We start from the raw sequence: 109,512 nt of genomic DNA on the forward strand, positions 1-109,512 counted from the left end.
CATTTCATGAGCCTGGAAGACTGTGTATTAGATCACAGACGTGCTAGTGACAACTTCACGAGGAGGAATACTTCTTGTTCTCACTGATGATATCCTTGCAGCAAAGGCCAACAACGTCTTTGCATGTGAAAGGAATCCTGTGGCCACTGTGAGGTTTTCTTTTATTACTGTCACTCATCCCTTCTGGGTGCAATTTTAGAGAAAAAAAAAAAATGTTCATCAAGAAACGGATGTTCAGGTTGAGCAAACCAATCATGGGGTTTCTGAAATGAAGTAAACAATCTGAGCTGAGAAAGGTTGAAATTACAGCATTTCATTAAAGATTTTTGTAGGTTTTCTTGTTGTTGAGACAACTTTTCTGTATAAACAGCTTATGTGTTGCTGTTCTAAAAAGCAAAATAGGAAAATAATAGTAAGCCTCCCAAAATGAAGCAAAACATGAGTTCGACCCAAAAGAAAATTATTGAATGTTTTCCAGTTCAGCCAACAGACTGAAAAAATCAATTGTCTGCCTATGATCTCTGTGTTATCCAACTGTTCTTCCCAATGCAAAATAAAAGGATTACAGAGAAATAGGGAAACAAGGAAAATACCCATCATTTGTCTTAAAGCTAAATACAAATTAAAAATGCAGGCAATGCATGTAGTCCCCCAAGGGACAGATTTACTTCTAATTAATAATATGTTAGTGCCCTAGCCCTCTGCATTAAAAAAAAGCCAACCCTCTGGATTAATCCTGCTGTAACATTGTAGCTAGAATCTCTAAGAATTAACCCAGCCCAATCCCAGATTTACTTGTATTGTAATTACTGGAAATGTGGAGAGTTTATTTTCTTCCATATACTGAACTGAAAAGCAAAATGTTAGAAAAAAAAAAATCCGGTAAATATGGTTGGGTTTTTAAGTGGATATACAGCCATTCACTTTCTTCTTTGGATGTTTGCAATATCCCAGACATAATAACAACTTTTTCTTTTATTTCTAATTGTGCTAGTTAAGTTTTTCTACTTCAAAAATAAATGAAAAAAAAATCCTGGCTGTGCAGTCCCAGCAGACCTGACAGATAATAGTATCACACGAGGGATGGGTCCTCCCCACTACCTTTAATTAAAAGCCCAAATAAGACTGTAAGCAGATGAGGGGAACGATGGGGAATACTGGGTCAGAATGTGTTTTTCAAACAGTTGAGAATGATTTTTGGAGAATGAGGACACTTTTACTGAGAGGTAAGCATTTAAAAAACTTTCATTGCATTGGCGATGCCTGAGTTTTTTCCTCACCCTTTTTTCCTCACTATCTCAGACCTTTCTATTGACTTCAGCAGAAATACTTCCGATGAGTGTGAGTGGATGGAAAAGTCAGAATCAGGCCCTTAATTAAAGATTCAGCCTCCCTAAATAGGATACCTAGATAGATGTGATCATATTACTTGTGCTTTTTTTTTAAATAAGAAATACTTCTCCAATTCACCAGCAAGGCTATTGCTAGATTCAGTTGCTGCCGATTAAAAAAAAAAAGTCCTTTCATTACAATTACTGATAGATACATTTTTAGTTTGATTTCAGGAGTGCTCCATCTCACTTTCCTTCCTTCCCCTCATTTCACTGTATATAAAGCAACCAGCCCCTGGGCACAACATCACTCGGAGCGGGTGGGTGCCAGCACCGTGGTAGCATGTGGAAGGCTTTGGGCTCAGGTGAAAGGACTCAGAGGCCAAATATGAAAGAGGGAAAATAAACCTGAGCACGTGTGAAACACAGAGGCTTCGAGGGAATTACTGAAAAGCTTTGGGACTAAATCTGGGCCTTGGAACATGGTGGGAGAGGAGAGAAATAATTATGCTTTTTATTATGACAAGTTTCCAAAACCAATGACAGAATTCACTGTCAAGATTTTTTTTGGAGCCCCAAAACTGCAAGTACTCCTATATAAGCTGCTCTTAAGCAGATAGACACTATGTATTTTGTATTTGAAATAGGGTATGTCTCAGCAGCTTCCAAAAGGATTGAATACAAGATGCTATACAAAACTAGGCCATGCCTTGCAAATCTGTAGGAACCACTGGTTTCCATCTGTTTCCAACCAAAGGGTAGGTTTTGTCTGCCCGTGCTTTAACCAGCTGCAGGGTAAACAGCTGCATCTCAGCTAGTTAGCTTAAATCCCCTTTCTCTAATGTGGCAAAAGACAGGTATTCTTAGGGTGCAGTTTATTTGACCTGTTTTACATGTCAGCTTAAGGGTGGATGACACAAATCTTATCCTAAAAGCTCTGAGCCCAAGTTAAATGTTCAGAGAAAACATGTAAGTTTGCTCAAATCAGCCCCTCCCCAAATGTTTCAGCATTTGTGGACTTTAAGTTATTTCCTCCCTTTCCCAAAAATATCAGCCAACATTTTTCAGCTTTCAGTTTCTCCATTTGGGGAAAACATTGTTACACAGAAATAAAATATTTTCCATCATCTCTAGTGCAAGCATGTGCATTGCTCAATGTATGTGTGCGTGGCGATGCCCATTTCTTGCACGGGGGAGCTACTAAGATGGTTGGGAGTTTGCAGGACTGGGACTCTGGTCAAAGTTACACCATGGGAAAGCCTTGGTGCGGCCTGGATTTTGGTTGTATCAGTCCCTCAGAGCTGTGAGAGTTTCTAAAGAAATCTGACCCCGTTTGTTCTTTCTAAAAATGATGCCTTGATACACATCAGTGAACTCGTTAGTTGGAGGCAGTCATAGCGACGCTGGTAGCTTGTAGAGACGCACACGATTCATTTCCCACACAGCACTTTCACTGATTTCTTTTTAATATTGGTCTCTGATGCCCTGCTCTCACTGAAAAGCATTGTGTGGTACACGCGATACAAATAACACCAGAGGTTTTTTTTCCATAGGGCTATTTTTGACAAGAGCTGTTGCTCTGACAGCAGATCGCTCGATCAATTCTAACTGAATGTCAGCTAAAGGACAGCTTTTCAGTTTTCTCTTTTTCCCTTTTCTTCATCACTAAGAAAAATGAAGCGGTGGGTGTTGATGTATGACAGTTTTACTAAAATATCTAAAGAGTACAGTTCAGTTTAAGAATAGATTAGCACCAAGAGGAATAATCACCGGGGCTTCCATGCCTGCTCCTCTTCTTGCTCGGACAAAACAGGTTTCCAGAGAAGCGCCATTTGCGCAAGGAGCATGTAAGAGACGTAGGATTAGGCCCTTTGAGTTGGCTCGTAGGGTAGCCGGGATGCAGAGCAAGCATCCCCCAGCCCCTTGGGACCTGGAGGGCTCTCCTCAGTGGTGTTTCCACACACAATAGCTGAATTCAGCATCTACCAAGGATAACTGCCAAACTCCCGCCAAGCTCCACGGTGCTGGATCGGGGCCAGGGGCGAGCAAACTGGAAACCAGCAGCATAGGTTTGCCTGGTGTCACTGGCTGGTTGGGGAAAGCCCATTTCTCTTGACTCCCGGCCAGGGTATATCGTCCCCTGCTTCCAGCAAAACCCGATGGGAAAACCGTGCGCCAATCTAAAAGATGTCATACGTTTCAAATGGGACAGTGAAGATCATCCACTCCTTCTCGTGGAGTTTTTCCATGGAGCTTCACAAAAATAGGCTGACAGGTGGTTCCAGAGCTTTGCCGGAACTCATGGATTACCAGGCCAGAAGGAAGCATCCTGTGACTGCCAGATCTGCAGTATTGGAAGATACAGGCTGGAGAAAATGCCCTGATTTTTTTCAAAAACATGTGCCTATGGCCAGTCTCTCTTTGTGTTATGTATGTTTAGATATGTATGTATGTGTGCACACATGTCACTTGCTTTGTGACACACGTGTGCACACATACATACATATCTAAACACACAGAAGTCCCAAAGCATTTTTTTCAGAGAGATTCTTCCCCTTTTCACACTTTGGTTTTACTTAAACATCCCTAAGAGTTTGCTCTCTCTCAAAATAACTCTCTGTACTAGTTTTTTGAAGTGCAATTGTATCTGAAATAGTAAAGGAGATAAATGGACAACAAACTGCATCCTTCACTAACACTTATCTCAGATCAATTGATAATCCCTTGTCAGGCTGATTACTGTCAAAACCAGGACAAGCAAAGGCATTTTTCATTCCCACCACTGCAGCTGTTGTCTTCTTCTGTTAGCCCAATTAAGCAAAGCGAAAAGGAGTAGCACCATATCAGAGCCAGTTTGCCTTAGGATATAAATTGTCGTCTTGTGTTTGTCCATAGCCAACACTGCAAGAATAACAAAGCCATGCCATAAAACTCAACCGCTGTGCCGAAGACACAAAAGAACCATTTTTTCCCCCTCCAACTCAACATGGCATCCAGCCACGATGCCCCATGACAGGCGCCGGCCCTCCCTCAGCCCAGCGGATAGCGGGGCTGTGCACAGCCACCCTGTGTCGCCTGCGGCCAGCCCCGTGCCCGTGCTGCCGGGGGTCGGGGCTCAGCCTCGCTCAGCCTGAGCCCAGCAGAATCGAACTCCTTCCCCCCACTGCTCCGGAGACGAGGGGTTTTGCCGGGTGCCGTCATGAAAGCTGTTTTCCCTCCCCCACCTCTCCTCCGCACTTGGCAGGAGAGAGCCCTACACCTTTCAGCTTGGAAAACAAGAAGGAATCAGTAATTTTCTCTGGCGCTGTCAGCCAAAGCCCTCCTGGAAATGAGCTGACGTGATTATTGTAGAAGGGTGGCTGACTTCTGGCAACAAATGCCAAAGAAGCGCATCACCCTTGTGGCTTGTTGTCTACATGGCAGGACACCCTGTTGTGTGCTGGATTGTCACATGTAATTTATGCAAATGCAGTCATTAGCTTTAGCAGATGTTTTTTTATTGTCCTGCTTCAAAACTGAAAAGGGATCAGCAGGGATTTTTGTTTTCTCACCTCGATTTTGAGGAACAGAATAAATTGCAACAACCTGCTGTCAATGTGAACGCACCCTTCCTGGTACATAAGGCTGTGCACCTACTTCCACATTTTATTTACTGCTTTTCATTTTCTTGATCTAAATTTTAACAAAAATCCTCACAACAGTGTGAGGAAAGTAGCTTTGTGTTTATTGTCTGTCTGTCACACAGGGAGACAGATACCTTACCGAGGTATCAAAGAGGAGAATCAATGTTAGCAGTAAAAGTTCTTCATTCCTGGTCTTTGCTACCAGGCAGTGCCCCTCATTACAAAACGCCCTTTTTGCTCTCCTTAGGCTCGTTCATCTCAGTTAGGTGCCTATGCTAGATACCAGAGCAGCGGGCAAGGTAGTTTGGCTGCAGCCACGTGGTTTGGGGGGCGAGAGGGTTTAATAGCCCGAATGCGGGCCATTTCGTGCCTGTGGTCCCATCACCAGGCGGGACCCCGTGCAGACAGCAGCTAAAACCTCAATGTCCCATCCTTGAGCCGCGGTCGGGCCATGAGAGCTCCGGGGGGGGCACACAACCACCGTCTGACCGCGAGAGTTTGCGGTGGGGATTGAGACTGGAGCAGGGACCAAGGCAAGACCCACATCAAAGAGGCAAGAAAGAGGGTGAAGCCGAACTAAGCGGATTTGCTGGGGGCTGTGCCAGGGAGCCCCTGGAGCAGCCATATGGCCGCAGGCAGTGCCGGGCACCACCAGCCTCCGCTGCCCCAGTGACCGCAGAAGCGGCTTCTTCTCAGCAGCACGGCAGTGGTCCCGCTGGGGGGGCACCGGGCTCCCCGCCTGCCTTCCCCACGCTCCGCAGCTGCTGGCCGGGGGCTGCCGAGCCTCGGCGAGGTGTGGGGAGAGGGCAGGGAGGGCTTGGGAGCCGCAGGTGAGGGGAGAAGGGAGCGGTGGGCTCCGCACCCCACAGCCCTCCCCGGCAGCCCCCCGAGCGCGAGCCCGGCACCCGTGGGCACAGAACAGGGCATTAGGCTGCACTACGGTAATTAAGTGTGGCTCGTGCGTGTGTCTCCTGGATGTTTAAATGTGAACCAGTTTAACTGAGTTTTAATTAAAGCTGCTGTGAATTGGCTTAAATCTGTGCTCCTTCGGTTCCCTAGGAAGATTTTAACTGCAGAGGTAGGATGGTATCTCACGGAGGCAGGAGGGTTTGAGCTGGTTAATTTCTAGAGGCGTGTGAAAAACCTAAACACGCTGACCCAAATGCAGCTCTTGGAAAGGGCTCAACTCAGTGTCCTTGGAAATCAGTGAGCCCAGTTGCTCCGGGAATGGAGTCCCATGGAGACTGGAGACATTCAGCCTTACAACTCTCTGTCCCGAGTGCAAGGTACTCTTTCTCTCTCTGTTTTCTCCAATGTAAATAAATAGTTTTGTGCATCCTAAAGAAAACCAACCCTACCAAAATACTCCATTGCACAAATAAAAAGGAAAGGGTAAGAAAAAGACCGAATCACACCAATTAGCTCCCTTACTGAGCAATTGGAAAGCACTTAGATGGTGATAGGAAGGCATATAAAATAAGATAGAGCGGAACACAGTAGCGCAGAGCACTAATATAAATTTGGTGTGACTCCAGCATCTGACTTGCCTTTTGCACTGCAAATACGGTGAAGCATTTTAAGGGAACAATGCTTTCTATTAATCATTTATAGTATTGATAGGGTATTTCTTGTAAGAGTCTTTTTTTTTTTTTTTTTTTGTACACTGAACGTTATGGATGTTCAATTATAATAAAGCATTGCAAACTATTTGCTTCTAGCTAGGGAGAAAGATTTCCAGAGAAGTTTCTCTTGACATCAGAAGTGAAAAGTCATTTACACTAAGGAAATACATGAAGCTGCTACCAGTTAAGAGACTATAGTATTCTCAAGAGGTTTCTGAAAATTCTAAGTATCTTAGCATCAAATGGTAAAATATTATCTTGTAATAAGGTGTTTGTGCATAGTTTGTCATGTTTCTTTTCTACTTAATAAGAATTAAAGAGAAGAAGAATGACACAGGATACTTTTAAAATGGCAGGAAGCAATAATCAAACACTTCCATCCGCCTTCATTTCACACTGGTAACATGTTTTTCACTCTCCTTGTTTGAAAGTGGGAAGACTAGAGCATGCCACTATGAATCTCTGTTCAATGTGTTTCTCTTTACTGAGGGTTTCCTGCTATAAGCCATAGCTGGACAATCATACTACTGGGCTAAATTACAAAGGCAGGGCTTTAAAATGTAGTTATTTTTATACCACATCTGTAACACCAGGATCAAGCAGAACCCTGGGGACCTGGTTGTGTAAGACAGTGCTCTCAGAGATGTAGAAGGCTGCACTTGCCAGTAATTTACATCAACACATTTTCAAGTGAGAAGTACAGATCTAGGCAATGTATAAACCGTAACTTGAATGCCTACATTTGCATTTAAGCATCCTAATAAACAGCTAAATGAAAGCACCAAAAATCAAAGTCATAATACAAAAATACCAGCTGACTTAACTCGGAGCTCAGCCAGGCCCTGCAGAGCCTGAGCCAAAGACTGAGCAGAGCAGTGAGACTATACATTTTGGAGTGGGGGTGCTGGAAGGGGTGGCTGGATGCACTGTGGCCAGCCCTGGGTCAAATCAGGAGACAGTTCCCAAAATCCTGGTTCCCTGCTGCTCCTGTTCCCTGTGGCTGGAGACCCATGAGGAACACCAAGGAGACGCCTCTTGCACAGAGTCGGGGAAATTTCCCGCAGTTTCCCACGGAGCCAAGAGAGGATTTCCCTTTCCTGTAGGTCTCATGAGGACTGCAGGAGAAGCGAACACCTCTGATCCCAGCCCCTCAGCCCTCTCCAAGGGGAGACGAGCACCTCCAGGGGAAGCAGCCAAGGGAAAAGGAGAGCCGTGGACAGCGTGGAGGGAGATGCCAAACGCATCCTCCCTAGGCAGGCACGACATATTGTGCCCAAGTTACGCACGATGCCTCCGGGAGCCTCCTGGGCCGTGTTTGATACCCCTCACACTTACCAGTTTGGGGTCTTTGCCCCAGGCTGATACTTTCTGCCAGTAGCAATGGGGTTATCTCACATGTAAAAAAGATTGGATATTACTGAATTATAGAAAATACTGATCTCATATGTATTGCGTCTTTTTTTCCCTTAATGTGTGCGAAGACGTCACTATTAGAGACATAACAGGCTCCATATAGTAAACAGTGATTGTTGAAAAGGTGTTTTTCCTGTCTCTGTGCTCATTTAGGCAGTTTTCTGTAAAAACTCAACTGGGAATTTCCTACAGAGTCTAAAACCACCAGACCAGTTTAATCCCTGCTTGCTTTATCTGCATTTCTAAGTCTCAGAATTATTTAATTAGTAACCAGTATTACAGCACATGTGGATTGCTGTCCTATTAAGAGAACAATTTTTTTAGCAGGATTGAAAAAAAATAAATCGCAAAACTCCTTTACTCTGGCCCAGTCCCAAGCCATTCAGCTGGACACATTGGGGCTCCTGTGTTTGTGAAACAGTCTTATTTCTGAGCACAATTCTTGAGTTTTTGCACCAGGGAACTGCAGACTTTTGGAACTGTGTCACTCCTCTAGAACACAAAGTGTATCATGAACCACTGCTATCAAAATAGACATGGCTGATTTTTTTTTTTTTCTTTTTCCATAAGTGTACGAATAACTTTATTGAACCCTGGGACAGAAACAGTAATCACTTCTGACATCTTGCAAAGCACAAGGAGCTGGTGTATGCTGGGGTTGGTCCCTGTGAGCACATACAGCCCCACACTCCCAGAGGCTCTGCAGGACCCACCTTGCCATCAACATTTTCACTTTTGCAAATCTTAGCCACTAATTTTATTTGCAGCAAATGACACAAGACTTAGTTTTGCTCTGGGGAGAAACAACTCTTACAGACAGCTCTTATATTTAGCATGTTATCTTTTCAATTGTTTTCCACATTCTCCTTAAAAGCTGAACAAAGCCATAGATTTTTAGCATGAAAGATAACCGCAGTAGCCATCTTCCCCATTTCAGTATCAGAACAGGCACTAGTCACCTTGTAGTGGCTACACATATATTAAGAGCACTGGTTTATACCAGTCTTACTGGCATCGCTGCAAAGGAACATTCGTGCCTGATTCTGCAAAACTTTGCTATTGAAATAAAAAAAAATGCACAGGCTCTGCTTGATTAGGAAGGTACCTGATCATTGGAGTCATGGGAAGTGGGACCAGAGTGGTGTTGGCTTTCTGGTCCACTGGGTATAAACTGGGAAAGAAGCTGGAGGTAGCCAAGAAGGTCCTGGGGAGACAGAGCTCAGTCAGTGTCACTTGTGAGAGCTCCATGGGCTCCGGTGGCTCTGCACCAAACTGAGATGAGAGAGCAGGTGGGCTAAGAAACGCAGATTTTTTTTTTAAAAAAGCGGCAAAGGATGGGGACAGAAAAATGATAAGGCTGTGCCATACAGAAGATACAGTATGCAGGAGTAACACCTTGTCTTCTGTCTCTAACATATAACATAGACTTCAGTTCAGCTGGGAGATACCCCTGGCTGCTGTAGCTGACATGGAGGCTGATACACACGCAAGCGATGCCCCAGGAGGCCAGATCATAGGTGTGGGCAGACCCTGCCCAAGCCCCAGTACCTGCGGTTTTGTGATGGGGTCAGCATATCAGTTGTACTGAAAAGCAATCTACCGCAAAGCAAAGCTGGAAACACGGCTGGAGCGCAGGCAACGCAGACCGGCAGAGCAGCCAGCAGTCCAAAATAATGTTTTGAAGGCAGGAGCAGCCACGGGTGCTGCAACAGTCACTCCCAAACCTGGCTGCTCCGGAGGTGTCTCACCACCACTGACACAGGTGGGACCTGGTGGGACCGACAAGGAGCGAACCCTCGCAGATGTTCACGCAGGCACCTCCTGGCTAGAAATACTGCCCATCCTCTGCTGCTTTCCCGACGTTAAACAGATGGGCTGGAAGGCCAAGCGAAAGGCCAAAATGGCCACATTGCAGTGCTGCATCCCAGACGGTCCTCCAATACCCGGGGCGACTCAAAGGAGAGGAGCAGAGACATCTGTAGCCAAAGCCAGCAGCTTCTCCGGCACGCACACGGATGGAAACGTCATCCCTTGCTTGAGGATATGATTGATTCAATGGCCATGTGTGATTTAAGTAACTGCAGAATTCAAAGAGCCAAACTGATGTGTCTGTGAGAGACAATTTCATTAAAATTTTTAAAAAAACACAGAATTGCCGTTTTTTTGAAGTGACGAAGACTTGAAGAGTCAACAAGGAATTCACAAGAGCTCAGTGAAAAACAAAACCTCAAACCCAAGAGCTGCCAGCTGACAAGAGCAGCCTGGAATTATTTGTCTCAATTAGTTAAATTTGTGATTTCACTTCCCCTGGGGTGTTTTTTTGTATGTTTACAAAGTAACTTCCTTAAATCCTTAAATCTTGACAGAGCAGCTAAATGTCAAGACTCTCAATTCATATTACTTTTTCTTTCACCAGTTTTGTGGGAGAACATCATTTCAGTAATCAGGTTTCTGTTTCTCTGGCTATTCAACAGATTAGTAATAAGGTGGATTAATGTTTTTATGGTAATTTAGGTTCTTTAAATTGATGATGCTGCGCAAGTGGAAAAATGATTAGTATGAGACCTCCTGGTGCCTACAAAACTCACTGCCGTTGTGGCTGTAGAAGGTCATTACTTTTTATTTACTATAGAATTTGTAGGTTAATGTGAGACCATTTTTTCTTGCTGTTATTGGTTTCATCTATGTGAGAGCTGTAAGAAGCTATGGCTGTTTCTTGCTTTCCAAGTACAGAAATACAGTCTGTTCCAGCACAACAATTTTTGTATTTCTGTTAGTTGGTCTAAGGCTGTGCCTATTTGCCCTTGATTATGTGTTTAATTAGGTCTACAATATTCCATAATTAATCTCTTAAACAAGATCTGAAATGGAGATTAGTTCTTGTTAGGATTCTCAGCTTACTCGTCTCTTCTTACTACATGAAAGAGCCAATGTGTTTATCTCAGATACTCTGTTAACTCTTCGTGCTGTTACCCTAGTCCAAATACTCCTTCCAACACTTCCAATGAATACGTACTAAAAAAGTTTGGCAATCAGAAAAAGAAAACCCAAACAAAAAGGCAGCTAACAGCATTCTGAGATGGGCTGGATTTTTCTTCTAGCCAGGCTCACACCTATAAAATTTCTTCCACTAGCAGGTCTCCTGCATGCCCTTCACTCCCATTGAAGCAAAAGAAAAAACAGCCTGCATGATCGCTCTGCTGCAAATTTTCCCTCTTTCCACCCCAGCTCCCAGCCTGAATGTGCTTTGTGTGGGCTGCTGCTTTGATGTTGCACGAGGCAGCTTTGAAACAATAACTTGAAGACAGCATTAAAGCCAGCCAAGGGTAAAACATCCAGCTGCTACTGTGCAATTTTGCAGATATGTGCCATGGCTTTGCAGGGAAGCTGGAGATGGCCACGCGAGCCCCCAGATTCGAGACCACAGGCTGCCTCTCACAAGGAGCAATGTGAAAGCTGGGCAGGAGCAAAGCTCCGTCCTCCCATTTTGAACCGGTCGCTACTTTGAGTGCAAAGAGGACGGATACGGCCCTGCCAGAGCTCTCGTCATATGTTGGGTTTGAACAATGGAGGATTGAGAGGGGGGAAAAAAAGTTGTTTGTGTGTGTGTGTGTGCATCTGTCAATAAGGGAGCTTAAGCTGGGGATGAGAGGTACTCAGGGAGATTAAGTGTAGCAGATTTATAGGTGAAATCTGGTTAGTGTTGATGCAAAAGGTTGGGGGGGAGATTTTCAAAAGCACATGTGGGAGGTGACTGCTTGCATACTGTTGATTTTCTATTTTGGTGCCTAGCTCTCATCACTGTATGACAGTCTTGTGAAGCACTGGAGCTCCTGGAGATAGGGGAAGATGCCCATGAAGCAAGCAGGTCGATGAGTCAACGCTGACACCCTCATCCACCGCAGAAAGGGAGGGGGACGGAACCATGGGAAAGACACCCCCATTCTTCCCATATTGCAAAGTGAATGCAATGCATTGATCCCCACTCCCCACACGTTTTCCGAATAAGTGGTAGCTCAGGTGGACATCAAAGAGGAGACATATCATTCGAGAGCTGTTGGCATGCTTCCAGCTTCGCAAGCAGGAGCCACCACTGCATCAAGGAGCACTAACAGAGAGGATTGCGGCCCCTGAGTCCACTTTCCCTGTCATTAACCCATCCTCATCTGCAGGCAATCCCTTCTTCTGCTCCGTTTTGTCCAGACTTGGGTGATGGCACCCAAGCACCCGCAGCAGAGATGGCGCTTGCTGCGGCCCTCACACACGTGGAGCGGGGAGAGGGGGATGTAAAAGCGGGAAGGGCTTTAGCAAAGCTCCGAACCAGGACAGGAGCACTACGGCTCTTTGCTCGCTGTCAGGAAGCAGCAGCAGCTGCTCCGCCACATGCACTTTGTTTTTTTTCTGAAGGCAGAAAAATAAAGTAGGTCACTACTTTATTTGCCAGAAGCAGAGATTAAGGATATTAGGAAAGGGCACAATATAGTGTAAGCTGCTGATGAAAACACTGGAGATCCAACCTGCATGGGTTTATACATGACAGGAATGAGAAACTCAGTTGCTGACGTGAAAAACAGAGATCATGTTTAGATACTACATGAAGAAGAGAGGTCAGATATTCTAGTAATAGAGGAAAATATGCATTAATTAGAGGCTATTAAAGCAATGAGGCAAGGTTTCTGGCTCTTGAAAAAACAGTAGACGAAGTAGAAAAAGATTAGCTGTCACATAGGTTGAAGAGTGCTGATCAAGTCCTTGTTTATTTTCCTTAAGAGGTCTCAGTTTCTAAAGCACTGCACACCTACAAAGCCTCTTCAAGTTGGTGAGAGCTGTGGGTAACCAACATTTAAGATGACTAACCTAGCGCAGGGAGCAGCAGGACATCATCTATAGGACCACTGCTATAAATCCCTAGCCATTAGGTACACATCAAGCATTGTCGCATAGCAAAGGACTCGGGTGTTTTGCCGTTAAATCTTCACATGCTGAGATGATAATTGTTCACGCTCCCTGTTCAGGCATGTCCCATCCAGGAAGAAACAGGAAACATTTTATCTAAGACAAGTCCAATTACAAACAATTGGCAAACTCTAGGAAAATGAGAGAACAGAAAAACCTTTTTTATACCTTAATAAGAAAAAAAAAAATAGACATCCACTGAGGAACTACAGGAGGTAATACGCACAAATTATACAATGCAAGAAGAATATCTGTACAAAATTCTCACAAGTATGAATTATATATTTCAGTGAAGTGTATAATTCGAAACTTTGAAGTTCTCTCTCCCTTAGACTCCTCTCTTGCAACTACGTCCACGTGGACTTGTCCTACACAAGCAAGGAGGCAGGAGCACTTGTTAAAAGCAGTGAAGGTGTTCAGAACACACCCCACCAGCATTTCACTGCTGGGACCCCTCCTAAGCAAGTGTGTCAAAGAGGAACCAAAGCTTTTGCAAGTGGTCAGAAGGCTGCAAGACCACCACACTCGTTTCCATTTGTGAAAAAGTAGGGATTTTAAGATTAGACATTTTTTAAATGTGTAATGCCTTGGAAAAAAACAACACCTCAAAGGAAGCGAGGACAGAGACTGGGAAGATTTATCTGCAGGTTGTTATTTCGGAGGTTTTTTTCATTTCTAAATCCCCTTTCTTTCCCTATTTGAGGAAGGGCTCCTGGGAAACAGCTAGCACCGCAGTCTCAGCCTGCATCCCTGTGCATGTTTCTGCCTGACCCCCCCCGCTACAGATACAGCCTTATTTGCCGTGTAAACCCAAACCAGGGCTTTCACATTGTCCAGAGCTCCCCTACACAGCAGTGAGGATGCAGGTCCCGTTCCCCAAAGCCGAGAGCCCCCCCTCTGCCCTTCCCACAAACACGCAGGGAGTCCCAGGACACGGCGGCAGGGCCGAGGTTGGCTGGTGCCCCTCCGCTCACAGAGGGGCTGCGGGAGGAGCAGAGGCAGAATCACCCACACGTGGCTTTACGGAGGGAGCCGTAAAGGCGGGCACCAGCCCAAGACACCTTCTGGACACGGGCTTCGTGCTGCCCCTGTGTGTCACAGCAAAAGAGCCTGGAGCTGGTTTAGCCCCTGGGGGACCAATAGTCTCACGCTTATCCTATAGAAGGGACACGATTCATCCTTCGTAGTCGGTCGAGAGAAATCTGAAGCGAGGTAGAGGTCTTCAAATAGGTTACCTGGATGACTACCTAGAAACATCTCTTTCTTCCCATTGCCTACAAGGGAATCCAGAGGGCTTTCAAATGCTGGCACCTAACACCAGGACATAAGCACTTCGATACATACTCCACACTCTTGCTCCGGTTGCCCTGTGCCACAGGAGGGAGAGGACTAAAGCCACGCTAGCAGGTGGGTTAGGCAAGGAGGGGAAGGTGCTGGCAGACTTGCAACCCACCGGGAGGAGCTGGCAGCGACCATTAGCAGGATAATCAGAGCTCGGAGTTTTAGTACCTGCTTCACCATAGGCAGAGAAACCTGGAGCTTTGATGTTATTTAGCTGATTCTGAACAGCTTTGTGGAAAGTTTTTTATTATTCTCATCTTCGTTAACTACTGCTTAATTTTGTACTTGCCAGTTTCTCCAACGTCTCTAGATACAACAGTTTCAATTCTCCTGTTTACAAAGGAAAGCTAACGCATTAAAACTATGTATTGACCTTCCATTCACTTCAGCATTATGTTTTGTGTGAAGTTATTATTCCTCAGTTTTGCCTCACAAGCTTATGTTTTGTGTGAAGTTATTATTCCTCAGTTTTGCCTCACAAGCTTATGGAAGAGAAAGATTTAATATCTTGATTTTCACTGGTACTTATCTTTAGCGTTTTTTCTTACCCAATAGATCTGCTGGATCTGGTAATGAGGGGGAATGCTACTGTCTAGCTTCTGCAGAACTTACTTTTTCTGCTTTACAAGCTTTTTAAGACACAACAAATACCAGCCATCTTAGAGTAAAAACAGCACTTCAGCATAAAATATGCAGGTTGTGCCAACATTGGGGACCTTCATCTGCCAGCTGTATACTGTTGTTCTAAGCATCTAGATATAATATTGGCGTTCTGCAATTTGATAGAAATTTTAAGCAGTTGGGGAGGAATCGTTATTCATTGTGATTCTAGTACCTCTTCATGGATTAATTGTAGATATTTTTCAGATAATACTATTAGAAAATAGAATTATCTATAGATCAAGCTTCAGGGCCCTCAGTGAAATCAGTCCACACAAATACCATAGAAAATAAGACTAAATCTTTGACCTGAATAGATTGCAATCCAAGCAAACCAAAGGCAGAACTGACGAAAAGAGGATATTATCTCAGTTTTCCACAGGCAAACAGGAGTAACATGGAGATTAAAAGACTTATCTGAGGTCAGAGAAAGCCTGCAGCAGACCCCGCCACTCAACTCACATCTCCCAAAGTTCCACATTTAACTATGAAGCCATCTTGCTACTCTCATACAATCAGAAGAGATAATTTTAAAAAGTTAGAGAATTAACCCTCAGTTTATTACAGTCTGGAAATTACTACAATATCTCTAAGAGAAACCAAATATCTTTCACTGAATCATGTATCTGCTAGTAATTTAACAGTTTCTCCAGAGAGCTGGGGTGCAATAAAATTTTTTCGCTTGCTCCGCCTAGAGAATCTGGCATATAGGAATATTTACAAACTACCTAAAACGCTTTGGTGAAAGCAAGTCGTGTAAATTCACGTCTGTGAGAGACCGAAAGAGTTAGTGTCTCAAATATTGTGGTGGGGCAAGTTCCGAGTAACAATGAACCACAGGTGAAAAGAAGCCGATCAGCACCCATCAGCAACAGGACAGGGAGGACGTGCGGGAGGGTGCGCAGCTCCATGTTCAGATAAACTGAGCAGGACAGCTCACCATGCGTGGCCAAAGATCAGACAACGGTCACGTCTGCAGGGAGGGAGAAGTTACTCCCCAAACGACCCCCAAGGCCACCGACCCATTTCCCGAAGGTCCTGAAAGCACAAACCGAGCATGATGCCTAATTAACCTAATATTAGTTTGAGTGTCTGCCTGAAGGAGGGGCAAGGAGATGATAAAAGGACACAAACTGAAGCCCCACGTGTGTGTGCCCTCTGGAACCCCTCCCTGGTCTGTCCAGCCCGGGTTGTGACAACGTCATCTGTTTTGTTAGACTTGCCACATAAAAAGGAAATACTGCTTTCTGTACCAATGGCTACATTATTCCACAACTTACCTTGAAGTGAATCTCCAAGATTCACAGAGACCAAAACTAACAGGTAACAAATTACTACCTTCGGTGTATAGCACAACTGCTGGCCATCGCACAGATGGCAATTTATATCTGTGTTTCAAACTCTGTGTTTTGAGAGAGAGGGGAGAGAATGATTTCCCACATGCCCAAGGGAATAAACAACTCAGCTCTACGCAGCACGTGGGGCTTCACTGCTGAGGAACACCTCAATGGAGTCAGCACTACAGACCCTGCTTTTCCGCTTCCCAGTTCAATGGATTCAACTATTGGCATCACTTCTTGCCCTCGGACCTTGGTATACCTGTGGTATCGTGGCACATCTGGAACATGCCTTGGAAATGATGAGGATCCACCACCAGTATCACTGAGCCCTTTGGGAAACGCAGCTGTACGGGGGAGCAATATTCCTTGGGGATATCACAAGTTAAGCACACAAAGTACATGTCCTTTTAGCATTGCAAAGCTCTGCAGAAACCGGCTTTTCAGTTCTAGCCTGGCTTTCCCAGCAACATACTTACAGCACAGACCACTTCAGAAACACTCTGCTTGTCAGAGCCAACCCATCTATTTAGAATAGTCTCCTCTGGCCCCTTAGGCTCAAATCTCCCTACCTGGGGTAGGGACTGTGGTTCAAAGCCTTCTCCGTATCCAAGCTGGTCTCACTGCATCCCCTGAGCCCCAAAGGGTCTCAGAGCACCTGGCCAGGATGATGAAGACCAGGGTTTTACAGTGATCTTAGCCCAAGTACCTCAGAGTTTTGCTCCCTCTTCCACCCCATTCCTTCTCTTGGCTTCCTGCATCCTGGTTAGTTATTTGCTTCCCTTGGGAGGATGGAAAGTCCCACGATGCTCCATGGCAAGCTTTGGTCATCACGGAGAGGCCCAAGGAGAGACCGAAGATGAGAGGGGGCTGGCTGCTCTCCCGTGCTTTCTGCTGTGCCGCAGCCCTGCCCAGCCCAGCACGCAGCTCCAGCACCCGGAGAGCCCTGCCAGAGAGGTAGGATTTGGCACCCAGTTTAGAGCTGCTCCGGATTCCAGACTTTGAACCTGTAAAAGCAGCAGGGACATGACTCGCAGTGCCCGAGTGGGTCACCCGAGGCTCCCTGCACAGGCAAATGACAGAAACAGACATTTTCACCATGGGGTTCGTACGACCTATTTCAGATGCGCACCTTTGCTCGAGGAAAACCGGGCGCCAGAAGCAGCTGTTCATCTGTGCGAGGAGCTAAGGGTGACCAGCTCAGAGGTGATGCCTGTGCAGAAGTGGGCGCGTGAAGCTGGAGATGAATCCCACTGGGTGCCACTGGGACCTGGGTACATGCCAGCAGCTTGTGATTCCTCCTTCAGGTTTGCTGGAAAGAGTGCTCAAGGGTTTTAGTAATTTACATGGATACTGGCTCAGGTGGGCAGAGTAATTTCATCTCCCTTTCCATTGCTTTTTTACGATTTACAGCTTTGACATGTATTCCTGCATTGCCTCTGTTTTATTAAGTTAGTGCTAAGATCTTGAGGCAACCTTAAAAGACTTTGCACAACTAACCTAACATTACTTGCTTGCTCAAGCTCTCATGTGAAATTCCCTTCCACACACCTCTTCTAGCCAGTACAAATCTATTATTCTGGAAATGACTGACAATTTCAGGATTGATGAACTGTTCAGTAACCTCATCATTATTCTGCAGGTTTTCAGTCCTATTTGTAGTCTTACAGGACTTGATAAACAAAAAAGTGAGCATCTTCCCTAAGAAGTTCTATAGATGGCTTTCCCCTGCCATATTTGTGGCTTTCAGTTTTAAATAAAATCTGTTTTTCAGAAATCAACTTATCCAACTAAAGTCTGATAAAACATAACCACGTACATATTAAAGTCAACAAAAATAGCAGAAAGAAGGTAAGAGGCCAGTTGCTATTATCTTTGTACTACAGAAAGGAAACAAGTAATTTGATTTATTGGTACTTTAAGCATTACAGCTGAAAATGATAATGTCACAGCAGCATAACTGCATTATGTAAGTAGCCTGAGGCTCTTTCCCTAGTTCTACCTCAGACTAGGTGGCACATAAAAGCTCATCCGACCAGGACAACAGTGAGTGTGTGCCTCCAATTACACTCTCGTTTGATTGGCAGTAAAAACAAGGAACTAAACACAGATTTGAGAGCTGCCTCTCAAACTCAGATTAACAGTAGCTAATATTTCCGTTTTCAAGTCACCATAAAGACCAGTTCCGAGTATTTTATGTTCTAGTAACAAGGTACACTTAGCTTTGATAGAGTTTTTCTGTAGAAGCTCTCTTCTCCCCCACCCACCCCCATTGTGCTTAGCTTTATGTCCAGAGAGGCAGGGTTTGGCTCAGAAAGAAGAGTAAGCAGCTGGATGAGTATGTCATTAATGCACTTCTTTGCCAAGCCCTTCACCCTCAATGAAGGTTTAAAAGTGAAATGAGCCTTCATTTAGTTTGTTAATATGAACAAGAGTATAAAGCCTTGACAGCTCCCTCTCCTAAACTTCAGTATATTTGAAGACTTACACTCCCGAATGGGCAATTAAAGCATTGTGGAGTACATGTCACTATCAGATTATATTACGTGATAGATATTAATAAAAAAGATTTCACAACAAAGTAAAAAATAATTGGAAAAAGGAAGAGATTGTGAATACAGCACTTCCTTCACCCAAAACGAGTCACTGCCTCTGCAGTGCATCCGCATAGGAACATCTTCAAGACAATGGATCATTTTGAAGCAATCCTTGCATGCAGGAAACCATCCCGTTCCTAATAAAGTGGCAAATGTTGAGGTCACAGCATTCATTATATTGTCTTCAGACAAGCATTACTTACCCACTCCAGGGAGTGTGAATCCACTGTAAAGAAAAATATGAAAAAATTACACCAAATGCCCAGTATTGTTTTCAGAATCAAGTCAAAAGATGTCTTTATTGGGTTTTTTCTTTCTTAAAACTATATGGATTAAAAAGATGTTTTACACAAAGTGCTACCAGTTTTAAATTGCTACATTTAATTCAAAAACTCTTCAACAGACACAGGAACATCTTGGATTTTTTTTCTCCAGTAAAACGTGCTGTAGTTTGGAGGCAAATACAGAACATTTTTTATCCAAAGTGAAAAACTCAGTTTAGCCCAACCTCTAACAGAGAGCTGGCAGGAGAGCTTTTCTGTAATTTGGAAACTGGGTTGAACATGAAAAGTTATGGAAAACATGATTTAATAATGAGCCCAAAAGTCTCTCTGGAGCTGGTAGAGACTCACTCAGTGCTGTAGCTGTAGTTCTGTTTAACGGCCCAAACGCTGCTAGAAAACCAAGTACCCTTGACCTTGTAAGACCTGACATGCTTTAGGTCTTTCTAGGCTGTGATTACCAATTTCTAAAAACCTCCCCAGAGCAAGATCACATCCTCAATATACATGCTGCCTGTTTAACTAACACTAAAGGCACCCCCATTATCTGTTACACTAGCAAGCCTACAAAGCAACAGACTGAGCATGAGCAGCACAATTTCAGAATGCCTTTTACCTGCAGTAAGTCAGAGCAGCTCTCCCTAATCCTCACAACGACAGAGCACCACGCTCTTCACATCCTTAAGTGCTGCTCAGAAGTGCTGCTCTTCCAGCCCTTGCCTAATGGTCCTTCTCAGAACAGGGTCAGGTCATGAGCTCTTCTGCAGACCTGCCGTACCACCAGTTTCCAAAATACTGCACTGTTCTGCAGCTCAGACCAAGCACGGCATACTGTTGCTAGAAATCCCAAATGGCGGTTTTCTATCTTGCTGACTTGGGTAGCTGTTACCAAGACGAGCAGCTCAGTAGTAAACCACTGTCCCTTGGCCGACCTCTGCAGCTACATATGAGCAGCTCTTCTCAGCCTCAGTTGCCTTGGAGTCTGACTGAATATAGGCAGGTAGGAGAGAAAAAGCAAGAAAATAGCAGAAATGACCAGAAACTCCATAGCCACAAGAGCACTAACCACAACAAAGCATATAGGACTCAATGCAAATCTGCAAATGAGAGAGCAGTCTCTGCCAAGTTGTGCTCTTTATTTAAACTTTTGGCAAGACTTTAGGATAGCAAAGCAGAAATTTACAGATGGATTCTTATCTTGAAATAGAACAAGCCAAACTGAGACCCAGGAATTTGAATTTTTAGGGCTATAGTTATAGGGTTATATAAATAGCTCAGTTCCTCCATATATTACAATACCTCAAACACAAATAACTTAAAGTAGTTCTTACTGCTAACCCTAATCCTCTTCCCACTGCTGAACTCCAGCTGACCAGCCTTTCTCCTGCAACACTCTAAGGAGAAATTAATTCTTTTACAACCTCGTGACCCACTCCTGCTATGCAATCTCCTCCATGTGATCTCTGCTTGGGAAGCAGCTCTCCTTTCCTTTTCTTGGTTCATATCAGCAATTTGCCAGATAACAGTTCTCTCTCTTTTCCCAGGCTGTCCTTTGGCACTGCGAAGGGACCCGTGTGCTATGGGATATAAATATCAGCAAAGGAATTAGCGTGCAGTTCAGCCTCGATTTTTTTTTAAACTACCAAACCCTCAGTGCTCTCCTCTGCACCGCATTTCATAAAATTTGTAGTGATGGTTACATCCAGTTGTGCTCCACGTTCCCCCTTTACATTTTCCTGCCCCAAAACGCATTCACCATCCAAAGTCAACTCATCATAAATAGTTAAAAAGAACTGCTAGATTAATATTGACAAAGCTTTGTCTTGATAAAGGACCAGGCACTAAGAGGGTTTACGCTTCTCTTTTGAGACACTACTAAGCACACACCTCTATCATTCTAACTGCATTCACACTGGGATTTAAATCACTTATGAAGCAGAGTTACCAAATAAAACCCTCCTTAAATGTACCTTTAACGTATGCATAAACATTCATCCTTGTTCTTCCCCTAATCATTCCTTGTCAATATGCTTCATAAGAGCTGTCAGTAGTCTCCTTTGACATTTCCTGCACCCACAACAAGCATTTAAAAGCCGTTCAAGTAAGTGATACAATAGCAGATGGAACATTTGTCCTGCTCATGTGCTGTCCTTATCACATTCAAGAGAAAAAAAGTAATCAGTTAACCTCCCCAGTATAGTGTTGACTAATGGGACACTTGCACAGCACCAGATAACCTCGAACATTAGAAAGACAGTGCATGTGCAAAGTCCAGCAAGTGAGCAGAAAAGCAAGCATCTGGTTTATTAAGAATTATTTCTTCCACCAGCACACTACTAAAAACAAGTTTACAAAAAGCTTAAAGTGGGATTAGAAAATAAAGGAACCAATCACTGAGAGCATTTCCTCCCACTGAAGCATTCTCACATGAATCTCAAACAGAGCACTAAGCTGCAGCAGCCTCATGCTTTCATAGAGGGACTCAGCCAGAGCAGCTACTATCTCAGCCGAGGAACAGTTCTGAACAGCATCCACACTCCTGAATATTCAGGGGACAGCCCTGTCCTCTGCCAAGCCACGTTCTTGCAATAACACAGCCACCTTTAGTGTTTTACCCAGGGCAGCTTCGGTGGGTGGAAAATAAACACAAAGCAGACAGCAGCATTTTTAGGATCACTCAATCTTGCATCAAATTCTGGAACTAGCTCAGCCAGCATCAAAGCCCTCAAGCCACTGCCGTATCAGCCCTTCCTCCCCACAGCCCAACATGGCCATCACAAAGGTCAAAAACAAGAACAAGATATCCATCCCCATTTTTGCCTTTATGAAGTTTTCGTGTCCCACTTGCTTCTCTTCAGCCATTCTGCACAGCAGCCAGCTAATTCTCACACATGCCGTCTATTCTCAGTTTAAACATGCACGCTCCAAGTAACACCTAAACTTAAGGAGGTTGTAGCTAGACGAGCGAGGCAACGAATGCTCCCTGGGCTAGGCCAGGAAAATAAACTAACCAGCCTCTAGGCTATAGTAAGAGCTGAAGTTAAACTTTGCTTTTCCCTCCACTTATGTATGCACATACAAAACTCCACACTTGCACTGCGTCCAGTAGCACCCACACACTAGAAGCGCCCGTGGCTGAACATGTTCGTGCACTTCACGGAGAAGCTGCTGCCGCTGGATGCAGAACCCCAGTGACAGATGCCATGATTGCTGTGGCACACGGTTAAACCATACTGCTCTGACTGAGCAGTTTTGACGTTTTCCCCTAACGGTACTAACCAGATTCTCCCATGGTGTAGTTCCAGCATACAGCCTGCCTACCCGAAAGGAAGCCAGGGGAATAAAAGCCTCCAACATACTGAAGAGAACCCTTTAAGCTGCAGCTACCTACACAGCAGGAGGGGCCCACTCTGTGATAAAGATCACAACGTTGCGGAATCCAATACTCCAGTACTTCATTTTCCATCTGTACTATGAAGAGAAACCATATTCCCCGTGCAGATCAAGATGGAGCTGATGTGGGTAGAGTAAGTAAATATGAGCAAAAGGCTTCTGGAAGAAGCTTGAGCATTGTGTAGCAAGTAGTCCTTAGGGAGAGCTTTATTACCATGACAATAAACCAATTTACTAAATGAAGACAACAGCTGTATAGTCCTAAGAAGCCTCAGAACTAAGAATTAAAGAAAACAGTTCTTCATAATTAATGGAAGAGTCACTGAAAAGGGGAGCTGGTGTTTTCAGAAAGTTATTCTAATTTCCTCATCGGCTTTGTTGGAGCTGTTGAAAACACTCATCTGGATTACCAAGTATGGAGTAACAGTAATGCTAAGTAAAAACAGAACTCTCTTCTCCCAACACTTAACTCTTAAACTAAACACAGAATAGTGTTTGTAATTAGTGGACCAGCAGTCTAGAGTCAATAACATGAAGCCAAGCCAGTCTCCCCTATCTGAAAGTTACAGGATCTAATAAATAGGCCAAGTCATTTCTGTACTCTACAGTCTGGATCCAATATGATTCATCCATAAAATTAAAATTTTATTCTATATGTTTAATGTTCATACACTGCTCTTCTAAATGGACTACTTAATGCCAGTTAGATTGGCAATATTAAGGTCATTTTATTTTAAGCTTTATGGATTTTCAAAACACATACAAATAATACACTTATTACAAAATTTCATTTGCTAAAGTCTCTTCAGGAATATACATCAAGCATGATCCCAGCACACAGATAAATGACTTTTACAGAGAGCGTTACAGAGCAATAAATGCTAGTGAAACAGCCAGTCTTTCCACGTACATTACAATGAAAACAGTTTTCTTTCCCTTTGCCACATCCAACATTTCAGTAATTTTTTTTTTTTTTTTTTTTTTTTTAAATAACCAGGTCTGAAGTTAAAATGTGTAAGTAAACTGACTGTGGAAGTCAGCTGGCACTTGGGAGCCCTGAAAAGAAGAATAAGCAATATTTTTCAAGTTCACTAGCTCAGGGGTAAAAATCCCTGAGAGACAGAGAAACAACAAACCCGTTTTCTTTGATGGAAAGCTGTTTGTCAAGGGACATTGCCAACAGACAGCTATAAAGATAAACTGTAAGGCTGAAGAGCAACAAGAAGACAGAGCAAGGAAACCAATCTGTAACGCTAGGTAATGAGGAATGCCCTTGTGGGGCAGCAGGGGACTTCACCAAGACTGCCTACTTGGAAGAAACACGCTCAGCAGAAACATGTGCAGAGATACAAAGCATGAGATACATACGTGCTAACCTTGTCATCAAGGTGGGAAAGACTTTTATAGTATGTGTCAAAAACTAAACTCCCACTTAATTAGAAACAGTATACAACTGACCTCTAGAGTTAAACTATAAACAAGAAGAAACAAAATATTGCACCCCAATTTCAAAGTCACCACCAGGACATTTCTTGCTTGAAGCCAGTAGATTAAGAAACACAGATGCATATATTTTTTCTGTTGCTTGATGCCAGTGCAGAATTGCTCAGCTGCAAGTGTTTACTAGACCAGGTCACTGAATTCTCTGGGACCTGGAAACTGATCTCAGAAGCAGCATGCCCCTGGCCTTCCACCTCAAGTCCCTGAGCTGCTTGCTGGACATCAAAACAGCTTTACTGCTTCTACTTTTAATGAGTCCTACCCCAGCAGGGTCCCGTGGCTGGCTACATGCTGCGACAAGGATCCCAACTACATCCTCTTCCTTAAGCCTACCCTCCATACAGAAGTTGCACCACTGAATTACGACACCATGCTGGTTTTCCCTGCTATTTAACATGTAGGCAGGTCAAGCTAGCTAGATCAAACGTAAACTCACTCATCCTGTTCGCTAATCTGAACCCTCAGAATAGTAGAAGAAAATTGCAGTACTTCCAGGTTTTTGAAACATCAAAAGCACTAAGAAGCCTGTTACATCGTAAAGGCAGATATCAAGCACCACAATAAGCAACACTTGGAGAAAAGTGTGGCATAAATGGTGAAAGCAAGTCAAAGCAGACTTCGGTCTGATCTAAAGCTCTAATCCTAAAAGTGAATATAGGTTTCACAACCAGTATACTTCAGTCTACGATCAGCTACAGGTTTAGAACAATTAGCAAGTAAACAAGAGTTTTAAGAGCAACCTTTAGGTTCTGACCTAAAGATCTATAAACTACCACTGTGGAGGGATGATCTCATTTGAAATCAGATTATCTTTAAACTAACCTGAAAGCAATCATCATGCTTATGCAAGACCCTCATGCTAGCCACACTTGTTCAAAAGCAGGGCAGGACTCTTAAAGAACAGATATTGAGAGCACGTGCCCTGTGCTATTTTAACATCAAATTTCTTTATGTTATTTATGTCACTTCCTTAAGAGGATAGTAGTTAAGCCAAGCCACCCCAGCCCCACTTCAGCCCAGCTGTGCGTCCAGTTCTGTGCTTAGTTTACCAGAATGGGAGCAGCAAGTTCAGAGAGCTGCTGCTGTGTTACTCTATCAAAAGGCCTTAGACACAGCTACTGAGGAAGAACACATCATCTTTCCCAGTAAGGCATTCTCCACTGTGGTAGTCCTGAGGAAGAGACACACATCAAACTGTCACAGCTTGACTTGCAATAGCTTTCCCTCTAAAAGAACATTGTATTAGGGCATTTGTTCCACATAGGGACAGGCGGTTATATGGAAGGACTGCTGTTCCAATTGTCTAAAAGGACTCTCCAGACTTCAGGCTTTTGCCCTAGATTTAGGTCACTAGTAATTGGACATGTGTGGAAAATGCACAGGCTCAGTTCAGTGTGGCTTAATTAATTTCTTCATCTGTGGATCTGGCAGTCATCCTACAAAACAGAACTGTTGGGTATTTAGACTTGCATTGAAGAATACATCAGGACAATAGCAAGCCTCCTAAAAATAAGCCCAACTCTTTTGGTACTAGTGAAATAAATATTTTCAATCGCCTGGAGTACAAAGTGAAATCAGTTTTAGTTGCTCAGGTGAGACCAGCAGCTTGGTTCATTAAAAAGGAATTATTTCTTTTATAGCATTCAGATTGGAAAAAAGATCAAGCACAGCACAAACACAGAAACCCAACGACTTTACAGAGACCTTCTCAAGATGAAGCACAGAATTGACAGGTGCTGAAGTCTTGCAACCAGTAGAGCAGAATCAACTATAGCAGCTTTGTCTGGGGCATTATATTCCTAAGCAACTGGTGAGGGCACCAACCACACATTAATGCCGCAGCTTGAAAGAGTTCTGCGTGTTATTTTGAGTTGTACCAGGCACCTTTCAGTATCGTAACTGCTCTTGAAGCAGAATGTTCATGATGAAAAGCGCATCCACTGAAATAAGAATTCACACTCTTTCTGCTCCCAGAAGGCTTCCGCCACAGTTTGTTAGTCAGCTTGCTTGGTGTTTTTTAAACCCTCCTTGAAGGACACAGAACAGCCCCACTCTGCTGAGTCCTGGCCATCGTGCCAAGCTTTCTGTTGGAGCTCACTTTGCCACCATCTATTTACTTCAGCACAGGTCCCAGGTGCTTTAGGTAGTTTTGGCTTAAGCCTGAACAGCAAATGAGAAGAGACAGCTGCCTCTCTGCAGGAACTCTTCTCACTGGTAACCCTGCGGGCTGAGTTGGCAGAGCTATTCAGACTTTATAAGAAGGCTGCTCTACAAAACAGCCTGATAAAACTATCCACGTATTAACGGGAGTAAAATATTTACTTCAAATCAGGAAGGATTGTATTTTTTGATGAAGGAACAGGTTCTGTGCTTGAGCAGATAGTTTTATAGCATTTTAAAGCTGACCTAACATGCCTACCTTGGTTTAAAATAAAAAGGCAACCCGATTCATTTCGCCAAGAAGTTAACTCTGCCAAGAAAAAGGGCCTGAAGACTGAAATAAACTCACTTTAACAGGACTGAAAGGGAACAGATCTTCTCTTCAAAAGCCTTGTATGCAGGGGCACTCAGGGGCTTGCTACAGTAAAAACAGCATACAACAATATCTGCAAGAAAGCTTAATACAATCTTCTGAACCTATAAACTCTAAACAATATGAAAAGTGTCCATGGAACACCAGAGCAGCTAAATATTAAAACAAGCAAGTACAAATTGGTAACACTTACCTACATTATCAGTGATAAATTTGTCACTACTGTGCTACAACACAAGCTTAATACACAGGATGTTTTTCCAAACAAAAACCACAGAACCAAGTTGATACAGAAGGTGAGGGAGAAGGGGAGACAATAAATAACAAGGCACAAAAACCTCTCTTGCTGCAAACCTGTAAGGCACCACTGTGCAAACATGAAACCATCAAAACCTGTAGTGGAGAAATTCTAAACATGTTTAAATGACTGGATAATGTATTTTAAAGATGACACTATGCTCATATCTTTGGGAATAAAAAGACTTACAAACCTTTATTTACACTTATAGGCTTTTAAAAAACAAATTAGTGAAACGGGTGAACTAACACTCAAATACAGGAGTCACAGTTAACTTCTCCCAGACAGCTTCACAAGTGCAACTTGATCATGACCTGTACTGGCCTTGTTAATAGAGCCCTGGATCTAATATGGTGCAGAGGAAAGTGCTGCCAATTATGTCAAATTGTGAATGGCACACCAGTAATTTTAACAAAACAGACTTCAAAACAGACTTTGAGGATTAAGATAAGAACTTGTAACCAAAAATGATTTAAATCCAGAGATAAAAGGTCAGTAGCATTAATCTAACATCATACCTATAGATCTTAATACCCAAAGTTATAATTTATACCTCTATTTAAGACCTGGACACCAGCACTTTTCTTCCCTATTCTGGTCTGCTCAGAAAAATCTATCAGGCAACAAACTTCAGCAAAAACCTTCTCCCTTACTAGAAGGTTACAGATACATAATTAAGTTTACAAACTGTACGTTTCCCCCCTTTTTTTTTTCTTACATCCCATCATCTCTACTGCATCCTGCTAGAAGAAGTTTTTGTCCTCTCTCCAATTCCATAAAAGTCTCCAGACTGTACTGAAATTACTTACAATATGCACAGGTTGGACAAGTCTTTACAAGATGAGAAGGGGGTTTCACTAAAAACTAAAATTTTCTTTTAAGGAAAGATTTAGGAGGCACTCAGTTTCTCATGAGCTTTGGACACATGGATGACTTTTTTTTTGTACTTGGGAACAATGTCAGTAGACTATACTTCCAAAACTTCTGCTTCTATTCCTGCAACTTGAAGAACTGCACAGCACACAGTAAACAATCGGAATAAACCTGACAATTCAGTTACTGGCTAAGGTTTGTTTTCTTACACGTTTTACTCTTTTTACTCTACAGTTAAAATACCTTGCCACAAATTAAAACATTTAAGGTCAGACACAACCTGTAGCTTCAATGATGCTCAATCTACTGAGCTGCCAGAGAAGAAAATCAGGCCAATCTATATCATTTTAAACAACAGAGGAACTGGAAGAAAAAAGTCTTCAGTGATAAGTTAACATTCAGGTAGCAATTTGCCAAAAGGCTGTGCCAGCTTAGGCATGCTTCATTCCTTTTATTCAGTCCTGTTTTAAGGAAGTAACAGTTTGAGCAAATACAATGTAAACAGAGCCAGGTAAACTGCAATAGTAAAGGACAACAATCTCATTGATCTGACAGGTTTAAGGCCAACTATTTATGATTTGAAACATATCGTACTTTTCCATGGCACTTAATACACTCACACATAGTACTGGGTGGCATTAAACATGGGTATACATATTCATATCATATGCCATATATACATGTAGCTTCAGTTCCTAAAATAGAAAGTTCAAGTTTTCTTGCCCAAATAAAATCAATCTGTGAAAGATCACCTGTGTTTTCCTATACTGAATAAAGTAATATTACTGTTTTAATCAATTTAGTGCAAACTGACTTAAGTCCAAAGACATACCATTCCTTGATTTTTAGTCACCACTTACCAAATGCCCCTATTTCTTTTAAAACACAACTACACTATTTTTTTCTTAAAAGAACAGCAAACACTTGACAACTAGCATGCTGTTCTAGTCTACGTTAACAAAACTTGCCGATATACAAGTCATGTTTTGGTCATGCAGCACAGACCCATCCTCAAAATAGTCCATCTCTTCATTCAATCAGTCTAGAAGAGGAGCACAGTGCTGGATTTTAATTAGCAGGTCATCCTGGCCACTCCGTACTCCAAGCTGACTACAGCAGGCTCAGCTTTCGAGAACTCTGCCACAAATTCACTGTAGCGATTGTCTGCTGCGTTGCTGCCCTCTATAGTTCTTACAGCATCATTCACAGGGATCAGTGGCTGCTCCTTCTTGAAGGATGGAGGGGTCTTCAGTGCCATGGGTGCAGGATGAGCAGACTGCTGATGTTCCTTCACAGGGACTGCACTTGACTGCCCACTTCTCTGCTTTATTTTCTGAAACATAAAGAACAGTTACTAACAGAGAGCATGACTGCTTTGCTGGTAATATTCTCCTTTGAAAGGAAGTGAATCCACTTCTTTTGCTGGCCAGCTCAGCATCTGCAGAACCCTGTATTACTTACCCCAGGTTAGATATGTAACAGTATTATTAAATATTAGGCCATTGGAGAAGACATTTTCCCCCAGTTTACAGCAGATGCTACAAGCACTGTATGCTTAGAATTTGCAGCTGAGCAGAAGGCAGACAGGTTGCCTGTCAATGTCCATAGAGGAAAGGTTCTTCTAGGCTTGCCCCTTGTTTGGTTACTATCGAGATGGGAATACTTCCTACAGTACAGGCAGAGGAAGACAGTCCTTGGTACTATCAGCAAGCAGGGAGCTTGCAGCATACCATGAGTCCCTTAAAGGGAAAGAGCAGTTTCATACCTAAGCCCTTATGTCCTTCCCAAAAACCTTCTAAAAAACTTTTCCTTTAGATTTGAAAAATGCCAATACAGTTTGTTCAAATGCAGGATTGCACTAAAAGATGTCAGCTAGAAAGCAGGACTGGAGGAAGGGACCTATTAGCCTGCAAGCATTCAGTAACAAAAGAGGAAAGATTTGGATTAAGGGTTGGGGTTTTTGGTTTTTTATAAATTTAAACAATCTCACCCAGTAACTGGGAGCTTGATCTAGTTAACTGAACTGAATTTTTTGTTGATGTGTTTGTGCTTTATTAGAACTAAGACTGAGCGCAGAAGACTTTGGTGTCTCTTGACACCAACTTTTTGAAGACATAAACAGCAGTAGGAAGGTCTACAGCAAGATTTCAAACGACTACATCTCTTCATCACTCAAGTGAGAAATGTGGGCTCAGGTGAAGTTAACACATTGGAACAAGGTTCTAGAAAATTCAAAAATGAAACTTCACTTTACATCTTGCTTATTATTCCTCATCTTGCTTCATCTTGAGTTTTCTCATTTTGCTGCTTCAATTGTAGAAAAAGTTTAATATACAGTTAAGATTTGAAACAGTTTAAGCGACCTGCATTAATTACAGTAGGATCAGTTTACGAAAATCTTTCCTCCTAGAAAAGCTGTACTTCCCTCCTCCCCCCCAACATCACATACAGTAGTTGTGTTACCATTTCTAGCCACACAAAGAAGTAAAACTGATAGTTAGAAAACTTGTGCATTTCTTCAAAGGTATTAGTCTGAAGTTTCAGCACCTTAACTGACTGTAATGAAGCATCAATTAAAAGCCACTGATCAAGTCATACTAGAATCAAGTGAGATACACTGTTCAGTCTTTCCTGGCTGTTTACTCTAGCCCTAGTAGAAGTCATTTGCAGAAATCTGATCTCTGGATTTAGCCCTGTCTTCAAATAAGCATGAGGGTATATACCCCATCATTATGGTGACTTACAACAGCACACACCTGCATATGAAGTTAAAAGAAGGACGATACTTACTGCTTCCATTTTAGTAGCTCTAGTGGAAATAAAACATTTTCAGACTCCTTGGACTAGCAACACAGCTGTAGCTACGATGGGTACCTTGTTATCCAAGATAAGTTTCACATAAATCTAATCTACAGTAAGCTATCTTCAGTAATGCTGTGATAGTAGGAGCACTTTTACATAATACAGTCCATCAGTAAAGCAAAATAAATTGTGCCTAAGAGCAAAACATTGGCTGTATAGTCTGGCATTCAGCATAGAAGCACACAGTAAAAGTCAAAGTCAACATTGCATAGAATACGTGCTAGGCCATACAGCAGTGACATTCATGGGAAGGCTGGCAGCATTATTGCAGACTATAAATGTGAATTTGAAGAACAAGTCACAAGTACACACACTTATTTTGTAATACTTACAGCTTCCAGTTCTTTAATGTCTTCTTCCAGTTGTTTGTTTTGTTCACTCATGTTCATTATAAGATTGAACACACATTGCCTGGGATGCATACTTCGATCAAACTGATGGTACATATTTCTCCAAAACCTGCAGGAAGCAGACAGTTTTAACTATGCAGGATAAAGACAAAATTGAAGAAGAGATACTGTATATAATTTAAACTTACTTAAAATTGAATGATACTGTGTTAGGCTCCAAAAGAGTTAGTTCTGGAGAAAAGTCTGCATTATACAGAGGATTCTGATATTTCTTTTGTTCATCCAGGAGGAACGGCCACAAGGAATATGTCTTCTCTTTTAATCTTAAAGCAAGAAGAGATCAGGGTCAACACTGACTGCAAGCAAAAAACAGAATCTGCTCAACTCAACATAATAAATCGACCTGAACATTTTTTAAAAAGTTACCAGAAATACTTATAAATCTTGAATTAAAAGCTCTTCATAAAACTAACTTCTTCCTGCCATATGCTAATGTTGGACAGGACTATCAGTTTTAGAAGTACTACTGCTTATGCTGGGCAAGTTTTGCCTAGTTGCAGTAAATGCTTTCAAAATACAGTTGGAGACAAAGATGAATGGAGGAAAACTTTACAGATGTTTTCCAGCTGAAAGCATTAGCAAACATCCTATTAATACTTCTAACTGACAGTAATTAGCCTTGAGCAGGCAAAAATTTTAAGGTTACCTAAAAATAGACTGGGTGAGGGAATGGAGTGATACTTCCAAACTTAAGCTTACCTATTCTTAGGGAGATGGAAAACCAAAAACAAAACAAAAAAATCCCCAAACCACACAAAACAGAGGGATAAAGAAGCCTTAACTTTCCCTACAAAAAATGAGCATGGGATTTTCTCCCACAATCAGAAAGACTGTCTTCAGTGTGCAAAAGCACAAGCAGCACTGCTGTCCCCTGATGCAGTGCAATATCATTTTCAGTACTACCAATCCTGTCTCTGTTTCTATTCAGAGCCTAAAATGAAGAATATTCACAGGAGTCCTTAGTCTGCCAGAATAAACAGAAGACACATTACAATGTCTGCTTACTTCAGCTCTTCTCGCTCTTTTTGGCAGTTTCCAAGAAAGTTACCAAACTGGCATGAATGGACATGTTCATGGATCTGAAGGAGGAAAGCTTCATTGTACTCAAAGGCTTGTGGAAACTGCTCAGTCAGATTCCACACGCTTTCTAAAAACTGGGTGAACACTGGCGAGATCTCCTTTGGATCACCATCCAACTGACAACACCTAAAAAAGATTCCATAAACAGATTGAAACTGGTTTAAGTTCAAAAATCAAAAAAGTCTTAGTTGCACTTGTTTTTAAAAGGACAGCACATTAATTTGACACTAGCTTTGGTTTGAAGATTAAGCACCTAACCATGAGAACTCAGGCAATTTTTTTTTTTTTAATAGAAATCAGTCTATATTTGACCTATTTTTCTGACTTTAAGTAATCACATATCTGTATTCAGTACAGAAGAGCAACATAAGACAGTTAAGTTCCTTTGTGTCTATTACTTCCATAGTCAACATTTGGAATATACCAGCTGAAATCAAATTAATAAGCAGTAACTAGCAGCAAGGCTATTGTCATCGCTGCTGACAGGCAGATCAAGGGAAAACAGAACTCTTAACATACAGGACTTCTAAAGGTAGGTGTGACTTCATCATTAAAAGTAAACATAAATGCAAACTCATCTTTAAAGATCTCAAAACTAATTGGTTTATATTGCCTAAAGAGCCGGGACGTGGCTTTAGATTGGTTTTGCACTGTCTATGCATCCATGCAGATCTAGCTGCAGTTATTGACATCTGAGAGTGAGGCACGAGGAGCACTAAAAATTTATGTCTATAATATAAATCAATTATCCAGTAGGTATGTATTCAAATAGCTATACACAAAGCGCATTGTTTACTGAAAATAGCTGACTCATTGCAAAACTTCTAACAACACTGCAGTAGTTTAACAGCTACAAGTTGGCTATTCTTTTTAAGAATACTTCATTCAGTTCACTGTATCCATTTTACTGTATTGGAAGAATGAATTACCTGTCAGAGAACTTGTGGCCAAAAGAGATCCAGTCTTTCTCTATCAAGACCTAGAGGGTAAAAACAAACAAAGTCTCATGTAAAATGTTATCCAACCTTACCTCTGTACTATTAACCCCACCGATTATTGATATATTGTATTTTAAATGCAGGCCAAACTACAGTAGGAGCAACTATTTATCACTTTGTACTTCCTTTATTTTCTTGGAAGTCTTTCACAAGAGATTCTCAAAGCACATTTCTAAAACTAGTAAAAAAAAGTTTAGCTCGTTGACAATCAGATAACTGCTGTTAAGCCAGGCTCACTTTAAGCATACTGATATTGTATGACTGCAGAAACAGATTGTCAACCAACTTGCAAAAACACTGCAAAGTACAGGAAAAATTAATATTGCATTCCTGCTATCATAGTTTATGTAAAACCACACAAGATAATCTTTGTAAGACTTTATAGCAGTAAGCTTGTTAATATCAACACTAGTTTGTTTTATCACTTCAGTCACAGTATTGAGCACGAAAAGGAACACAGGACTGCCTGCCCACTGCAGAAGTTTTCCCAGAAATCTAACTTTAGACAGTGAGGACTAAAAACCAAAAAGGTGAAATTACTTCCCTAAAGATGACATGCGACCTCTCATTGTTCATAAGAAATGAATCCTCTTCTAATTCCTCCTCAACTTCACTTTAGTTGCTTGTAATATTTGTGGCAGTTCATTCTAACCAATACATGGGACTAAGTTTAGGTACTATCTTTCAGGAGTTCCTATAGCACCTCGTATTGCCACTGCAGAACACGGTTCATCTTCCTACTCCAGAATTTGGAATAATCATACCGAAATTCCTCCCCCTCTCTAGAAAGATGAGGACATTTAGATTGCTTCAATATCTTCAGGTCTCTGTCACTGGGGGAGTTGTCATTTTTAGATTTTAATAAGGTTGATTTTGGGACAAGTGATAAAAGCACAGAGCTCCTATAATTTTGTTCATCTGCTAGCTCACAGAAGCACTCTGGAAGCATAGGTAAGGGGCTGTTTTGGATGCAAAAGGAAATAATTGCAACATTTCTACAGGGTACCTAAAGCAATCCAGTGGTTGTATTTCAGTTTTTTAGATTTTAAATAAATGGTTCTTCACAGTAGCAAAGTATTTTTAAAAGAAAGATTGATCAGTATACTGCAAATCTTAATACTTGTAAATACAAAAAACAAGCCTCAGTATGTTTACCTGCTCACTTTCACACTCAAACATTTCACATCCTTTATTTACCAAGGAACAACTCAAGAATGCAAAAGCTAGCTTACCATGAATCCTTTGATTGTTCTGTAATAGGAATCTAGTAAGAGAGCTCCAAGTGAACAAACTTGGGAAGTCCTATCCCAGCCATCTGAGCAGTGCACTAATACGCTCGCGCTCTCAACTGCTATTGCCTGTGAAACAGAGGTGTTTCTTAGCGAATGTTTAATTCTAGACAGAAGTCAAAATTTAGTAGATAAATAAAAAAAGCTACATTTACCCCAAACTCACAGCATAGCCCACTTCATTTCACAAAGCCAGAAAAATGTTTCTGAGGAAAGGATTTGATCCTATTAAAAAGCTAGGAGTTTCTCTCCATGGAAGTAGAGAAAATTCCTTATGAAGAAAAGAAATTCCACTACCACTTTGGCACAAGGTAACAAGAACATCTACGGTGCTTCCCAGGTCTCTTTCCATCCCTTATGAAACTAAGCTTGTAAAAACCCCTTGCAATGCCTACTATGAAGAAGTAGACTACACATTACAGACCAAACAGGTTAAAAAATAAACCAACACAAACACACCACCAAAAATACCCACATGTTCATCATTATACTACACAAAAGTTAAGGACTAGGAAATGCTTATTAGCTTCAGCTAAGAATTCAAATCCTGTTACTCCAACTGTTTTTGAGGGTCATCTTCAGGAGAATCATCCACTTTTAACTCAAGTTAACTCCTTGTTATTTCACCTAGTAAAAACAAAGATGCGGGGTTTTTTCTTCACCCAGCTCCCCTCAGGTCAAGCCCTTGGCTTCAGAGGTGCCTGGCAAAGGCAGCTGCTCCTCCGAATTCTTCATAAACAGTCCCATTTCCTTGCCAGATGAAGTCAGCATAGCCACAGTTTAGCTTTGCTGCAATTAGTGCCCCAGGAGTTGTGTTCTCCAGGGTACCCTAAATAATAGTTTGCTCCATCCACCTCCAAACTGGCTACACTTTTCATAAATCCCTAAAAGAACCAGGGAGCATAAGAATCCCTTAGTCTCCCAGTAAGGTGACCAAAGAGCATCCAAAAAATCCCAAAACATTAGCTGGCATATTTAACATCTCCAGTCATCAGAAACATGTAATATTTAAAACAGCATATCAGATGTATCAGTGTACACTAAGCACCTCCTTCCAAAACCATCAATTGCAGAATTTTACACATTACATAATATTAAGTGTAATTCTGCCTGGTAGCAAACGAACTTGCCATCAAACAAAACAGCAGCATACAAGTTACCTTGACTAAGAAGACAGCAGCATCCAACACAGCTTTGATATGACGCAACCATCCAGAATTCTCCAAGCCAGACAAAAAGTCATTGACAGACAAACCCTTCGTGCCACTGACTGAAAGAAACCAAGAGTTAGAAAGCTTTAAGCAGTTGCAGCTACCTATACCCTGCAATGGAGAAAGAAGAAGAATTGTATATTGTTTCTAATGCTTTACGCTCTAAGCTGATTAGAACCCTTTCAGGAAATCACCACTGAAGTGGTTGCGAGAGGGGTACTACCAAGTGTCCTGCATCCGAAATTCAACTCTGTAGAACTACAGTAATCATGAGTGACAAGAGTAAGATCTTTGTGTCTTTTTGACAAAATAACATTCAAAGTAAATACACTGGTTATCTATCCCCAAGAGGGAGCCTTACTGAGGAGGGCAATGCAAATGCCAAAAGCTTACCAGAAATACTTCAAAATTACAACTACCAGTAGGAAGTAGCTGCATCCAGACACAGTTCAGAGTAGTCAGACTGCCAGAGTTTCATCACCTTCACTATGCTGCTTAGAAGAATAAAGTGAGTGCAGTACAAGGACATGGTGATGAACTGAAAGCCATCGACATTTTGTCTACCTCCAGAATAGACATACTCCAGTTCTGACTCTGATCTCTACCATTCTTCCCTAGTATACTTTGATCCTGTAACAGTAACACTGATTGAGAGGGCAGGGAAGAACTCAAGTTAAAGGAAAGCTGCCTTGCAGCGTAACAGCAAGAGGTGTAGAGGTAGACTGAAAGTTTCTCACACAGACGCTTACCAATTCACAAGTGAGACAGATAACCTGGTTCTTGTATGATTTAGAGTAGCAACTCACACGGCTACTTTAATGTCCAAACAGGACAAACTTCTTGCAATTAAAAAAAAAAAGGAAAGAAAGTATTCACTGGCTGATAGAGCTTCAGCTATGTGGGATTCTGAGAGAGGATACCCAAGGAGGTTGCCATCTACAGAAATACTACCCCCTGCCACAGTGGAAGCCTACTTTCTACCCAGCTAGTGGGCCCCAAATGAAAATAAAAAGGCTCTGTAGCTGAAAACTATCAGTGGGGATCTTCCTACAGCAGTTGCAAAAGAATCTTTTTCTCTGACTATGGGAGGAAGTGACTCAGTGGGGAAAGTAGACAACAAAATTCACCAAGCCATTCTGTGACAGTTTCATGTTCAATCAAGTCCCCTGATGTAGCAAAGGCTATGAACTCTTAAACCACTGTCTCACAGAGCTTTCCTATATCTGCACTACATGTTTCTCAGCTTTTAGCCATACAAGTGTTGGTATATTCCCCATGGCTCAGGAAGATTCATAGTGGCCGTTGCTGCTGAATGCTGTAACAAAGACAGGCTTCCCAATAAGTGTCACAGCACCTTTTCTAAAGCCTGTAGATCTTTGTCCTTTAGAAAAAGAGCTAGAACACCATAGCACAATGAAGTAACAAAACATCAAGAAACCCCTGGATACAAGACCTAATTTTAAAGGTTAGTCTCTAAATATCAGGAAAAGCAGCAAAAGCTATGCTAGCTTTCCCTGGTCTTTGAAAGAGATAGCACTGTTAGGCAAGAGTTCTGCTTCTGAAAGGTCTACCACATGGAGGAAATCAGCCGAGAACTACTTAATCCCTTCAGCTAGCTCACACTCTCTCTATACCAGTGGTTCCATACACCTCTTCAATCACAACAGTACACAAACAGGTCCACCACTGTATGGTAAAGGAAAGAAACTAAAAATATTCCAATTTCTGTAAAGTCAAACATCTGCAGGGAAGGGGTTGGACAGACAAGGCAATGTCTAAAAGGCACTATTCATGGCTGCTTACCCCTACATTCTGTGGCTTATCATTTAAAGCACAAACTTTCAGCTAGAAAATTAACAGGCTTCCAGCCCTCAGTTTGTTTTCACCCAGATACTGCTGTCAAAATCTGCTTTTGATCAGAATTTTCAGCTTGGTAGAAATATTTCACTATTGGTATTTCCCTGTTCTAGCTAGATTTCTACATTTTTATTAACCAAGGCAGAGATAAGAACACATACATTGAACCCAGAGAGTTAATTTCCATTTCTGTGAACAAGGACAGACATTTTTATAGTATTTAGTGATGAAATAAAGAAATTGCATTGACACTGCTTTAACACTTAATTTTTTAGCATATGATTTCTAGCCCCTTATGGTTCCTTAAAGGGTCAAAAATGATTTATGGTAACACTAAGATGTTTAGCTACTTCACAATAGCTATCATTCAAGATAGTTTTGGCTATATGGATCCCATCATAAACACATGCCCTGCATGCATGTGAGCCCCAAAACCTCAACGTTCCAGTGCTTGATTGTCCTTATACACACTACTAGCAATGCATCAGGCAGCAGTTCAAGAGGAGACTAGAACCTGCAGACTGAATCACAGTGGGCTGGGGGCAGAGTTTGTTTTTAACGACTAAACAAACAAGCCCACCCAAACAACCCCATCTCCCATACACACACCCCACATAACCCACAAAAAAACCCCTCTTAGTTAAGACACTTCCATCATCAAAATATATGCAGCAGACCACAGCAGCCATTATTGAGCCTTTTCTTCAAATACTTTCTGCAGAAATGCTGTTTCCTGACATATGCAAAACCTTTTTGCTTATCAGAGTTCAATCTTTTCTGACATGTAGTACTATATTTTTGAATACATAAAAAGTGGACTTTATACTTAATGCCACAACCACAAATTTAGTCTATGTGAAGATTCTTCCATTAGTGTTGGATAGGTGGGCAGTCTGCCCATCAGGGGAGCAGAGTCATGTCCACACTGAAGAAAACTATTTTGGAAGAGTTTTGTTTCACTGCATACAAGATAGTTAAAAACCAGCTGAATCCGAGATGAAGAACAGACAGTAAATGCCCCTAGCATGCTCCATGGTGTAGTCCCACCACAAAAGGATGTTGGGAAGGATTATGTCTTGCATTCTGCTTGCAAATGGAATCATTAGATTCTGAAGGACATCAGAAAGGCAGACCAACAGTCTCCTAGCGGTACATGTGCCAAAGAATGAATAACAGTTGTTTGTTATAAATAAAACTGAGGACAGTCCCAGTTACAATCGCTCTTGAAAGAACAGGGACATTGGTATCACATCCCTGATTTGAGAACATTCATTTAAGCACATCCAGGGGAAGCTGGTACACAGAAGTTAAATGGTTTTTTCCTTGTTTCAAGCTATGAGCCATTTTCATAGCATTTCCTTCCTGATCACCTCACGCAGGGCATTTCTACAGGGGTCTGAAGAGTAAATTATTGCGTACCTCCCTAAATTTTAAGGGTCCTTCCTACCCCTAAAGACGCTTCTACTTCTAGACTGGCATTCAGCAAAACTCTAGTAAATTTTACAGACTCAGAGGTAGAACAACTGTGTTCATTTACCCCAAAACCTGATCTAGAGAACAGGTACAGACATTACTCATGATTTCGTTTCAATCTAATTTAAATAAACCAATCCTCCACACAAGGAAAAACTAAAACATATTCCATCCTTAATGAAAGCTACAGAAAGATACTTGGTAAGCACTGTTGGTAGGATGCTAAGTGAAATGGAAGGAACATGAAGTCTGAAGTTTAACTGAAGTCTGAAGATACACACACTTCTGCATCAGACATTATTACACAGGAGCAGGCCTCTTTAAAAAAAAAAAAAATCAAGATTTATTAACTAGTTTTCTGGAACTGAAGAAGATATCAGCAAAAGAAAGAGGGATTATCCTAAACTTAAAAACTGAAGTTCAGGCTCACGCTGCTCATCTTTCCCTTCAACAAAGTACATGCAGGAATAACCACAAAAATACATATTATCAAAGCTCAGTAGTATTCCATACAGAGTGCCTGAAGAATACGTTAGTAGCAGATACAGGCTCAGTTAGAATGAAGCAAGACTACACCACTAGTCTGTAAGATTTCTTCACCAATGTAGCTAGAATGTCTTCATCAAAATAGGCTTCCATACAAGTGTAAACCTTCCCCATGACCGGAAATATTTGTGTAATTCTACAAGGCAAGCACCTATATATGTATCATTTGTCAGTGGCAGAAGTCAGGCTTCCAAACCTGTACTCTAATCTCAGTATTAACACTCCACAAAGTGTCTTAGATTTGCTTTCACCTGTCTACTTAATAAAATATTAACAGAATTATTTAATAGACTTCTGCCTCTCCATTTTCACCACCAGGCAGCAGGCAGTGGTATGGCAAAGTGCTTCACTTTTTGCCCTGCGCCCCTCTCTACAAGCACTCTGAGATGTACCTACAAGCACAGAAGTGGCTCACCAGCCCAAAGAGTTCAAGTTTTGCACACACCATATGCTCATTGTGAATTCTGTGGAACTAAGTGCTCCTTGAAGAATCGGTATTCTATATATGAAAATGTATGCGCAGACACACACTATTTTGTGCATTTATATTACACGTGTGTATACATGCATGTACACTTGTAAAACACAGAAGTCTTTCCCACAAGCCATTGACATACTAATCAAGATCACCCAAGACATACGTGCTACTCAATTTTTTTCAAAGTAACTCCATTCATTGGGTTTACAGTTCAAAGGTAAAGGTTTAAGGTAATTCGTGACCATAGAGCACAGCAAACTGGTACTAAACAGAACTGGGATAAAATATAGAAATATCAATACAGTTTAAGCTATCATTAAAGACTTCAGAAAAATATTTTCATATACACTATTATAGTACAATTAGAACATACCTTCCAGAAGTTTTTGTAAGCTGGATCTCATTACATGAATATTTTCAATGCCAACAAACTGGAACCTGATGTTAGAGTAGTTGTCTTCATTCTCATAGCCCTTCCCAGCAGCTCTGTTTGCCATTGCATTAAGCTTAAAAAAACAAAATAAAAATACTGAAAACCAGTACTTGAAATAAAAATCTCAAATCAAGGAGAAAAAAAAAAAAAAAAAGTCATGCAATTTCAATGGAATACTCTGGGGAAAAAAACCAACACTCAAGAGCACATACTACAAACAGATTCTAATAAATTAACAGTTAGTGGCAAATCAGCTTGAAGGCATTCAAGTGTAAGAAAGGCATGGGACATAAAAAGTAACATATTTAGAGCTGACATATCTGAATAATGCATTTAATTTAATAACTTCCTGTTCTCTCCTCCATATTCCCACCAACACACCTTTACTTATTTCCAAACATTTCTGAGCAAAGACACTACAAAGCAATTAACCTAAAAAGGAAAGACTAAGACCCAGACTTAACCATACATGCACTTTCAAGGCAGCCTAAAAGTGTCAGGTTTGGGGCTAAGAAGCTAATAAATTGCTGCAGCTATAAAAATCACAAGTACAAAAAACCCACAGTTGGCTCAGTTGTAGTCTGTCAGACTGACCTACTACTGAACCCTGCTCAAAATAAGTGCAGATCCTACAGTGTAGGTTTTTCACTTTACATCCTTGTTTTCCAGCTCCTATGTTCAGAGATTTGAGTGAAATCAATACCAATTTAAAAGCAGATGGTGTAAAGAGTGAAAGTTACCCCACACATTCCAACACAGGTCAAAACCCCAACATAATTCAATTTAATTAGACAGTGATGAAGTATGACCTCAGAATGCTACAACATGATTTCCCCTATTTCTTCCTGGTTAAGACAGACAGCAATAGCAGTTTTCACAGAATATTTACACAGGACACAGTATTCCCTCCCATTTCAAAAAAAAAAAAAACAAACCCAGAACAAAACAAAACAGCTCACCACGTCATTAATTTAATTTCAAACAGCTACAATGACTTGGATCCCACTCAACTATTCACTTCACTACACTTTAAAATGCACCTCCCCAAAAGTTCACTAGCATATTCAGTGAATTCTAGCCGAGTCCTGAGAGGGCTTCAACTTCTTTAAGAAAGCAAGTAATTGAACACCTGAATACAGAGGCCTAACCTTACCTTTCAAGAACATTTTTGCCCACGATAGAGTCAACTGAATTTTTCAGAATTACACTGTATCCCTGTACTCTCACGGTCAGGAAAAGAAGCTAGTCTGCAGAACCTGAAGTACATACCTTCGGCCTGGTGTCCATGACATACATGTAGCGATTTGAAGGATTTGCTTTACTGATGGCTTGCAACATGTGTTCATCTTCCAGGCACCTAGCACTGAAACCTGAGAGAGGTTGACTGCACCTGCAAATTGCAGCCTACCATAGAAAACAAAGAATAAGTTAGCATCAGTTTAATACCTGTAGTTGAAATGCTTTGCATAATTCTAAGACACTGAAACAAATTGTTTCATTCAGCAGATAACAGCACAAAATTGAAGAAAGTTTAGGCGTTCCAACTTTTTAAGCATATCCCTTGCAGACCTTCAAACACAGTACCTACAACTTAAATCTAAAGGTTTATCAAAACATTTTGTCAGACTCATCTATATGGGCAAGATACCAGTTTACATAATGGACTTTCCCCAAGTATAAGCTCCAAAAAAGTACAGGCTGGAAAGAATACACTTTAGGAAAGCAAGTTACTCTCCTGGTATGAAATGAATTATGGTTAGTTTTACTACTGCATGTACAATTTTATTATTGCAAGTACAATATGTTATCATCTGATGTAATTTTCAATGATATATTCTATTTCAGAAGGTATCAGGTGCATCTTACAAATAGTAATTATCTTCAAATGCATCTAGTAGCTTAACACTCATCTTTCGTAAATTCTTCAACTCAGCAAGGTGACAATCCTTCCCTCCCTCCAAAGATAGCCCCTAGCTGAGATAGAGAGTGGAGTGAAGCAGCATCTGTAAAAAACCCTGCCAGTTCTTATTTCTCATCCTCTAGCTCTTTTCACCTTGCGAATTCCTCCTTAAAGAACCAGTTCTATTCTCTTGGTGTGTTTTTTTGCAAACCACATTTTGACCTAACAGATTTTATTCTTGATGTATCAAGGAAGACAGTTCACTTGACAAAAAGCCATCTTCAGTTATCTTAAGGTCAGTTCCTGAAAGCTTTAAGAGATTCAACTGATTATCAACTGATAACTTAAGGATTTCTTTTAAACTGGCTTAGCTTAAATCAGCATCCTGTTAGACACCACTAGCGTCAGCTGTATTTAAGGTTATCATGGGTTATACCATTCTCACACAAGTCACTGTACTTACCTCCTTACCTACCCTGAACTACTGCCAAGTGTTGAGAAATAGTTTTCAGTACATTTGCATTGAGAGGAAGACACACTATACCTCTTTATTTTTATGATAATATGACAAGACTGGGAATCTTCCTTTGCTTCTGAACTTGGAGCTACCAACAATTATGGGCTTGCTCGCAGTTCTGGGAACATAAAGTTCTCTAGGATAAGTTTCACAAATCTGAAAGACACAGACACACAAGAATTTTATGTACAAACCACAAAGCCTATACTAGTTTTATGGCATCCAGTTTGAGAGATGTTAGGTGAAATAAGAGAAAGGATAAATGTTAACATGTTTCTCTATGTACACATAAATAGCTCAGAAGAGGAGAAAAGCCATGGATAAAGAAGTACAAACTGGTGTCCGAGCACCGCTGGAAAGCACTGCTATACTAGCACTCACGTCTCAAGAATGTGACTCTTCAGTAGAAATGCTCAGAATGCATTTCAAATAAAATATTGAAATTATTTCCCTCATTTTTTGTATTTACAGACTACAAAGCAAGATGAAATCTGATCTGGGAATCAGTTGCACCACCACAGCCATTGTCTCCCACAGTCAACATTGCAAATACTGAAGTAGAATCCTTCTCAGTTAAGAGAGATAACAAAGCTGAAAAGCAAACAGAATTGCTGGAGCTGGGCTTCAAACAGGTAAGTACACTGTAGAAACAATCCCAAAGAACACTCTCTCAATGAGGCCTTGGAAAAAAACTTCAATTAGAAAGTTGTGAGATTGCACACTGATTAAGGAGTTAACCCTTCCCGCCTGCAAGTTTTTGCCTATGCTGCAAGCCAAGTGGTTTCATAGTATTAGACTGTTCTATAGGACTAGAGTCAGAGGATAAAGCAGAAACAGATGCAGAGCAAAACATGCTTCCATTACAACACTCACCTTATAATCACGATTTGCATCAGACAACTGCCAGTTAGCATTTGGCACTCCCATTCTCTTATATTCTTCTGCTAGATCAATAAGCTGCCAACCTTTGACTTGCTCAGATTCATTTTGTTTTGGATTATAGGAGAAGGCATACAGTTCTTCATATTTTGCTAAAAGGTGAAGAATAAGACTATGTAATGAGTTGTCCCCAAAAAATGTCTGAGTAGAGAAAGGTAGCACAGTTGAAATTGCCCGAATTGTAGAGAAAGTTTCAGGCTTCAAGGTTTTCAGAAGCAAGACTAAATAGATACTTGACACTCTTGTAATATTTATTCTGCAGCTATCATACAGTTAACCGACACAATTATAGATACTTAGTTAAACGTAGGTTATGAGAGCTTTCTTGAGTGTGCTTAACCTGTTTCAGCAGGGACATTTCTAAATCCCTAAGGGCAAAGCAGAGGTCACAAAATGAAGACTGAAAATTAAACAAGGCAAAAGGCAGAATTATTAGACGACTTCATAAGAGCTAAAAGAACAAACAATTTTTGGAGGTAAGAACAGTATTTTACATCTACTGACCTTTAAAAGCAGTAAGTATTAAAGCTTCCTTTAAAGCAAAAAAGCTTTCAAAATGTTTTATGTTTTTCCTAATACACTATTCACATATCACAGATGACAACATTATACATCATTCTAAACAGAAAGCAGAAAACGTAAGAGACCATACTAGGTGCCAGCGGTCTCTTGTAAAGCTGAATTGGTAGTACTATTTAGCATCAAAACTTCAGCTTTATTTTTGAAACTGCATTAAATCAGTAAAAAGTTAGTATTTGCTTAGTAGCATTTTATCTATAGAACACACCAATTAAGAGAGACTACACGCATTTATATTCACAATTTCAGGCATAACACTAGCAATGCAAAAAAACCCAGGAATCTCACATTCTGTTAGTCAATATCAGTAACCTACAGAAGCCAGACAACACATCTTCTGAATTTGTATGCAGATTAATACTTAATCATTAACATTCTTTTACATACCAAATCCATTTAAAAGACTTATATAATGCACCTTTTAAAAAAAAAAATAAATAAAAGCCATGGATTTTTTTTTTTTTTGCCCCCCCCCCCCCCCCCCCGTAATCCAGGCATATACTGCAAAGTCTTTTACAGTTAGAAGTATTACCTGTTCTTGACAGCTGAAGTAGAGAGTTATAAATGTCATGACAATCTCTCTCTCTGGGAACGACAAAGTGAACTATCCTGAAGTTCTTGCACTGGATGACAAGGGGGCAGCCAGAAGTAGTCAAGGGAAGTTTTTCCACCGCAGCAATGTGATGATGTAGTATCTGTGGCACACAAGAACTCACAGCATAAGTACGCTGATGAAAAAATGAGAACTGCATGCTATTTACAAGAGCAGATATAAGACATTAAGTGATGCTGAATACGGATTTTGACTAATTTTGTCAATCATTCAGTTAGAAATAAATCTAGAAGAAGAAATTTAAGACTAGCATTTTGGTCAGGATACCTTAATTTGTCAAAATTTAATTATTCTCTTCCCTCATATTTTGAAGTGTTAACTAATGTTTGTAAGGAACAGTAAATATCCTTCTAAATGCAAAAGCAATAAGTAAAACTCCACTGTGGTTGTTCAGTCCTCTTTTATAACTTTGCTAACTGACAGGCATGCATCTAATTAGGCAGGATCCAAACAGGATTTATTTTTAAGGATCTACAGGAACATACTTCAGAATTTTCAGGCAAAATAAAGTACGTCAGAGAAAGCAACTCAAACTATAAGACATACAGAAGACGCTGAAGATCTTAGAATTCCAGTATTTAACACATACAGAATGAACAAGAGGTAAGAAAAACATCTCCTGTGTTACCCACTGTGTTATGTAGCCATGACAGTCTCTCAGCTAAATGCCTTTCAACCACTTTAACAGAAGACTGTCACAGTAATGAATATACAAAAGCCCTCCATAGTTCTATCTGTGTGGCAAATCTACACAAAATTTAGGAAAATACATGATAAAGTAACAGCTGTTGAACCATGGGAAGAAAGCCACAGATACATTATCTCAACTGAACAAAATGTTCTTGATAGCATTTCAATTACCTCACTGAAGCAATCATCTCCTCTTAAATATTGATCAGAATTAGAGAGGCACCTAAAAACTATGCTGCCAAATACGCATTTACAAAGAGACTGCATCTTGGAGACATTATCACAATTATACTTGGTACTTGCATTATCATCACATAAATGCAATACTCAAGAGTATAGGTTCAGTTTCCCCAAAATGAAACCTTTTAACGTAGCGCACGGGGAGACACAAGTAATGCTTCTGAATCACATTCTTCCCAATAACCTATTTTGTATGAAAGGAAAACAGTTTGCTTTACACAAAATTGTACATATTTTTCCATGATTTGTTCTTGGATACTAACTTTTCTTAAAAGCACCGTGAAGCATCTAGTCAGATAACCAGGATACAGGATTAAGGGTAATCCAGAAAAATCCACCTACAGAAAAAATAATTAACCACACCCTAGGAAATGAGATTTCATCCTGGAGGATGATAGACTTAAGGCACTGAACTTAGTCAGGCAGCTGGGCTACAGTGGAAGCCAGAACTTGATGTCCACATATGTGCCACCAGGGCGTTGAGCAGAAAAACTAATGGCAATTACAGTACTAACCAACTTTATACAATATTGGTACTGGTCACCAAGAAGCTGCAACCCCTTCCGAATCCTTTTATTCTGGAGATGAACACTTGGGAAGACACAGCTCCTTACCACTCTAAAAAAAGGGCATAGCATCTTCAATATTTCACCAAAGCCTAGAACTTTGGATTTCACTGTCTCATTTAACCTAGGCCAGATCTAAATACAAGGTAAGTTAACACAGGAACTTTAAACCTCATGCTTAAACTATCTAGCAGTCTGCCACTCCTGCCTCTGAACTGCAGTGCCAGTCAGTTATTTAAAGAAAACCACCACACATTCACACCAGAATACAAGTGAAGACCATAGAAGAAATTACAGCAGCTTGAAGAAAAGTGGACATTTTCAATATTACCTGATTTCAATTGCAGCAGTGTCATGCAAGAGTACAATCTGCAAATCATTAACTTATTATGATACCATGAACAAGGAGAGTGTTGGGAGTAACTTAAATGAACATTTCAGTAAACAAATTCAACCTTAGATCAGGAAGAACAAATGCATCTGGAGAACCTATGCTTTTGAGACACAAGCATTCATTATCCTTACCCATGTCTCTCTCTGGCTTGAATCTATGAATAACAGATGAGTTGCTGTAAGGTACAGAGTTCCCATCAATGACTTATTGCTTGTGCTGAACCGATCTAGTAATTTCACTTGCTCTACCTGTAAGAAAAAAGGGGAGGAGGAGACAAAATTTAGTTTTTGCTTTTTGCAGAAAGCAAAATCCTAACTTTGCAAAAGTTCTGCCAGTTTGTGCAATAATTTTGAAAATGAAAGCATAACACATGAGGCTATTCCAGCCAAACTATTAAGAACACAATCGTGGTCGCATAAGCTTTGAGAAGACTGACTAGTTAGAATATCCTGCTTCAATACAAAAGTGCATAATGAAGGCACAATGCCAAGATCATCAGAATACTTACCCCATATATACATAACTACTATGGTTATTTACTAGTAAAAAAGAGACCAGGATATCAAGTTTAAAAAAAGAAGAAAAATTAATTACTAAGCTTTTAGACTGCTTCCCCAAAATAGAGCAAACTCACTAACAGTTTCCTGTTATTGAGATGCCAGCACTGAATTAATAGCTGATCTCAGCAACATGCTTCATTGGCTGTCTGCAGACTCAAAGCCATAAAGATTACGTCCTCCTGACTTCAATTTTAGATATCTACTGTCTTTTATATCATCCTCAACAGTAAAAATCTAGATCATCGCCTTGGTTCATAGTCAAAATAAATTGTAATAAAATACAAGCATTATACTAATAATTATAACAGTCTCCTAGAAATTCAAGGACTGTGCTTGCATTTGAAGCAGATATTTCAAGCTTGAGTCTTGCAAGGGCAAATTTCTCCTCCTGGTATTCCATCAACATTGTTATCTCAATCCTATGCAAAACATTTCAAAAGAAAGTGACTTCTAGATAGCCTGCATTTTATCTGCTGCTCATAATTTCACAGGCTCCACAGTTTGCTTTATTTGAAGCAAACATTACATGATTCTTTGTGTGCAACAGGAAAGGAGCATGGCAAATGGCTTATCTCCATGCATTCCTCTATTTCTTGGCAGCACTGCACCATTAAGGCCAAGTTAAAGCTCTTATGCTTGAGGCCTGCTGCTGCTGCCATTAAATGCATGGGAGAACTCCAAAAACTTCCACACCAGCAAGACCAGTACCCAATGAGGTGACTAGGAGAGACCACATCTACTGTGCTGACATTAGGCCATTTTTAAATCATATGTACAAACTTATTTATCTACTAAAAGCACATATAAAACATTAAAAAATTCTCTTTTCAATTCAGGTATTGCTTATGATCTAGCAAGGCCTAATTTTGGTTTTGAAAGTTAGAAAAGCAACTTAATGCATACAAACCAGAATGGAGGAAATGTAAATACCTACTAAAAGCCAGCACTACTATGATGTTCTAGATTTCAGTTTAGAAAGCAAAGCAGATTGGAAGCTACATGCATCAGTACCTCAAAATACATTATGCTGTAACCAGCAAGGTATCAGTGCTCAGATACAGAGTAGCATAAATCAATAGAGCATAGCCAAAGCACAGAATTCATTTGGGGCAGTTCTGCAGCAGTAACTGCTCAGGTACCTGGCGCTGCACCTCCCCAGCAAATTAAGAAGCTCACAGAATCTGCTCCAGTTTTGTTCCAGCTACATAACTTGCAAAATCCTGGCATGTCAAGTTCCATTCTCCTCCACGTAACAAGGCAGCTATTCTCAAAGCTGTATTTCTATGTTAGATGAGGACAGGCATAAGTGCTCCAGCTTCCTCTTAATATAGGTGAAGTCTTCAAGAATTCTGAAAGCTAAGTTCTAGATATACTTTTCTTAAAGGCAACTGAAATGTAGTTTAGATTCAGCCTCCATAGATGACATGTTCATTGACCCAAGCCAGTTTTGATGGGTACTCAGCTAGATAAACACTTTTTTTCATTTATTTTAAAGTTTGGCAAATCCTTAGTTATGGAAAAACAAGTCAGTCATCAGTTTTGAAGAGAATTGGTCCAGATTAAGAGATGGAAGACTGCTATTGAGTTTTAGCACATCTGTAAGTAGAGATCATTTAAGTAGTCAGAAGTGATATTCTGACAGTAGCTAGCACTAACAAATTAGTGAGTTTTTAAACCAGTAAGAATTTGAACAGCTACCTCAATAATATAGAGTATTTACAGCAAAAGAGTCACCAGATAGTTTGTCAGGACCAGGAGTTACAGGTTAAAGGCAAAAAAACCCCAAAAGTGTTTCAACAGAGCAGACAAGTTGAAACAGAAAGGAAGGCTGAAACTATACCTCTGAAGTCTTACATTTAAAAAGCTGAAGGATTAAATTAGAACAATTAAACCAAGACAAAACCAATTACAGTATATCATTTCAAGACTCTTATTTCAACTTTGTATGACATTCACTGAAATTAAAAGTTTTCCCTTCCCCATTTAAGTCTCAGGCTTGCAGACATAAGCTTAGGATTTAGCAGTTAACCTAACCAAAACTTTCCATCTCCAGTAGAAAACCCATCAGTATTTTCACTAAAACAGATTTAACTTAAAATATACAGGCTGAAGAAATTCCAGTCTTTTCTACTATGTTTTGCTTTAAAATATTTTTAAGGACACTTCAGTTCTAACGCTTCACTGCAAAACCACAATATTCTTACTTGCAATTTCCCCACCACCACCATTTATGACATATTGTGAACTGGTTTTCATCATTCTTGGCTATTTAAGTACATATTCTCAGACAGAAGTGATTTTTAAGTTGACCTTACTTCTTTATTGAGCATAAATCTGTTGGACAGTTTAATTTCACAAAAAGCTACATTTTATTTCAGGTAGCTATGCTGACAGTTCTAAGACAATTTTAACTTCAACATTTCCAGCAAACTGAAGTTCAAGGACAAATAAAACCTATTTCATCGACCTTCTCCTAGGGATGAAAGCTTCCCCACACAGCAGTTACTTTGTGCAAAGCTGCGCTGTTATTTCAATCTTATTCCACTATTACCTTAATAAAATAAATTTTAAAAAAAACCCTGAAGTGCTGTCAGATTAGAAAAAGTAGATATGTCTCAGAACAGTTGGAATGAGATCTAACTTGAACCTACACACGCACTGAACTTTTAAGGCCCACAGTGCAGGCTATACTTTAGTGTTCTTGCTTCCTATAACTGTAATACTCATAATTATTACCATCTAGCATATATGCATTTTAATCCACCTGGATATTCAATAAGCCAACAGTTTACAAAAAGCTAAGCGAGCATCACAATTATAACCAAAAACTCATGCTATTTCTAGCCATGAAGTTGATATTTTTAGAATGGATAATTTTTTTGGTATGAATTATGAAAATAATTGCTTCAAGTAGTAAGTCTTGTATCTTACATGTTGTGTTCAGAGCTGGTTTCTCTCTTCCATTATATTGCTACATGAAGTATTTTTTTCCCCAGCAGGGGCCCAAAACCATGCAGAAACACACTCACTTGCTGATGCAGACAAGTCAGTGACCTGCAGCCTCTCTAGTCTCAATTTCACATTTGAAACTGAAATGGCTACTCAGATCATCAAGAGACTTTGGTTTTAGTCTAGTTTTTATTTTGAAATTAGTTATTGACTGTAACAATACAATATTAAGTTCCCAAACAAGGATTTTCAGGTGTATAAGTAAATAGGCTGATAAAGAAACCTTATCTCCAATCTGTCAGCTTGGTGCAAGATTATTTCATCCAGTAAGCTAAAGCATCACTAACAGTAGCTTCATCACAGACCTTCCTCCTGTTTCATATGTACACATACAAATGTATACAAAAAATAAAACTAGGTATACGTGTTTTACATAAAATTTATATAAGCTATTACTAAGAAAACAAAAAGCACCGGTTGCTTTATATAATTATTGGTTGTAAAAGTACTATTTGGAGCTGAAATATGACCACTCCTTTTCTCCACACATCTATAAATCTAGTTTAAAGTCAGACTGCCAGGTTAGGCAACTAATCACTTGACAGTTTCCAGGACCCAACAGAGAGGCCAGTCTTTTCAGAAGCCCTTGAAGTCAGGGTTGATGAGCAAGATAAGAAAAATACTGTCAGAAATTTAATTCTATAAAAGCTGTGACTTAAAAACTTACTCAAAAATTATTTACAAAAAGGAAGAAAGACTTACGGGTTTTTTTTCATCTTTATTATAGAGAAAGGACAACCTAACAAACTAAAAATAGAAAAAAAATCAGAAAAGTCTAAAGCGTCAACTGCAGCTTAGGCCAATTTTTTAATAGTCTAACACATCGCACATATACTGATAGCTTGCGTTCCTAACAACACACACCAGAGTCTTTAAAAGGAAGGAAAAAAACAAAAAAAACCCCCATACTTGTTTTCACAACCGATTTGCCCCCAAAGCTAGAAAAAACTGCACGGAACCGCATCCCGACTACAAAAAACAACTGCAGCCCCCTCCCAGCTGCCTTCCTCTGTTCCCCACCCTACACCACAGGCCCCGTTACACCACGAGAATTTTCATCTCTTCCCCTTGTTAACGAGACGGTGCATTCCGGCTGGGCCCCACCGGGGCAGCACGCACCGAGCTCCCCGCGGGAGCTTTCACCCCTTCCAGCCCCCTCGGCTCGGAGGGGACCCCGGCAGCGGCGGGGCCGGGGGGGACGCACCCGAGCCGGACTGCCCCCACCGGAGCCCAGGGACACCCCGAACGCCACGGACGGGCCCAGAGCCCCTCCCGGGAAAGCAGCAGCTACAAAAATAGAAGGAGAAGGACAACAACGCCCTCGCCCGCAGCTGACAGCGGCGGGGCAGGGACTCGCCGGGCCGAGCAGGCCGGCCGCCCGCCCCACAGTTACCGGCGCAGCACCGGCAACGCCACCACTCCCCTGCCGACCGTCTCCCCTGCCGAGGCGACGCTCCACCCGGCGGAGGGAGGCCGAAGCCGAGGCGGAGGTACCTTGGTGGTGCGGATATGCTCCATAGCGGTGCCCCCTCAGCTGCAGCCGCCGCCCGCTGTCGTACTGCTGGGCCGGGGCGGCCGTCACCTAGAAACGCTTCCGGGGCGGGGCGGGGCGGCCGCTGGGGCGGGGCAAAGCCGGAGGTGACTGCCTGCAGCGCCCCCTGGCGGCAGGCGGAGGACAGGACGTCTCCGCCGCGCTGCGAGCAACGCGCATGCGCGGTCCGCGGAGGGGAGGGGGGGAGGGGTGGCTGAGGGGCGACGTGAGGTGGCGGGCGGAGGAGGGAGCGGGTCTGGCCGTGTCCCGCAGGGCCCCAGGGATTCTCTGTGAGATTCGGGGGAGAGGAGGGGGCTGTGGTTGCTCTGCTGGGGGCCACGGAGCTCAGTGGTGGCCGTGAAACCTTGCCTGGTAGGCAGACCTGAGGAGAGAGAGGTCCTGGGCGCCGCGGCAGGGTGACAGTAGGTGTGTGGAGAACAAGAACCGTTCGCTGGTTACCCAGGCCTCTGTTCGTGGTGTGGAGAGTTTCGGTCTTTTAGAGTCTCGAGAATGTGGAAATTCCTGGAAGATGGTCTTTTTTGTTGTAGTATCACAGAGGGGTTGAGGTGGGAAGGAACCTCTGGAGGTATCTAGTCCAAACCCCTGGCTTGAGCCGGGCCATCCAGAGCCAGTTGTCCAGGGCCATGTCCAGGCAGCTTTTGAATATTGCCAAGGATGGAGACTCCACCACCTTTCTGGGCGACCTGTTAAGTGCTCGGTCACCCTCACAGGGAAAAAGTGCTTCCTGGTGTTCAGACGGAGCCTCCTGTGGTTGTTTGTGCTCATTGCCTCTGGTCCTGTCACTGGCACCACTGGGAAGACTCTGGCTCCATCCTCTTTGCACCTTCCCTTCAGGTATTTATATATATTGATGATATCCCCCTGGGCCCTCTCTTCTCCAGGCTGAACAGTCCCAGCTCTCAGCCTTTCCTCACAGGAGAGGCGCTCCAGTCAAGTACACAGAGGTGCGGCCTCACCAGTGCTGAGAGGAGGGGAAGGATCACCTCCCTCCACCTGCTGGCAATACTCCTCCTAATGCAGCCCAGGATGCCATTCACCTTCTTTGCGGCAAGGGCCCGTTGCTGGCTCATGTTCAACTTGTGTCCACCAGGACCCCCGGGTCCTTTTTGGACAAGCTGCTTTCTTGCTGGCTGGCCCCCAGCATATACTGGTGCCTGGGGTTGTTCCTCCCCAGGTGCAGGACTTTGCGCTTCTCCTTGTTGAACTTCACGAGGTTCCTGGCACCCCTTTTCTCCAGCTTGTTGAGGTCCCTCTGGATGGCAGCATGACCCCACTGGCATATCAGCCACTCCTCCCAGTTCGGTGTCATCAGCAAATGTGCTGAGGGTACACTGGCCATCATCTGGGTCATTAATGAAGATGTTAAACAGGACTGGACCCAGTATTGACCCCTGGGTCACTACTGGCCTCCAACTAGACTTTGTGCCACTGATCACCTACCTCCCTGTGGGCCTGGCCATTCAGACAGGTTTGAATCCACCTCTCTGCTCACCCAGCCCGTACATCAACAGCTTCTCTGTGGGGATCTTATGGGAGACAGTGTCAAAGGCCTTACTGAATTAAGAACTGGTAAAAGCATGTTGAGGGGGGTTAGAGTTTTAGGCTGTACAAGAACAAATTCACAAGCTGCACAGTGCAGTTGACTCATCCCTGTCATAGTTGTGTGGGTGCTGGTGCATGAAATCTTGTATGTGCTGTACAGTAGTTGAAAGACATGATAAAACTTAGCCTAAAGGTTGCAGAATGGGTTAGCAAGAAACAGTCTTGCTGTTTTCATTACCTAAATTAGAAACAATTCAGTAGGACAGGTTTTATACAAAATTAACCTCTTTTACTAGTACAGAGACTTCATGATCTTGAAGTTTTTGAGCGGTGACATACATAGACTGTCACAAGTTATTAAAATCATACTACAAAAGCATCACTCTTTCCTTGACAGGTCCCCTTTTCCTGTTATGCCAATATATCTTGTCACTTCATGGCCTGTCAGATCAGAAGAACTTGTTGACAAATGACTCTATGGAAGTCACTCTATACATGCCATCTAACATTTCACAGTTTGGGGCTTTCATTTTTTTAAGATGTTCAAAGATAGGCATGTGTATGCAATATATAAGTAAACATGGACTAAGCACCACAAATTACATTTAACTGTATGCCTGAAGCTCTGCCTTGTGTAAAGGACAGCTACCCAGTCACCCATAAATAATCTCAAAAATCTTTTCGGTAAATAATATCCGTCAGCCATCCACAGTCTTCAGCAGTCACAGCACTGAGCAGCAGAACGTCGAGGTTTTTGCATTGTTTGGGATGCTTTGAGAAACTCTGGAGGTAATCACATAAAACCTTTCGTAGCACTGATTCATCTAGACTATCAGGTATATTTAAAAGAAAAGTCTAGTAATGCCTTTTCCTGAGCAAACGTGGCGTGTAGGATACTCTGAGAAGCTCCGCTGCATTTCAACAGTGGCTACTTACAGTTCCCCGGTTTTATGAGAGACATGTCGTGATTCAGCGACCAGACGGGGCAGGGGTGGAACCATTTACGCAGCTTCACGCCGCGCCCTGTGGCATACGTGTGCGTGAAGTAGAGCCTGGTAGGGAAAACACGAGCAGTAATTTGTGCAGTAAACACGGGCAGTAATTAGTAATTGCGTTTGTGAGATTCAGGTGCTGTAGTTTGTGCGACAGCGTTAAAAAACGATGGGTCCTTGGAGAGGCAGGTGAGAACCACGTGCCCTCGTGCTGGCTGCGAGCCCAAGCTCAACCTGAAATTAAGCGGGTTTTGGGGTTTTCACGAAATTCGAGTAGGATTTCGAGCCGGTTTCCTGCTTCCTGGCCGGTCACCTGGAGGTAACCTTTGAGGTACCGCAGCCTGTCCCGGTCGCCCGCCGACAGCCGAGGGCAGCCCCAGCAGCCGCGGCACGGCTGCCGAAGCCGGTTTCGGGACCAGCGGGGCAGGGATCACAAAAGCCTTCAGAAATCGGTTGCCGGGTCAACACGGGCGAGGCGCAGCCCTTCGCGGGGAGGGGAGGCTGGCTCCCGCCGGCTGTCCTGCCGGGAGAGGATCTCCCTGATCTTCGCCTCTGGTGAGGGCCCTGCCCAGGCCCGGAGCCGTCTCCGGCCTCGGCCGGCTCCAGGGGCCGCTGCCGCCCCCCGCGTCGCTGTCGCTTTAAGGGCCGGCGGGCGGCGCGGCGGCGCGCCGCGTCGCCGTCGTCCCGTGGTGCATTGCGGCGGGCGCGCGTAGGGAGCGTGGCCGGTGTCCGCGCGCTCGCTGCCGCCGCTCGGTTCGAAGTTGGCGCCAGCAGCCATGCGGCGCTGAGGAGGCCGCAGCCGCCCACCCTCGGGAGGCCGCCGCTCCCGCCGCCCTCCCCGGTTCCCCGCCGCTGAGGGCCCGCTGCCGCCTCCTGGCCCCGCTCTCCCGTCGTTCCCGCCGCTGCCGCCATGTCTGCGGGCTTCTCCTTCGGCGCGGGGACCCTGGGCTCCGCGGCCGCCGCCGCCGCCGGGGCGGGAGGAGGAGGCGGAGGCGGGGGCTTTTCCTTCGGAGCCGCCACTTCGAGGTAAGGCGGCGTCCCCTCGCACCCCCCTCCCCGACCCCCGCTCGGCTCGGCCCTGCCCGCAGGCCCCCGCCCCCAGACTCCCGCGGCCCGGCCCGGCCCGGCCCGGCCCGCCACCGAGGCCGCCGTCGCTCCGCGGGCCTGGCCTGGGCCAGGGCGGCCGCGGCGGGGCAGGCCCGGCCGGCACACGCGTGTGTGTGAGTGAGTGAGTGAGTGCCGGGGTCGGGTGTCTCGGCGGCTCTGCTGTCGCCCCCGGAGGGTCCCGGAGCTCCGGCACCCTTGGCTGGAAGGGCCCTCGGTGCGCGGGTGAACCGGCTTCACCGTGCCTGCCCCGGCGCGCAGGGGGCGGCGGTGTCCCCTGCCTGCCTCACCCGCTTGGCGGCCGGGTCCCTAAATATAGACGTAGGGATCAATCTGTTCAGCAGCGGATAAGGGAGGTGCGCTTCTAGTTCTGCTTTATTTTGGTTTTGTCGGAGCGAAGTGTCTCCCTTCACGGTTGTCTCCCACGTTCTGAACGCAGAATGTGAATCATAGGCGTATCTAGGTTTCAGCAGTCAGCCTGAGCTTGTGTGTGCAGCATGGAGCTCGTTGATGTCAAAACCCAAATGTTTAATGTTCAAATGTGAAATTCCCCCCCCCCCCCCCCCCCCCAAATTGGGTGCAACCTTATCCTTTCTGAAACAGATAACTATGTATTTGGTGTATAGTGTCTTGGAGTAAAAGGAGAACTTTGCTATGCTTTGATGTGCATGTGACATACAGCAGGCTCTGTACTAAAGGCATTATTAGTATTTAGGTGTCTCAGAATAACAGGTAGATCTTTGTTGTTGCTGAGGGTTTTTTTTTTTCCTTTTTTCTTTCTTTGCACACAACTGTACTAGCAGAGATTCTTTTTTTTCTGACCTGCTTGCTATTATGCCTCCATTGAAGATTAGGGCTGGTGTAGTGCAGCTTTGTGTCAGAGTTTTTCCCAAATATGATCAGGCAAAACTGATCACTGCAATGTAAACTAAATGGGCAGCATGAGCTACTCAAGGGAACTTCACCTGAAGCAGATATATTTGAAAATACTTGTCTGTCAGAATTGTCAGGAATTAGCAATGTGAGGGGAAGGGAACAGAAAATCTAGATCTGAAAGAGTATCTCTGGATTAAATGGCGGTATTGCTTTTTGGAAGCCTATATGAGAAGGAACAAGTTTTTTGAGTGTCTTCTAATACTCTTAATTTTGTGGTCATGACAGATTGATGACATTCATGTGTTACCTGTACTTAGGCTTTTTGGCTTAGGTTTTTTTTTTGGTTTTTTGGTTTGTTCGTTTGGTTTTTTTTTACTCCTACAGCAAAGCTTATATGGAGTTGGTAAAGCACTTAAGTTTCTTTTACTTCATACCTGTTTAATGCAGGTTTCCTGTGATTAAAATGAGCAAGTTAAAATAATTGTTTATTCAAAAACATTCTTTTAAATGTACTGCCTGAAACAAGGGAAACTCTTGTCTTCTTGATCAGCACTTGTTAAAAATGGCCTATTGAACTTAAATGTTTTTCTGTTGGGTTTTTGTTCTGTTCTAGCTGGCTTTTTAATCTCTTAAAAATAATAAGTAAAAATTTAACAGGTGCTAATTAATAGCAGTATGGTACTCTGTGTTTTTATTCATGTATTTATTCTTACAAGCAGGACGAGTCTTCAGGGCTATTCATCAAGGAGTATCACAGAGAAAGAGGCCTTTTTACTGCTGGATGATTGGAGAAAGAATCTTGAGCGTCCCTATGGGATGGTTTTCTTGAGAACATGTTTGAGACTATAAGAAGAAGCTGTTCTTCTGAGCTGGGTCTAAGACAGTATTGTCAGATGTTGGGAGAAAAGGGGCTTTATTGTGTAATCCAACCACAAGTATTATTCATCATTGTGACCAAAGATTATATTCTTGTGGCCCAAAGCCTATGTGATGTGTCAGCCTACCTAATTCCTGCATTGCACCACTACCTGTTCAGGCACTTAATGCTCTTTCTTTTTGTCAATCGATGTTCTCTATAGTATGCTTTAGCCAGGTGCGATGCTCTGTTCTAGTTCTAAAATTAGAGTTAAGACCTGACTTCAGTGACCTGAGCTCCTCTTCCTTCCATCTGTGGGGAGTACATAGTCCTTCTGGCACATGCTTTCTCCTCTTGGTGAGAACACTGCCATTGCTTTATTTCTACACTTTGGTTTCTTTCTATATTAAAAAACAAAATGTCACTTTGTTTTACTTGGGGTTTGGGGGGTTTTGTCCTATAGTGCTGAATTGCATATTTTGTACCTTACCTTTCTTCTACTGGAATGCTGAAACAAGAAAAGATTGAAAAGATTTTGCAGAAGAGTCATCTTTGTACTGGGAAAAGATGAGAAACACAAACTCTTGACTAGTGAGAGAAGCACCATGTTGTATGTTTAAGTTTACAAGCAGTTAGGTCATGGTGGTGTAGTTTGGTATGTTGAAATTTTGGGAGTAAAGAAAGCTGAAATGCTTTGGCTCCTGTGGAGTTGGACAATTAGTGGGCCTGTGTCCTTCTAAACTTCTTGGCCACTCTGCTTCCTGAATTACTTCTTTAAAAATAACTCACACCTAGATTTTTGAACTTGCAACCACGTTTTGCTGGGCTTGCCATGATCATTTTTGTAGATATTTTGAAAACATTTAATGTAAAAGCTAATTATAGCCTTTTTTCTTTTTTTTTTTTTTAAGGATTTACTTTTGTGTTTCATTTGCTATGCCTAGGAGCTGGCATCGTACAAAAAGATAGGAGATGAGGGAACAATGAGAATACTGAACACCTGAATCATAAAATACTTCTTGACGACTGTTAGCTCTGAAGTCTAAATTGCATTTTGTTTCAGTGCAACTGTTGTGCTTATGCAAAATGTTGTTTAAGTTAGAGAAAACTTACCTAGTTTCTAAAAAGGCTCACAAATGGGAGCAGGAAGTTACTACAAATAAATTATTCACCTGATCTTTTGTCGGTTTAAGAACAGAGTTTTTAAAATTGTAGACTCATCTGGCTGCTAGTACCTGTATTTTCATTGGTTAGAGATAATCATGATTATTGTATTCCCCCGTGTTTTGTACAGTAACTTAATGCTTTCTCTGTGAAATGCAAAGTTTGTTCTCTGTTTACCATGAAACTTCTAAAATGTGTAGTTACCCAAAATAAACAAAAAAGGCTTAATTTTACTGGTGATGACTGACTGCTCCCTGATTCTCTCCTTCCTTTCTCTTCCCCTTCATCTGTGAAAACAGCTGTGGAAGTTTATTTCTGTAACTTTCTGACAAGTATGCAGTCATAAAAGAAAATAGGGTAGGCACGGGTCCTCTGTGGTTTGCACTTGTGGGGAAGGTTAGAAAATGAATTCATGCATCAGTGTGCTTTGGTGGTAAGATAGGGCAAAGTTGTGCTGTTGGTGTGAATGGTTGTGCATCTCTGCTTATCACTTTAGATTGAAATAAAGTAACATTGGTTAAGGCTTCTGGTCAGAGTTATCTAACTGGGCTTGTAACCTGCTTTGAAAAGATGTTGCAAGTTTGTTGTCATCTTCCTGCTGCCTATAGCATTTGTTCTCCCGTTTCAGTATTCAGGGACAATAACTAGGCAGAACTAATGAGGTGTTCTAACGGAAAAAAGTTCAAATTTCCCACTGGTCTGGCAAGATGTATCAGCTCAGCAAGGAGTTAAACAAATGCTGGAGTTGGTGTCAGGGAAGCAGTGGGAGTTATGGAGCTGTAGAAGGAAAGAGGGAGATAGGCTTCCTCTTCCTCTTTGGTGGTAGTGAGCTTGGACTCAGTCTTGTCTAGCTGAATTGTGTGTGGTTCGGGAAAATGAATGATGGCATGGGAAAGAAACAAATAAGGGGTGGTGGGGGATTTTTTTATTTTGAAAAAAAAATTGTTGCTAATAGTCTTATTTTGTAATAGCTCAACAGGAGGACTTAATTTTGGAACTCTGGGCTCTTCCACTGCTACAGCAACTACATCAGCTCCTTCAGTGGGCTTTGGGAGTGGACTTTTTGGATCAAAATCAACAACTGGCTTTACACTAGGAGGCACCAGTACAGGTAGAAAAAATGCTTGTACAGCAGAAATTTGAATCAACAGTGAAGAAATGTATCATATGTACACAAAATCTGGTTCATCATAACGTGCTTACTTTTTTTATAGTAGTTCTGTAGCTCGGAATATTACTTACCTAGTTTTGTAAAAAGGCTTCATTGAACAGTTTAAAAGTCATTCATTGAGAATTATGCAGTACCAATGCTGCAGAAACACAAATGCAGTTACCAGAAAACTGTGCCTGGGCCTGTGTGTAAATTGTTCCATAATTTGAATGCTGATGTTTTCTAGAAATCTAACTCTTCATCTAGGATGCTCAAAATTATGATTTAAGATTGAGGTATATTTTGATCTGACAAATATTTAAAAACATTGTGAGATTAAGTGTTTGTAATGTGGTGTTTGTAATCCTGCAGTAGTAAACATTTCTGATTTTGTTGTTTGTGGGTTTTTTTTAACATTAGCAATATGCATGAAGAAATTTATTAATATTTTATTAGGTCTCTAATTCAGCCTATGAACATATTCTTATAGGAATATTGGAGTGCAAAAGAATAAAACTTTCTGACTGGAGGTATTTTTTTTCAGCCATCAGTGTACACTTGTATGAGTAGATGGGGAAGGTTCTAAGAACCAATCTACTAGAAATAAATTCAACAGCAGACTGAAAGCCTTTATTACTGTGTTTGGCTACATTGGCGTAATTTTCTTTTAGCTCTTAATGATTCTTTTGATCTTCTAATCAGATGTTTTTTAAAATATGAAATGGCATAGCACTGTGTTCAAAATAATCTCTTTAAGTTACCAGTGGGGCAGAAACCCTAAACCAAGACACAGGATTTTACAAAGAATTTGGACTCTATAATCCTCTTCATTATACTGTAAATCTGCTGTTTTATATGCTAATGTTATGTACTGCCACGTGGCTAAAAAAGAATACTTGATAGAATGACTAGTTTCCATATTTTTGTTTATCTTCATTTGTTTGAAATTTTAAACAATTTGCTGTACTGATGCATTAACATCAGCTTCACTGTTAGCAGATTCTTATAAAGAAAAAATGATGGGTTTTGATGTCAGTTACGCTTTGATTTGTGCTGTTGTTGCTTACAAATACTGTTTTCTATGTTAGTGTTGTTTTGCTTTCTACATACTACAGAAAAAGCTTGTATAATAGTCTACATGTCTCAATGTTGCATTACTTCAGTGTTTTGTTTCATGTTTTTTACTATCATAACTGCTCTGTGGTCTTCAATTACTATTCTTACTCTGTTTTCATTCTTAAAGCAGGAACAGCATCAACTATTGCTACAGGACTGACACTAGGTAAGGACCTCATTTGGATTTTAATGTTACACGGGCAAAAAAAAATACAGATAGATTCTTGTAATGTAGTCAGTTAGTGGTCATATGTGAGCTTTTTCCCCTGTTACTAATTGCAGTCTGCTTTGCAGCCCAGATGTTAGGGCTGCAAACCAGAGTGGAGCCCTGTAGTTCTGGGCACTGTTACTTGTTGTTAAAGGATTGTTCCGTTCCCGTACAACAGTGACAGTGGTCATAGTGAAAAGTTAGACTTTGTATTTATGTCTCCCTAATGAGTTTCATCCTTCAGCAGAGAGGAGGTGGAATACGTTACCAAAGAGTTCTTCATACGGAATTTCTTGTTCTAATGAACTTTGTGTGAACGGGTTTGTTTGGTAATTGCCTCTTTTAGAAGAATAAAGAGGGTTGAACAGGGAATGGACGTTGGGAATGTTTTACTTTTGTTTCTCTGATGCATCTTTAGTTACTATTTTTCAGCTGTCATTAGAAATACAGGAATATGTGGGTAGTTGTGGGGTTTGTTTTTTTCTTTTTAAACACCAGCAACTGATATCTGAGGAGAAACATGAGCTTGATTATCAGAAATGTTGGGGATGGGGGTGGTGCTACAAGACAGACTGCAGTCCAAGAACTTTGGAAGCCATACTGTGAATAGATAGGAAAAAATAGTGTTGGATAAAGAAGAAAATGAAATGGGCAGGAGAAGGAAGGAGCAGCAGCAGCTAACCCAGAACAGACTGTGTGATGCATAATCACACACGGCAGTTGGTACTATGCAGATGAACATTAATTCTTTTCAATAGCTGAATGAAATTATGTCATGCAAAACAGACAGCAGTTACTGAGAATACCAAGTATGTTTCTTATGCATGCTATTTTGGTTTGTGTACGTATATGCACATTCCTCCTTTACTTTAGAACGTGGATTCTAGAATGTAAAATGTATTCTTACCATGAAAACAGCAGGAAGTGAAAGCTTTATTTGCTTTACTTTAAAAGTGTTCAAAAGGAAAGTTTGAGAGAATAACATTTCAACATACTTGTTTACAAATTGAAGGGACATGGTGCATTCATTTTGGTATGCACATCCAATTGAGAATTTTTAGTCTATATTTTGGGCAGTATTGTTTATAGCTCCATTTGCCAATATTTGGTTCATCTATTAGATGCTCTTGGTGGAAGCCTTTTTTTTTTTTTTTACAGTTTTTTTGGATTACCACTAGATATAATTGCCAGTCCATGATTAAAGCCCATTGGATCACTAGGAATTCTGGAGTGAAAATGCCTGTGGAATTAATGTAATTGAAATTTATCAGAAGGTGCTATGGGGATATTTTACTTGATGCAAATGATCTTGCGTGCCATGGTGCTCATGATGGTTAAATGGGAATAGTTCAGAAAAGAAGGTGAATTGAGCATTCGTTCTCAAACAGAATGTTCTAAGAGTGATAATTGTTTTTGGGTTTCTTTTAGGCACGCCTGCCACCACATCAGCAGCTACCACAGGCTTTAGTTTAGGTTTCAACAAACCTGCAGGTTCGGCCACGCCATTTGCTTTACCTGTTACTTCTACCTCAGCAGGTGGCCTATCATTATCATCTGCTCTTACATCAACTGCTGCAGCAGGTAGGAAAATGTTTAGGGGTTTTGTTTAGCTTTAATTTTTCTAAGCAATAAAACTTTATGTAAAACAGTTCTACAGTCTATATTTTTCTAGTATTTACATAATTTTGTGTTAGTTCAGTAAGAAGGTTCATTGGACTTCTAGTTCTAAATTTGGGTACCCTAATACAGATAGATCTATGGGCAGTATACCATGTGATATAGGCAGCGTATAATCTAAGTCATTGGAAGTGTAGTGAGAGCTGATTTGTCATGTAAAGTCACTATTTTTGTTACTGTTAACCCCACTGAAGGTTGAAAGCTTCCTACTTGCACAGCTGAAAGGTTTGGAAAATGTCTACCTTCTGTAGAAGGCCTGAAATGGTTTCAGTAGTAGTGGAAACGAGGTCTTTTCCAGTGTAGTTCTCATACTGGCACACTGCCATCATATTTAACTCAGCTAAACTGCACCATGCATGATGATAATTAGCAATGGAGTTTGTTTCTGTTAACCTTAGGAGTCTGCATTTGAGCTGAGCTATCTGTGCCCTCTGTGCTCTGTCCCTTTGTGCCTATGGTCTTTCTCTACTCAATTCTTCCCTATCCTACCAAAAGCTGGGATGCTTACTTCTAGAAGGCGGCTCAAACTACCAAGGAAATGTTCTTGTATCATCTGTCTCGTATAAAATACTTTGATTTTTACCCTAAAGCATTAACATTTCAGTATTCTAATATATGAAGTCAGTAGCACTTGTTAGATCCTTTATGCTGTAAAATAAATTCTTTGCCAGGTTCTGGATTCTCTAGTGTTCTGGGGGACTCAAAAATTCTATATAGTTGCAGGTAAATATGGGCTAATCAGGATCTGATATTGTAGAACAAAATAACATATAATTCAAAAGTCTCTATGGCTTTGTTTGGAAAATCTGCAGGAAATAAAAACAACAATTGAGTTTATTACCTAGTTATGATAAAGATGCTGTTCAAACCTTTCAGTTATTTCAGATTGTCTATGGATGTGTTTGAGTGCAGTGCCTGCATGAAGCTGGTTTGCTTTCTCTGCAGGAACTACTGGCTTTACGTTAAATTTGGGTGGCACAACTGCACCAACTACAACTGCTTCCACAGGCCTTTCCTTAGGAGGAGCCTTAGCAGGTTTAGGAGGTTCACTCTTCCAGAATACAAGCACAGCAGCAACAGGTGAAAGCTATTTTAATTTTTTCCTCCTGACTCAAAACATTGAAATTTAGTGTGTGATTGTATAAATTCATAATGTAAGATTTAGTTTATATAAAATCTTAACACTGTGAAAGTGTAATTTTTAACAGTGTTACAGTTAAGAACAGTGTTGCTATCCATGGGCAATAAAATGAAATCTGAAATCATTGGCTTTTTTCTCATTCGCTTGTACTTAACACTTTTGTAAAATGAGAACGCAAGGAAATCTTTGTCATTGCCATAATTGCCTCAAGGAAGTTGATCATAAATGGGAGAGGGCAATGATATATAAGTATCTCCTTTAACTGTGGAGAAGTTTGGAGCTCCTTATTTTGGTGGGTTTTGGTCTGAATAAAATCTTTAACTGTTAGTATTGTCATTTCGTGGCTTCTCTGTCTTTTTCAGCTCTACAGGAAAAATTTGTGCTGTGTTGTACTCTTGGTAACACTGCTCTTAAACTCTAAATGAAACAAAGATACTTAAGAGGCTGATGATAAGTTAGCTATCAAATTAGCTACCTAGTAATGTCAAGAAATTACATAAAATACTTGCATATAGTTGTATGAAACTTCGTGCAATCTGTTTTCTTCTCTGTTTATTTTGCATATTTTTTTAATCCAAATGTAGTAGATGGACACTGAAACTGCAAACAAGATTATCTGTGCTTTTAGTTTAAAATAAGTTTTAATTATCAGCATTTTAAGTGCAGAAATTCTTTTTGGGTTTCTTGTAGGACTTGGGCAGAATGCTTTGAGTTTGACTCTGGGGACAACTGCGGCTCCTTCAACTACTGCCAATGAAGGTCTTGGTGGCATTGATTTTAGTAGTTCTTCAGACAAAAAGAGTAAGTTTGTTTTAAAACATTCATAATTTTTTTATTGAGAAAATTATCAGAGCACTACAGCAAAGACACTATTTCATTGTGTGGAATTAAAGCTGACAACTTTAACTTTTTTTGTTTTTTCCCCTCCCCTCTTACAAGGCATTTCAGTTAATTTCATTCTTGGATATTGTGCTTGTATAGAAGAACAAGATTTTGGTTGCAAATGTAATGTAATGTAAATTTATTTAAAATAAGTATAAGCCAATATCATACTTGAGAACCAGGATAGAAACCCTTCAGCCTTTTGGGAGCTGTTTGCAGAAAAACCATGGCAGATTTCTCAACAGCTGTATGTCAAATAGCCAGTAGAGGGGGGAGTAGAGCTATGTTTAAGTAATGCATTGCAAATATGAGAAGTACTCTTTTAAAACCAGCTTTCTCCAACTGTAACGGATCTTAAATTTGGTTTGTTTTTTCTAAAGGCTGCACAATAAAAATGTCCTATTTTTAGCTGTTATTCTTCAAAGCTGTGTTTCTGGTGGTGCATAGTTCTATCTGATACACTGTGTCAGGTCATTAAAACCAGTTATAAAAACTTTACCTCTGTTGTAGCTTTGGAGTACTTCAGTAAGGGAATATTGAGCATTGATATATGGACACTTATTAATTTGTCTTGCTTTTATACTTTCAGAGTAAGCTTAACTAAAGCTGATTCTGAAATGTGCATTTCCTCTGGGGAATCAATACTTTTAATTTAATCTCTTGATTCCATTCAGGAACCAAATTTTAAATTAGGTATACCAATAGCTGAAAGAGAAGGAAATATAGAAACTCTGTGAAACCATCTTTACAGACTAACACAAGTTGTGTAGACATACTTCATACTTGTAGAAGAGATGGCATATTGACTGTCCAAACGAGTGCTCTACATGATGTTGTTTTTTTTTTTTTTTAGTTTATTACTGAAACTGGGAGTAATGAAACAGCTCAAACTCCTAGGTTCTTATGGGATTTCCGTTACTATAATATTAGGATATCACAACACTTCTATAATATACAAGTATCTTAAAATGAGCACCAGAGAACCACAGATTGAAAATCTACTTCAGTCTGACATCTCAGCATTGTTTTGCCCAGCTGTTAGGGTGGAAACTTGATGAGTACCTGAATTCCCTATATGTTGCATAGTGGAACTGGGTGAGTTGAACTATTGCTGTCAGGATGATAAGCAGAGACCCCTTAGCTAAGCAGTGGGAAATGTTGAAGGAGACTGAGTTTTGAGGTTTGTTCCACCCCCCACCCCCCCCAATTTAGGTTTTAATTTAGGAGTGTTTCCGGTAATGGATAGTGCTGGTTTAAGCAGCCCTGACAAATATCCCTACCTGTGTGCTGCTACTCAATTCTGTCAGTACAGTTGTTTGTACTACTATATGAGGAACTGAGTTAAGGTTTGAGGGTGGTGGTTTTATGGTTTTGAGGGTTTTATTTCTTTTTGTTCCTGAAGAAAAGGGAGGAGGAGATGTGGCTACCAAAGAAAAGTGCCCTAGGAATCTCAGGACAGATAGGGACTAGCACCTGTGTTCTCTCTTCTGGGATTGGTTATAAAAGCTTTTCCTTCTGGAGACTGACTGTCTATATGGCTGCAGAAAAAGAAGCTGTTCTTATACATATCTTCCTCATGTATTACTAAAAATAATATAAAAAAAAAATGTAAAAACTGGAGCACTCACTTGCCCAGAAAGTAGCAAAATCTGATTTCGAATCTGTATCTTATACTTTGTGAGTATTGTTCTGATGTACAGCAAAAAAAAAGTGGACAGAGAGAGAAAGCAACGTATACTTAGTTTTCTGCCTAATCTTTAGGTTATCAGCAGAGAAAGGAGTCCTAAATTCTGGGGTTTATCCCTTTTTTATTTTTTCCAATTTTGTGTAGATTTTTTTTTTTTTTTCCCCTTAGCAAAAGGCATAGGGAATGGTGAGACTCCATGCTCTCTAATGTACTGGGTGACAGAGCCTGCAGAAAACTTAAGCAGATGTTGCTTCTAAAAGTAGTAGCTTTTCCTGGTAGGAGCACTGGCTTGTGCAGCTTAAAATGTTTGTGGCACTAGCATTAGCTGCATAGCTACTTTCTGCCTTGGTGGCAGTGAGAGGGAAGTGAGAATGTGAATTGCATCCAGCTGAAGATGATGAAGCCTGCTTCTTGGGCTTTCTGAGTAAGTGTTATTTCTAGCAGACTGCTATGGCATGGGATGCAATTACTGCCACTGGCCATGACTAGAAATAGTCACGGCCTGTGTTGTGCACAATATTGTTTTCAGCTCCATTCTATTACTCAGAGGCATTTGGCATCTTGATCTACAGATGTGTAGTTCAGAGCATGTAGGTGGTAGGTAAGCAGTAACATCTTCAATTCTGTAAAACCTCACTCATTACAGGAATTGCTGCAATAGCAGAATTCTTAGGGAAGTCCAGTGGGCAAACCTTCATTACCTTCGTATTTGAGAGGAGACTGCTATTGCTGAACTTAAACACCTGCATGTTTTGTGAGTGCAGGTTTAAGTGAGTTGTGGTTGCACAAGCTGGAATAGATTTCTTATGCAACTGCAGTTGTTTATGCATTTGTAGTGACTTGTATAGTGACACAAGATGTTTTGCCTTACTCTATGTGCCAGGAAATTAGCACCTCAACTGTTGAACCATTGGTCTTGAAAAGATATTCATCTGTTAAGGAGGAGTAAATTAAAACCTTTCTTTTGTGGCTAGCCTAGTCTGTTCCTCTTATCAAGAGAAATCAAGCAGGTTCTAGTCATTAGTTCTTCCCTAAAATCTCATTAAGGTTGTTTTGTTCTTCAAAGCTTTATTTCTGACCTACAGTTTTTATTTTCTAGGTGACAAAACAGGAACAAGACCAGAGTAAGTATCAGATTTTCTTTGCATTCCATGTCTTATTAGAAAACAGCTAAACTAAATGTAGTGGCTTTTCTACTACTTTGATCTTGAAAAAGGCATAAATGTAAATAACCAACTTTTGCAATATGGCCAATTTAGTAATGGTGGTTCATAATTTTAAACATTGCAATTTTCCCATCAAATGCAATACCTACACCTTATCTGGCATCTGCTATGGACTGATCATGTGGTCTGAAAAGTGGTTTCTGCAAATCTCTACAATGCTTACACCGCCGGCTTGGACCCTGGCATAGTATCTGTGTGCATTAATCCAAATCATTCCTAGTTGCAGCATGCATGTAATGGGTGCAAAACTGTGTAATCAGTCACTTGAACGTTTTCATGATATTTAGTAGTCATGCAAAAATGTTTGGCAGTATTAAAGCACCATCTAAACATGCGTTGTCTCTTGTAGAGATAGCAAAGCACTGAAGGATGAAAATCTACCTCCAGTAATCTGTCAAGATGTAGAAAATCTACAGTAAGTAGTGTTTTTTTTATTTATGATAGTTGATTAGCTAAAGTATAGTATGCTGTCAATGCTCTGTGACAAAAACACCCTACTGCAGGCTGCATGCAGTATAACTCACTGGCCCGAGGCCTTTCTGCAGGTTAACCTTGGGAACAGAGTGGATAGACAGTTCTAGTAGCTGAAGTCTTAGGCTGGTTTTTTTTCAGCCTCGCTTTTCCATGCATTTACCCAAATGGGCATGCCCAACGAATATGCTCTTAGAATCTGATCCATCTCTCCCTGGGCGTATTAAGCCTGTTGCACATGCATGGTAAGTATTGAACCGTATGTCCATATTGCATGTGCATTGTGAATCTCGTATAGAATAGAGAGGACTACAAAAGAGCCTTTCCTCAGGCAGGAAGGAGGTGGGTTGTAGACTAGTCAAAGAGATTGCATGTCACTGTATTTGAGTTCAAAGTAGTAATCACTTTTACATAGATGCTATATATTATTATGATATATATAAAATAATTGATATATATCTTAGTTTGTCAGGGTTCAGCATAAAATGCTTGAACACTTGCTACTGAAGTTTAGGGGGGTTTGGGGTGGTTTGGTTTTTTTTTTTTTTACAGTATTAGCATGCTAGGAGTTAAGATAATACTATGCTATACAGTAATTTTACTGTTTAGTACTTGATTTTGGAAAAATTAATTTAATAGCTATTGAAATAATGTGACTGAGAGGTAAACACTTGGGTGCTTCAGATTCAATATATTATGTTTCTTTCTTCCCCGCCCCTTTCTTTTTCCCTTCCCCAGGAAATTTGTGAAAGAACAAAAACAAGTTCAGGAAGAAATTAGTAGAATGTCCTCTAAAGCAATGCTTAAAGTACAAGAAGACATTAAAGCTTTGAAACAACTTCTGTCTGTAGTTGCCAGTGGATTACAGAGAAACACTCTTAATATTGACAAGCTGAAAGTAGAAACTGCACAGGTATAATTGAATATAAATTTTGTTATGTAGAGTTTGTATGTTGATTATTTCATATAGGATAACTAACCTTCTTTATCAGTCAAGTTAACACCTGTCCAAACTAAAACAGTTATAAACAGAATGAAACATTGAATCCCTTCTCATGTATTTGAAGTTACTGGGGGAGACTGAAATCTGTGATGTCAGTATTTTCAGATAAGTACAACAGCAATAAAATGACTTTTATTTGGGAACGCACTCTTACATAGTGCAGGCATCAGAAGGGAATGTGTGCCTGCTTTAGTTCAGTTTCAGTTATATATTCAGCTGCTAGTGAAGACATATTTGTAACAACATGCTGGACTCTGGAGCAGCAGAAATGCAAGTATGTTTTCTTCTGATGACTTTTTAAGAAAAACAAACAAAAACCACTCCATAACATTTCAGGGACCAAAATATCTTAACTAGCACTACTGTTGATTTAGTGAACTTGAATCACAACTCTGTCCACCAGTCTGCATCTTAACTGTGCAACCAGTTTGAGCTCAAGTTTTGATGCAAGTACTTTTCAAGTTAAGTTCTGTACCACTTTTTATTTCATCTGGCATGTCAAGGCTGCTTGCTATATAAATAAGTGTATTTTATTCTAATGTAAAAATCTTGATGTTTTTTCTGTATCTTGTGATACCAAAAGGAAATACTCTGTAGTTATGCCTTGCCAACAGTTTTCTGTGAAAACAAAAACTTGTTACTGATATTCTCGTATTTCTGCAAATGATGCAGTTGAGAACAATTGCAAAACCAGGCACTGAGAAATTCTTAATGGTGGAGTTATTAGGAAGTATTAAACAGAAGTATATGCTGTAATTATCATGCATAAAAAGATCATTTCCATAGAAAGAGGCATTTTTTTGAACTAGTTAATCTTTTTTTTTTAAAAGGCAAAATAACCCTTTTTGTTCTATTTCTTCTCTTTTAGGTGTGTTACTTCCTTGCACTCGACTGTTGCTTTTTTTCCCCTAGTCCTCAATCGTAACAGGATTTCTGAAGTACAGTAGAAATTAGATCTTACCTCTGACAGTTCAGTGCAGTATTTTCTCAACTTCTGAGAGCTGTGTGCTTTCAGTATGTGTTGTTGTTTGTTCCCTCCCCAAACTTCTGCTGGTATTTGCAGTTCTCCCAGGAAGTCTGTTCTGGCAGTCTATTCTCTGAAGAATTTCTGGTCAGATTCTATCATGGTGTTAAGTATATGAAGAAAGTATTTTATGTGAATGAACCGTAGAGTTGTAGCTGTTTTTCTTTTTGAATGCTTCATACAGAACCTTATCTTTTATTAATTTTCCCTATTTATTTAGGAGCTAAAGAATGCAGAAATAGCTTTACGAACACAGAAAACTCCTCCTGGTCTCCAGCATGAAAATACAGCCCCAGCAGAGTGAGTTACTGTTATTCATAAAAAACAGTCAATAATATGACTTGGAGAAGACTCCAGGGAGACCTTACTGCAGCCTTTCAGTACTTAAAAGGGGCTTATAAGGAAGACGGGGAGAAACTTTTTAGTAGGGCCTGTAGCAATAGGACAAGGGATAATGATTTTAAACTGAAAGAGAGTAGATTTAGGCTAGATATAAGGAAGAAATCTTTTACGATGAGGGTGGTGAAACACTGGAACAAGTTGCCCAGACAGGTAGATGCCCCATCCCTGGTAACATTAAAGATCAGGTTGGATGGGGCTCTGAGCAGCTTGATCTAGTTAAAGATGTCCCTGCTTATTGCAGGTGGGGTGGACTAGATGACCTTTAAATGTTCCTTCCAACGCAAACTATTTTATGATTCTATGAACTTCATAATATGAATTTTTTTCTGCTTCTTGTAGCACTTGTACTGAATGCTTCATAGAATCAGTGTTTTATTTCTATACTTAATTTATCTTTATCTCATAGGCATGAGAAATACAGTCTTTACTCTCCACAAGTAGAGGGACATCAAGAATGTCATAGAACATAACTGTTGCAATTAATTAAATGAAAATTGGGAGCTAATACAGATGAGATTAAAAAAAATAGGGGCAAACTAGTGAAGTTTAATCATATGATTTCATTGTTTTACTCCTATAGCTACTTCAGAATCTTGGTTGAGCAGTTTGAAGTACAGCTGCAGCAATACAGGCAACAAATAGAAGAGCTGGAAAATCATCTTGCTACTCAAGCAAATAATTCACACATAACTCCACAAGGTAAATGTTTCAATTTCAATGTTTCATACATAAAAATTAAAAGATCTTATAGCTATAAGAAAAACTTAGTATTTAATCTCTTCCTTTGTTATTGTTGGCTTTTCTTATTTAATATACAGAAATAAGTGTTCAGATAGATTCTGCAGTTGTTTAATGTAAAGATTTGGAATTAAAGGTTAAATTCATAAAGGTTCATGTGCTTTTTAAGATGGATCCAGTTCCTGAGGTGCAGTTTGTAAGCCTAGTTTGTTTTGACTGCTGCTGCATCCATCTCCTTCCCTTGAGCATCTAGCTGTTATAAGGCTGATGTCTGGTACCTTCTGTCTTGCACTGGGCTGTGTGACCAGACAAACACGGGTGTCTGCTCTGCCAGCTCCAAATCAAAATAGGAACTTTTCCTTAGTTTGGAGCCTGTTGATAATGCCTTCAGCTCTGACAGACTGAGAAAATTTAGTCTTGTTTGCTGCCACATCATTCAGTCTTGGGAGAATCTCTCTGGTCAGAGGATACTGACCTCTGGACAGTAGTCTTCTGGTTGGCTACCATTCCTGTGATTGTAGACATTTTTATCTTTTGGGCCATTTTAGTTACAGGTCCTGCGATAAGTAGTGATTTCAAGTGCATGTCTTTTTGTGCCACGTGATACTTGAACATCTTGCCATCACAGGATGGTACCTAGACTCTGGACCTTATATGTCAAAAACAAGAGAACTGTCTAGACCTAGCTTCCAGAATGGAAGATCTGTTGCATCTTGAGGGTCCTCTATCTTTCCATGTGATCTTCTTGTCTGTCCCGAGTAGGAGAGGGATGCCTTCACAGATTTTTTTCCTTAGGTTTTTCAGCAGTTTCTTCTATTATCTAAAGGTTCTTTGCTTGTGTGGGCAAGGCTTAATCTGTTGTGCCACCATGCTCAGACTGTCAGCAAATGATCTGGTGATCTAGTCAACACTGTATTGCATATGTAGCCTTTACCGTACAGGAAACTATGACCCAGAATGTCTTGAAAACTTTCAAATGTCTAGTATTCAGTATCAATAAATTGCCTCTAGACAGTTTGGAAACTTGTGGCCAGTGTTCCTAGATACCGCTGCCTCCACAACCCTGCAGGTTGGCATGAGATTTGTTCCCCAGCTTTTTTTTTTTTTCAGAAAGAAATGCGAATTATAATGGAGAAATTCCCCTATGGAGAGGCAGACCTTTTCAGTTCAAGAATCATTGCTAGACCTATACATCTTCAAGAACTTGATAGCTACTATTTGCATTTCAGTAGGTTATATGCATCCTTCAGAGGAAGTGCAGAAGCTGATCTTTTCACAGTGAAAGACCACTTTGCTTTTGTTGTCCACTTTGGTACATTGTTTCAGTGCTTCTTTAAGAAAAGCATTTTTTTGTCAGCAGATGCCTCATTTTGCCAAAATCTTTGAGATTTCCCCTTTAATGCCAAAGTTTTGCATTAGTTGGGTCAGTGCACTGAAAACACTTTCATATCTATGTGGGAAGTAGGATATCCTAAATCTAAGACTTTATGTAGGCAAGAAGCTCCCCGTTGTGTTTATGATATGCTTGTGGGTAGAGCTAGAATAGGAGTTCCTGTGGTGCTTGTTAAGCATGTCTTTAAAATATAAGTAAAGCTTCCATTCTACTGTGGTCTCTTTGGCAAAATCAACGGAACACTTAACTGTGCTTTAAGTCAGAAAGAGTGGAAAATATATACAAATACAAGAAAACCTGATGTAACTATTTTATGTAAAAACCAATGAGGTAGAATGTTCCTATGTAATTAGATAAAGTTAGGTTAAATAAAATTTTTTAGCTTTGCTAAATGAGAGAATCATAGGAAATGAATTACCATGCATATAAAAAAAAATCTGACAAAAGAGTACTCTCCAAAATACAGTTTGAAGCCCTATCAAAAGTAGTCCTTGGGTGACTTGTGGCACCCAATTGCTATCAGATTCTGTATTTCCTATAGACATTAACTTGTTCTCATGCAATTTTTTTTGTGCTTTGTGCTGTATGGGTTTTGGGTGGGCTTCTTGCTGTGATATAAACACTAAATCTTTTCTCCTGGTAGTAAGATTGTCACTTACCAATATTTTATATGCCCCTTACAGATTTGTCTATGGCTATGCAGAAAATCTATCAAACATTTGTAGCTTTAGCTGCACAACTTCAATCAATACATGAAAACGTAAAGGTATGTTGTTTTGATGTGTTCCTGTGTATTTAGTGAAAGAACTACAAAGAGTCACTTTCTGAAAATATAATATATCTTCAGGTATTCTTTTTTTTCCTTCTGTTAAAATAACTGCTTTTAAAAATTTTCAAACTGTCTTGGAGAAGTGCTTTGATTAAAAAAGTAACTCCACAGTCATTTATGTTACAAAATGTTTTTCATTTAACTCTTTTTCCTTTTTAATTGTTAATCAATTTTTGAAATGTCTGTCTTTGAGCTCATGCTTCTATGTTTTGCTTTTTGCCCAATGACCTCTTGATCTCGAGCAAAGGTGATACAAATCTGCTTTTACTCAAATAGGTAACAGGAAAAAAAAGTAGGTATTCATATGTAAGATTTTTCAACATAGCAAAGAATGTTGGTGAAAATTGTGTTCTGGCTTGCTTAATTTTTTTCGACCTGGTTTTTGTGGAAAGTCATATATATGAGAGGGAAAAAAAAAAAGGCTACTGTTAAAAAATGCTAATGTATCAAAGGTCCTAGTTAAGCTTGTTTTTTCCATCATGGACTCTGGCTGGAATTTCCCATTTACAGTTCTGGACATACTGACAAAATGTGAATGTTCTACAATTCATAATTTTTCTTGAGATCATCAGAATCCTTCTTGGTTACAAAAAAAAAAACCTTGGAGAAGAGTACAAGTGTTTGGGATTGTTTCTGCTAAGTGACTTCCTTAATGGGAATACCTCTGGTAAATCTTCTGCTTGTTTCCTTCTCAAAGCTTCTTCTGCACAGTATTGCTAGTTCTCTAAACATCTGAAACTTTTTACTTTTCCTGAATAAAGTTCGGGGATACTGAGGATCTCGTATGATCTAGATTCCTTGCATTGCATTACTTCTGTCAGCAAGGATATTCACTGGTTTACACCTACCTGCCATCAGATATTTATGCTGCTCTTAGTTAACTCAGTTTTGGTACCAGGTATAGAATATATCAGCTCCTCCGTAATTTTGGCAGAATTACACGAAAAGGATTCCAAATGTGTTCTGGACTCTTTGCTTCTGAGATCTGAGTGTAGCCTGAACTTATGCAGTGGTCTTTGTGATGACACGTTTTTGTTCCTCTTCAGTGTGAAGAGCTGGGTTAGTATGCAAGGATAAGCAATAGTATCTTCAGTACCTTGTCAGTGTGACTGAATAGGAAAGGCTTTACTTCAGCTTAAGTATTCTATTGCTTGAAACTAAGGGGCTGGTTTGAGGATTTTTCTTTTTTGGGGGGAATTTTTTTGAGATTTAATCTAGTGGGTGGACATGAAGGCTGATATTTTGGAAGACACAATTATAACTAAAACTTAAAAATCAGAAAAATGGATGTACTGCTTAAGTGGATCTGTCATTCTGACCATCTGTTTTAGTTTTTCAGCTAGGAGATGCTAGGAGAGGAGAGCAGTTTTGAAACTGCTGTCTCTGCCTTATGGTTTGTGAAGGCAGAGCTGTGACTGCAATTCATTCCTTTGTCTGAAGTAGGCTTTCTGGTTTGCACATACGCTTTGATTCAAAGGTCTGAAGTTGTAGAAAAATATGGCCTAAAACGTCTTTGCACAGGGCTAGTTGTTAAATATATTTACATCATCTGTGAACATATAGATGTATTCTGTATCTAAGGTCAGTGAAGAGTAAAATGTGCTTGGGCACAATTCAAGTAGAGAATGTCATTAAATCATTCTGCATAGATTAGCCCTAAGAGCTGCTCTACAATGTCTAATGGCATTTGTCAGCTCCTGTGGCAGTCAGCATGTCATTGTATTAAATCTCATCAGAGTTCTACAAATGTCTCTTCTCTCCAAAGACAGCACTCTTGATGTGACAGTGAGGTCATTCTTTCTGTGTGTTTACTGCTGTTACTTGATAGATTTAGAATTACAGCTGTTCAAATCCTGAGTCAGAATTTTTGGACTGTAAGCTCGTCTTCTTGGAAACAAGCATATCCTTAGCCAGGAACACAGGACATAGTGCACCTTCCATAAAATTTGATTGAACCTACTGTTCTTTGGTTTTAATAAATCTATTACATTTAAAGATTTTCTGTTAGAAGATGGAAATAATTCTATCAGTTCTTTAACTGAAGCCATTTATTCTTTTTATGTTACCTAAGATATCCATAGTTCCCTCATCTGTGACAGGTAGAAGTGGCTCATGATGAACAGGCCAAGCCAGGTGTTGCCACAGAAGGTGGGGTTTTGAGGGAGGAAAGGGCATAGATAAGGGGAGGGGGATCACGACACAACAGATTTGGGCTACTTGTTAGTCTAAAGCAGAATGATCTAGTGCATTTGCACTGCATTATATAGTTGATGAAATGCATCAGAAACAAGAGTGAATTCTAAAATTCTGGTAGGTTCTTTAGCTTTGTGCTAAGAAAGGCAGGCAAGAGTGAAAGGAAGGAAGGAAATAGAGGTGAAGATAATAGGGGAGCAAAAGCAGACTCCATGCAGAAAGGGTAGCACTGAAGAAGAGTGTGTTGTTTTGTTACAAGCTAGTAATATGGCTGTATTTTGCCTTTTGGGTCCACTAGTACAGTGATACAAATTGAATTGTTCTGGCTGTAGCTGATGTAAAACAATTCTTTCCAGCTCATACCCTGACTAGACCCTTTCAGGTTGTGGGAGGCTTTTTTTTTTTTTTTAAATGTTATTTATAACTCAGTGTCTCTTTCCTTATTAAGTTAAGGTTTTATGTCAAATACACTGAACTAAAATGGCTTCCCCCCACCCTCTTCAGATGCTCAAAGACCAATACCTTGGCTACAGGAAAACCTTTCTGGGAGATGCCATGGATGTGTTTGAGGCAAGACGAACGGAAGCTAAGAAGTGGCAGAGCGCGCCACGTGTTACCACTGGACCGACCCCTTTCAGCAACATACCAAATGCAGCAGCCGTTGCGATGGCTGCAACACTTACTCAGCAGCAACAGCCTGCTACAGGTCTGAGTGCATTCAAGTTATAGATTATTAGTGTTACGACAATAGTAAATTTGTGTAAAATTTTCTATGAGGTCTTCCTTTGTGTTAGACTAAAAATTTAAACATTGTGATGAGCAAAGTTACTGATACATAGCCAATAGAAAAATGCAGGGTAGACTTAGCAATAATTATACAACAGATACTTAATCTTGTGAATTTCCTTGTATTAGTGATATTTACTGTGTTGTTCGAACTTACCCCTTGGAATGTGAGTCTTCACTCTTAAGTAACATCTCTGAATACACATAGTATAGCCTCTTTCCAGAATTGTATGGTTATAGTAAATTATTTCAAATCGGTGAGGAGAGAATATCTAAATGCATATTACCTTTTCTTATGTAAAATTAATATTGCATTTTTATATAGCACTTTGGAACTGTAAAATGAAAAATGCTGTAGAACAGGAAGGATAGTGGAGCAAACATCTGTAGAATAGGAAGACGGATGCCTGGCTTATTATTTTATAGCCAACTCCTTTGTCAGGGTGATGTTGAGGAGTTTTTGCTAGCCATTCTGCTGTTGCGAATAATTCTTAGAGAATGTAGAGTGGATCAGTGGTTCTGTGTATGCATGTGTGTAAGAGGAAGGCCAAAACAGAGGAAATGCATGACCCACTGCTAATGAAGAATAGATATGTATGGCAAAGTAAATAACTTAAGGCACCTTAGTTGACATTGTTATACTAACCAACACTTCTCAGAGAGGGATTCCTGAATGTAGAGAATGGAATTAATATTTAATCATTTAACAGAAATAAGATAAATTCCATTTAATTTTACTTGAACATGGATATGTATGTGTCTGTCAGCAAATTATGAAAATCATAGGTAACTTCATTCTACCATTTTTCTAAAATGTTGTTTATCGTAGGTGTACTGAAAGTCATATTAGCACCTTTTCCTTATCTTGTCTTATAATAGCAGTCATATTTTCAAAGGTTTTAGAGACCTATGCAGCGACCACCCTAAGTTTGACAAATTAATAGACTGTCCTTGCCATCTCCATAAAAGGAAAATAAAATGTGCTTCCAGCCCTGGCCCTTATAAACAGCAAGGAGATGGGTTTAAAAGACAAATACACCAAAATATTTTGAACACAATGAAGAATGAAGTCTTTATGAAATATATCTTTTCTAAATTTCCATCATAGACCACAGTCTTCCTGTTTCTGCTATGTTAATCCATGGAAATTTGGTTGAAGTGACATCTGCAAAAGAGTCTGGTTTTAAACAGAAAACACGAGATAATGTAATGTCATGCTTCAGGATTTTTAATACAGATAGAAGTTGGCTTGTGCAACCTAATGTTGCCGGAGTAGTTCCCTCTCCCTTCATCTTCCTCCTTGTCTCATGTTTTTTTAAAATACTTTCCACGGTCATTACTGGATTAGTTGTGTATGAAAGTCATGTACTTGGGATGCCACGTTTAAAGTTACACCTGCATTTTTGTGAATTGGGGTGAGGGATTTGAACTTCTCCTTCCTAGTCCAGGTTCAAGAGAACTGCTAATAACTTCAGTAAATTGATGCCATTTATGGCATGACTTTGTGAATATTCTCTTAGGGGTAGGACTTGAAGAGAGGAGACAAAAAAAAAGGCAAAATTGATCTGTACCAACACACCTGATGTAAGGTGACTTTATACCTTGAGGTATTTTGTAACATTTTGTAGTGAAAGGAGCAAATGGGAGTCTATGTAGGTTGGTTTTGAGGTTGGGTTTGGGTTTTTTTTGGTTGGTTGTTTTGGCAGAGTATTTCAAAAGCCAAAAATGTGCCAACTACAAGAGTGATGCAGACAGAACAAAGCCATTAACTTACGTCAAACATGCCAACGAAAGTAGACAACAATTCGTTTACTACTTATTCAGTTGGAATACTGTTACCCTCCATGCAACTCACTTGATGATGTGGAGAAACAGAGGTAGATTGATGTTTTGAGTGGCCCTTCAAGAGTACTTAAAACTTAGAAAATGGAACTTGAAGTCATCTTTTCTGTTCCTCTAGCTCAAAAACAGGACTAGTCAGGCCTGACCTATTTCAGAGATATCTTAAAGTCTTAAAAGCTTGCTAGAAAGGAGAGTTTCACAGCTTTCCTAGATTACTGATTTCAGTGCTTGACTTTTTCCCAACAATTTACCTAAAACTTCTTAGCTTCAGATTAAGGCTGCCACTTTTTGTCTTACTCTGAGTGGAACAGGAAAAGAATTTATTCTTGCAGTTTTGCAGGAATCTTTAAATATTTAAAGACTGCCTCCTCTTCATTTCCTTTTCCTTGTTTGAGTTTTCAAATGGCCATTTGCTGCAGTAAAACTGCAAATGTTTGCATGTTTTAACTTTGCGTTATGTTATTATGAATTTGATAAACTATCTGCTATAAGTTAAAATAGCGTGTATTTCTTTGTAAGATCTAGATCCTGAGGTGTGGGATAGATGAGGTGTAGTAGAAGATTATGACAGAAAATGCTATGAAATGAGGTGTCTGTTAAGGGGGGGGGAGAGGGTGTCTGTGTAATACCTGACCTGCTGTTGCTGTTCTTGAAGATAAGAATAAACCAAGGAAATTAACCTGGGCTTTAAAGTTTTTGACTAAAATCTAATCTACGGTACTCTAGTATTGAGGGATCAGGATGGTTAGTGTCTTTTTTAAAAAAAAATTTGATGTTTACATGGTTAAGTCTATTTCATAAGCTTAATTTAGAGTTAGTTACTGTTCTTTCTCTGAAAAAGATAAATAATAATGTATTTTAAATTTGTGTTCAGAAGTTAAAAGTTTAGTAGCTACATCTAAGCTGTGGGATCAGGGAATGTTTCCCCAGTTCCTGGGTGTAGACATGCACCCTATTTATGTTCTCTCTGTGTGCCAAGACATGTCTGGCTTCTATTGAACTAAGTAAAGCCAGTGGATCCTGGCCATATGGAAGAAAGGGAGCAAAGATGCACTCCACTGGTCTCCTGGGATGGATAATCAGGACACCAGGACTGCGGTGTGCACACTGAAGCACGATTTTTGTGCTGTTTTTTGAAGCTGGAGTTACTAAAATTATGCTTAAGTCTTGCCTGCACACTACTTTTCTCCCTATTTTAGCACTTTTGCTCTGAGCATAGCTTTATTGGTAGCAGTGAGGCTGATCATGCTTTTGTGCAGTAGCAGCTAGAGTTTTAACCACTGCCTTACCTGCACCCTCCCTGAGCAATCTTGAACAGCATGGAAGTTAAAATGATGGTGGCTAGTCTACCTGTTATTGATAGGACTAAAGTAAAAGTTTTTGAAGGAAATCAAAGCCTAGTGAACTAAGAGCTGTAAATGCATGAGGCTGATCTTTTTCTGGTAAGACTAAGTTGCCTTAAAGAAATGCTTTTATTCATGCTCACCTTTCCTCCTATAAAAATAAAGTACCCTCCCAAGAACTTAGTTACTCTCTCCTTAACTGGTGAAGTGCAGAGTTAGTCAAAGCATTATTGAGCTATTAGCACACTCTGTGTTTTGGCTTGACTCGGTATGAGACTGAAGTGCTAATGAGAAAGGATACTGAAATCTTTATAGCACTTAAAATTTTTATTGTGTAATTTGATATCAACCTTGGTTAAAATTAGTGTATTATTTTGTCAGAATCAGATCTAAGTTGTGACACTAAATTTGTTCACTGTTAGGACCAGCTGTGATTTAAAAAATTGCAGAATGTCACTTTAGGAAATCTGGCTGACTTGTGTGGACTCTTTGTAGTGGGTCCTATTCATTAAACTGAAATGCTCTACAGGGCAAATATATCAAGTTTTAAAATGTTAAAATACTTGTTATAAAGAATTTGTCTTGTACCTATAATAGCCAGAAGTGCCAATTTTTTGCTAGTACTTTTGGCATCGAAGAATCTTTTATTACTAGGTTTTTGCTATTGAAAATTATGTTTACTTACAAGAACTGTAAGTAGTGATGATGCCTTCAGAACATTATGGTACAAAATCAACAAATATCATATGCTGTTGCTCGATGAAAAGCTTGTTAGCCTAAGGCATAAGATCCTGTTTTATATAATCTGAGGTGTTTTAGAATAATGTTTTTTTACTGGTTCTAAAAAGCATGTCGCATTTGGTAAAAAGCTTGGCCTGGAGGACTGTAGTGTTTTGTTTTAAGGTCTTCCACTAACAGTGCCTCCTACTGAGATAGAAACCTGTGCACTTGAGAAGGGACTGGATATGTGTTTTGGAGTTCTTTTAGTTTATTAGATGACTGACTAACTTGTGTAGGGTTTTTTGTTTCTTTTTATTGATAACAGTTTTCTTCTTATTTTTAAAGAGCTGCTAGGTAGATGTATCATTATTTAAACTGGATGTAAACAAGTTTAGTTTGAAATTTATGTGAAAATTTGTAATTATAACATCTGATATACTTTTTTTTTTTAGTTGAAAAAATAGCTTGGGTTTCCCAACTATTCCCTGCTAAGCAGAGACTGAAAGCTAACAACTTTTAGTTGCCCTTAAAATCTAGTTTAACACTACTTTGAGTATACAGATGTCGTTCAGCTTGGATCACATAAGAATTTTGTGTTCCTAGCAAAAATGTTACTTTTCAATATACAGTGCCTTTCACTTGATTCAAAATGATTTTCCATTTAAATCTTCAAATACTGAAATGATTTTAAAAGCTTGAAATATTTACATTTTAAAACTCTAGATAAATATTAGTAACAGGAAACTTTGTAGTATGAAGGAGGAAGTTTTGAATGAAAATAAGCCCAAGTGTGATAATGGTTTAGGAAAAAGACTGAAATCATCTGAGCTTGTATAGTAATATTTGAATAAATCATCATTTTCATTGATATAGTACATAAAGTATGTTCAAAGATGGAGAAGGCTACCTTGAGGAAAGGTGTGAATGTCTGTGGATTAAGAGTTTGGCACTGTATCTTATCTTCAATGGTTAAAATTTTAAACTAGTGCACTGAAAACTGTTTGAAAAAGACAGGAGTATAAGATTGTACTGTGAAAACTGTCAAAATAAATTAATTATTTATCAGAATTAATTATTTTAAAATGTGTTAGTAATGGGCTAGCAAGTTGATTCTTTATTTCCCAAGGTTAAGGGGCGGGGGGGGAAGGAACTGAGGCTGTAAATTTCATCTTGGCAGACTGAAAATGTTTTTTGACAGTCCTGCATCTTAGTGTGAATATGCAGGGAAAGTACTGTCAACTTTTTTTTTAATTATGGGACAAACTCTGACTCTGAAATTTTGAATGTATCTAATTCATTAAGGTACACAGAACTGTGCCTTTTGTAAATGTTTATTTAAACAGGTGGTTTGACTAGTTTACCTTATTGAATGGTGTTATGTAGCAGAGCTTAAAAGATCTCAGTTATCACTTGTGTGGAAAAGAATTGAATTGTCATGTTACTGTGTAATTGACTTGCTTAAAAATGAACAATAAATTTAATAAAATAAAGTCATTGTCTTGTTTTTTATCTTAGTGTTCTGTTTAAATTTGGATGGAATACTTGACTAGTTTTGAAGATTCCGATTTATTAAATTAACTTTTTTAATATAGTTTTAGTTACATTAGTGTCAGCGCTCATGTTTTTAATTTGAAGGTTTTTCCCTTATTCTGATTCCATTAATACAGGTGGCAAAATGTTGTTACCTATGAGTTCTCTCAAGGTTTTGATTAATGTTTTAAAGTGTAAGGTGAGACTGGTTAACTTTTAAAAATACTAAATGGTGTTGTTATCATGTTGCTAGCTTTGACTAGTTTCACCTTATTACAGTCAGTGTTTTCTTAGATTTTTTACTAGGTGGATGTAGAGGCAGTCAGTTAAGTGAGGAATTTTGATGAGGTAAAGTTTGGGATCTTAATGGGATTTGTTGAAAGCAATGATGTTCACATTATCAAATACTTGAATAAATAAATAAAGGACCTCTTTACTATGAAAGAGTAAGGCAAGTTTGTTCTCATTTTTTTTATACCAGGGCCACAGCCATCTCTGGGAGTTAGTTTTGGAACGCCATTCGGCTCAGGTATTGGCACTGGCTTGCAATCAAGTGGCTTAGGTTCTTCAAGCCTTGGAGGTACACTTTAACTTTTCTAATCTTTCATTTAATTATTATACCGCACATCTTAATCTCTTGCAAACCTTTAACTCCCTAAGAGGATGATCTTTTTCAGGGAAGGACCTTACAATCTGGCAGTCTGTGCTTTCCAAACTTCTTCATGTCTTGCAGAAGGAGTTGCTAAGGCTAATACTAAGACTAATAAGCCATTGTAGTGAAAAACCAGGATGAATTAATCACATAGAAGTTCTGTTCTTAAGGCTAGGGAAGTACATCAAGTACATCCTTTTGTAACTACAACTTGACTTAATTTTATGTATATGAAAGTTAGGCACCTGAGACATTGGATCATGCTGTAGCTAATCCATAGAAGTTTTTCACCTTTATGTACAACTCTTAACTATAGGGATCCATTTCTGCTTGGATTAAGATAAGAATAAATGCTAAAAAATTACTACAATTCTGGGATCCTGCTTGCTGAAACATACTTGCTTTAGCTGTCACTCTGTCCCTCAGTGCTGAGGTGGAAAAAAAAATCCCTCTTCAAACTGAAAAAGCAACATTTGAAGGTGAGGGAAGAATACTTATCAAAATGTTAATAGTGCTGGTGGGAAATGTATTCCAAGAGGACACGTGACTGTGAAAGAGTAGGTGGTAATAAAAAAGATTATAAAATTCATGTAGACCTTTCCATTTAAATGTAATGAATTCTCGGTAGTAGAACTACAAGTAGAATCTAAGTGATTAGTAGAATCTAATCTGCATGTAAATTTCCTATCCGTATAGGTCAGGGGTTCCTGTTCCTACAGCACAACTCAAAAGACACTAGTGTCCTCTGAAGCTCTTGTATGAGATCTGCAAAGAAAATTGTTACATCTGCTGAGCACAGACATAATGTGTTGTGGTTTTTCTTGTTACATCCTCTCCTCTCTGCCACCTCAGTCTGCATCCCTACATTTTGCCTCTTTGAGCCAAACATATGAATCAGTGTCGTATTTAAAATGATTAAATATCACTTGGTATTGAAAAGATGATGTAACTTGAACGTTGCATCAATTTTACCTTAAATTATCATCTTGAAGTTATCTTATAATCTACCGATGTCCTTTCTCCTCAGATTTTAAGCTTTTTCAGATAAAAGGAAGTCTGTACATCTAAACAGGAAAAATAACTGAGAATAGTGGACTAAAAGGAAAGTACTTCTGAATTACCAGGTTGTTCCCACAATGTTTTAAATGCCTTAAAAAAACCCATAAAATTCTTCCTTTTCAACCAAAGAGGTTGTAGACTACAGATTGTTCATCTGTGTTCACCAATCTTGCCTATGTAAATTAAAGAACATTTATTTTTAAATTGGTGGACAATTGCTTCTAGTTTTGTCTTAGAGGCCTAACTTGTATTCTTTTTTTGCTAGTTCTCTGCTTAGAAAGGCATTTGCTTGCACTTCATCTATTCTGTATTAATTTGCAAAATTTTCATCTTTTGACAAATCAAGACTTGTCCGATAGAAGCAAATGTAGAAGAATAAAGGAATACATGCAAAAGGTCCTGCAGGTGTGCTCTTGGAAACAAATTAGCAGAATGAATACTGAAGGGTTTTTTTGTTTTGTTTTGTTTTTAATCTTGGGGGGGTTTGAACAGGACAATTTTTATGTATAGTCTTGAAACATCGTTTTAATTGGGGAAATTTGCTCGCTTTCAGTGATAAATATTCTGTCAATTTTGTCAGTGATAAACATAGAGGCTCTTGCATTTTAAGTATATAAGATACATAGCATAGGGATGCTATGCTTCGTTAAATATTTGCAGACACCTTGCCTGATCATTGGTAATTCATTTCAAACTAGATAGGACAAAAGATAGGACTTCAGATAGTGTGTTCAATCCTTACTAGTTTTAAAATCTAAAAATTATTTCTGTAAAGGAATGGTGAAGGCTCAATTTGCAGTAAAATGCAAGTATTTCCCTGACACTTGAAACTTAAGATGGGGGCGTAAATTCCTCAAATACAAATACTCTTCTCTTTTGGAAACCTCTGGAGACAGCCAAAATCACAGAATGTATTTCTCTTACTGTTCCTATTGCCTGGCCTCTATCTCAAACTGCAAATATCAACTTACTTTTCCTTTGAAGTGATCTCATATTAATAACACAATTTAAAATCTTGAAATAGTTATATTACGAAATTAAAAATGTCAATTACAGAATTAACAGAATGAGTTTTATTACAGCTATATGTTTATGGCTGCCCTTTATACAATGATTTCTCCCATTAAATATTGTGAAATTCTATTTCTATTCTGTATTGAACCTATTTTGTGGTTTCCTAGATAAAGCTGATCCCCAATAACCTGGGAGGGGGACGACTCTAAAATAAGCCAAATGTAAACTCAAGAAAATGTTTACTCTAGAGAACTTTCCTTTGAGTTGTGAATGAACACTGCGGCTTTCTGTAATAGAAGTCGTATAACGTGTCTGAATTTTCTTAGTTTTGGCCCATTTGTTTACCATTTTCTTGCCAATTTAACAGCTATTCAACAGCAATTTTGTAAACTCTGATAGTTTACTTCACCTGTTCTTATATCTTTTCCTTTACTCAGTTTTGTATTTTGAAGGAAGTATTTTTCTCCGGTGCTTTCCTGTTTGCAGTTTTCTTAACTCAATGCTGTGTTGAGAATAAAACACTCTTGAGACAATAATCCTAGGAACATTTGTTTACCAAATAATGCTTAGAATTATGTTTGGTTTTAGAATATTAGCCCAAAACCTATGTGTCTTTAATTGCTGTGTCTGTAATTTTTTTTGTTGTATGTCTTTACTATTATTCTACTAGGATTTGGAAGTAGCTCTGCCTTTGGAAGTAGTGCCACAGGAGCATCATCGTTTGGGTTTGGAACTACAAGTAAACCATCAGGAAGTCTAAGTGCAGGTTGGTTTGTTTCTCTTGAATTCAAGTTTATCTTAAAGCAAAAGTATTATAATCAAACTGCTGTCCTCAGTCTAAGAAAGCTACTGAACAAATGTGCTTAAAGTTGCATGTGTATATAATGATTAAAGTAACTATTGCTAAATACATACTTTCAGAGAAGTTCTTAGGTTCTGTTAAAGGTCTCCTAGGTAGACAGTGTTGAGTGAGCATTAATCTTTTCCGTTTGATGGTGTCTATCTAATTAGGAGTGGAAACAGGAGATCAGATGCATCAGATTGGATCAGATGCAGCCTGAGGCACAGAAATGCAGTTACTACTTCAACGCATAGTCTATACGGTTACCGAGCTATTGAAATTAGTGTATAAATTTGTGACAAATATACCAGCAGTTTGACTTCCTGTATTTAGAAGTAAAGTTTAAATTATTTTTTAGAAGCCCAGAATGTTTCCTTAAAACTGTTTATTTGCTTATCCTTTCTATTTGAATAGTAAGTTTTAGATATTATATCTCTGCATATATCCATAATTCATTGTGTTAACTACTTTGAAAACGTTTCTGTGACAATTAAACTACTCAGTACTAATTTCACTTTTTTGATTTAATTTTGGTGGTGGTGAGAAAATGAAAATACGGATGCAATTGTTTCTTAACTCAGATGTTTGAAATCTTAGTCACTTCTATAGCTTGCATCTCTAATTGCTTTTTAAATAGGAGTTTGGTTTTGAGGCAAACAGTTTACTATAGTCTGTTTTACAGTCTTTCTTCAATGACAGATTGAAGGAGTATTATGTCTCCTGGGATTGGCTTTTGGTAGCATGTTTCTTTTTTAAAAGCAAAATGTTTTTTTAACTGCTACTAATACAAACATACCAAGTGGCTGGTATTTATTAGCAAGTGCCCAGTACATTAGCTTGGACCACTGTCTTCGTAGTTGCCATGCTTTTCATTTTGTTTTGTTTTTAACTTGGTTAGTGATGGGTTGTGCTGTCAAATTAGGCCTGTAAAGTACCTTAAGCTTCGTATTATAAGGTGGAAATAGCTCACTAAGCTGGCTGTCTAACACTCATGAAAGTGTAACACCCTTGTAAATTCTTGATCGAACATCTCTGATTTTGCAGTATGCTGTGTCTAAGCATCAACCTTCTTTTGCTTAGTTAGCTTTTAATATCATAAACAAGTGGAAAACTTACACTGTTTATGTTTTTATCTTGTAGCTTATTTTTCCTGAGCCTATATTAAATTACCTATTATTAATAGTATTGCAGCATTTTAAGCTGCTAAGTTGCAAAGTACATAATTTAGTTTTTAGTATATTAAAAAAACATAATTAGAAAACTAGTAGTATGGGTCAGTTGTCCACCACTAATAAGGTATCAAGCCAAAGCAAGTCTGTCTTAGCTATGTTGGTGGTGTGCAGAGACAATTTAGATGTCATTTCACCGCATTCCTCAGAACAGGCTTTGTCATGGTGGCAGTGCACCCAGTCTCTCTTTAGCAGTAAGAGAGTTGGACCTAATAAAATGAAGATTGTTTTCAGTTATCTCAAGAGTCTCGGCTACAGAAAGTGGTAACCAGGAATATAAGAGATTAAATGTAATTCCCATCATTTTGTGCTTATAAAATAAAGCAGTCGTGAAATTCTGATCTAGACTGGGATTATGGAATAGAAACCTCTCTAAAAATTTGGTAGCCCAGAAGCACATTAACATTTACATTTTTATATCCAAAATCCTATGCCGTATAGCTTTCGGATTGCATATGATCTTTAGTTTAATTTTATTGAGGGTGTATAAATGGGTTTGAATGATGCCCGAGGCTAGCCAGATTATATATTTTTTTAATTTTAATATGTCCTGTTTCTTAGATAACATTTACAGGATCCTGAAAAAATATTATTGTTTATATTAGTTATATCTTGTTTCTGAATGTTTTTCTTTTGAAAAAGCTAGGAAAAGGGGGTGAATATGGCTTATGGGATATAGTGTTGTTACTACTTGTGTTTAGATGCGAGTGCTTAAGTATTTTCCGAAACTAATGTCTAGTAAGTGTTCCATCACCCTGTCCTTCTAGGCTGCTTAGGTAATGCCCCAAGTCTCCTCCACGTGTTTTCAATCGGTTTGTTATTGTTTTAGAATGAAAATTATAGATTCCCAAATTGCTTCTGTCAAGTGTTTGTAAGTTATGAGTTAGATTTAATTGCTTTAAAAGATTTGAAAATGTTTCTAGTAGTAATACTGCTCTTCTCAATTTCAGTTTGTATGTTTGAAGAGAAAATTTTGAGTCCTCTGAAAGTACTTTAGCATCTTCTCATAGTAAATTGGGCTTAGTCCAGGAGCAGTCATTGTGTCTACTGTGTCAATAGATGAAAAGCTGAGCAACTGCAGTCTTCTCTCAATTTCTTTAGTGCACACAATTGTGAGATGAAACAAGTGTCTCAGACTTCCCTCTGAAACACGCAGACATTGTGGAATGCTGACTACAAATCAAGTCTCAATTCCTAATCTTATTCATTTGATGGCAACCGAAAAGGCTGATGTGAGTGGGATGTTGTAAAAAGCATTAAGACAAATGATGGCAAAAAGGAAAAAAATCACCATTGAATTTATAGATACAATGGTAAGGGGGGGGGAGGTGTACACACGCACTATTTTTGTGAAAACTGAGATGCTAAATAGGCTTTGAAGAGCTGAGCTGAGAATTTGTGTTGGAGACTTACAGAAGAATAGCAGCCTCAGTACATGTGATAAGAGATAGTCAAGTGGGATTGTGGCTGGACGTACTCATACTGCTGAAAAACAGACCTGAATATAATCCATGTGTAACTATGAGCAGCTTTCAGATACAGAGGCTAATAGTACATTAGTCAAAGCTGTGCTGGAAATTCTTTTTGAACTAGAGCACCTATTGTAGCGTGGGGGATGAGGGCAGGAACAGATTGCCTTTGAGATCTGCTGAACTGCTGTTTATCCCTGTAGCATTAAAATAAAAAAAACTGTTATGGGGAGGTGTGTACCTCATGTTTGGCTTGCCTATCTAAAAAGCTGACTGAAGCAGAGATGCAAAAAGCCTAAGGAATAAAGTGTACTCTAAGGTCCTTCAGAGGGATGCTAATTCTATGCCCTCAAAGGGCAGGTTGTCATTTACTTTCTGAAAATAATTGTTTACACATAAGTAATACTAATTTCAACAAAGAAATCATTGATCACATTGTAGCTATGGTTCAAGACTATGTGACTCTTCTGTCTAGAACTGAGCTATTCCGTGATTGATTCTCTTTCCTTGCAACAGGAATAAGACTGAATGTATACCTCGTTCAAGTTTTTTTCCTGAACATTTACTCTGTTTTAGGGTTTGGTTTATTTTTAAGAACGTCGTACCGTGGCCTTGTTATGCTGCCATGATGGACAAAGTCATTTAGATGAATTTCCCTTCTGCCTTTCTACGCTTTTGTGGCTGCCCTAAATGGCACTTCTGACATAACAGCTATTACTTTCCAAGTTATATCTAAATTAACAAGCACGTTCTCAGTCTTCTATCACACCGTTTATACATCTCTTTCTTATTCTAACATTACTCAAATAAAGCTCAGGCTGCCTTCCCTGCGTGCTTCAGAATAATCCCTGCACCTAGAAGCAGCTAGGAGGAGGTACTTCTTGAGCACTTTACCCTTGCCTACTGAACTCCTGACACTATAGATCACATACAGCTTTATTATGAATGGCAATCATGATGTTTTCTATAGGAGGCAATGCTTACCTGTTATCTCAGATGCATACTTGAAGTAAAAAGGTAACTTACCAAGACAAGTTTTGATTATTAAAGATTTTTTTAATTCATGAGACACCCTGATGAAGAATAAGCTTATTCCTCTAAAAATCTTACTTGGGATTCAGAGTTAGCAGGGAAATGGAGGAATAGTTGCATCTGCTTCACCCCTTACATCCTAGGATGAGACAAATTATTCGACAAAATTTAGACAAGACCCAAATGAACAATATCATTAGTCACACTCTAGATCTGCACGCTCATTACATTGACAATGAGTTCTGCACAGGCAGCTGTGTGTTGAAGGACTGCAGTTACTGGGATGTAGGTAATGGGGGATTTTCTTGACAAGATGATGTGTGTAACTGAGGTCCAGAGATTGCAGGAGGAAGAGTTTCACGTTATGTTTTGAAGTAGTTCTTGATGCAAAGCATCAGTAACAAGAGAGAGAACAGAAGACATCAGGCTTGTGAGAGCCACTTTGGGATTCTGATGAGACAACCAGTTGAGTTTTTATTTCTGTGCTTTAAAAATAATTTGGCATTGAGTTGAAGATCCTGATGGGATCAAAGGATTGCTTTAACTGTCTACTAGACAAGTAACAAAACTATGTTAAGTAATGTGTGTTGAGAATATACCCTTTTTTGCTTGTGAATCAGTCCTGTTTTTTCTTAGTATTTTAATTGTTTACAGGTTTCCGTGTGCAACTTGTATGAAACTGTTAAAATCTTAACTTGCTCATCTCATACTTGTTAGTTCATGTGATCGGTTACCTTACTCAGTTTCTTGAGAGAACAAAAAGCAGAGTTATGAAGTTCTGCTTCTTATTAAGTAATAGTTGAGAAATTTCTAGCATTCTCTAATAGTTTCAATTATTATCCAAGTTGGTTGTGCATAACTGATACAAATTCACAAAAGAGAGTAAAATGAGTTGGTGTTACTGTTGCTGAAAACTGTAAGCAGATTTTCTTCAACTGATCTTGTTTGATAGCTGAACCAAATGTTCAATTTGTTTACCTTGATAAGAGGGTGGAGTTGAAATAGCGCAATTTGCTCACCTAGTCATTCAGTTTTTCCAAAGCTTTGTTTTCAGTGCTGCTTTTTGGTTTAAGTCGTAAAGGGTGGTTTTTAAATTGCCAAGAATTCGGCAAGGATTTTGAGCCTTCTCTGCCTCTCATTTAAGGCATGGTCTGTGCCACATACGTTAATACAGGCAAAGGTAGCCTAGACAGTAGGGCACAAGGCTGGGAGCTCCGACTCCAGCTTTGCCATTTACCTGCTGTGAGTGGAGTGAGCGGGCCGTGGGCTGCTTCTACTTCTGCCTTCCCTCCCACCCTACGTATGCATTACATATTTAGACCAAGAAGTTGAGGAGTTGTGCTTCTTCTGTTGTACAATTTCAGTGAGACTTTTGGGTGCTGCTGTTGTATGGATACTGGTATGATAGACTTGTGATTTAGGATAGAATTCTTTACAATCACTGAGGTAGACTGCATTAGTGCTGTGATATCCAAGTTGTCATAGCAAGTCCAAGTGTGTTAGCAATGTGGCATACTGCTGTAGATCCATGTTAGTATAAAGTATTACAAATATTGGTAATAAAGTGGCTGGTGTTCATAACTCCAAGGAGAACAAACTTGCAATCCTGATATAACTTATGTTTTAAAATATTTTTCCCTCCCTCATATAAGGCTTTGGCAGCTCGACTACATCTGGGTTTAACTTCAGCAATCCCGGCATCACAGCATCAGCTGGCCTGACGTTCGGGGTATCTAATCCTGCATCTGCAGGCTTTGGGACAGGAGGGCAACTTCTTCAGCTGAAGAAACCTCCAGCTGGAAACAAGCGAGGGAAAAGATAGGCACCCCTTTTAGGGAAGGGGAAGTGAATCAACTTTGTTCATCTGAAAAGTCTATTTTTCTAGATTGATGCATTAGTTAAATTGCATCCCAGGAGATTTATAAAAATTTTGCTACTTTTCCCTAGTCTGAAATACAAAATGGAATCATATTGAACAGCTATTTTCTTGTGAATAGAAACCTGTTTATGTATTTTTATTTTTGGTCCTAGTTTTAGAAATGTTCTATACTGCATTATTATTAAAGAATCTTGTAAAACCATCTATTTAACCTAATGTTAGTAGCAGAATATTTTTTGTTAATAAGCTTTATACCATATGAATATATGCATATTTGTTTTTTTGTACAGATAAAATATATTCTAGTACAAATACTAGAGTTCATATCTTCTGTTCCTGGATATGGCCTTTAAATCTACTTCAGGGTGTTTTTGTGTATATGGATGTAAATATATACAGTACAGTGCACACATCTGTGTGTATGTATGTGTATATATATATATATGTGTATAAAATACAGATGTGCAAACCTCACCCCATAGACAGGTCTCCTTTTCTTTGTGTATTCTCTTTCTCCATGTTCCCCTGTGGTCCCATATCTTGATGTTCCTAGGAGTTTCAAATAGTGGGTCCTGGGCTATGTCATCATTGCTTCTCGTGTTCTGTTGTTTAAGACCAGCTGACATACAATGTTAACTATTTCATAAAGTTTGGTAAGTAGTGGTTAGTAGCTGGATTTTTTTAACCTTTTTCTTCACCCATTTAGCAGCCAACTGTAAAGAAGAATCTGAGGTTTTGACACAGCATTTCATAGGTGGTGTTCCCAAACTGGTTTTGTTTTTTCTGCTGAGCTGAACAGTAGAGTGTTGCAGGACTTCAGCTGAAAGCTCAGGATGCCACGAGGTCTGTGTGCAAGCAGAGGGTTGTCGGGCTGGATGAGCTTTTCCCTGCAACTGGGGGAGATGGGATATGCTATTCTAATGAAAACCCAAATTAGCTGTTACAAAACGGAGTTGATTCACTAGCTTCTTGTCAGTGCTACTAGCACTGACTTAAAAGCAGTTGCGTATCTGCTTTCAATACGAGGTATAGTACAATAACTTGCTGCTAAGGAATGGAGGAGGAAAATGATGCAATTTGAAGGTTAAACCTATTGCAACAGTAGTTTATGAATCTTGCATATTACAACATCATAGCTTGTTGTGCTGCATTTCCAATTTGGTGTGCACTAGAAATAGCTGGGAAAACATCTTAAGGAGGGAATAATAGCTCAACTGAATCTTTGCAAATAAAGATACAGGCTGAAGTGTGAACATGGAACTTTGGAGCCAAGTTGCTTTTTATGTAGAAGATGTTTTGTATATAACACGCATCAAATGAATATTCACAATCATTTTCACAAAAGCACCTTTTTTTCTAAAACAGTTACAGTGCATAAGATTTTTCTAGTACCAGGTCATTTGCTTTCTATTGTTAAAGAGTTACTACCATTTTGTATGTTTTGGAAACGATGTCTGCATTCAGCAGTGATTGCTCTTTGACAAATGTTCGGTTTGTCACTTGATCTGATAAAATTAAGGGAAACTGAGCACAGAATTCTTCACTTTTGTACTTGTATGTTATTGCATCTTTGTGAGCAGTCTCTTAGGAAGGGATACAATGTGGGGGTTTTTTTTATGTCTCGGAAAAATAAAGCTTACAATTTATTTTAATTTCAACCTTTTTTTTAAACTTTTATTGGGCTGCAGTCAAAACCGTAATGTTTGTATTCCTTTGTTATTGCTTTTTTTACTAGTTAATATGTTAAACCACTGGACTCTCTTGTAATGTATTAATTTGTGAAACTAATTCTAAATGTGTACTGTTTGTCCCTATGTGCAACTTACCATTGTGCAAACAATAAAACAGTAATGCTGTGATCCTTGTAATAAATATTTGCCTATTTGAAAGATCGTTTCCTGCTGTTCTCCTATGTTATAGGAGAAACAAAAATGTCATCGGCTAATATGTAGAATTGTTTTTCCTAGAATTTATGTAGTGCAGAATTATTCTTGCTGAAGTTAGGGCCTTGATCTCTGGATTGAAAGTGAGGGGGTGAAGGGAGGTATTGTATTGTGGGTTTGTCTAGATCTCCTCACAGTGCACTATATAGACCTGGATCGTGCTGTAATGTAACACAGCACTAGGTATGGCTTTGTAAATTTGAAAGCAGCCTTTGCCTCCTGGTGTACCTGTGTTCTGTTTCTTTTCACATTAAAGCAACACTTAGGCTAAACTAAGGACATAAGTGAAAAAGTGATTATGTAATAGAATAATGACATGCTGGAGTACAACCTAAAGTCAAAATGGGATTTGAAATAATTATGTTCCCAGAATATTACTTGGGTGGCTGAATATAGCCACAATTTTCAGGGAGCGGCATTGTATACGCTGTTTGAGATGATCCCCACCCCCCGCAATTTAAAGACATGTAATATAATTAGAGTGCAAATCACAAATACATCCAAGGTGTGGCTTGGTTATCTACAAGGCAGGTTAAGAAGCTGACCTGTACTTAAACACTGTGAAATGAAATCAAGTTTGGATTATTTGTTCTGTAAAGAAAGAAAAATAAGTACTGGAGGAAGGTTGAAGTCACTTATGTAGGATGTGGTTCTCTATTAGTTTGTACCTTGTTGTACAGCTGTGGTGTAAACTTACTTATGTGACCTCTTTCTTTTACTAGAAGTAACTTGTTTTTTCTTCACGCTTCTCCCTATGATGAATGTAGCAGGAGGTAAGATAGCGTTGTGCCTTAGATTGCTTTCTTCATGAACCTCTTCCTGGTCCAGCACCTGAAAACTTTCTTTACGCTCACATTTGTCTCTGTTCCTGACAAGTTGGCTAGCTAGATACTACCACACTTATTGCTTGCTTGTAGATGGGGAGGGAGAAGGTTGAAATAAGGTGGAGTTGGGTAGAGTTTATGCATCTTCCTTACCATAGGAAATCCAAATCCAGCTATACCCCCTCCATCTACGTATTCATAACATAACTGCATTTTGAACCTCAGTTGCTTTTATAGCATCATTTTTAAAATGAAAATAAAGTTCAGGAATGCAGGTTTAGTGGCCTCTTTTTTTTCCTTCTTTGACATCAGCGGGAATTCTTTGGTTTTCTCCAGTCCCCTACTCATGTTAATAGTAGGAATAATCCACAGTCAGTCATGTCCTTACATGTTACTGGTACTAATACCTGGAATGTTGCAGCAGAAGGTGGGAAAGAAGCACCTTGTAGGTTCTTAGTGAGAAATCAAGAGTAACTATAGAAAAATCCTTCTGATTGTACAGTGTAAATGCCTTATGCTCTATAAAAGTTTGTTTCCCTAAAACTCTTATTCAAGTTAATAAGAACAAAGAACTAACTATGTGCAAAAAATTTCCAGCAATAAATTAATGCAGTTTTTGAACTAACTGCTGGTATTGTGCTGTCAGGCTGTTTCCCTTTTCCCTCTCATTAAGTACCTTTCAACGCTGCGGCTAGTATCTCCAGACACTGATGGGTGGTTAAAGTATCACAGTAGTAGATTTGTACAACTTCTCATGAAAATCAGCAGTTGGGCTTGGGAGGGGAGTGACACCGAGTTGGTGCCCACAGCAGCTCTGGAAGGCAGCGGTCACCCGCTGTGGCAGTGCCCGTGGAGCTTCAGCCTGGTTCTAACATTCGATCTCCACCCGCCCAGACAGGTAGGTGGCTTAAAAGGAGGATGGAGGTGGCGAGCGGGGACAAGAAGAGTGGGGAGGGATGAGGGGATGGAGTACAAGGCTTCCTCCTGTGAACGGGACAACTCGTTTTAATTCAGTTTGGGATCGTTGCTTCTGAACTCAATGTTGAATATTTATATGCTGGTATTTTTGTAGTCCCAAATCAACCGAGTTTGTAATATAATTTTTTGTATTGGTTGAATGTTGTGTTTAGTAGGTAGAAATAGATGATAGTAGCAGTTTCATTTTCTACATGGGTGACATTTTTTTTTACTTGGCGGGGGGGGGAATTATAAATGAACTCCATAAGCAAAGGAATTTAAAAAAATATAAAATTAAGGGAGTCCTGTCAGGAATCCAATAGCTCTGTTGGAGAATGCTGCTTTCACCAGGTGGCAGGAGGCTGCCAGGTACATACTGCCACCGCAAAGCCCTCGCAGGCGTAGCTGTCGTGCAGCATGTCACCTTTTGTTTCCAGGTCACTCACGTTTTCTTACGCTTTTTTAAGGTACTAGGATTTTGTTAAACTTCAATATTTGAATGATCCTTCTGACCCGTTTGATTCCTGTTATGAGGTTTATTACTTAATGCTTTTTTACTGAGCCTTGGGAATTTAATCTTTATAGCCCATCGCTGCAGTTGAAGTGCCAGCGTGAGGAGGTGAGTAGGCTACGTGTTACGTCAGCTTTGATAACTTTTCCAAAGAATGGTTTGCTTTCTGTTTTCTCACCTTCTAGAAGTAAGGCAATTCTAGCTTATTATGAACAGGTTATGATTAAGTTTAGAAGCTTCTACAAACTAGAAAAGCCTCTGGGTTGATTTTACTTTTGTTTGAGTATAGGTCTGTCCCTACCAAGATATCAGGTCAATTCTGTGGAACACTTGCATGGAAAACTTGGAATACGTACTCCTGTCCTAAACAGGTCAATAGCTGAACAGGCAAAAGATATTCTACTTTTTTGTTCAACTAACGTTTCACAGACTGATGGATTTCCCTCCTTCATTTCTCTTCAATGCAGGTGTCACTCTACGGCGTGTGCTTGGGCAGCAGCATGACAGCAGCTTTCTAGAACATGTAATTGCTTCCAAAATCCAGTTCTGATTAAAGGCTGGTGTTTATCTCCTGGGCAAGAAATCCCTTGCTGGCTCTGTGTCTTTAATGTGACATGTTGTGGTAACAGGGTATGCTGCAGAGGTGATGATCCCAGCCACAAAAGCAAGCTAGGATGATGAGGTTTTGATCAGACACTATGGTGTAGTAAAAAGGGAAAGAAATGCAGACTTGACAAATATTTCAAATCAAGTAATTCAAAATCAAACTATTTATTATATGAAACTTGAAATTCTGAAAAATACCATGTACTCTTAATAAGAGAAGAAGGGGGTGAGTTCTCATGGGGGGGGGAAATTGTGACAGTAGACTGAGAAGACTTTCAGTTGGGTGAAACCTTGGGGAAAAAAATACGTACAGATTACGTACAGTTGGGTAGCTAAAGCTAGTCTATTAACTCCATAGTTAAGTACCTAAGCAAAAGCTACTCTAAACTGAAAAAACACCAAACCCCTTTATGTGTATGTTGATTAAAGGAATCGAACCTTTGAACATCGACACTTTTGCTGTTGTTCTATCCTGGGATAAGGTAAGGTACATGTGATAAAGGAGTCCTTACCGAAAAAAGGTCCACCTTTCAAAGAAGGCTTGGGATGGGTGGGCCCAACCGCTAAATGGCTGTGATGGCAGTGAGCAGTTAGGCCAGCACTGCCCAGGTCCCAAGTAGTGTGGGGACATCTCTCCATCTCTGCTGGAGATGGGAGGAGGAGCGATGGCGAGCATACCTGTACCTTACCGGTGTGCCACCTTTGTTGTTCCGTGGAGCTGTGCTTGGCGCGGCTCTCCAGCGAGTTGCCTCCTTTATCCTTAGCAGCAATGCCCAAGGCAGCGATGGTGGTTCTCATTGAGCATCAGGTCAGAGAAAGTGAACTGACCGAAGTGATAGCAAAAGGAACATGCTAGCCTTAATGCCGGGGAAATGAGTCTTAGCAGTGCACGTTGTATCAGTTTCAAATAGGAACGGTCTTTTTTTTCTTTTCCCGTTTATTTTGGCTGCTGACTAAGGGAACTGGTGGCTGCCTGCGGGAACTCAGTGCAGCTAACATCGCCATTGCTTACCCCCATGGTAGCAGCGTAACGCTTAAACTACAAGAATAGCTTTCAACGAGCAGGCAGGTGTTTGCATACCTCCGGCAGCCAAACCAGAAGCAAGCCTTCTCCCCGGGGAGGGTGAGACCTGCTTCGGCTGTTCAGTAAGCTTACGCGGTACAGACCACAAGGGCAAAGCTCCTGCTTGACCCCGCGGTAGCAAAGTGAAGTTGATGCTGAGCTCTGCTCCGAGAGCAAAGAGGGAAGGCTTTTAACGTTTATGTTGGCTTCAAGCACGGTAATGCTCTGTCGGTGCCAACAGCAACCTCTTACTTGTATCGGAGATGTGCAGAAGCGGCTGGAACCGCAGGGAGGCTGTGGCAGCTCATCCAGATCGCCCTGCGCAGGGCAAGAATCACTGTACTGAAGATGTAGGTCTAATGCAAATGCCTATTAGCTTAAATTTATACTTTATTAATAACAATATTTAGCTAGAAATGCTCGTCTGAGTAATTTGTCACTTCCCTCTTGAAGCGTCGCTTCCCTCCTCACCTCTCCCTGCGCTTTATTTCTAGCGCCGCAGCAGCCGGTACAGCTGTTAGTTGTTGCTCTGTCACGGTGATACCCGCGCGGTGGTGGTGACGGGGTTTGCCAGGCTTCCGACCTGCTGGGAAACACTGGGGCAAAAGGGGTACTTGGGTAAGATCGTGGGCTCGGGCAGGTGGATGGTGGTAGCGTTCCAGCAGCGGCAGAAATAGTAACATTAAAAACCAAACAGGGTTGCAGAGTGGTGGATGTATCATTTAAAGTGAGCCCTGAGAATGGGGAGGGTCGGGGGGGCGAATTCCAAAGCCTCATTGCTAGGTCATGTCATCTTCAAGGTAAGTCGTATTTGAGCTATGCTACTGACATCAAGTAAAATAGCAATGATGCAAGCAGATACAGTCTTTTTTACTTCTTTCGTAAGCAGTATAAAAAAATGTCCTGATCTAGAAAATGTTCTCCTAAACAGTTAATTTTGTGCACCAAGTTGCTGTACTAATAATCCCTATATAAAATCCAAACCTGCAAATTAAGCTGTAGTCAGTCCCATTGAACCCTACCAAGAGAAGCAGCACTTTTTTCGTGTCTGGAGCTCATTAGTCTTACTGTACAGGCGGCAATCTGGGCTACAGCTGCACAGCGATGCTGCTTTCACTATATGGTGCCTAAATCCTTGTCTTGCTCTATGGTATTAGGAGATGAGCAACAGTAAATTTCTGTTTTAAAATTATCCTTAGTTCTGTTTTCCTGCAGTTGATAAAATGCTTATGCTTTGTGCTCTGAGTGGCATTAACTGGAGTGTGAATGTAGAAAATTCCTGTACTTTGGGGTTTTTCTTTTTTTAATTGAAATAACTTTATAATAATGATGCTTTGTCAAATTGGCCAGTCTCACTGGAAGGGCAGGTTGTGGGAAGATGGATTTAGTCCACAACAAGTAATTCTTCCTTCCTTTTTGTCTGAGGAGGGGGAAGAAACCTAAAATTCTTTCCTTTTTGCTAGTCGCTGGAGTGGTTGGTTAGAGCAGAAATAATAATTTAATTGGGAAACAGCACCCCTTTCAATTTGAAGATGTGCACGTCGGCTTTGTGTCCAGGCTTTTATATATTGTAACAGCAATCTACTCTGTCTGCAGTAAACGGGAGCTCCAAAAAATCAATGTACTGAGACTCCCGGGAGAAGAGCATGACGGTTGTATTGATCACGGCCGAGTAGTCGGACATTGCTAACGAACTCCCTAAAGCCCCAGTCCGACGGGGCTCAGTGTTGAAACCGGGGGATGTTTTCTGAGAAACAGCCTCCTCCTTAACTTGCTGCAATCTCGCCCTCGTGAATTTGGAGGGAGACGTCCGCCAGCACTTACAGATAGCGTTACCCGGTCACCTCCCTTCAGCCTGCATCCCTTAACCCCGTTATCGAGACAGCGGTGCGTTTTGGAGCCAGGCGTGCGATACCGGAGGTGTCTGTGCTGGCGGCGATAATGTGGTGCCAGCGCTGATTATCTGCTGTCGCTGCTGCGTGCGCCGAGACAGCGAGCGCTGATAGCAGAAGCTGAGCTTTGCCTGTTGCTGTGCTTGGTGCCGGTGCAGCCGCTGCAGATTCACAGCCCAGCCCTTGAGGAGTGTGCGAACTTCCTATCATTTCATTCAAAGTTCTTTTTACAGTCCTTTGACTCCTTCTGTGAGATTTTTTTTTTTTTTCCTTGGGTCATCTTGTTCTAATTATTTTCCAGGAAATGAGAGCCAATAAAAGAAAGCCTTTCTGCTATGAATACACGTGTATTTTAAAATGTAGATATTGAATATGTTCCCTAAGCAGAAATAAAAACCAGTCCGGCTTATGCAAGTAATACCACAATCGGAGTAGCAGTTTGGGCCTTTAAATATATCGACAGTGTTTAAATAATACTTACTGCAGGTATAGATAGCTACACTAGTGTAAAAGGTAGCTAATAACCAGGGCGGGAAGAGAAGGAAACCCGACTAAGTTAAGCTCATATATTCTGGTAACTATCCTCATCTGGGAAATTACGTTAGTGTAACCTGTCAGTAAGGACTGCGCTCTCGATTACAACAGTTGTCTGTACAAAACCCGTGGCGACGGTTTTAATACCATTACCCTTCCCGCTAACTTCACATGGGGGCAGCAAGGCATTGCTTTATCAGCGAGAAATATGGTTTTACCTGAGAAGCGACTTTGCCAGGATAAATGTAGAAGATGCAGGGATTTCTGACTCCAAGGTGATTTGTTTGTAAGTTTAAAAAAAACCAAACAACAAAACCAGCAGTTTTTTAATAACTAAACCTTTACATACTGAGCGTGGCTTTCAGATGGGAATTGACTCCATTATTTTATATTACCAGAAAGAGGAATCTCTGATGATGAAGTGTTAAGCTGCAATATGTAAGTGTACAAACTGCAATAAAATCCAGCTCTTGCGGTAAGCATGGCCTGGCTTTTACATGCCAAGTGATCTAAGTGATAGTAGTGTGATGATGAAGTCTAGCTTTTTCTCTGGGAGAAGGGAGGGAGAAGACTTCAGGTTATGAGTTTTAATTTACATTCCTGATTTGCAACGTTGTGGACACAACTGCAGAGCCAAAATAATTCCCAAATCCAGATTCTCAAGGTTTCTGGTGAGGTTGCAAAATTATTTGACAGTAATGATGTAATGGTAGATACAGTAGCTAAACATAAGGAGAAAGGTACATAAACCTGTTTGGCATCCAGGGCTGGGCAATGAAAAGCAGGTAATCTCACTTGTACCCATGTGACTAGAATGAAACCAAATATCCCAAAGGGGAAGAGAAGAAAGCATCCCTCCGCCATCTAAAGTTTATCTCCGATGGGTTGAAAGGAAAAGGGGACAGGAGTTGCTGCCAGTTTCGTGTCCCTTTTACCATCAAGGGAACGTGGCAAGTTGCAGAGAGCATGGGTTGGAAATACGATAGGGAAAGCAAAACATCCCTAACAGCGAGGGCCACTTACACGCCCACAGAAGCTCACGGCAGCTTGGAGAGTTGCGTCGCAGGGTTTTCCTCTGCCCGGCTCTAAAGAGGTTCCAACCAAAACAGACAGAGATACAGAATAAGGTGACAGCTCTGTGTTCTGGCTTTATCTTGGAGAATTTGTAAGATGGACACCCAAGGGGCAGGGAGAGGGACTGTTGTTTCTTACTTATTATTGTTGCGGTTTCCTCTAATTTGTCCTTTCTCTTCTTTCCTTCCTGTCCAACGCGCGCCGGCACAGCCAGCCGTGGCAAACGTTTGCGGTACCTCGCTGGGACCGGTTCGGCAGCTCAGACTCAAGGTGGGGTGGCCTTGGTTTTCCCCCTGTTCAACTGGGAGCTATTAAGGATGGAGGACATCCTTTTGTATTATCCCTCTTTTCATGCCTTTCCTATTACCGGTGCCTTTTTTTTTTGAAGTGGGGGAAAAAAAAAAAAGTATTAGTTGTATTTGCAAGGAGCTTTAGCAAATGAGGCCTGCAAACCGAAGGAAAGCAAAGCACCGTGCTCTGAAGGCACATAAATACTTTTGAAAAACTCCCATCTGTAGAGGGGTGCAGCAGTAAAACAGCAAAAATGCCTTTAGTGTAATAAGGAGAATACCTGTCAATGCAGTGACTGAATGAATTTACCAGGTAAGAAGGTACCGGTCTTAGGCAGTCACTTAAGCATACGGTGGCGATTATCCTGCAGCAGGTTTGCCTGCAAGGCTCAGCATCCCGGTCCGGCACGGGCGCAGGGAGCTGTGTCTCACCTCCGTGCCCGGGCACGCACGTGTGCGGGGATCGCTCTCGCACGGTCAGTGCGACGGCTGGACGCTGGGTCCTATAAAAGCTGTGATGTGCTGTAAATGTACTTATCCCCTACACTGCTGCACAGGTAGTTTGCAGTTCAGAGTGTTAAAAATGATATGGAAAATGCACTGTATCAGTTTCAGACAACTAGCAAAAGTAATTTTAACTCTTATTTTCCCTGCTCTAAGTGGGAATATTTTTCAGGAATCACAGAACAGCATGTGAGCTCTTCGAATGACTGAAATAAAACATGGTATTTGCTTTCCTGCAATCATGTATTTGGCTTGAGAAGGGCAAAGAACACTTCTACTGAGCCAAAGGCCTCAGAAAACTACACCTGGTAGTAGTAGTAGTAGTAGTAGTAGTAGTAGTAGTAGTAGTAGTAGTAGTAGTAAAAATTCAGAGACTTTTAGAAAAAAATAAAACAAAGTTGAAGCAGATAATGGAGTGTAATAGACTATGTGATCATTATTGAATATCTCTAGGCTTTAAACATCTTTGCCCACTCTAACACATATATGATGTTTCAATTACATCTAAAAGCCGCAAGACGCTCAGTTTGACGGGACCCAGTGAGTTTGGTGTCCTACAGGATCTGGGGCCTTACGTGATGGGTTTAGTTTACATTGAAATAGATTGAGCTAATGTTATGAGATTGCTCGACACAGGAAAGTGAGTGAAAAAGTTGCAGAGTAGAAAAGACTGTTGCCTATGTATTTTCACATATTTCGGTTTGGGGTTTTTTTGTGTGCTTTAGACTTTAAATCATACAGATATTACCTGATGAGCTTGTAAAGACAGCGAGAAAAAAAAAAATCTTTGCTAATTAGTCTATTGCCAAATACGTTCTGAAGCACTTTGCAAAGTGCCAAATGTTTTAAGTTTTACAAAAGCATCAAGAGGTGAGCTATTATCTCTGGTTTTACCCAGACAAGTTGGGACAGATTCTGAGCTTGAATATATTAAGTACCTGTTACAGATAATCTCTGCAAGGGATCTGGTGCTGGTGTTTTGTTGCGATCGAGGCTCCTAACTGGGAATACATATGGGCTAGACGATAGGTGAGAAGTAGACTATCTGCTCATCGTCTGTTGTCGCTGTTGGAAGAGGTCCACCTTACCGAGTATCGGTGGAACCATCGACTCAAAGGATGGGGCTGGGAAAGTATTTTGCCTGCCACGTATAAAAGAATCAAGAAGCTGCTTTTCTTATTATGAAAACGTCAGTCCAACCCAGGTTTAAAGAAAATGATCTTGTAGGAAGACCTCTGTGAATGTAGGCATTTAACTGCTGTCACTCGGGGCTGCCAGACACCCTGACAGATCACTGGCAGGAGCTCAGGGTTTTAACTCCTTCCCCAGACGATCCCCTTCCCTCGCCGTGCCTCGCCGCTGACCCGCAGCACGGGGGGGGTCTTGGGCAATGGGTGCTCTGGGTGCCGCGGGCCGATTGTGTGAAATCCGTCATCGGTCACGACTGTCCGTGGCGCGCTCCTCGCCCCAAACCCAACACGCTAGGGCTGACAGCTCTGGGTAGCTGCTGCTTGTCAGGTTTTGAGACGGAGCCTCTCGCGCTCCATCATTCAAATCACTGCAAGTTTCTTCTCGTTTGTCCAGCTGGGTCGATACGGGCGGCGCAGAACCCGTCGCCCCGCAATCCCACTTTTCATCTTGATAACTCCGAGCTTTTCCAAAGGTTGGCTGCTCCGGGTTACTAATCGTCTCTGAGGTAAGGTGTGAGATGCGTGGGAACCACCTCAGCACCCTGCCCTTGCCGTGGCGTGGCTCTGGCTACGGGCTGAGCTGTGAAAGGGACGGGGCTGGGAAATAACTCCCTGGGAGCCGCGGCGAAGCCGAGGGGGCAAAATGCAATTACCTGGGCTGTAATTTGACCAGAAGCTGCTGGTCCAGCCTAATACCTCTGTGAAAGCCTGCAGCTGTCTAAGAGCGGCTGAAAAGAGAACAAAAGGGGGAGATGAAAATGGAGGGGGACGGACTGGCACGTTGTTGGTGAAAGACAATCATTTAATTGAAGAAGAAAAGCTCCAGAGAAATAAACGGAACTTTGCAGTCACCTTCCTTGCAGCGAAACGACTTAGCAGCAGCATTTAAAACCAGCGCCAGTTACCAGAGCTACCCCGTTTCTGCCTTTTTATCAATCAAACGAAGTTTTTTTTGTTCTTTTTTTTTTTTTTAATTCACCTAGTGCGGGGTAAGCAGCAGTTTTGGTTGGCGGCACGCGAGGCGACTTTTAGGGAGAGAGAGAAAAACCCCAAACTTTCTTCGTCGGGAAGAGCATCCTTGCGCCTTTCCCGGAGCCGCCGCTGCCCTCGGAGGCAGAAATACCGCCCGCGCTCCCAGCGGCAGCCTCACACCCACCCGGGCGGGGGGGGCACCGGGGCCGGGCTCCCCCCCCCCGGGGGTCGGACGGCTTCTGCTTTTCCGTGGCGGGGAAATTGGTTTGGGTCGTAGCGCCCGTCGGGCACCGCGGGACTCCGCGAAGCGGCGGCGGCGGCGCCTCCCCCCCCCCCCCCAGACCCCCCCCCGGTGGCGGCGGGCAGGGGGCGCGGGGCCGCCCCGTCGGGCGGGGCGGGCGCATGCGCGCTGGGCCGCCGCCGCTGCCTATAAGGGCGGGGCGCGGCGCTTTCCCGCCCCCTCCCCTCCCCGCCTCCCAGCCCAGCGGCGGCGCCGGACGGGGCGCACCGCGGCGGCGGCGGCGGCGGCGGCTCAGCGCCCCCCGGGCGGGCGGGCGGGCGGGCGGAGGGCTACGGCCGCGGCCGCCTACCTTCGCCCATGGGCGCGGCGCGGGGCGCGGGCCGGGCCGCGGCGGCGCGGCGGCGGGGAGGGAGCGCCGAGTAGCGGCGGCTCCGCACCCCGCGGGGGCCGGCCGCCGGGCATGCGGCGGCAGGACCCGCGGCGAGAGTCCCCGCAGCGCGGCGGGCGCGCTCCGCGGGGGAGCGGGCGGCGCTGCCCCGGCGCGGGGGGGCTCTGACCCCACACCGACCGACCGACCGACGGACCGACCATGCGGGGCGGGCGGCGCTGGCTGCTGCTGGCGGCCGCGCTGGGCTGGCTGCTGCCGGCGGGGGCGGCGGCCAGCGGCGAGTACTGCCACGGCTGGCTGGACGGGCAGGGCGGCTGGCGGGACGGCTTCCAGTGCCCCGAGCGCTTCGACGGCGGCGACGCCACCATCTGCTGCGGCAGCTGCGCCCTCCGCTACTGCTGCTCCAGCGCCGAGGCGCGGCTCGACCAGGGCGACTGCCACAACGACCGGCGGCAGGGCGGCGGCGGCGGCGAGCCGGGCCGCCCCGGCAAGGACGGCCCCGACGGCGCGGCAGGTGAGGCGGGCACGGCCCCCGGCCCCGGCCGCGGGGGTCCCCCCGAGGCTGGGCGGCTCTGCGGCGGACTTGTCGCCGGTTCGCTTCCACCTGGGGCCGAAGGGACGGAGGTGCGGCCGGGCCCGGCCCCTCTGCGGCCGTGACGCGGGGAGGAGTACCCACGCCCGGCCACTTCTTTTTTTTTTTTTTTTTTTTTTTTTTTTTTTTTGCCCTGCCCGGTGTTCCAAAGCGCAGCCCTGCCTTTCTTAAAAGTGGGCGACGCCGCTTTCCGACGGTCTCGGGCTTGTGCGGCTCTGCCGCCGCTCGGAAGCGGCTCCTCCGGCCCCGTTTAGGACTCCCAGTTGAAAAGGGAGGGAAAAAAAAAAAAAAGAAACCGCCCCTACGAGCGAAACAAAAAAAAGGTAACGTCACGTTTCAAAACGACTTCTGGCCGGCCCCCGCTCTAATTCTGTATGTTCTTCCAGCGCAGATACCCCCACTTAGGACTGCTTTTTACCAGATGGTTGAGTTTCGAGGATAAACTCAAGTCTTTCTACTGCTGCTGTTTAAAAAAACGCCTCGGTGGCTTCCCAGCGCCCTCGCTGCCATCCACACGTGCTGAACGCACTAGGAGTAGCCCGAAGTGATGTTATAATTAGGACAGACTTGCTCTCGGAAAACTTGCGTGTTACAGTCTGTAGCAAGTGCGTGCACCTGCTCAAGAGCTGCTGCAGCGCCAGCCGCAGAAGTAGCGACAGTTCTTTGCAAGCTTTTTGTTTAAAAAGTGCTAAAATAATAAGAAGTAGTGTGGCCTTTTGGTTATAACTTGCTCTGCGTCATCAGCTGTGCAAGGAGGCATTCTGACTTGAGCGGACAGATGACCCCTTTTTGCAGTTCTGAGGACAAGGCATTTTTCTTAACAATTAATTTTCTTCATTAATAGTTACTGCTCAGCAGGTTTGGGAGCTGTCGCTCTGCGCTGGCGCTGGTTAACTTGCAGGAGGGGCAGCCCCTGTGCCGTTGGCAGCGGCTGCGTTCGTTAGTGCTGGTCAGGCAGGGGTCCGCAGCCCTGCCCGGGTCTTCGGGCTGCCGGGTTTCAGTGGAAATGATGAAGCCCAAGTTTGCGAGCGCTGGAGGAAGGCACTCTCCCCTCCTTAACTCCCAGATACATCGATGCAGGTTTCTTACTGAGGCAGAGAAAACAGCTTTCTCCCTGGGAGTGCAGAGCAATCAGAGCCCAGGTCCTTCTGAGGATGGTGTTCGCCATCCGCCTTGTCGAGCTCCCGACCCCACCGCTAAAGCATCACCCATAACCTTCTGCTCCCACCCCTCGCCCACCCTCACTCCTCCTGCCCTGATGTCCCTTCTCTAAGCCTCGCAAGGTCTGCTGGTAGTGAAGCTTTGGCGCGCGGTTTCTCCCTAAACCCAGGGCTGAAGCGCAGAGCGGCCGGCCGCTCGTCCTCGGGGCTGCGGGGTGGCAGAGCCCCTGTGACGGCTGCCTCGTCACCGCCTGGCTGTCTCCCTGCCCCGAGGGGTGCCAGCAGCCAGAGAGGGCTGGTGACGGGGAGGGACGCGATGCAGCACCGGGGTTTGACCGCCCTGTGCTCCCGGGCCCTGAGCAGATAGCCTGCCCGAAGTATCTCCCTATGGCACTGTTCAAACCCAGCGTTCTCCTGCCTGATTTTTCTAGGAGGGCGTATCGGAGACAAGAGGTGGTGAAATGTGGAGCGGTGGTTGGTGTGGACTTGACCACCGTCGATGGGAGCGAGCCGTCCTCCATCGAGGCGCGGGGTGTGGGCTTTCCTCTCTGCTAATAACCTTAAAGATGCTTTTGGAAACTCCAGCCATTGGTTTTAGTAGCCCTTTTCATCTTCCCTGCGTAAAACGCTCAGCCGTAGACACAGCTTTTAGTGCTCACCCCCGTTGACCTGTGCTGGGGGGAGGTGGGCTTGGCTTGGCTGGGGTCGGGGCCTTCTGCCGGAGCTGCTGAGGTTTGTCCCTGACCCCAGTGACGCTGTTTTCCTTGCTGTTGCAGTGCCCATCTACGTGCCGTTCCTTATCGTTGGCTCTGTATTTGTCGCCTTCATCATCTTGGGGTCGCTGGTGGCGGCTTGCTGCTGCAGATGCCTGCGGCCCAAGCAGGAGCCCCAGCAGAGCCGAGCCCCCGGGGGCACCCGCCTGATGGAGACGATCCCCATGATCCCGAGCACCAGCACCTCCCGGGGCTCCTCGTCCCGCCAGTCGAGCACCGCCGCCAGCTCCAGCTCCAGCGCCAACTCGGGGGCCAGAGCCCCCCCGACCAGGTCCCAGACCAACTGCTGTTTGCCAGAAGGGACCATGAATAACGTCTACGTCAACATGCCGACCAACTTCTCGGTGCTGAACTGCCAGCAGGCTACCCAGATCGTGCCGCACCAGGGGCAGTACCTGCACCCCCAGTACGTGGGCTACGCCGTGCAGCACGACTCGATGCCGCTGACCCCCGTCCCCCCCTTCCTCGATGGTTTGCAGAGCGGCTACAGGCAGATCCAGTCTCCCTACCCGCACACCAACAGCGAACAGAAGATGTACCCGGCCGTGACTGTGTAGCGCCGGCGCCTTCCTCCCCCTCCCCACACGGCAGGTTTTAATATCTAAACTGAACGGAGGAGAAATACTTCCTCGGAACGAAGCTCCCAGAACATCACTTGTAAATAATTTTGAAAGGCTCATGCATGTCAGACAGTGTTTATAAACCATTTATTTTCATCGGGGTCCATTGCCAGAAACTGTAGGATGATATCTCTGAATTAACATTGCCAGATACGCTCTCATTCCAGTGCATGATTTACAGTGGCGAAGGATTACGCTGAAAATGCATATGTATTTCAGATCACTGTACTTGCGAGATAAATGCCGGAGCCATTAAGTGCCCTTCAGGTATGACATGGTCAGAAGTATTTGCCTAATTAATTCGTAGAAAGAGTTTTGTTACACTGTACGAGACCGCAGTACTTAAGAAACCTCTTTTCTCCCAGCTCCTTAATGACATTTCCCGTTGCTTTACAGACAATCATCAGTCGCAACTGAGAGCCGAACAGTGCAATCCCTGCGTGCCGGGTGCTGGTACCAGCCCCCGTGGCTTCTTATGCACCCCCGGTTTGGGGTGAAGTGCCATGAAAGGCTTAGTCTTGCAAAGACCAATTTTCCTTGTCCCTGGTATTTATGTAGAAATTAGAAGAGTGTGAATTATTTGGCTCTTCCTTCCAGTGCACTTGAAACCCTTCTTGATTTGCTTTTGCCTCAAGATCAGGACGCAGTGGTGGTTTGCGCAGACTTTATCTTTGTGAACTTTTTACTAAAAACAGGGTACGAGGCGCTTGTTCTTCCTGACGCTCAGCAAAGCTTTCGGTGCAGCTAGCAGCATCTGAGCTGAAACCGCCGTTGCAGAGAAAGGTCGTACTGTGACTCCGAACACGCCTGATTTAACCTCACTTGCCGTGAAACAGTAAACCCGTGTGAATGCGCGCGAAGTTGTCGGCCCCAAACCCTGCTTGCGATCGAGTCTGACCGTAGGAAAACGGGCTTTGTTCCCCGCCAGCCCCCTCCGAGTCCCCAGCCCTGCTCCGTTGCGGGGGGGTGGTGGTGGGGGTCACACAAAGCCGCCCCAACCTGGATGCAGAGGGGCTGGCGAAGATTTGAAACCCATCCCCTTTTCTTCTTTACCTGTGGGCAGGGGACGAGGAAGGCACAGCTGTATTTAAAAATAAGGAAAACAACAAAAAAATAATCCAACCAAAGGATGAAGGTGCTTGCAGCTCCCCGTGATGCCACGGGGGTCAGGGAGGAGGCACGATGCCGTGAGGGGAGGGGGACACTTTGCACTGGAGCTGCAGGCTCCGTCTTGCTTTGCTGCGTCTGGGGAAAAATACCTCTCCAGGTTGAAGAGGCAACAGCGTTCTGGGAATTATCAGACCGTGCTAATTGTAATATATCACCCTGGATGTAACAAGCTATTTAAGGCTGGGTTTTGTCTCTTTAAAAAAACCCCCAAAACTGTAGTTTCTGCATTTCCATCCATTTGTTCTTCAGCCAAAACACCGCAACAGAGGCCTGAGGGCATATACCAAAACTGGGCAATTACTGTAACCAGACCAGAGCTGATGAAAGGTTTCTTATTGTCTGATACTGTATCAGTATGTAGCAATAACTGTGATACTACTATTTTTTTTGTATGTCTGTCTGTTTTTAAATTACACATAGGTGTGGAAGCAGTGCCAAATCCAATGGCTTACTCGTAAACACGCCACACACAGGCAGTCTGCAGCGGGCAGGAATGGTTTGACCACTGACACAGGAAAACGAATAGGTAATTTATCCCGGATCTGCTGTTCCTGGCTGCGATCGCTCGTTCAGCGTGTAGGACCTGGGCAGAAAGATTGGTTTACGAAACCCAGCTTCCCCTCCAGCCCGGCTGGGCGGCTCCGGCAAGGCAGCGCCCGGAGCTGCGGGGCGGCCGCTCCGCTCTGCCCGCAGCGGAGCTTCCAAGGCAGCCGCTGCTCCGGCGCCGGGTGCTGCCCGGCTTTCGAAGGACCCAACGCGCGCCCGGGTCCCCTGGGGAATTGAGGTTTCTACCTGCCCGCGTTGCAGCTCGGTCGCGCTGACCTTCCGAAGCTGAGTGAGTTGGCATCGGGCGCGGGGGCTCGGGGGCCTTCAGCCGCTCGTGGTTTTGGCAGGAGCCGGAGGGGAGACCCGGCCTGTTACCGTGTGGCCAGACAAGGAGCCCATCCACGCGTTCGTGATCTTTCCCAACTGTGAACCAAGTCAGCTCTCACCCCCCCCGGCCCCCACCAGCGCATGCTGCCTGCCTTGCACATGCCCTGGCAAGGATACCTCCTCTGACCTATGAAATTCAGGTGAAGCTCTTCTTTGTATATTGTTTACTTGGTTAAAAAGAAAAAGAATAAGTTAAATTTAAGTCTGTAGAAAATAATTTGCAACGGAAGGCAGAGAAACCTGAGTTGTAA

General features: G+C 41.5%; 3 protein-coding genes across 9 annotated transcripts; 2 read left to right on the forward strand and 1 right to left on the reverse strand.

The window, feature by feature from the left end:
• Window positions 1-23,257: 23,257 nt before the first annotated feature.
• MTMR6 (myotubularin related protein 6) lies at window positions 23,258-52,008 on the reverse strand. 4 transcript variants are annotated; one of them, XM_052812282.1, is made up of 14 exons: window positions 51,897-52,008; window positions 46,965-47,081; window positions 44,863-45,025; window positions 43,686-43,843; window positions 42,840-42,968; window positions 41,665-41,799; window positions 40,336-40,468; window positions 35,558-35,667; window positions 34,341-34,466; window positions 33,040-33,089; window positions 32,036-32,236; window positions 31,159-31,293; window positions 30,953-31,079; window positions 23,258-29,091 (listed from the first exon to the last, which is right to left on the reverse strand). In XM_052812282.1, exons 1-14 carry the CDS (start codon window positions 51,918-51,920, stop codon window positions 28,831-28,833), a joined length of 1,869 nt encoding a protein of 622 aa, XP_052668242.1. In that variant the 5' UTR covers window positions 51,921-52,008; the 3' UTR covers window positions 23,258-28,830. The 4 variants fall into 4 exon arrangements, with proteins under 4 accessions (XP_052668242.1, XP_052668243.1, XP_052668245.1 ...); XM_052812283.1 differs by lacking the exon at window positions 51,897-52,008 and adding an exon at window positions 48,533-48,910; XM_052812285.1 differs by having other exon boundaries at window positions 29,029-29,112; window positions 51,897-51,985.
• A 3,196-nt stretch (window positions 52,009-55,204) lies between these two features.
• NUP58 (nucleoporin 58) lies at window positions 55,205-92,913 on the forward strand. 3 transcript variants are annotated; one of them, XM_052812448.1, is made up of 16 exons: window positions 55,205-55,514; window positions 59,460-59,599; window positions 60,885-60,920; window positions 62,391-62,543; window positions 63,585-63,719; window positions 64,471-64,581; window positions 67,449-67,473; window positions 67,925-67,990; window positions 68,785-68,959; window positions 70,294-70,373; window positions 71,056-71,174; window positions 73,290-73,372; window positions 76,133-76,334; window positions 82,331-82,429; window positions 85,245-85,340; window positions 90,798-92,913. In XM_052812448.1, the coding sequence occupies exons 1-16, from the start codon at window positions 55,399-55,401 to the stop codon at window positions 90,965-90,967; spliced, it is 1,806 nt and encodes a 601-aa protein (XP_052668408.1). In that variant the 5' UTR covers window positions 55,205-55,398; the 3' UTR covers window positions 90,968-92,913. The 3 variants fall into 3 exon arrangements, with proteins under 3 accessions (XP_052668408.1, XP_052668407.1, XP_052668409.1); XM_052812447.1 differs by having other exon boundaries at window positions 55,206-55,514; window positions 60,882-60,920; XM_052812449.1 differs by lacking the exons at window positions 60,885-60,920; window positions 62,391-62,543 and having other exon boundaries at window positions 55,206-55,514.
• Window positions 92,914-104,205: 11,292 nt separating this feature from the next.
• SHISA2 (shisa family member 2) lies at window positions 104,206-108,976 on the forward strand. Of its 2 annotated transcripts, XR_008238988.1 has the most exons (3): window positions 104,206-104,527; window positions 106,542-107,425; window positions 108,749-108,976. XR_008238988.1 is itself a non-coding variant. In XM_052812928.1 (2 exons), the coding sequence occupies exons 1-2, from the start codon at window positions 104,215-104,217 to the stop codon at window positions 107,093-107,095; spliced, it is 867 nt and encodes a 288-aa protein (XP_052668888.1). In that variant the 5' UTR covers window positions 104,206-104,214; the 3' UTR covers window positions 107,096-108,976. The 2 variants fall into 2 exon arrangements, 1 of the variants encoding a protein (XP_052668888.1); XM_052812928.1 differs by having other exon boundaries at window positions 106,542-108,976.
• Window positions 108,977-109,512: the final 536 nt, after the last annotated feature.

The sequence above is a fragment of the Harpia harpyja genome, chromosome 17 (assembly GCF_026419915.1).
Source record: "Harpia harpyja isolate bHarHar1 chromosome 17, bHarHar1 primary haplotype, whole genome shotgun sequence".
NCBI classification, from domain to species: domain Eukaryota; kingdom Metazoa; phylum Chordata; class Aves; order Accipitriformes; family Accipitridae; genus Harpia; species Harpia harpyja.

Coding starts and splice junctions, on each gene's coding strand:
- MTMR6 (XM_052812282.1), bottom strand. CDS start 51,920: ATGGAGCATATCCGCACCACCAAG. Junction 41,800..42,839: donor ATTATCATAAAAATAAAGAG/GTATAGTGTGTC, acceptor TTTCTATGGTAG/GCTGCAATTTGCAGGTGCAG. Junction 33,090..34,340: donor GAACAATCAAAGGATTCATG/GTAAGCTAGCTT, acceptor TTTACCCTCTAG/GTCTTGATAGAGAAAGACTG.
- NUP58 (XM_052812447.1), top strand. CDS start 55,399: ATGTCTGCGGGCTTCTCCTTCGGCGCGGGGACCCTGGGCTCCGCGGCC. Junction 73,373..76,132: donor CAATACATGAAAACGTAAAG/GTATGTTGTTTT, acceptor CACCCTCTTCAG/ATGCTCAAAGACCAATACCT. Junction 85,341..90,797: donor ATCAGGAAGTCTAAGTGCAG/GTTGGTTTGTTT, acceptor CCCTCATATAAG/GCTTTGGCAGCTCGACTACA.
- SHISA2 (XM_052812928.1), top strand. CDS start 104,215: ATGCGGGGCGGGCGGCGCTGGCTGCTGCTGGCGGCCGCGCTGGGCTGG. Junction 104,528..106,541: donor CGGCCCCGACGGCGCGGCAG/GTGAGGCGGGCA, acceptor TTGCTGTTGCAG/TGCCCATCTACGTGCCGTTC.